This window comes from Natator depressus, chromosome 6 (assembly GCF_965152275.1).
Source record: "Natator depressus isolate rNatDep1 chromosome 6, rNatDep2.hap1, whole genome shotgun sequence".
NCBI classification, from domain to species: domain Eukaryota; kingdom Metazoa; phylum Chordata; order Testudines; family Cheloniidae; genus Natator; species Natator depressus.
The window spans coordinates 65088389-65210145 of NC_134239.1; the positions used below are offsets into that span (position 1 = coordinate 65088389).

A 121757-nucleotide genomic window follows, 5' to 3' on the forward strand; every position below is an offset into this window, starting at 1 on the left:
TAGGACACTTTATCACTCCAGGCCAGTAGCACATACTCGGGAATCATTGTAGAACAAAGCATTGCAGTGTAGGTTTGCTGGCGTTCAAACAACATCCGTTCTTTATCTCTCTGTGTTATCCTCAGGAGAGTGATATCATTCATAGTCACCTGGTTGAAATAGGGTGCTTTTCTTAAGGGGACATTCAGAGGTGCCCATTCCTGCTGGGCTGTTTGCCTGTGGCTGAACAGAAATGTTCCCCGCTGTTAGCCACGGGGAGGCGGGTGGGGGGAGGGGCTAGCCACGCGCTGGGGGGAGGCAAAATGTGACCTTGGAACGAAAGCACATGTGCTATGTATGTAATGTTAACAGCAAGGTTTACCGTAAAAGAGCATACCCATTGTTCTATAAAATGTGTCTTTTTAAATACCACTGTCCCTTTTTTTTCTCCACCAGCTGCATGTGTTTCAAGGATCACAGGATCGTCTCCTTCCCAGAGGCTAGCGAAGATCAAAAGGCGAAAAAAAATGCACTCGCGATGAAATGTTCTCTGAGCTCATGGTGTCCTCCCACACTGACAGAGCACAGACGAATGCGTGGAGGCAGACAATGTCAGAGTGCAGGAAAGCACAAAATGACCGAGAGGAGAGGTGGAGAGCTGAAGAGAGTAAGTGGCGGGCTGAAGAGAGGGCTGAAGCTCGAATGTGGCGACAGCGTGATGAGAGGAGGCAGGATTCAATGCTGAGGCTGCTGGAGGATCAAACTAATATGCTCCAGCATATGGTTGAGCTGCAGGAAAGGCAGCTGGAGCACAGACCACCGCTACAGCCCCTGTGTAACCAACTGCCCTCCTCCCCAAGTTCCATAGCCTCCTCACCCAGACGCCCAAGAATGCGGTGCGGGGGCCTCCGGCCACCCAGCCACTCCACCCCAGAAGATTGCCCAAGCAACAGAAGGCTGGCATTCAATAAGTTTTAAAGTTTTAAACTTTTAAAGTGCTGTGTGGTCTTGTCCTTCCCTCTTCCACCACCCCTCCTGGTGCTTCTCTCCTCCACCACCCCTCCTGGGCTACCTTGGTAGTTATCCCCCTATTTGTGTGATGAATTAATAAAGAACGCATGAATGTGAAGCAACAATGACTTTATTGCCTCTGCAAGCGGTGATGGAAGGGAGGAGGGGAGGGTGGTTAGCTTACAGGGAAGTAGAGTGAACCAAGGGGCGGGGGGTTCCATCAAGGAGAAACAAACAGAACTTTCACACCGTAGCCTGGCCAGCCATGAAACTGGTTTTCAAGGCTTCTCTGATGCGCACCGCGCCCTCCTGTGCTCTTCTAATTGCCCTGGTGTCTGGCTGTGCATAACCAGCAGCCAGGCGATTTGCCTCAACCTCCCACCCCACCATAAACGTCTCCCCCTTACTCTCTCAGATATTGTGGAGCACACAACAAGCAGTAATAACAGTGGGAATATTGGTTTCGCTGAGGTCTAACCGAGTCAGTAAACTGCACCAGCGCACTTTTAAACATCCAAATGCACATTCTACCACCATTCTGCACTTGCTCAGCCTGTAGTTGAACAGCTCCTGACTACTGTCCAGGCCGCCTGTATATGGCTTCACGAGCCATGGCATTAAGGGGTAGGCTGGGTTCCCAAGGATAACTATAGGCATTTCAACATCCCCAACGGTTATTTTCTGGTCTGGGAATAAAGTCCCCTCCTGCAGCTTTTGAAACAGACCAGAGTTCCTGAAGATGCGAGCGTCATGTACCTTTCCCGGCCATCCCACGTTGATGTTGGTGAAACGTCCCTTGTGATCCACCAGTGCTTGCAGCACTATTGAAAAGTACCCCTTGCGGTTTATGTACTCACCGGCTTGGTGCTCCGGTGCCAAGATAGGGATATGGGTTCCGTCTATGGCCCCACCACAGTTAGGGAATCCCATTGCAGCAAAGCCATCCACTATGACCTACACATTTCCCAGGGTCGTTACCCTTGATATCAGCAGATCTTTGATTGCGTTGGCTACTTGCATCACAGCAGCCCCCACAGTAGATTTGCCCACTCCAAATTGATTCCCAACTGACCGGTAGCTGTCTGGCGTTGCAAGCTTCCACAGGGTTATTGCCACTCGCTTCTCAGCTGTGAGGGCTGCTCTCATCTCGGTATTCTTGCGCTTCAGGGCAGGGGAAAGAAAGTCACAAAGTTCCATGAAAGTGCCCTTACGCAAGCAAAAGTTTCGCAGCCACTGGGAATCGTCCCAGACTTGCAACACTATGTGGTCCCACCAGTCTGTGCTTGTTTCCCGAGCCCAGAATCGGCGTTCCACCGCATGAACCTGCCCCATTAGCACCTTGATGCCCACATTGCCAGGGCCCATGCTTTGAGAGAAGTCTGTGTCCATGTCCTCATCACTCTTGTCACCGCGCTGACATCGCCTACTCACCCGGTTTCACTTTGCCAGGTTCTGGTGCTGCATATACTGCTGGATAATGCGTGTGGTGTTTAATGTGCTCCTAATTGCCAAAGTGATCTGAGCGGTCTCCATGCTTGCCGTGGTATGGCATCTGCACAGAAAAAAGGCGCGGAACAATTGTCTGCCGTTGCCCTGACGGAGGGAGGGGCGATTGACTACATGGCTTACAGGGTTGGCTTACAGGGAACTAAAATCAACAAAGGAGGTGGCTTTGCGAGAAACTGAATGGCCCCCTCAAGGATAGAACTCAAAACCTCAAGGACAGAACTCAAAACTGGGTTTAGCAGGCTGTTGATTTCACGGAGGGAGGGAGGAGAAAATGAATACAAAACAAATCTGGTCTATTTCTTGTTTTGAGCCACTTCATCTATCTTTATACATCTTGCTGGCAGCACACTGTGCAGTACGACCGCTAGCCATTGTCATCTCCTGGGTGCTCGGCAGAAGACGGTGCAGTATGACTACTGGCCATTGTCTTCTGCTGGCTGCTGATTAAAAGACAGTGCACTGCCAGTAGGACTCAATCACCATGAGACGAAACTTAAAAGGGAAATGACCTGGCTGAGACACTCCCATGTTTGCCCAGGTGCCCCGACCTCATCGAGGTCGGTTAAAAGAGCACCCAGGACTATGTCGACGATGGCTACCAGTCATACTGCACTGTCTGCTGCCAAAAGGCAATAAACTGCTGCTGTGTAGCAATGCAGTACCACGTCTGCTAGCACCCAGGAGACATACGGTGACGGTTAGCTGAGCGGGCTCCATGCTTGCAGTGGTATGGCATCTGCACAGGTAACTCAAGAAAAAAGGCGCAAAACGATTGTCTGCCCTTGCTTTCACGGAAGGAGGGATGGAAGGGGGGCCTGACGATATGTACCCAGAACCACCCGTGACACTGTTTTAGCCCCATCAGGCACTGGGATTTCTACCCAGAATTCAAATGGGCGGCGGAGACTACGGGATAGCTACCCACAGTGCAACGCTCTGGAAGTCGACGGTTGCCTCAGTACTGTGGACACACTCCGCCGACTACATGCACTTAGAGCATTTGTGTGGGGACACACACAATCGACTGTATAAAAGCGCTTTCTACAAAACCGACTTCTATAAATTCAACTTAATTTCGTAGTGTAGACATACCCTTAGACAAAGCATTTCCCTTAGGAAAGGTATGTCACTGGTGCCCTGATTCCACCTGGGACTTCCAATGTGACACTTCATATGAGATCAGATGCAAGATGGCAGGTTGGGGTGATGGATGGATGGCAGTCGATCAGGGACTATTTGCTATTACCTCTTAATCTGACTGCAATGTTCCCTCGCCAAATGAAAGCTCCGGGAGACCTCCACTCAGTTCCTTCCAGTCACTGCACATACCTGCGGTCACAATGCTGTTTTTTGGCAGAGATCCTGGGAACTTCAGAAAAATGGAGGCTGCATGACTGGTTTAGGCAGTGACACGAGTCACTGCAGGACAACTGAGTGCGCAGTACTGTATTGTGTAATGTTGTGTCTGGGCAGCAGCTCTGGCAACTTCAGAATAATGGAGAATATGATGCTGATCCTAGTAAATCACCGCGGAACAAACCAGGGTAATAGAGAATGTGATGCTGGCTCTATGCAACTATACCGGGAACCCAGGATAATAGAGTGCTGGATACACACACACGTAACAAACTGAGACCACGTATGTACAGACACCAGGCATCAGTGGGGATCAAACCCAGGACTTTCAATACCAGGCCCACAATTTCTGTAAACTTGAGCTAATGGAGTAGCTTGCTTAGCTGGTTGTAATTAGCAGTCTGTTATTCTCACTGTGGCTGGAGACAGGATTATTCACACTAAGAGGCAGATTTTCAGAGGCACTGAGCACCGATAGCTCCTCCTGCCTTCAGCTGGAGCACAGCGCTTCCAAGAATCAGGCCCTAAATCAATACATTACACACGCATCCTCAGGCTCTTTTGTCTTCCTCTTCTGCATAGCTGCATGGTGGGGGAAGAGGGACCTAGATTTTCTCTTCCCATGCTGGTGTAGTCACTGAACATAATTCCTGGCTAGGTGACTGAATAATGGAATTGACATACCTACTCCCTTCTCCACCTGCCCCCCAGCATAGAAACCATCATCATGGGCATAATAAATCTATGAACCAATGCTGGTGTGGTTGGTCAACCAGCCTTGCCCCTTTTCTATCGCAAATGACTGAAATAAAGAGAGTGTTATGTAACAAAAGATGCCATGGGGATGTACATGGGGCAGCAACCTCTGCTTCCTGACAGGATTCCAAGCTGCCCTCTCCATCCCAAAACAGCCTCTGAGGCAGGGGAACAAATGTCAATTCTTCTGGTTTATTCTCTGTCTAGATAGTTTTCGCCTTCCTGGCTTGGCTTTAAATGTAGACTGGGTAGATGGCTGCTAAGGGACCCATATGTTTGGTTCTGGGAAGAAAGACTGCAGGAAATAGCAGTCTGCCCAAGGGATTCCCTCTCACCATCCTCTCACTCCAGAAGTCCCTCCACAAAACACAGGTTGCCAGAGGCAGCTGGCTAGCCAGCCAAAAGACAGATTTAACACCCCACTGAAAAGGAAGGGAAACAGCAAAGCAGGGATGTGAAACTGGTGACTTGGGTAGGGAAACTAAGAGAACCAATCCATCAAAGGCCACCCCTGCATCTACTTAGTAGCTACCCCCAAGCATTAACCCCCGCCCCTGTTGTAACCAAATAAAAACCACCATTATACATTTGTTTTCTAGGTAATTGTGGTATTGTTGTTGGGGGGCGGGGGCAGTCCTCTAATCTCAAATTCTAACACAGAAAACTGGTGGTCATACAACAGCAATACCTTTCACTTGTCCTTCGAATGATTTAGAAACCTGGTAATTACAAAAAAGAGGATAGGTAGGAGCTTGTTGCTGGTCTTAGAGATGAGAAAGTCAAGCTGAGGTTCTGCTTCCTTCATTTGGTATGTCCAGGAGGTATGCTGTAGGTGGGGGGCAGCCTTGACATAACTGGAGAGGGGAGAGAGGGGGAGATAAAAGAATAAAAACAGTTCCAGCCAAGGAACTTCCTGGTATGGTTCCCCTCTAGTCCCATGCTCTTGTGCCCAGAAAGTCAATAGTTCTCTGTGGATCAAGGAGCACAGGGGGCCTTGAGAGGAGAATCCAGGTTAGCCACCACACTTGTCAGCACAATGCTATAGTTCAGCGTCATTTTGCCAAGCAACAGTAGTGACAACCCTTCGAGAAGGATCAAGAGCTCGTCTTCTCATTAAAGAGGGTTTCCCTCAATGTTCTTGGGCGAAGAAAAGAGGGAGAAAGAAAGCTGCTGTAAGAGAGGAAATGAGAAAGAAATAGAAGAAACCCAGAGAGCGAGAGAAGGGAGCATGTTGGGCACAGCTTAGACCCGGGTATGCCTACAGGTTCGCGAGGTGCCTGAGGCTGAGGGAGCCGTAGAAGTGGATGGGGACTCCTCATCTGTTGTGTCTCCCTGCTCTTCCTTGTGGAGGCCGAGGTTGATGTGGGTCTGCAGGGCTGCTGGGGTCAGCCACTCCCTGGGGAGGCAACTTTGGAGGAAAGGGATGCACGAGCTGAAGTAGGCTAGGCGATTCACCCAACGGGGGATCTCCTTCCCACACAGGATCTACAGAGCAAACAGAAAAGGAACATTGTTACCAGCACCAAGGCATGTGTATCACGAGACTGCTATAACCACCACCTCCTCCTCCTCCCCAGTCAGTCAATGGTCTGGATTCCTCAGTGCTTAGAAGATTCCTGTTTGATTACAGGGGCTATCTTTTGAGGTCACAGCCAGCCATAAACTCAAACAATGTAAGCTGCTTCTTGGGGTGCCTTCGGCAAACTCCCAAGTGACTGGCCAGCCCAACCTGTCCCTCAATCAGTAGGTTTGGGGAAGGTGGGGAAAACTACTCCTGTCTGCTCTCTCCCCTCTGTCCGCTCTCTCCTTATTTGGGGCTCATAGATCAGAAAGCCAGTCCTGCGGGTAGCTCTCAGAACACAGTTGATGCCATTTTCACTCTGTAATGCCAAAAGATTTGGACTGACATTGCCCTGAGCTTCATTAAGCTGACAGTTGGCCGTAACCAGGTGAATGGATGATTGTGAGGAACTATTCTGTCTGCTCCCCACTTTCTGTAACACTGATGCAGTCAGGTTGATTAATCTACAAAGTAGATATATGCCATAGCACCTTGAAGTCCTTTTCTTATTGTAACTCTTAGCTCCTCCATTCTTCCTTAAAATAAACTACTGAAATAGTAAAAAACCCACCAAGAACAAATCCCACGGTCTTGTGGGTCCTACACATACCACATGCATGGCATTGTTTTGTGTATGCTCTCATGTGTACTGCCATGTTTTGTTTTGCTTTACTAATAACCATACAAAATCTGACATGATGGCATGGGATGGCTCAGGGGATTTTTTTTGTGACACAGACCCTTTCTCCCCTAGGACATGAGTCCAAATACATTTTTACTGAACAACAGTAGCATGTGGAACTACTTTAAAGTTTAGAGATAAGTGTATGAAACCCAGGGCACTGGTACTAAGCATCAGAGAAGTGAATACATGTCCCTTGAGTAGTTCTTTTGCTTCCAAAATTACTTGTAAACACCCAAATTATGTAGGAATCAGTAATTTTCATTTTGGGGACAAATTCCTACATCAGTGACTTCCTCATGGAGTCACCACTCCTCCCAAATTTCTAAACACCACTGCCAGGTCTTCTCATGGACCATATCCCTACATCATGGGTTTAAGAATAGTTAACAGGAAAGGATCTATAGCCCAGACTGATCCACAAGTCACAGTTTGAGAACCACTGAATAAGATTTTGTCAGCAGGTCATTTTAGTTCCATCCAGGATCTTAAGAAAATTCATTTTTTAAATTATATTATATAAATTTAGCCCAACACTCACCTTTGAAAAGCAAATATTTTACCCATCTATCTCCTTGAACCCTGACCAGTACCTCCAAACCTAGTACCCTTGCCTCCATTTTTGGTTGCATGCCCCTCAATCCCTTTTCCAGCCCCAGTAGCTCTGGTAACATACCGCCTCCTTGGAAAATGAATATATAAAATAAAAGGCCTTTTTTTTAAGTGTGCATTTAATTCTGGGGAAAAGTGCTGGATCAAAGCTAAGAAGGAATCACAAAAATACCATTAGAACAATGAACACAGTAGTGGAGCTTTTGGAGAATTAGTGCTAGAAAAAGAGAAGCAGAAGGAAGGAGTGGTTGGAGCAGCTGTTTTGTTTGATTCCTTTCACTGAGCAGCTCAAAGAAAACTGTGGCAATTGCTCCTGCCGTTCCCTATGTGGAAATGATGCTGAGGGCTTTTGCTTTTATTAGCTTTTTCACAGGGCAAATCAATCAAGCCAGGAGGAACTGTAAAATGTACTTAAGGACACGTGGACTTCAGGCCATCACTCACCAATTAGGGCAGTTTATGGAGCTCGAGGGCAATGATGAAGCCTAAGATCATGTCTACACTAGGAGTGCTACAGTGGTACAGCTACAGCAGCTCTGTAGTGTAGATGTGACAGGAGGGTGTCACAGGGCAATCCAGAGAGAGACCTTTCAGGCTTTAATCACAAACCAAAACCACTCTAGGTCTCCTTTGCCATCACCATATTGTACTGTGTTTTTCCAGCAGGCCACAGCCTGCAGTGTTATTTACATACATTTACAGTCCAGAGCCAGCTTCCCCTCTTTCTTCTAGGGCAGGGACCAGTACTAGCAGCAGTCAGTCTTGCCTCTCTCTGCCTCCTTCAGCTCCGTCCTCTTCCCCAGCATTGCCTTCCTGTCTGCTTATCTTATCCCAGGAGCTGGGGTTGCTTCCCCCTCAATCAGACCCTCAGCTGTAGTTCTCCTCAGTGAAGTGGCACCCTCAGTCAACTACCCGCCTTCCAGTAAGGTCCCCATTAATATATACAGTACTGGTGGGGAGTGGAGTGACAGGGTGCTAAGTTAGCTCCTGACTCAGCACACCCTGTTACCAAGGGGTTTTCCATAGCCGTAGGTAATCCACCTTGTTGAGTGATGGTCGCTAGGGCAGCAGAAGAATCCTTCCATCAACCTACATCGTCTACATCGGGGGTTAGGCAGGTATAACTACACTGCTCAGGGATGTGACATTTTCACACCCTGAGTGCTGTAGCTATGTCAACCTAGCTTTTAAGTGTAGACCAGGCCTGAGTAGTTCCCCTTCTGTCAGAGACAGGCCAGTCTGGGTCTTCACCACCACCAAAACCATCTTGTTACTATTCCACAGTGGAATAGGAATCTCAACAAGCTAGCAAAGGAAACTTTGGGAAATCCTAACAGTGGTACAGCCTTTTCCTTAGGTTTGAGCTGCCTGCTTTGCAATGTATTGTGGCTGGAGTAGTAGTACTTACCAGTCCAGAGATAATAGAGAAAATGAGATTAGACCAACTGAACTTAATTAAAGCTGTACAAGGAAAATGAAGAGGGAGAATTCCAATAGTATCTGAATCCCTGGAAACTCTGCCCATTGGAGCTCCCTGGGCAGAATAATCAGTTAGAAACATTACATCAGGAGAACAACTCACCTACCCTGATGGCCAGACACTGTTTCCGGCAGTGTAACCCTTTCCTGGGTGTCACACATGCCAGACAATGTGGAATACTTTTTTCTCCCCCAAGAAGGGCATTCCCTTCTGTGGAGGGATGTGTGCAAGTCCTTTGAGACACAACAGGTAAACTGTCTTGTATCAGAAACACTGGTCTCGATTTTTCTAGGTCAAAATAAACACCCATCATGCTTTCAAAAGGTACCAACTGGCTGCCCTAGGAAACTTAAAAGATCTGTAGTGAATCCTCATCTGGATTCCTGTCAGGCTTTACAGAGTCCCTGGGAGCAGAAGTCCTGAAAAGTGAATGGAATAAGGAATGCTGTCTTCTTCCAGTTTGTCTGAGGCAGGGCCGGCTCTAGGCACTAGCAAACCAAGCATGTGCTTGAGGCGGAACTTTTCAAGGGGTGGCACTCTGGCCCCCCCCCCCTTTTTTTTTTTGTGCTTGGGGTGGCAAAAAACCTAGAGCCGGCCCTGGTCTGAGGCTTTGAGAAGGCAGTTGAGGCTCCTAGCTGATTCTGCTAATTGGGACAGGGAGCCTTGTTGCACTAAACAAGCCCTTTAAATTGACTGTAAAGATGCTTATCCCCCCTCATAAAATGAAGACAGGGAGCTACGAGGGCTGGACTAGGCTGCATCAAACTGAACTCTGAAGAGGTAGCATGGGGATTCTTAGGCATCCATCTGAGAGAGAATACAGCTTGAGTAACACTAAGGTACCTCTCAAATGTGCCTCGATTTAAGGAACATTACATGAAGGCCTTATCTACACTACCAAGTTTTGTCACCAAAACTGCCATTTGTCAACCCAAACAGTGAATGCGTACACACTGGGAGGCAACTTTTGTCGGGGACAATGTCTGGTTTTGGCAAAAAAAAAAAAATACATCCACCCTCACAAGAGATTTATGTCTTTTTCCTCTACATTTTTTTCGACAAAGTGCAAGTATAGACACCACCCTTCATTTCATTGCTTTAATTGGCCTCCAGGAGGTGTCCCGCAATGCCCATCCTGACTGCTCTGATCAGCAGTTTGAACTCCACTGCCCTGCAGCCAGGTAAACAACCATCCGTCCCTCCCTCATAGAAGCCCCGGGAATTTTTGAAATTTCATTTCCTGTTGGCTCGGCATGGAGAGGCCTCATTGCATCTTCCCAGGTGACCATGGCAGGTTATAGCAGCAAACGCTCTCCTGCTTGGACCACAGCAGAGCTGTTGGATCTGCTCAGGATATGGGGAGAGGAGGCTGTGCAGTCCGACCTGTGCTTGAGCCGTAGGAATTGGGATATCTACGGGCAGATTTGGCTTATGTGAAAAGAGCTATGATCAGGACATGCTGCAGTGCAGAGCGAAGATTAAGCAGCTGATGCAAGCGTTACCATAAGGTGAGGGAGGCAACCCGCCACTCCGCTGCTTCACCTAAGATCTGCAGGTTCCATAAGGAGCTGGATGCTATCTTGATGGTGACCCCACCTCCATCGCCAAGAGCCCCGTGGATACTTTCGAGGACACAGAAATGGCGGAAAGAGGACCTAACCCGGAGGAAGAAGTTATTGATGAAGAGGTGGAGTTAGATGAGGATGTGCAGCTCCCAGCAGGGTCGCCCAGTGAGGCGGGCAGCCAGGAACTGTTCTCCACTCCAGAGGTACCTAGCCAGTCTCAGCAGTTGCTCTCAGCAGTGAGCCAGAAGCTGGAGATGAGACTTCTGGTAAGTGGCTGTGGCTTGTGTAGTGCGCAGGTGGGCTCAGGGCAAAGAAATGTGGGAGGCTGTCTGGGTTTCTGTGAGCTGGACATTTCCCTGTGTAGCTAATCAATATGGCGGAACAGGGTGATGCATGCTGAGATCTCACGGGAATCCTCCAGAGAGATCTCGAAGAAAGTTTCCTGGAGGTACTCGGTAATCCTCTGCTAAAAGTTCCCTGGCAGAGCAGCTTTGTTCCTTCCCTCATTGTAGGAAACTTTCCCGTGCCATATGGAAATCACTTGTGGGGAGACCAAAGCGGCACATAGGCGAGCAGCATAGGGAGCAGGGCGGAAGCCACAAGCATGGAGTGGATGTACCTTCGTTTCCCTGCTTACCCTTAGCAGTGAGATGTCTGCTAGAATTATCCCCACCTGTGGAAAAGTATGGGAGAATTTTAGCATTTGTTCCCTAGAATGCTGCACCATGACCCTTGCAAAGAGTGTGTGCTCTTTTCTCCATGTGGAGCGCCCCTTCTTCCCCCCGCCAACACTCACCATGCTTTGGATGTTCGCAGAGATGTGTACCTGGCTAGAGTCAGTGAGAAAGTGACAGCAATGTTGCAAAAGGTGTATTTAATTGAAACGTTTCAATGTTGTGTGTAAATTTAACAATCTCGCTTCTGTGCATTGTCCCCTGTGCTTTACCAGATGTGGCCTTCAGGAACACCCCACGCACCCCTGCCGAGCGTCTCCACCAGATAAGATAGTGCCCAAGATGCAGCGAAGATGACATGTTCTGGGACATCCTGCAGTGCTCCAATTCAGAAAAAAGGGAATGAAAGGAGTGCTGGGAAGCCAAATAGCATGACAGAAAAGAGAATAATGCATTTGTTAAGGATGCTAATGAGCGGATGATTAAAGTAATGGAGGAGCAAACGCAGATGCTGAAGTCCTTAATAATACAGCAGACTGAGTAGATCAGTGCTTGACCTCCACTGCAGCACATTCAGAACTCTTTTCCATGCCCTGCCAAACTCCTCCCGCTCATTTCTTTCCACCTTCTGGGACTTCTCGGTTTCCTCTTCACTCCACCCCCTCGGACAACTTTCACAATGATAGCTGGACCTACACACAGCTGTGAAAGTCTGCCCTTCTCTGGTTCCTCCTTTCCCGCCAAGCATCTGTATGTTTGTGTGTGCTATTTCTTGTGCAATAAAAGAAAACTTTTATAATGGTAAATCATCTTTTTTTTGGTACAAGATGAGATTGCAGGCACTGCCAATACATGCACAGGCATTTTAATCACTTTATTATAGGAATATAAGGCCCCAAATGTCACCATTGCCCCCTAGGAAAACTACATGTAATGTAACATTAAAGCAATTAAGACAAAGAGATATGTCAAAGTGCTGCCTCAAAGCCTCCCTGCTTCAAATAGCTACTCTCTGGGCTCCTCTGACAGCCCTGGTACCTGGCTGCTCAAAATCAGTGGCCAAGGAGTCTGCCTAAGCATTCCACCCCTGAGCAAACCGTTCACCCTTAGCTTCACAGAGATTATGCAATATACGGCATTCGGCTATGACCACGGGAATATTATCCTCAGTAAGGTCCAACCTGCCATAAAGGCATCGCCAGCGTGCCTTTAATATGCCAAAGGCACATTCAACTGTCATCCGGCACCTACAGAGCCTGTTGTTGAACTGCTCCTTATTGCTGTCCAAGTGTCCCGTGTAAGGTTTCATGAGCCACGGCTATAAGGGGTACACAGGGTACCCCAGGATCACTATGGGCATTTCAACCCCCCGCACCTGTAATCTTCTGGTTAGGAAAGAAAGTCCCCGCTTGCAGCTTTCTGTACAGGCCTCTGATCCTGAAGATGCGTGTGTCATGCACCTTCCCAGACCACCCCACGTTAATGTCAGTGATCCACAAGTGCCTGCAACACCATGGAGAAGTACCCTTTCCTATTGATGGACTTCATTACAAAGTGGTCTAGTGCCAAAATTAGAATGTGTGTGCCATCTATCGCCTCTCCACAGTTAGGGAAACCCATTTCTGCAAAGCCGTCCACTATTTCATGCACATTTCCCAGTCATGGTCCTTCGTAGCAGGTTATGATTTATTGCCCTGCACCCTTGCATTAACGCAGCCCCAACGGGCGACTTCCCCATTCCAAATGGATTCGCGACTGACTAGTAGCAGTCTGGAGTTGCCAGCTTCTACACAGCGATTGCCACATGCTTCTCTACTGAGAGGGCAGCTCTCATTTTGGTGTCCTTGCACTGCAGGTCTGGGGCCACCTCTGTGGACAGTTCCAGGAAGGTGCTTTCCGAATCCAAAAGTTCTGTAGCCACTGCTCGTCATCCCACACCTGCATGACAATATGATCCCACCATTCAGTGCTTGTTTCACGAGCCCAGAAGCGATGGTCTATCCTATGCACCTGCTCTGTGAATGCCAAAAGCAATCTAAAGTTGCTCCTATCCAGAACACGCAGAATGTCAGGCACCTGCGAGTCTTCCTCAGTTAGGAACTTCATGATTAACTGCACTGCCATCCACAATATCTTCATGACAGTTAACAGAGCTTAGCAGAGCAGTGTGGGATCCATCCCTTCTCACAAAGATGCTGGGGTGCACAGCAAAGAAGGGCCGCTGAAAAAATGCCGTGAAAGAAAGCCGGAAGCCCATGGAGTGCTGGAAAAGAAAGTAATGCATCATGGGACATTTAGCACTGTCCCAAGATGCACCGCGATCCACTCTGTCATCCCACAACACCTAGCAACAGAAGGACTGTGGGATAGGTACCCACAGTACATTGATCACATTGTCAATGATGGTGCCCCCACTGTGGACGCGATCTGCCGACACAGGAAGCAAGTGTGAACATGAAATTGTGATTTGTATTATGTCGACTTTTGGGTGTCGACATCACTTTTGTTGACACAAATTGGTAGTGTAGACAGTGGCCATTTGAGAGGTACAGCTACTAGAGAAAAAATCCCAAATACACATTCCAGGAACAGTTTTTCTTGTTCATACAAAACCCCTGTGAATTGTATCCATTCATTGCTGTTGGCCCTGGACCTTCCACAGCTTCTGTATTCAATCTGAGCTATTCCTCTTGCGCCACTACATTTTGGTGCCATGGGGGCTCTCACTGCTCCTACAGACAGATTCAACACTGTGGGCTAGCGAGAGTAGGTACTGAGAGTCACTACTTATCCCCATGTACGTCCTGCATCTTCCCCCACCTTCCTTCTGGATTAACGGCTCACACTAAAACCTGCACACTTCATGCATTGCCCCCATTTGAGGCAGGAAACTTCTGTAGCAGCTGTGTGTACTTACTGCTGCCACTAGGCGGCATTTTACAGTAGAGAAGTTGGCTTCCCTTTACTAGAAGTTCTTCTGGGGTGTGTGGCCAAGAGCTGCAAATGGCCCCGTTGCTGTCTGGGAAGCCAAGTGGAAACACAGTTCAGACATACAGAGCAGAAGCCAAAAGTGAGGGAGAAATGGGAACTGACAGTCTGGAATCTATTTCTGTGGAGCTTTCAAGTCCACACCAGTGCTTCAGCTCACCAATCTACAAGTTATGCAGGAAATAGAGAGGGCCTCTGAGCCCCTGAAGTCAGGCCCAATTCCCATCCTCCAACGTATCAGAGTTGAATTCATTTAAATGAAGGAAAATAGCAGAAATTTATAACATCCATCATGTGCTTAAAGCACGTTATTGCTGGCAGCCACATCCTTTACTACTGCTGGAACTGACAGCTGGGTAATCTGACCCACATACGCCAGAAATGCTACTTCACATGCAATAGGAGAGTGACAAAAAGTGTGATAAAAAACATTTGGAATAACGCAACAGGAAACTATCGTCCCTAAATGGTACTATGCAGCAAACTGAATAGTTCCCCAAATATCACTGATATTTAGGTTTAGACCAATATCTCCAAATACCCCTGTGATATTTGGGATATCTAGAAATGTACTGGGGACCTAAACATGAGAATGGGGATAAGGAGGGAACACAGTTAGCAGGAATGTGAGAGAAGAGCCACAAGAATGATTAAAGGATTAGAAAACCTGCCTTATAGTGATAGACTCAAGAAACTTAATCTATTTAGCTTAACAAAGAGAAGGTTAAGCAGGGAGTCTATTGCAGTCCATAAGTGCCTACATGAGAAACAAATATTTAATAAAGGGATCTTTAGTCTAGCAAAGAAGGTATAATATGATCCAATGGCTGGAAATTGAAGCCTGACAAATTAAGCCTGGAAATACATTTTGAACAGTAAAAAGAAAAGGAGTACTTGTGGCAGTAGCTCACGAAAGCTTATGCTCAAATAAATTGGTTAGTTTCTAAGGTGCCAAAAGTACTCCTTTTCTTTTTGCGGATACAGACTAACACAGCTGCTACTCTGAAACCTGTCATTTTGAACAGTGAGGGTGATTAACTTTTGGAACAACTTCCTGGTGGATTCTCCATCACTGGCAATTTTTAAATCAAGACTGGAAGTGTTTCTAAAAGCTCTGCTCTAGGAATTATTGTGGGGAAGTTCTATGGCCTGGGTTATACAGGAGGGCAGACTAGATGATCACAATGCTCCATTCTGGCCTTGGAATCTATGAATCAGTGGCAAGTAACAGACCACAGGATCTTCTGCTACATTACTGATCACAGCTTCATAGACTGAGAGAACATAGTAGAGGGATAAAACTGACTTCACTGGAGTCACCTAGCTGAGATCTAGTACCATGGACCACATTTTTTGTATAATGATCTCACCTACCTAACGTTACGTTCTCTTTTAGTGACTACAGGGAACGTCAGCCTCAGCAAGATTACTATAGCATGTCAATGGACCCTTCAATGGAAAAAATAAGTCTCTGGTCCCTTCCCCTGCAGTGATACAATCTAAAGTGAAACCTGACGGCTAGAGAGGCTTGTTAATGGAAAAGAGAACTTCGCCACTGCAAGGAGGTTCTATCCTGCAAATCCCAGGAGGAATGCCTCCCTCATCTACTCTCCTCCCATCCTATCCCCTCTCATCTTACCCCACCCCCCATCCAATTTTCATATGCTCCTCCCTCTGAAGACCTCGGAGGTCTGTAAGAAGGGCAGGGCCGGCTCCAGGCACCAGCGAAGGAAGCAGGTGCCTGGGGTGGCCAATAGAAAGGGGCGGCACGTCCGGGTCTTCGGCAGCAATTCAGCAGCGAGTCCTTCATTCCCTCTTCCTCGGCAATTCGGCGGCAGCTCAATCGGGTTATTCTTTTCTTTTTTTTTTCTTCGCCGCTTGGGGCGGCAGAAAAGCTGGAGCCGGCCCTGAGGAAGGAAGTCCTTGTCCTGCAAACCTTAGGACACCTGCAGCAGGATGGGACTGCAGACAACAGGAGGTCTGAGCCTTTTCAGACCCTGACAGACTTACATTGCCTTGTTGGAGGCCTAATAAACTCTCTAGACTCACTTGAGGTAGGCACATCTCAGCAGTTTTGGTGTGTATTACCTTTCAAGAATGAGAGTTTGTAAGAACAACACTGTACAATCCTCACACATTATAAAATGCAGAGTGACGGTTACACTTCTCAAACACAACTCCCAAACCATCTTAACTCTATCTCCATGCCCGGGCCCTCAGAAATCAGAAACTCCTACTTCTTAATCCAACCACTACAGAATTTCCTTTCATCAGTGACCACAAAGACTAGAAAGCTTCAACATTAAGCATATAATTGTTGCGCTGCTTCACAACCTTCTTTAGGATCATACTTAGAATGCACACAGAATTTTACAAATTTCTGATTAGACTAACAACACAGTGAAGGCAATCATTTCCCACACCTCATTAAGGGCCTGATCCAAAGCCTCATGAAGTCAATGTGAGTCTTCCCAAGGGCTTTGACTCAGACTCTAAGGGCAGAATCCTGCAAGGAGCTGAAGGTATTCAGTACATTGTAGATGGCTCTCATCAAGCCCTCAGAACCAGGCCTTGTGATTCAATGTGGCAACCAGTTCTACAGATGCCAGAAGACACAGACTGGCAGGTCTCCTTTTACAAACTTCATATGCCAGATTATGCTATTGTGCAAATGTTGTGTGAAAAGAAAAAGAGTTACTGTGTTGACAACGCAGCACAATTAACATTTGGGCATTCATAGATTAAATTTTAGAATCAATGCTCTGTGGTGCATGCTTTTAATGCTCTGCATGCAAAGAAGGGAAGATGGCAGCCTCACATCTCTATAAAGGCAGAGTTACGGGAGCCTGGGTACCTTGGGGACAAGTGCAACTTGAACTCCATACTTCCTGGTTGTCTAACATGAGGTTTGTTTGTTTTAAACAACATTCCTGAAAGGTAACATGCACTCAAGCATGAAACCATAACTTGAGATGTAGCGAAAAACAACTTCACATAAGAACTGCCATAATGGGTCAGACTAATGTCCATCTAGCCCAGTATCCTGTCTCCGACAGCAGCCAAATCCAGAGCTTCAGGGGAAGTGTATAGAACAGGGCAATTTTTGAGAGATCCAGCCCATCTTCCCCTCTGCTTCTGGCAGAGGTTTAGGGTCACCTCAAACACAGAATTATGTCCCTGATTAGCTTAGCTAATACCCATTGATGGACCTATCGTCCATGAACTTATCTAGTTCTTTTTTGAACTCCGTTATACTTTTGGCCTTCACAACATCCCCTAGCAATGAGTTCTATAGGTCAATTGTGCACTGTGTGGAAAAAGTATTTCCTTTTGTTTCTACAATAGAACCTCAAAGTTACAAATACCTTGGGGAATGGAAGTTGTTTGTAACTCTGAAATGTTTGTAACTGAACAAAACGTGTTGGTTGTTGTTTCAAAAGTTTACAGCTGAACATTGACTTAATACAGCTTTGAAACTTTACAGTGCAGAAGAAAAATGCTGCTTTTGACCATCTTAATTTAAATGAAACAAGCACAGAAACAGTTTCCTTACCTTGTCAAATTTTTTTTTAAACTTTCCCTTTTATTTTTTTAGTAGTTTACATTTAACACAGTACTGAACTGTATTTATTTCTTTTTTTGGTCTCTGCTGCTGCCTGATTGCATTTTTTTGGTTCCAAATGAGGTGTGTGGTTGACCAGTCAGTTTATAACTCTGGTGTTTGTAATCTGAGATTCTACTGTATTAAACCTGCTGCTTATTAATTTCATTGGGTGATCCTTGGTTTTTGTTTGTGAGGAAAAGCAAATAAAACTTCTCTATTCACTTTTTCCATTTCATTTATGATTTTATATATCTATCATATTTCCTCTCCTTTGTCTCTTTTCTAAACTGAACAGCCCTAACCTTCTGAGTCTCTCAACATATGGAAGCTGTTCCATACCCTGGATCATCTTTGTTGCCCTTCTCTGAACCATTTTCAGTTCCATTATATTCTTTTAGATATGGGGTGACCAGAACCAGACACACTAAACCATGGATTTATATTGTGGCGCATGAGATTTTTGGTCTTATTTTCTATCACTTTCCAAATAGCTCCTAACATTTTGTTAGCCTTTTTGACCACTGCTGCGCATTGAACTGACGTTTTCAGAGAAGTATTCATGACGTCTCCAAGATGTCTTTCCTGAGTGATAACAGCTAATTTAGAGCCCATCATTATATATTGCTATTTTTTCCAAAGTGCATAACTTTGCACTTATCAATGTTGAATTTAATCTGCCATTTTGTTGCCAAGTCACCCAGTTTTGTGAGATCCCTCTACAACTCTGCACAGTCAGCTTTGGACTTAACTATCTTGAATAATTTTGAATATGCAAGCACTGCCATTTCACTGGCAAATCCCTTTTCCAGATCATTAAATAATACGTTGAACAGTACAGGTCCCAGTACAGACCCTTGCAGGACCTTGCTGTTTACCTCCCTCCATTGTGAAAATTGACCATTTACTTCTGGCCTTTGTTTCCTATCTTTTAACTAGTTACTGGTCCATGAGAAGACCTTCCCTGTTATCCCATGACTGCTTAGTTTCCTTCAAAGCCTTAGTAAAGTTTTCATGTTGGAATTAATTGTTTACACTAAATTTGTTTTATAGTTACCATGTAAAAACTTGAACTTACACCCCAGGGAGTGTAACTAGCCTGCATAGATCAACAAAATAGACTGAGTGGCAACATACCATAAAGCTCAGGCCAGACTGCATTCAGTGTGCATGCACTAAAGGAGCAGTACTGTGAATGGCCTTCATCTCACAGTGTAGAGAACAGCTGAGACTAGTAAATGAGTATGAATGGACTCAGTAGTTAACTTGTTTTCAGGGAATTGGTATCCTAAGGCCAGTGGGGAAAGGGGTGAGAAGCTTTAAAATCAGCGCAAGCAGGGCTGCCCAGATGCCCAGATTCCCCTGTGCCATCACTTTCTGGTCCACCCTGGGTGTGACATGGTCCTCATGGAGATTCTCCCTGGAATCCCAGTCACTTTCCTCGTGTAAAGTGAAACAAGCCCTCTGCACTGTCACAATGAACCTGGAAAGGAGGTTGCAAAAGGGAAAGAGCAGGAAGAAATGATGGGTCTGCCAAACTATCACTCATACTCCCTCTGCCTACTTGCAGGAACATGGCAGTTGCATCTCTATGTCCCCGTGCTAGAGGATATAGCTGCATGTATATAGGAATCCATGAGCAGAGAAGTTATGAGAGCAGAAAAAAAAATCAGGGTCAAATGAAACAGCTGGTTCTAGGGCTGTGGGTGAGGAAGTGCTATTTCAGCCCAAGCAACCAGGGCTCCAGTTGAGATGCTCAAAGGCTGAGAGTCTGGACTACAGGCCATCTTGATGAACAAAACAAGGAGTCAGATTCACCAATGGTATCAACCTGTTCAGCTGTAAACCAAGTATGCCATGTGAAGATGTTCCCCTGTGTGAAAGTCATTGAGACTAGGATTTAAGTACAGCAAGAAGATTCAGGATGACAAGATAGGTAACAAGTGGCCTAATAACAGAAGGCCCTCTAGGGAAGACTGAGTATAATTAAGACTGGGACTACTGGTGACACTTAGAATAATGGTTATCATACCAAATGGATGAATAACTGTAATTCACTCAAGCTATTGCAAGGGCACACAGAGGAATTCTTCTTTCACAGCAGGGTGTTCCTGCCAGGCCAATGGCTCAGAACAACCACAACTCAGAGATTCACCCCTTGGAGTGTGGATTCCATGCTGAACATGTCTTCTAGGCCAATCCCATTGTGTGTTGTGATGAGCTTCTTCCCTGAAGGGTTGACTCTGACACTCCAGTTTTTCTTTTCCCAGCTGCTCTTCTCTAACAACTATACAGAAGCAACAGGTTGGTGGAGTGGCGGGAGGCAGGGAAAGATCAGAGGTAGAATCCAGCAGCTGGTGGGGGTGGGGGTGGGGAATTGCTCCCAAACAAGACTCCCAATCCTGCAAAAACTAACTGCCACACCTAGGTAATTTGCTTACTCTTCTGACACTTCTTACTTATCAACTGGCTTCTGTTATAAGTCGGCTGGGCAGAATTTGATTTTTTTATACATGTAATTTCGGTGGTTATTATCAGTGTTTATATTTAAGCATTTTCTTCTATTTTTATGGTTTTAAATTTTCACAGTTGTGGGAAATTATGGGGGGTCCAAACAATAGAGGCTCAGGCCATAAATTATTTCATGAATGTAGTTATTGAGATTCAAAAAGTTAAAGCTTTACAGCCATTGAAACAGAAATTGTCAACATCACATGTCAAAATATACAAAGTAAACATCCTTAAATCAAACTAAGAACTCAAGCAGCATTTTTCTTATTTTGCCTATCTGTAAATTTCAATTATCATCAATGGAAATATTTTTGTGCCTGTGTTTATGGTAAAATTGACATTTTCTGATAAAAATCTAGTCCTTCCAAGCTTAGTTATAAGGATTAGGTTTTTCCTTGCCATCTAGAGCTGTGCAAAAGAGGAATATGTTTTCATGCCATTGCACATACAAAAATGTCATGCTGCCATGACCAGGAAAATTCAGGCCAGATCCTGAGCTGGTGAAAATTGGCATAGTTCCTCTGACTACAGTGGGATTATGCCAATTTATGACAGTTGAGAACATGTGCCTTTGTTTTTAATGAGATACCTGCAAATTTCATATAATTTGCTGGACAATAGGACCACTTTAAAATGGAAATGTAAGGGGTTTGTGTTCTTAATTCAAATTTCTTACCCACAAGTGCGGATAGATGGGGACTGAGGCTGGACCAAGAGTGAGCACAGGCAATTATTAAGAACGGCCATACTAGGTCAAACCAATGGTCCATCTAGCCCAGTATCCTTCCTTGAATAATGGGAGTACCAAAGCTTCAGGAGGAGTGTACAGAACAGGGCCATTTTGGAAAGTTCTACCTGTTTTCCCCTACCAGCTTCTGGCACTTAGAGGTTTAGGGTTGCCCCAAAGATGGGGTTACATGCCTGACCATTTTGGCTAACAGCCATTGATGGACCTATCCTCCATGAACTTATCTAATTCTTTTTTTAACTCAGTTATATTTTTGGCCATCACAACATCCCCTGGCAACACGTTCCACAGGTTAATGGTGCATTGTGTGAAAAAAGTACTTCCTTTTGTTTGTATTAAACCCGCTGCCTGTTAATTTCATTGGATGACTCCTGAGTTTTGTATTGTGGAAAAGGGCAAATAAAACTTCTCTATTCACTTTTTCCATATCATTCACAGTTTTATATACCTCTGTCATATCCCCTCCCCCCCAATCATCTCTTTTATAAGAGGTCTGCTACTAGGGTCCTTGATTTCAAAAGGGCAAATTAAAAAAAATTAAAGGAATTAGTTAGGGAAGCGGACTAGACTGAAGAACTCAAGTTTCTGAATGCGGAGGAGGCTTGGAATTACTTTAAGTCAAAGTTGAGGAAACTATCAGAAGCCTGCATCGCAAGCAAGGGGGAAAATTTGTGGAGAAGGGTCCAGACCAAACTGGATGAACAAGCATCTCAAATAGGTTATTAAGAGAAAGCAGAAAGCCTATAAGGAATAGAAGAAAGGATGGATCAGCAAGGAAAGCTACCTCTTGGAGGTCAGAAAGTGCAGAGGAAAAGTGAGAATTGCCAAAAGCCAAGCAGAGTTGGACCTTGCAAAGGAAATTAAAACCAATAGTAAAAGATTCCTTAGCCAACTAAATAAAAAGAAAACAAGGAAAGAAGAAGTGGGACCGCTAAGCACGGAGGATCGGGTGAAGATTAAAGATAATCTAGGCACTGCCAAACACCTAAATGAATATTTTCCCTTTTTTTAATAAGGGTAATGAGGAGCTTGGGGGCACGGGCAGCATGACTAATGGGAACGAGGTTATGGAAGCAGAAATCATCACATCTGAGGTGGAAGCCAAACATAAACATCTTAATGGAACCAGATCAGGGAACCCAGATAATCTCCATCCAAGAATGTTAAAGGAACTGGCACATGAAATTGCCACCCCAATAGCAAAGGATTTTTAATGAATATATAAACTTGTGGGGGAGGTCATACCCTATGTCTGGAGAATTGAAAAATATATTTAAGAAAGGAAAAAATAGTGACTGGGAAACTACAGACCCATGAGTTTGATCTTAATTGCAAGCAAGGACTTAGAACAAAATTTTGAAAGAGAGAGTAGTTAAATCCATAGAGGTAAATGGTAATCAGGATAAAATACAATAGGGTTTTACAAAAGGTAGATTGTGGCAGACCAACATAATCTCTTTCTTTGAGAAGATAACCAATTTTCTACAAAGAAAATGTAGTAGATCTAATCTACCTTGATTTCAGGAAGGCATTTGATGCAGTTCCACATGGGAAATTATTAGTTAAATAGGAAAAGATAGGAATTAATATGAGAATTGAAAGGTGGATAAGAATCTGGTTAAAGGGGAGATTACAAAAGGTCATACTGCAAGGTGAACGGTCAGCCTGGAGGGAGGTTATGAGTGGAGTTCCTCAAGGATAGGTCTTGGGACTGGTCCTATTTAACACTTCCATTAATGACCTTGGCACATAAAAGTAGCTGTGTGCTAATACAATTTGCAGATAACACAACATTGGGAGGTATTGCTAATACAGAGGAGAACCATAATATCATACAAGATTTGGATGACCTTGAAAACTGTAGTAAAAGAGCTAGGAAGAAAAGTGCAGGTCATGCACTTAGGGATTAACTACAAGACTTTTTTGCTATAAACTGGAGATGTATGAGTTAGCAGCAACAGAGAGGGAGAAAGATCTGGGTGTATTGGTTGATCACAGGATGACTATGAGCTGCCAATGTGATGTTACCATGAAAAAGGCTAATGCAATCCTGGGATACATCAGGCAAGGTATTTTCAGCAGAGACAGGGAAGTGTTAGTACCATTATCCAGGCACTGGTGAGACCTCATCTGAAATTCTGTGTGCAATTCATGTTTAGGAAAGATGATTTCACACTGGAACAGGTGCAGAGAAAGGCTTTTAGGATGGTCAGAGGTACGAAGAACCTACTTCACAAGAGGAGACTTAACGATCTTAGCTTGTTTAGCCTAACAAAATGAAGGCTGAGGGGAGATATGGTTGCTCTCTAGAAATGCATCAGAGGGAAAAACACCAGGACGGGAGAAAAGGAGTACTTGTGGTGGCACCTTAGAAACTAACAAATTTATTTGAGCATGAGCTTTCATGAGCTACAGCTCACTTCATCGGATGCATTCAGTGGAAAATACAGTGGGGAGATTTATATACACAGAGAACATGAAACAATGGGTGTTACCATACACACTGTAACGAGAGTGATCAGATAAGGTGAGCTATTACCAGCAGGAGACCTTTTGTAGTGATAATCAAGGTGGGCCATTTCCAGCAGTTGACAAGAATGTCACTCGATTACAGACCTAAAAGTGGTAATTCTTCAACAAAAAAACTTCAAAAACAGACTCCAATGAGAGACTGCTGAATTGGAATTAATTTGCAAACTGGATACAATTAACTTAGGCTTGAATAGAGACTGGGAATGGATGGGTCATTACACAAAGTAAAACTATTTCCCATGTTTATTCCCACCCCCACTGTTCCTCAGACGTTCTTGTCAACTGCTGGAAATGGCGCACCTTGATTATCACTACAAAAGGCTTCCCCCCCCCCCTTGCTGGTAATAGCTCACCTTACCTGATCACTCTTGTTACAGTGTGTATGGTAACACCCATTCTTTCATGTTCTCTGTGTATATAAATCTCCCCACTGTATTTTCCACTGAATGCATCCGATGAAGTGAGCTGTAGCTCACGAAAGCTTATGCTCAAATACATTTGTTAGTCTCTAAGGTGCCACAAGTCCTTCTTTTCTTTTTGCGGATACAGACTAACATTGCTGCTACTCTGAAACCAGGAAGGAAGAGGAGTTATTTAAGTTAAGGACCAAAACTGACACGAACAAATGGATATAAACTGTCTATCCATAAGTTTGGGCTTGAAATTAGACAAAGGTTTCTAACCGTCAGAGGAGTGAAGTTCTGGAAAAATCTTCCAAGGGGAGAAGTGGGGACAAAATAATTAACTTATTTTAAGACTGAGTTTAATAAATTTATGGAGGGGATGGCATGATGAGATTGCATACAGTGGCATATGGCCCATCCACAACTGCTTTTAGCGAATATCCCCAATGGCAAGAGATGGGACACTAGATGGGGAGGGTTCTAAGTTACTACACAGAATTTTTTCCCAGGTGTCTGGCTGGCTGGTCTTGCCCACGTGCTCAGGGTCTAACTGATCATCATATTTGGGGTAGGGAAGGAATTTTCTCTCAGGTCAGCTTGGCAGAGATACTGGGGGAATTTCAACTTCCTCTGCACCATGGGGCACGAGTCACTTGCTGGTTTGCACTAGAATAAATGGTGGATTCTCTGTAACTTGAAGTATTTAAATCAAGATTTGAGAACTTCAGTAACTCAGCCAGAGGTTATGGGCCTATTACAGGAGTGGGTAGGTAAGGTTTTGTGGCCTGCGATGTGCAGGTCTAACCAGGTGATCATCATAGTCCATTCTGGCCCTCATGTCTATGACTAAATTGAACAGCTCTAATCTTTTTAGTCTCTCCTTGTACGTCAGCTGATCCATACCCTTAATCATCTTTGTTGCCCTCTCTGAACCATTTATCTGTTAATCATTTTCATTGAGCTGAGAGAATCATTCAGTGCAGCCAAGAGTGTAAAGGTTAGTGATGAAAGAATAATCTTTTAGACTTTTATATAGCATATTTCATCCCAAGGAATTCTAAAATGCTTCATAAACTTAAACTGATAATAGAAGCTATTCCTAGAAATCTGCTCATTTCACTGCTTTACTGTGGCCAGACCTGAAATAAAACAGCTGCTGTATTCAACAGAAAAACTACACAACCTTATGGCAGGAAATAAAGAAAAATCACCTCCAATTGAAACTGCAGGAGGAATTTATGGATACAGAATGTCATTATTAATGAGCTTCTGTGGAATGCTGTAAATCATCATGGTACTTAAACTAAGAAAAAATATACAGCCCCTACCTGCAGCTAGCCACATCCAAAGCCCACTGAAGTAAGTTGGAGTTTTTCCATTCACTTCAGCGGATATTGGACCAGGCATGAAGCAAGCAATCACTTGCTGATGTTCTTTGTTTCCCTGTTATTTCTTCCTGCTGCCCATCACTCGTCCTAACTGTCTCTGCCCCCTGCCAACCATTAACCAGAATAGCTCATAAGTGTTTGCTGAACAAAATGCCATTCCCACAAACGCATCCCGTGGGCCTCATCTTTGCAGAACAAACCAACAGTAATGATTGCTGAAGAAACCTTGAATACTATTTGACTGGGATATGCTCAAGTTCAGCTTCCAAAAGCAGTTGCATTTTCAAAATCGGACACGGGTGCATTCAGAAGTAACCCACACTCCCATTCCAGCTCTGATCTCTCCAGTGACTTCCGGGATATTATGGGCTTCCTGTTTCCTAACTAATAATAAAGTTAGAGCTTGCACTCTGCTAAGTGTGGGTCTGGGAAGCTTTGGAGTCAAATTATTCACTGATGGCTAAAAAGCGGCTTTCTTGTTTGACCATTCCTTGATGCAGCAGACCTGCCTTGCTGACAATCAAACAATTTTTAAGGAAATCAGAACACTGCGGTAAATTTGTTGCACACAGCAGCAGGTTTGCCTTGGTTTAGAAAAGAAATACAGATCGCAAGAGGCCAATTAGTATGCTCCAGCCATCAGCTCCTCAGCACAGCTCTACCCTCCACCTTCCAATAGAACAAATTGCCCCATCCCAACATGGCTCCAACCGCCCTTATGAAGGATGACCCATTTACCCCCCACACCGAAAGCAAAAAACATAACTTCATCTGTCCACATAACAGGCATCTTAAGACTCCTTAACCCCCATTCCACCATGGCTTCAATTACACAGGGCACAAACCTATCCAGCATGATTCTATCAACCAGTGACAGACCTACACCCCCCTCCCTGCCACACACCACCACCTATTAATAGAGAGACCTTTGCCCAGAATTACAGGGGTGGGGTGAGGTACGAAATCTTGTATCCTATCTGGATATGGCTCCACCTGAAAATCATGTAGCATCAGGAATCGCCAGATACTTCCCAGACACAAGGTAAGTGTGGGAATATCTTTTATTGGACCAACCTCTGTTGGCGAGAGAGACAAGCTTTCCAGCTACATAGAGGAAACCTGCACAACACTTTAAAAAGACGAGCCTGGGAGCTTAAATTCATAACTTTGCTAGACACTAAAAATCATTGTCTTAATACAGACACTGAATGTATGGTTTATTATAACAATCTGTAACCCACTAACCCCACTTTCTGTGCTATGATTACACGGGTGTTAATGAGCCACTTCACCTTGAATGGTCCCTTAGAATATGTGATAACTGCTTATGCTAAACTATCTGTTCAACCTTGTACTTAGCTGTGACACTCGGAGTACCTTTCCCAGACCTGAAGAAGAGCTCTGTATAGCTCAAAAGCTTGTCCCTCTCACCAACAGAAGTTGTAATATCTTTTATTGGACCCTCACCCACCTTGTTTCTCTCATATCCTGGGACCAACATGGCTACAACACTGCATACAGACTCCTCCTACTAAGATTCCATTTGCATGCTTTCATCAGGTGTGCCTGCCCAAGCTGGCTCCATCTGCCCCCATAATCTTGATAATCTTAACATGCTGCCAGCCACTAGCAGCACCCTATCCACTAGACTGCTAGCTTAACTCCTGCATGCTAACACTCACATTAGCCCTCAGGTTGCGATACCCTGCATAATCCCTCATTCAGACTCCATTTGCCATTATCTTAGCAATTTCAAAGTAAGCGTTGCCAAGGATGACAACCCCAAATCATTTGGGGTTTGGATGTTTACCAAAGTTCAGAGAACCCAACTGCCTTTGTGAGCTTCTGGGCTAACCCTCATAGCAGGATGCTCTGAGTGAGGTGATGCTGAATCTGTTGAACCAGAACACACAAAAGACTTTTAGCTACGAAGCTCAGTGGTAACTGGTTCTGACAAGCTTGGAATCTCACCACACAGTTCAGCCCTAGTAAGGACATGGAACTATTTTACTGCAGATTGAACTAAACCAGCTCAGGGGCTTAGGAGTCTCTCTTTGTTCTTCTGGCAGCCAACTAAGGCTATCTAATAAAAAAATATATACTTTGCCCCTTACAGCACCTGTCATCAGAGGATCTGATGCACTTTGCAGATAATTAAGCCTCACACTATGCCCATGAAAGAGGGAAGTATTAGCATCACCATTTCACAGATGAGAAAACGGAGACACAGAGGTTTAGCAAACTTGTCCATTGTCGCACAGTGAGTCAGCGGCAGAGGAAATAGAACACGGGAATCCTAGCTCACAATTTCCCGTTCTAACTGCTGACCTCATACGCACTCTCCTTCCATTCCTGTTGGTGTTGGTAGCTGCCAGCAAGCAGGTCTTTGATCTGTGGGCAATCACAGACCTAGCTGGGGCTGAGAAGTGTGCTAGCCGGACTAAATAGGAGAAGCAATTAAGTTCCTTTTATGGAATAAGACAGATAAAACAAAAGAAGCTACCACCCAAAGGCTGGCGGATAAGCAGCCAAGCTTTTGCATGCTTCTTTAAATCAGACCTCTGAACTCTAGGTATTGTCTCATCACCAATTAATAGTGAGAATCCAGAGTCTGCATGAGCCAGTAGCTATGGCCCCAAGCATGTCTGAGCAACCTTGGTCTTGTGACATTGTGAGAACTGCCTAGTAGGACACAAGTTTCTTCAGTCACCTTCCTTTTATTCTCCCCAAGAAGACACTCCTCATCCATGAGATTTTCATCACTCTCAGCCCTTTAAAAAACAAAAACAAAACAAAAAAAAGTAACTATTGCCACCACTCTTAGTCCCAGAGCTTTGGTCACCAAAGTGGGCACTACGTTCACCATCCCTAGAACCAGCTTCATAAACCCATGACCCACCAACCAAAGTATCTTTCTAAATTCCCTCTCCATGATCCTGTCCAACTCCAGAGTCATCAAGCATCAGCAGAGAACTAATTCCTCAATACCATTCCCCACTGCCCATTTAGGAAACTACTCTTTGGCTCCACTTCCTGATCCAATTTGGGTGTGAGGGAGCTGTGATCACATGATGAAGAATTTCAGATAGGGAGGGGAGGATTAACACTGCCATAGACTGTCGAGAGGTGGCCAAGGCATACATGGGAAGGAAATGGATGCTTTCCACATCCCCACACTACTTTTCCATTTGGCCAATTTTGAACAAAGCAAAGCAGCTCTTTGGTCTACTGGTTCCTAGATTTCCAAAGAAATCCAATAGAGACAGAAGAGGGAGCATTTGGAAACTTTCAGTGGAGCATACTGGAATTTTTGCTAAGGATAGAGTCAGGAAGTGCAACACCACTGAAGTCTGTGAAGGTGCATGAATTTGTCCCAACATGCTCAGATAATCAGTTCAGCCTCAAGGTGCTAATCCAAACCAAACTTCTGAACCTTGCCAGGTTCCACTTAATCATTCCACTAGCCCACGCTGTAACGATGCTTGACAGATGGGGAACCTACTGGCTTGTGAGTGGAGGAATAAAGCAGGAAAAAGGCAGCAGCAGGTGCAAAAGGAGGGAAAAAACAAGCATGGTAAGAAGGGAATCTGGCACTGGGATGATACTGCTTCCCACAAGTGATTTTTACCAATCAAATCTAGATAGTCTTAGAAATATAGAGACTTCAAAAGAATAATCGCATGGGAGTTTGAACCAAATGTGCTAACTTCAGGATCAGTTTCAGTCTCTTTAAATAGTCTCTCTAGGTTTAAAAAAAAATTATGTGGTAATTTAGGAGACGATTTGGGATGCTTAACTCTCACCTCAGCATCCCAGAGAGCTCTTTCAGAACAAGTTTCTTAACCACGCAGCTGAATTCTGCTATCATTGATTTAAGCAGAATTATTGCCCATTCACACAGGCATATGTGAGCAGTGTTTGGCCCAATAGCTATCAGGGATTCTCTGTCTGTGCCCCAGGAGACCTGACCTGGTTGGATTAACTGATTCAGCCTTTTCCTGCTTGCCCCCATTATTTAAAAAAAGCAGCAGCAGGAGGGTTTCAGAGCAACTGTAAGACAGATAAATAACTCCAGGCTGGGAGGCTGCTACAAGATGCAGAAGGTTGTGACCTTTTCTGTGGCACTTCAGATAAATTACGCATACAAATCAGAAAGAAAATCATTCCCCTTTCAAGAGCAGGGAGCAAAGAACCAATACATGAACCGAGCACTGGCCCTTCTGTCACTGAAGCCCTGCAGTGTACTTCCAACATAAATGCCCTTTAAAATTAAAACCAGTTTGTGGTTCTCAATCCAGTACCTAATTATATGGACATCAGCTTGAGGATGTATCATCAAAAGGGACAGTTTGGAGCAGTCATGCATGATCTGTCATAGGGATCACAGAGCACACTTTTGTACAGTTTAAGACTTGCCTCTGCCCTAGAAGAATTTGAAAGGGAACCAGGTTATTAACAATAACGTTGCAGTTTGCTTGCACATTCACATCTGAAAATCTCTGCTGGAGGCTGCCACGTTCACTAATTTCCCACTCCCTTCCCAGATGAACCATGAAGGTACCACTAGGGGCAGCTAGGTGGGATCTGGGTTGCAGCTAGAATCATTTAGATGCCTAATATGTGGGTGCAGTCCAGTAGTTAGACATGTAAATGACTGTTAGGATATAGATATTCAGGCCTGTCTGTAAAGGCCTATACTCTAAGAATGTAGGTGTATTCTTATCACTTAGCTAGTTATAGAGGTATAAAAGAAAGAATCAAAATCACTGTCTGCCGGTGTAAGGTCCTTCTCTTACTATGACAGTCTGAGGCCCTGTGCTTAGGCTAAATCTTTGGCTAAGCAGCAGAGGCAGCCATAAGCTGGGAAGCGAATGGTCACATCCTCACATTCCAAACTAGTCACATTGAAATAAGGTGCTATTGGGGCTGTTAGGAATACAATCCTGTCCTGATAATGCCTATCGCCTCCAGAGAAAGGGAAGTGCCTAGAAGATGTAAAAGGAAACTTAGTTTGATAGCATCCTGTCTGGCAAGAACTCACTTATCAATAGCTGGGATGTGAAATCCTCATTTCTTTGTTGTTCTATCACTGTAGTCCCCATTTCCCTATTGTTTGTCTGTATAATCTCTTTCTGGTTTTGTGATTGTTTCTGTCTGCTGTATAATTAATTTTGCTGGGTGTAAACTAATTGGTTAAATAATCATGTTACAATATGTTAGGATTGGTTAGTTAAGTTTCAGTAAAATGATTGGTTAAGGTATAGCTAAGCAGAACTCAAATTTTACTGTATAGTCTGCAGTCAATCAGGAAGTGTGGGGGGGGGGGGGGAGAATGGGAACAGGGAATGGGGGTGGGGAAATTGGAATCATGTCCTGCTAAGGGCAGGAATGGGAACAGGGCCACAGGTAAGGCTCTGTGGTGTCAGAGCTGGGAAGGGGGACACTAAGGAAGGAAACTGGAATCATGCTTGCTGGAAGTTCACCCCAATAAACATTGAATTGTTTGCACCTTTGGACTTCAGGTATTGTTGTGGCACCTTAGAGACTAACCAACTTATTTAAGCATGAGCTTTCGTGAGCTACAGCTCACTTCATCGGATGCATACTGTGGAAACTGCAGAAGACATTATATACACACAGAGACCATGAAACAATACCTCCTCCCACCCCACTCTCCTGCTGGTAATAGCTAATCTAAAGTGATCATCAAGTTGGGCCATTTCCAGCACAAATCCAGGTTTTCTCACCCTCCGCCCCCCCACACACAAACTCACTCTCCTGCTGGTAATAGCCCATCCAGAGTGACCACTCTCTTCACAATGTGTATGATAATCAAGGTGGGCCATTTCCTGCACAAATCCAGGTTCTCTCACCCCCTCATCCCCCTCCAAAAACCACACACACAAACTCATTCTCCTGCTGGTAATAGCCTATCCAAAGTGACCACTCTCCTTACAACGTGCATGAAAATCAAGGTGGGCCATTTCCAGCACAAACCTGTATTTTCATGCACGTTGTAAGGAGAGTGGTCACTTTGGATAGGCTATTACCAGCAGGAGAGTGAGTTTGTGTGTGTGGTTTTTGGAGGGGGGTGAGGGGGTGAGAGAACCTGGATTTGTGCAGGAAATGGCCCACCTTGATCATCATACACATTGTGAAGAGAGTGGTCACTTTGGATGGGCTATTACCAGCAGGAGAGTAAGTTTGGGGGGGGGGGGAGCGGAGGGTGAGAAAACCTGGATTTGTGCTGGAAATGGCCCAACTTGATGATCATTTTAGATAAGCTATTACCAGCAGGAGAGTGGGGTGGGAGGAGGTATTGTTTCATGGTCTCTGTGTGTATATAATGTCTTCTGCAGTTTCCACAGTATGCATCCGATGAAGTGAGCTGTAGCTCACGAAAGCTCATGCTCAAATAAATTGGTTAGTCTCTAAGGTGCCACAAGTACTCCTTTTCTTTTTGCGAATACAGACTAACACGGCTGTCACTCTGAAACCAGGTATTGTTGCTCTCTGTTCATGCAAGAAGGACCAGGGAAGTAAGCGGGTGAAGGAATAAGCCCCCTAACATCGACATCAACTGCATCCACAGTTATTTGCATCCACCAACAACTGTGGGCATGAAAAGGCAAGGCAAGCCAAGCTGAGGCCTTGTTAAAAGTAAATCTGTCCTACTGTAATAAGAGAGAGGTTGAAATCAACACACATACCGCCTTTATCTCTCAACTATCGAGTGTTCAGAAACTGGATCCAAATCTGAATGTGGTAGCTCAAGCCCATCTCAGATTGTAACTGGGTTTCTGTCTGAGGGAGCCCAATCAATCAGCTGAGCCCGAACAATGGGAAGAGTGGGTGTTTTATTAAGATGGGACTCAGAACCTAACCCATCCTCCATGGGGAGAACAGAGCTCCTACTCCTTTCTGTCCTCTCTCTGTGGCAACATGACCTCTGTCTGCTTAATGTGCCATGGAGTCTGCCTTCAGTCCACGTGACCAGATGGTAGCCTCCAAACTTCCAGCCAATCAGCCAACTGAGTAACATCTGTATGGACACTAATTAACAGGGCCACAGCCAAATGAGGAAATTAAGAAGGCCAGACACAGTCAGCTAGCACATGGCTGTCCGTCTCACCCAACCGTGTTTGTGAAAACTAAATGTTAACTCTTACATTGCCAACCGGCTTTTAGGCTGTCTCAGCTCTCTCCTTCTGGATAAGATAGTTCTTTAGGGTGAGAAAACCTGGATTTGTGCTGGAAATGGCCCATCTTGATGATCACTTTAGATAAGCTATTACCAGCAGGAGAGTGGGGTGGGAGGAGGTATTGTTTCATGGTGTCTGTGTATATAATAATGTATTCTGCAATTTCCACAGTATGCATCCGATGAAGTGAGCTGTAGCTCACGAAAGCTCATGCTCAAATAAATTGGTTAGTCTCTAAGGTGCCACAAGTACTCCTTTTCTTTTAGCTTCATAGTGCTACCCCTGATTTTGTCTGCACGGAGAACACCACAGGCTGTGATCTCATCAAATATCCCAAGTAGTATTGGCCTGACAGATAATAATAATAGAAGCAGTAGTAGAAGCAGCAGTAATATCTAGCTCTTATCATAAGTAGATCTCGAAGTGCCAGTCAAAGGAGGTCAGTATCATTATTCCCATTTTATACATGTGGAAACTGAGGCATAGAGCAGTGAAGAGACTTCCCTAAGGTCACCCACCCAGCAAGTCAGCAGCAGCACCAAGAATAGAACCAAGGTCTCCAGAATCCCAGTCTAATGTACTATCCATTAGGCCACACTGCCTCCAAGGAATGCCAAGCTGCTGTAGGAAGTGGCATTGATGATTCAGTAGGTAGCACTCTTCCCTCCATGTCAGAAGTGAGTCAATGCCAAGAGCGGTGTAAAGGCACAGTACTCCTGAAAGTGCCATCTCTTGGATGAGAGGTAGCAAGAGAGGTCCTGACCACATGTACCCACTTGAGCTCCCTGGGGATTTTTTGCATGGGGCTGTGTGTTCAACCTGGTGTCCCTAGTCAAATCCCAGTTTGAGCAAGAAATTACATTCTGCTGACCTAAATCCCCACATCAATTTTTTTCTTGTATATTCTTCTTTACTTCCAGTCCTTCACTTTTGCATAATGTAGCTATGCATTATTAAATAGATGCTGTGGTCTGCCTCAGATGAAGAGGAGCCTCTGTGGGGGTGGGGCTGGATAAGAACAGAAGGGGAGAGGGATGGATGAAGCAAAAGGGGTAAGTTGGAGGGCACATAGTCTCAGAGGAGTGAGGGGACAGAAGCCAGGGGATAGGGGCTTGAATAAGGGGAGGAGAGCTGGAGGCAAGGTGCAGTAGGAGCATAGAGGGAGAGTGGGTGGAGATTTGGGGGTGGATAAGAGCAGAAGGGTGAGAGTTGGGGTGTGATAGATAGCAGTACGGTGGAAAGAGACAGGCTGGGGGCATAAGAGTCTATAATACCTAGATTACATTCCCCTTCAGAACCTGAAATTGAACGCAGGAGTCCTGAGTCTCTGGCTGAGAGAAGACAATTTAATGTCTATGACACCTACTGGCAAAGCGTGTTTCTCTGCCACCCTCCACTGACTGGTCTATACAGAAGATAACAGCCTACTACTGCTACTAGTTACTGCCTTTTGCTGTGAATGTAAAGATCCAAACCCTGCTGATGACTCCCGTGGGTGGTCAGTATGGTTCCACATGATAGAATTTGTTTTTTCAGTTTGTTTGTTTAATTATTAAACTTTAATAGGAAGTTACATTAAAACCCACATAAAAAGAATATTAAGTCAAGCAGTCAAAAATTAGGAAATGCCAAAATAAAAGTTGCCTGCACAACCTTAATTTGGCCCCCTTATGTGTGTGCAATTTGAGAGAGAAACAACATATATGAAAATACAGACTTTATATAAACTTTAATTATTTTTAGTTTAAATGGGATTTATCTTAAGAAGCTTTAAAGTCTTTCCCCTAGAAGACTGAAATTTCCAAAGAGATAAGCTGCATGACCTGTCACCCGTTTTAAAAATAGGAAGGCTGCCAAATTATCATGTTTACCAGAAAAGTCAGAGACATCTGTCAGATGATGTCCACATGTAATTTTAATGTTGCTGATGGATGTTGAGAGGCTGGTGTTTTTGCTCGGGTCTTTGCAACCAGCTATTTTTACTGAATTTTGAGCCCTCACTTTTGGTAAGTTGGTACAAGATGTCATCGAAGGCTTTCTGCCCTGAAGGGTCAGGGAGGAGAGAGATAGGTTAACTTCCTCAAAAAGGGTCTTGCGCCTCTTCCATTTTGGATATTTTTGGGGGTGACAAACTCACCCCCATAGTGCTTGTGGTATGCAACAATAAATATTTTTAAAACTGCTGGCTTAAGCAGCGCTTTTTCAAACTGATGCTGGCCTAAAAATTACCTAACCTCTGATCAAGGTATATTTCATGCCTGATTTGTCGAAAGACCTTAGGGGGAGGTGCTGTAAGGTGGAGTGAGCAAAAATCGCAAACTATAAAAATGAAGGTTAAAGCCATGGGCCTTTGTCCACCAGCTCAACGAGCCAGCCGAGGGAAGACTGACACTCCTGGTGTACAAAGCAGGCCACCTTTGGGGAAAGGAAGTGAAGAGAACAACAAAGACTCCACCAACTTTTGCCCAGTCTCCCAGCACCAAGCACTGTACCAGCTACATCATCATCTGGTTCCCTGACTGCAGCTCCAGCTCCTATTCCATCCTAGTCTAAAGGCCGTGAGCGCTACAGAGTTCAAACCCTGTTAAGTATTTTATTTTTCCTTTTCCTGGTTTTGTCTTATTTTATTAATTGGAAGATGTCCCAGGCCTTTTTTAGCATTTTAGAATATGGAAGCGTGGCTGTGCGTGTGTGTGCGCGTGTGCGTGCGTGAGAGTGCCAAGAAAGGTCACGTGGAGAAGGAACTGGAAGGAAAGTTTAAACAACCCTGAACTCAGTCTCTTAAAAGCTATTTATTGAATGCATGTTCCACGTTCTGTAGAGAGAACTAAAACACTTTAAAACGGTCGGCTGTAAATTGGTAAATAAGAGTTGTCAAATTTCTTCTTTTGCGCTGCCTTGGATGAAGTTCTTTAGCTGGAACTTATAACCAAACAGACAACCACCTCCTGAGATTCATTTTTATGACTTATAAGATTAGCTGTTGTATAAAATAAATCTGATGATTTGACTACCATCCCATATTGCTGTTAATTTGTTGATTTGGTAATTGTATTTCTTAATTCAATTTAGCAGTGTTAACAGAAGTTTCCTTTTAGCGATATGCTTTCTTGATTTTATTTTTGTTTATTAACACTAATAAAATTTATATAATGGATACTGAATCTTCTCTCTTTCAAGAGGCAACATGGACCAGAACCATTGAGAATCTGGGTGTGTGTCAGCCAATCACCAGCTCCCTCCTAAATTAACCTTTGGTTCTCACAATTATGACACCACTTTTAATTACATGAGCACAGTAAGGCATTTAATATGGTTCCACATGGGGAATTATTAGTTAAATTGGAAGAGATGGGGATCAATATGAAAACTGAAAGGTGGATAAAGGAACTGGTTAAAGGGGAAACTACAATGTGTCATACTGAAAGGTGAACTGTCAGGCTGGAGGGAGGTTACTAGTGGAGTTCCTCAGGGATCAGTTTTGGGACCAGTCTTATTTAATCTTTTTATTACTGACCTCAGCACAAAAAGTGGGAGTGTGCTAATAAAGTTTGCAGATGACAGAAAGCTGGGAGGTATTGCCAATACAGAGAAGGACCGGGATATTATACAGGAATATCTGGATGACCTTGTAAACCGGAGTAATAGTAATAGAATTAAATTTAATAGTGAAAAGTGCATGGTCATGCATTTAGGGATTAACAACAAGAATTTTTGTTATAAGCTGGGGACTCATCAGTTGGAAGTAACAGAGGAGGAGAAGGACCTCGGAGTATTGGTCGATCACAGGATGACTGTGAGCTGCCAATGTGATATGACCATGAAAAAAAGCTAATGCAGTCTTGGAATGCATCAGGCGAGGTATTTCCAGTAGAGATAAGGAGGTGTTAGTACCATTATACAAAGCACTGGTGAGATCTCATCTGGAATATTGTGTGCAGTTCTGGTCTCCCATGTTTAAGAAGGATGAATTCAAACTGGAACAGGTACAGAGAAGGGCTACTAGGATGATCCGAGGAATGGAAAACCTGTCTTATGAAAGGAGACTCAAAGAGGTAGGCTTGTTTAGCCTATCCAAAAGAAGGCTAAGAGGAGATATGATTGCTCTCTATAATTATATCAGAGGGATAAATACCACAGAGGGAAAAGAATTATTTAAGCTCAATACCAATGTGGACACAAGAACAAATGGATATAAACTGGCCATCAGGAAGTTTAGACTTGAAATTAGACAAAGGTTTCTAACCATCAGAGGAGAGAAGTTCTGGAACAGCCTTCCAAGGGGACCAGTGGGGGCAAAAAACATATCTGGCTTCAAGACTAAGCTTGATAAGTTTATGGAGGGGATGGTATGATGGGATAGCCTAATTTTGGCAATTAATTGATCTTTGATTATTAGCAGTAAATGCCCAATGGCCTTGATGGGATGTTAGATGGGGTGGGATCTGAGTTACTACAGAGAATTCTTTCCTGGGTGGCTGGCTGGCGAGTCTTGCCCACATGCTCAGGGTTTACCTGATCACCATATTTGGGGTCGGGAAGAATTTTCCTCCAGGGCAGATTGGCAGAGGCCCTGGGAGTTTTTCACCTTCCTCTGCAGCGTGGGGCACGGGTCACTTGCCAGAGGATTCTCTGCACTTTGAAGTCTTTAAACCATGATTTGAGGACTTCAATAGCTCAGACATAGGTTAGGGGTTCATTACAGGAGTGGGTGGGTGAGATTCTGTGGCCTGCGTTGTGCAGGAGGTCAGACTAGAGGATCATCATGGTCCCTTTTGACCTTAAAATCTATGACTCTATACCATTTTCCCACAAGACCCCTGCCTTATTCAACGCACAAGATGGACCTGCTGTGGGGATCAATCAAAACTGTGTAGTGACAGAGACTTTTGTCTATAGGATCTCTGCTTCATCTGTTGCAAAAGTTGAAAGGCATATAGTGAATCAGGTAGGGGACTGCAGGAAGAGAAAGAGAAGTTTCACAGTTAAGGCAGTTGACTGGAGAACTGGAGTCTATCTCTGCCTCTGCCACAGAGATCCTGTATGGTGCTGGGCAAGTCAGTTAAACCAAACTTTACATAAGTGGGCACTAATTGTGTATTTCTCATTTTCTGGGTGCCTGACTTGAGACCCTGGGTCTGATTTGCAGAAGTGCTGAGTACTCACAGCCGTAACTGAAGCTGTGCTTTGAACGTATGAAGCGCTCTATAATGCTAAGCACTCTGAAAAATCAAGTCCTGGGTGTCTCAAATCAGGCATCCCCAATAAGGGGGTGCTTTTTTACCTTAATCGCTCTGTGCCTCAGCTCCCCACCTGTAAAATGGAGATAAGGGTGTTGTGAACATAAATTCATTAATATGTGTGAAGCACTCAGACACTAAAGTGTTGAGTGCCATAGAAAAGTCCATGAGGAAATAAGTAAATCAGTCTTCATTGCAGGGTTTGGATGGTGTGTGGTAAATAAGACTTGGGGTCAAACATGGAATGCGGAGGATAAAAAGAAATACTGGATAACTACTCATTTACTGAATGAGACTGGGGTCCTGTAGTAAAAAACAGGCTTTAATTACATGATTACAAACTATCATAAGACAGTCCCCCTCCCCTACTGGGCAGGGTCCCCCTTACTTCAGTTCTCTGATTTTCCAAGTCTCACAGCACACCTCCAAGCTCCAGTCCTCTCTCCTTCCTCCTCTTCTCTGTCTGCCTGAAGCAGGGGGTCTTATTAGGTTCCTAACAGGGCCTTAATTGACTGAAGGTGCTCCAATTAACCTGCAACCACTTTCCCTAGTCTACAGGGAACCACACCTTAATTAGCCTTGAGCTTATATATTTCCCCTCTAGCACTCTACCACTGCTCCCTGGCCGTCCTGTATCACGATGCTACTTAAGTATGGCCTTCCAGTTTCTGTTGAGTAGCCAATACAATGTGCCAGAGTGCAGGTACCCCTGCCCTACAGCACTATTTCAGCACCCACCTCTTTACCACAGATACATAAGTTATAGGTGAGCAATACAGACAATACCTACTTGCGATTAACCTGCTGTATTGGACCTCAGTACCATCCTGATTGCATGCTTTTGAAAGCTTAAGAACAGCAAAGAACTTTTGCAACATCACAAGGAGGGTTAAAGCCAGAGATCAGAGATTTGGTTATGGCTGTGCTGGCCCCAGTTCCCACATGAGCATTGCTGTGGGTCTTGAAACAGTAAAGATAAGTAGAAAATAGCTGTGCCAACCTCTGCCAGAGCAGTGGAGAAGTGATTGCAGTTCTTGTGCATGAGATGGTACGCGTTGCCCTTGTACTCCTTGCCCAGCTCCTCCATAATCTTATCCACATCCTCTTCTGTGAAATCAGTGGTGCCCAAAGCAACGGACTCTCTAGTTTAAAAACAAAACAGGAAACATGGGAAGACACCGTGAAAAAGGTTGAATAGACACAGGCTAAAGAGAGAGAAAACAAGACACTGGCAAGTCATTTAGGCTTTAAATTTGGCAGGATTGGTTTACATGTACGTAGTGCTAGTGAAAAGTTCCTGAATGACAACTCTGCAAGCTAATGTCCTCTATTTATCCACAAAAATAGGTACAGCCCAGGCAGCAGCACTGAGACCTTCCCTACACACTACCCTGCAAAACTGCCTTAACTCTGAGCTGCAGGGACCACTTCTCTACCCATTCAGTCCTGGGTCCATCAGTTGAGACCACCAAGAAATGTGCCATTTATGGTGGTGGTTTTTGTGATGTGCACTTCTGACGGTAAGAACTGGATTGAAAATTCTCCACCCCCACAAGGTTCATTTGACATAGGCCATGGATCTCAGAGAGTAAAATCCTGCAGTCAGTCAATTTCTTCTGAGCCAAATCTGAATCAGTGATCTAGGGAAGACAGGCTCCATCTTCCATTAACTGAGCCACAGTCCCAAAATCTGATCACCTTGAATATTTTATAATGGGGCATCTAAAATCCTCCCACTTCTGCTCTAGAAAGTAATGTATTCCCACTCTGTCAATAGGAAGCAGACAAAAGAGAAAACTTCCAATAGCTCCTGGTTTTGTGGAAAGCATAAAAAGCAATGTGTGATTCTTGTGCTCCTTCTACTGGCTCTGCAGCAGCTACCAAGGTACTAGTCTCAGAATTTTGCTGAGTGGCAAAACTGGAGCACAAAAAGAAAACAACCAAATTACAAAAAAGAACTGTGTTCATGTCAAAATGCACTTGAAAACAGAGGAGGAAAACGCTGAGCACTCTCTCAGATATGCTGCCCCATGTCCTTGTGCACAGCCTTACCCACACCAAGAATCCTGTTGGACTGCTTTTGAATCAGGAGCAGGTGGAAACATGGTGGGGGTGGAAGCAGGTACTAGGAAGATGAGACTCAAAATGGCAAGGCGGGACTGATCTGTTGACCCTAAATAGGCTCATTGATGATGGCAAGATGAGGGGTGTGTGGAGAAGGGCCCTTACTTGAACTTAAAGGTCTCGCCAAGCTCTACCGCACTGCCAGGTGTGATCTCGAAAATCCCACTGAAAGGATAAGGATGCCCTCCATAGGCAAATTCTGACAAGGAAAGAAAGAGACTGTGAGTAATCAAATGAAGGCTGTATCAGGGAAAGTCCACAGGAGCTGTCTGCATGGCTTAGCCTCAGCAATGGTGTTAGGGCCGTTGCCAGAGTCAGTTTCAGTCAGGCACTAAAATCCATCCTCCTACTCCAGTTACCTATCAGCCCCAGGATACCCCCACAACCCCAATTCCCGATCATACTCCATCTCTGCTAATGCTATTAGTTGGCCATAGTCCTAGGCAATCCCTGTGTGGGGCTCTCTGAGCTCGCCTGAATGGATTTGGTCAGCAAGTCAAGGTGGCAGCAAAGCTTATTACTAAGGTGAAGAAATCCTAAAGTAATATAGGAAGGTGATGGGACTGACACCCAGTTAAGAAAACTCCTCCAATCTTCAGTAGAGCAGAGAGTTACCAAACACTGCCCAGCAGGAGGATACACAGGCAGTTTACCAGGAGTCAAAAGTCTCCACCTGATTTTTAGAAAAACTGAGCTAATTGCAGCTGCACTTTACGCAGGTCAGACCTATGGAAACTACAGGACCCATCATGTCATGCTCCATCTCAAGTCAACTGTAAAAGCTGCTTGGTTCAAGATGGACCATTGCATACTGGAACATGTAATCGGTCATGTGGCAATGGTAAAAGAAAAAAAAAATCACAAAGACACTCTCTTCTAACACTGAACAAGGAGCTTTATTCATGTAAGGAAAAACAAAATTACCCCTAACACTATTCTGTCTCTCTCTCTCTGCTTCACTGCAGAGCTCCAGTCTAGAACCTTCCTTCCAACAGCCAAAGGTGCTGCCTTTTTCTTCTGTACTGAGTACTTTCATCAGTTTCAGTCATGTAGGATCTCAAGCTGCAGCTACGTCCAGTGACAACAGCTGGTGTTGTCCAACATTCTTCCTCATATGGTTTTATCAGGATTGGGTCTCCTGGTTTAAGGCTGGATAAGCTTTGGGCTGCATTCCAACAGTTAGAGAAGAAAGCCTCTTAGATCTGGCAACTCTCAGCCACCGCAAAGTATTTCCATGGTACATATCTACAATAGGTTTAATTCTCAAACAATGCATGAGAAAACTCTGGCATGTAAGGGGCACCTTTCCTAGATCTTTGCTGTTTATTAAATGTCTGAGTGGTTTGTGGTCCATCCTGAGCATGAAACTGCCACAAGCCTATATGTACCATTTGATCTTCTCACATGCCCATATACTTGCCAAATGCTCTCTCCCTGTTTCGGTTTTAGGATCTGAAAGCCATCAGGAGCAATATGCTAAAGGCTCCTATTAGCACCCCACAATAGCAGCTGAACGCTGTAGACTTGGAAACATCATAAAATATCAGTACCCGGGATGTGGTTAATAGATTCTTTAGATCCTCAAAAGCTTATTTTTATGCTTGGCTCCAGATCCACACAGAGACTTTTGTTTTAAGGAGTTCATAAAGAGCTTGTTTTTTTGAGGGTGGGTTAAGTATGAATTTTCTCCAATTTGCTAAATAAAATTTTGGAAAACTTTTTCTGGATCTGCCCTCCCCGCTCTTCTATCAATCAGAACTGTTGCTGGGTTTGTTGTAACGTTGCCATCAGAACTTGTTGCAATACTGTATTATGCTATGTTCTTTCTGTGATTTCCTAGGAGTTATAGCATCATCCAGAAAAGCTTCCACTCTCTCCAGGCCTTGCAGAATCCCACTCCTTTTCCATATGAAGATTTCTCGGTGCTTGTGACCCTGACTGGGAGGTAGTAAAGAGCAATATCTTCTGAATGGCTTTGCAGAAAAGTTGGTACTGTTGGGGTGGAGAGGAACTTGTCTGAAACCTAGTGAAGAGAGCACTGTTGCACCCATTAACTTGGGGATAGTATCTTCTGTGGTGAGAAGAATCTCTCTTTCCCTTCTTACTGTTTCATTGAGCATCTTTAGATCTGTGCTAATAGTTTTCCCCCTTGCCTCACGACACTACAGGGGCACATCACTCCAGTGGTTCATTACTGCCCTTTATTGTGCCATTCCTCTCCATCCTTTCCAGTTCTTCTTTCACTTTCAGGAGCAGTGGGATGGGCACTCTCCAGGTGGTACTGCACACATAGGGTACATCCCCTCTTCCAATAGGATCTCGAATGGCTCTGTTCTAAGCAGACTCTGTCTGTTGAACACCATGCCAACATCCAGTTTTATGAGGGCCATCTTAATGATTGTGGCTTGGTCTAGTTTACTTGCGGTAGTCTCATTAACACCACAGGCTCCTTGCCTTTGTAGGTAAGTTTTGAATGGACTGAGGCAATGGATCTGTTCCCCTGGGCTATTGAACACTGTCCTGGGCTACTCCAGGTTAGGACGAAGGCTTATCTTCTTAAGTCTCTTTACAAAATAATCACCTCTACCCCTGAAATTAATTTTAAATTTAACCAACGTTGCAAATCTTGAGATTAGATCCAAATCTATTCATGAACGCTGCCTTTGGACACAGATCCTAAGAAACACAAATTATCCACTCTTGCTTGTACTCCTTAGAATCATAGAATATCAGGGTTGGAAGGGACCTCAGGAGGTCATCTAGTCCAACCCCCTGCTCAAAGCAGGGCCAATCCCCAATTAAATCATCCCAGCCAGGGCTTTGTCAAGCCTGACCTTAAAAACTTCTAAGGAAGGAGATTCTACCACCTCCCTAGGTAACGCATTCCAGTGTTTCACCACCCTCCTAGAGAAAAAGTTTTTCCTAATATCCAACGTAAACCTCCCCCACTGCAACTTGAGACTATTACTCCTTGTCCTGTCCTCTTCTACCACTGAGAATAGTCTAGAACCATCCTCTCTGGAACCACCTCTCAGGTAGTTGAAAGCAGCTATCAAATCCCCCCTCATTCTTCTCTTCTGCAGACTAAACAATCCCAGTTCCCTCAGCCTCTCCTAATAAGTCATGTGTTCCAGACCCCTAATCATTTTTGTTGCCCTTCGCTGGACTCTCTCCAATTTATCCACATCCTTCTTGTAGTGTGGGGCCCAAAACTGGACACAGTACTCTAGATGAGGCCTCACCAATGTCGAATAGAGGGGGACGATCACGTCCCTCGATCTGCTCGCTATGCCCCTACTTATACATCCCAAAATGCCATTGTCCTTCTTGGCAACAAGGGCACACTGCTGACTCATATCCAGCTTCTCGTCCACTGTCACCCCTAGGTCCTTTTCCGCAGAACTGCTGCCTAGCCATTCGGTCCCTAGTCTGTAGCTGTGCATTGGGTTCTTCCGTCCTAAGTGCAGGACCCTGCACTTATCCTTATTGAACCTCATCAGATTTCTTTTGGCCCAATCCTCCAATTTGTCTAGGTCCCTCTGTATCCTATCCCTGCCCTCCAGCGTATCTACCACTCCTCCCAGTTTAGTATCATCCGCAAATTTGCTGAGAGTGCAATCCACACCATCCTCCAGATCATTTATGAAGATATTGAACAAAACCGGCCCCAGGACCGACCCCTGGGGCACTCCACTTGACACCGGCTGCCAACTAGACATGGAGCCATTGATCACTACCCGTTGAGCCCGACAATCTAGCCAACTTTCTACCCACCTTATAGTGCATTCATCCAGCCCACACTTCTTTAACTTGCTGACAAGAATACTGTGGGAGACCGTGTCAAAAGCTTTGCTAAAGTCAAGAAACAATACATCCACTGCTTTCCCTTCATCCATTCCTTTGCTTTGATAGCTGCTTTGCTAATATCCCTGTTTCTTGCACAACCTGTATGTACCTCCACCGGTGGCTCCTAGGCACGACACAAATAAATAAATAAATAAATAAATAAATAAATAAATAATTTGTCCTGTGCTCTCCTCAGCCACACCTGCCACAGTTCTGTCCAGGAACTCAGCATTCTAAAAGCCATTGTTATGAGGCTTCTTTCCCCCTCCCTGCATGGGAATTTTTTCATTGCTACTTCTTTCACATTGCTTTGACTGCTACCTTGCTGGGTGACTTGCATTTTGACTAGTTCAGATGGCACATCTGTTGAACTACCTTGTTCCAGAGGACCTCAGATGTGATTTTTTTGAAAGCTCCTTGTTTAAAATCTCAACTATTAGATGTTCTCTTACCTGCTCTCCCTGACAGATACCAAAGTCACGATGCTCTGCTTGTTCATAAAAGACCTTTAGAAATGCCATAAAAGCATAGCCATTCATGTAGTACTTTCCTTTTTGGAATTAAATACTCACTGCCCTTTTAAAAGGCAATGTAATAGTTATTCATATTGATTGATTCCTCAGTGAAGGCAAGAGATTTCTAAACATTTTTAGCTTCACTCCCTACTGCATAAATTAATGAGCTGACTTATATTTTACCAAAAACTCTGTGGTAAACTTCAGTATCTAGTAAAGTGCTCCTTCCCCTTAGGCCATTCCAGGGGCTTATGAAACAAAGTCTTTGGCAGGGTTGAATTTTGACATTTTATTTTTCTCGCTGATGCAAAATGACTGAGTTTCTGAGACCATGTAATTGGACAGTGAGAAAGCCATTTTTCTGGGATTCTTTCTTCAGACACTGAACTAGGAAATGTATTAAAATAAGGGAAACTGTATTATCCTTAAAGCTACTCTCTGCGTGCCTCTTGCTTTGCTTCACTGGAGAGCTTTTGCCTATAATGTTCCCCAGTCCCTTCTTCAAAGCTGTAGCAGGATGTCAGGCAAGAAACAGTACTCTAGCTTTGCAGACAGCACGTCTACATTGAAAAGGAGATTATTTGCAAGGTCCACGATAGAACTGCATGAGATGCATACCATACTTTGGACACCTCAGTCTAAAAATAATTGACTGAATTTCCACTCCTCAGAGCCCCCTCACCCCAAAAGGCACAAACCAGGACACCCCTTTCTTATAAAAAAATCGTAAGATCAGTAGGATTGTCCCCCAGACTCAGATGTAACTAAAAAGAAAGCTTCATACCTCTGCCGTAGATCTCAATGCCGGAGTGGAAGACTCCAATCCCCAAGGTAGAGGTGTATTCATTTATCCAGTACTACAGTAAGAAGAAAGGTAAATTTGGAAGCATTAGTGGAGCATAAACTAAACACAGGACCTTGGTCTATTATATATCCTGGTGTCCTTTCCTCAAGGCTATTTCTCTGGAGTCTAGCAAGGACCAAACAAACAAACAAATCTCCTCACTGTATTTTCCACTGAATGCATCCAATGAAGTGAGCTGTAGCTCACGAAAGCTTATGCTCAAATAAATTGGTTAGTCTCTAAGGTGCCAGAATTACTCCTTTTCTCTCCACTGACAGAATACCATCGCCTTTAGATGTGGGATCTGTGCTTGCCCAACTGATGGGGTGATATCCTAACAAACTGTTCATCTGGACTTCACAGTGTGGGACTTTCCCCTGGGTTTAGATGTAAATATACGCTCTGTACTATGAGCTCACCAAGAACCTACTACAGCAGCGGATGTTGGGGGGTTGGGGGGGGGAGACATTTATCTCTCTGCATTTTAACAACATTAGTTAACACAGAGTTAAGTTTGTTAACAACAATTTTTATACCACCCATCCATTTGAGGATTTCAAAGCACTTTACAAACACCAATTTATTTAGGCTCACAACACCCATGTGAGTTAGGTAAATACGCTCCCCATTTTAGATTTTTTGTATTAAGGCATTTTTTGTGTTTATACTTAGGTAGCAAGTTTTTTGGAGCAGGGAACATCTCTTCTCACATGTCCATAAAGCACCATTCCCCACTATCTGTGCTACATAGGTAATAATTTTGCAGAACAGATGGAGAAACAAAAACACAGTGAGGTTAAGGTCAACATTTTACATAGTGCCAGCTCATATGAAATGCATCCATTTTCAGAAGGGCTGAGCATTTGCAGCTCCAAAACCAGCCCAATGGGGTCTTATATGGATTCCCAAAATCAGTGTTCAACCTCAGAAAATTCAGCGAAAATGACATCATTGCTTCCAAGTCCAGGACATCTTCATTCCGCCAAGGGCAGAGGAATTCTACAGTCCAGCACATATTTACTCTCTCTTCTCCTCCTCCAGATACTTCCTAGTGACTCAGAACATCATGGTCAGAGTTTTTTTGAGCCCTGCTAGGACAGTTAGCCTCAATCATTTGTCACTCTCCCTGAATAATCCTGTAATGAACTGTTTTGTATATGTGTACCACTGCCCCCAACTTGTCACAGACTCTATAATGCTAACACCTAAAGGAGATTCTCTCTCAACTCACATAGTAGGGAGTCTGTGCTTTTGAAGCCAGAATATTTAAGTTGTATCCCTTCTGTCTCTGTGGGGTCTGCATGGCCATGATGTGCAGCAGAGTAGGCACTTCACAGTTGGCAGGTAACCACAGATTTGTGACACTTAATCCACATTCTGAATTCTACTTGTTTACGGATTATTGACGATGTTTGAATACTGACTGTATTAGCTCTGTGAGATATCTGGAGATGCATTTGACTGCAACTCTATATAAAGTGCTGCATTGTTATACAAGGTGCAGTCCCAAAGGTGACTAGGAGGAGGTTCAACCCAAATACCATAAACCCCTAATTCCAAAATGCCTCGCTAGCAGTTTCTCAGGCATTACAAGTCTGTTTCCCCTGCGAGGAAGCCCCTAGTGCTTCTCCTTCTTTGCAGATCTTTGCCTTAAAACATATGCTCCCATTTCAGGAGAGCAGCTGGCAAACTACATGAGCCTCTGTAGTCCTTCAGCCCATCTCACCTTTCCCATTACTAAATCCCCATTTGTCTCCTCATTAGGCAGGCTTTTTAACTGAACTTTGTGAAGTGCAGTGTTTATGGAAGTGATGGCCTAAGAGCATGGGGTTGGAGCTAAGTGAAGGTTGGGAACTTCTGCCTGTGCCCCTTGGTCTCAATTAACAGCAAACCCTCCCTTTGAGCAACAGACACCTTGTTTCAGGGAAGGAAGGGAGGATCCCCCAGTAGTGGTCCCATTCCACAGTTTCTACTCTTCTCCACCAATTTCTGTTTCTGTCTGTGACACCAAGCAGCCCTGTATTCACACCCTACACACTATTGTAATAATCTTTGTTCAAAATATGCCTTGTGAGGTACCATTTGAAAACTAACAACTTACTAATATTTGTGTGCAACGTATGTACACCGTGAGTATTAAGAGTTACAAATATATGCTGGAATTATAACTAAAGCATGTGTGAACCAGGGAGTTGTTAAACCTGTCTATCTTAAACAAAGGAATGTGTGTTTACCTCAATTTACATATAAATAGTAAACAGACTCATCAAGCTAACAAGGGATGGAGGCAAATCTCACACTAACAAGTGGGGGAGAAGACGCATGGTGTCTACCTCCAGCAGGAGAGAGAAGCTTGGTCTGGGTTTTATTTTTCAGAAGAATTCATTTCAAAGGTTTACTGGGCTATAAAGATGGGGAGAGGCAGGTTAACCTCAAATGATAATCAACTGATTGTACACAATATTACTGTATTATAAAAGTATAGAGAGTGAGGTCTTTTCGGAAATCTGATGACACACTGGTGATTAATATAATTGTGAAATGTATGTATTAACACAATGTAAGGAATTATGGATACTCATTGATATTAGGCTGTACTGTCTGCTCAGACAGTGGGGAATGTCACAGTTATCTACCTGTCTCCTATATACATTAAGATGGTGGAATCAGAAACAATGGAAGACCCATTTACATAGAAATCATACAGGGAGATGGGAAGCCCACAGGAAGAACAGACCAGCATGAACAACGAGGAGTCCTTGTGCCACCTTAGAGACTAAATTTAATTTAGGCATAAGCTTTTGTGGGCTAAAACCCACTTCATCAGATGCATGGAGAGAAAAATACAGTAGCAGTATATATATTACAGCACATGCAAATATGGGAGTTGCCTTACCAAATTGCAGGGTCAGTGCTAATGAGGCCAATTCAATCAAGGTGGAAGTCGCCCATTCCCAACAGTTGACAAGAAGGTGTGAGTATCAACAGAGGGAAAATTACTCATCCTGCCTCATGAAGCAAGGTCACTGAACTTGGGAGATATAAGCAAGGGCAGAAGCTATCTTTGGCATCCATCACTAGACAGACAGAAGGGGGCAAAGCTTTTGGAGGCTGAGAAAGATGGGTCCTTAAACCAAGGCGGGGGCGGACAGAAGTCTCTGGAACCGAATATAGGTGAGAAACCTGCTTAGGCAAAAATCTTTTCACCTAAGGTGACAAAGGCACCAGCATATGGGCCTCTGGAAGAGATCCTGACCAAGGAATGGATCATTCACCATCTTGCTCGAAGACTGTTGGTGAGAAACACCATCTTAAATAAAGCCTTGAATCAAATCTTTAGGCTTTTCGATGCGTGTTTTCATTTTTATTTGATTGTAACCCTTTCTAACATTGTCTCTTATACTTCAACTCACTGAAAAACCTATCTGCTTTTATTAATAAACTTGTTTCACTATTAAACCAATATTGTTCTGTTCATACTAAAATGAACATCAGCTCCAGATAATGTGGCAAACTGGTGTGTTTTCACTCCTTAAAGGAGCACACAAACCATATTATTTCTCTGAAGTGTCCAGGGCTGGACATTGCAGAGCACACAGTTTGGAGAAAATTCAGGGCTGGGAGTGTGTTGGGGTCACCCTGCAAGTAGTAACGAAGGCTGGTAGAAGCCAGAGTAGGGCTGTAGACTGGCTGCTGAGGTCAGAACTGCTGAACCAAGGCTGTCTAGCACACAGACACTCAGGGTGTGACCTGCTTGCTAGTAGGATGGTTGTGAGTGGCCCCGGTGAGGAGCTACAGCAAAGCATTGTGAGACACCTAAGATTGCAGGACACAACCCCTCACTGGTCTGGATTGCACCCTAGGAAGTGACGCTATCCTCATTCTCTAATTGCTGTTCATCTCTCTGCTAATTTCATCCCCTATTTCCCCCAGTTGCCTTCCTCTATTCTCACTGGCTGGCTGCTCACATGCTCACTTCATTCTGCTAAGCTTCAGAGAAGCCCTGGAACTGAGCCTGATTTCTGAACCTTCTGAGGGTCACTCGCCACACAGTCCAACGGCATGTGTTGCCTCCACACCTCAGGCTAAGTAGCAACAATGCCTCACAGCATTTGCAGGCTCTGCCAACCCAGATGGTTGGAGGAATAAGGAACCTGGAAGTAGGGGGAAGTTTTTAAATTAGAAATGGGCTCAAACCTCAAAATTCAGATAAAGATTTTGAAAATCCTAAAGTACAGCAACTTGGCCCTGGTGCTTTGCTTCTGCCTATTATACTAGTAGGAGTCATTTGAAGAGGCTGAATCTGCGTCAAGCTTTAGATTTCAAACACCCTCAATCCTGAATGTTTATTGGAATGGGGATTGGGTTTGGGCCCATGACTATTTCAGATACAAAAAACATCCCCATGATTGTCATCAGAGGCACCAAAAAGCAAAGCAGCTTTGCAGCAACGGTTACCATTGTCCTCACCGCATTCCTGTCTCCAGAGAGCTGCAGAAGCTGTCTCAAGGCTATGCTGAACATGCAGCAAACACCTGCCGGCACTTTGGCACAATCCTCAGGAGATCTCGGGACATGACTGCTCTACACTGAGCACATCAGATAGATTATTTTCCTGCTGAGCAAATGAGTCAGATCTGAAATCTGGTTTGTACAAGCACACAGAAACTTGCCTATTCTGTCTGCATTTCTGAGTGTAACAGCTATCAATTAAGTCAGCAAATACTGATCCCTGTCAAATGACAGGGTTATTGGTCTTTGTAACTGACACAAAGGCCCAGTAGTGCCAACTGGCAAAGTGTTCCCTGTTCTTTACTAGTAACTCCTACCTCAGAAGAGACAAACTCACAACACCTAATACACCACTTTCATGGAATTTATCCATAAGAGGTAGCCTATGAGGGCTCTACTGAAAGCTTACAACTTAGTGATACTCATAGTCATTGGGAGATGCATGCACAGGTAATATTTAAGGAATAATGTGACTATATTGAAAATTATTTCCTTATGGTCTTGGAGTGACAGTGAGTCATCAGGAAATCATATATCTCGGTGATGGACCATTCAGGTGGGAGGCAGCTGTCATCCCTGCATGGTCAGTCAATTACATAATGTATTGCCCAGTTATCCACCATTACAACCACCAGTGCTTAATTTGTAATGAAAGAGGTGCTGGGGCTCAAGCAATTTTTTTACATTCATAACTGATGCTGCAAGCCCAGAGGTGCCAGAGCTATGAACTGCCAAGCCTAGAGGTGCCAGACCAGCTCAGTCCTGGCAAGCCTTAGCACAAATTAAGCACTGACAACAACCCAGAAAAGTCAATGGAGAACCATCAAAGATAAACTAAACCTCAAAACCACTTGGGAGTGAAAAGGAAAAATACGACAGCAAGAGGATGGCCCTGCCTGGGAATAAAGACAAAAGACTGATTCAGTATATAACAGGGTGAAGAAAGACTCTCTGGATCCATTCACTGAGGAGGCACCTTGAATAAGCAGGAGTTGCTTAATGAAAGACGGGGTCCTAGCTCCTTGGGGCCAGTAAATGCTGCAAAAGGCTGAACTTTGGGGTGAGAATATATTTCATTAGCCAGGAAAGGTAACTTAGTAAGCTTAGGCCCTAGTTTGTGTTTTATTATTTGTTTCGTATGTAACCACTTGTTTCCACTCACACTTGTTTCTATTTGAATCTCTGTTCTTTCTTAAAATAAATTTCCTTTTGTTTTATAATTGAACTCAAGTGCTTGGTGTAAAGCAGAAGTGCTGGTCTAAGGTAAAACTGGGGCACACTGTTCCTTTGGACATGGAGGATCTGGGATTTCTATGGCTATCCAGTGATTGGTGGCTGGATACCACAAGGGGACACTGTGAAGGGATTCAGAGGCTGGGGTACCTCTATTGTCAACCATCAGCGTTGGTATAGCCCAGAGAAGAGGCTTGAGTGGCTGACAGGCTAGTTGTTTAGGGAACTAATGCTGGAGGAAGGTGGCATCAAGGTGACTAACAGACCTGAGTGTCCAGAGAAGCACCACAGTGACCCCACCCCAGGTCAAGGGAATAATGTTCATTGGTCTCTGACTAGCACATTGCTGTCTCATACTTTTATTACATGTTGTCTGCAAAATTGGGCAGTAAATCCCAAGTGAATGGATTTAGGCAGTTCAGTCTCAGTCCCATCTGGAACTAAGACACAGAGAAAAGCCTGAAAATGAACAACCGAGGCAGTGGAGAAAACTAACCAAACTGTAAATATAGAATCTGGATCTAGATTCAGATTCTAAACACTGTCCAAATTCAGGGATTTTTTTGGTTCCAGAGGCTGGGTTTGAGACCAGCTCTAGCCAAAAGCCTTGTAGTGTGGTTTGGTTTGGTAAAATTTGGGGAGAAAGTTCAAACTGGTTCTTACTCTAATCCTATCCCTGTACCCATCTCTAGTCTGCAGTTACAGAAGTGAAATGGAAATCTAAATGGGACATGATTTGAGCCACATGAGGGTATCTCAGAAAAGTAAAAAACTGAGAAACACCAACATTTTGATCACTGCAGACAAGACTGGTCTGGAGAAGTAGAGAAGGTGAGTACAGATTACCTCCTTTTGCAAGGTGTAGGGAAATGAGAGCACTCATGGGGTCCGGTCCCAGGAGTAGTTGCCCATTAACACCATTGCTCACATCTGCCAGCAACTCAATTTTTGATCACTGACTTTAACCCTGCTTTTTTACCTCAGACCACTACCCCCATCCGGCATCTAATGTTCAACAATGAGTCACAGAAATATTTCCTTCCCTCCTATGCTGGATGGTCTGGCTAGCTAACCATTTAGGGCAGGGATCAGCAACTTTCCGCACGTGGCAATCAGGGTAATCCACTGGCAGGCCGTGAGACTTTTGTTTATGTTGACCGTCCGTAGGCACAGCCTCCCCACAGCTCCCAGTGGCTGCGGTTCACTGTTCCCGGCCAATGGGAGCTGCGAGAAGCGGCGGCCAGCACATCCCTGTGGCCTATGGCTTCACACAGTTCCCATTGGCTGGGAACAGCGAACCACGTGCCTGTGGACGGTCAATGTACACAAAATGTCTCTTGGCCTGCCACTGGATTACCCCGATGGGCCACGTGCCAAAGGTTGCTGACCCCTGCTTTAGGGTATGTCTATACTGCAATGTAAGTCGAGGGTTCAAACTCAGGCTGAAGCCTAACCCCCCTTCTGTCTACACGCAAATTGTGCTAACCCAGGGCTCATTCCCAGGATGCCCTGGGGGTGGAGGGTCCAAACCTGAGTCAAACTGGGACCCATGGTTCAAGCCCTATTGCTTTATATTGTAGATGCAGCCCCATTAGACTCATGTTCTGGGAGTCCACCAAAAGTATCCCACAATCCCATGGGCTGAATTTCTTTGTCTGGAGAGTCATGTTTGGTGGACAGTCAAATTCCCCTCACATTAAAAAGGCAATACAAATGTAATTTAACAAGGTTGCCTTAACTTTCTTTCATGTGGCAAATGGAGAATAAGTAAGGGCAAAGGGGAGCAGAGCTAAGGCTAAGATCTGGATGTTGGAGGTGAGCAGGGAGCATATAGAGGTACGAGGGGCCTGGGCAGACCACCTTGCACTCCAGTGATCTTGAGCCTCTGGAGTCTTCCTGCTAAGTGTCACAAGCTTCTGAAATGGACTCCATCTGTGCAACTGTTTGTGGTTTGTTTTAGAGTCATTTTTATGGGGAGCCAAATCACAGAGAGAGCCAAATGCTGAGCCTTCCTCCTTTGCAGGCATAGATGGTCTTATACAATTCCATAGTGCATCACAAAGAGGGGTGAGGTTGAGAAGAATTCCGGGAGTCAGTAGCATGATAAAGGCAGGGGTGAAAGTAAGGCAGTATGCGCCAGTACGGCGTACCGGTAAAAAGTAGCCACCAGTACCCGCCCGCTTTAGTTGCTGCCCCTTTTGTGCCCCCCATTGGCAGCCCTGCTGGGTCCCTAACGACAGGGCCGCCAATGGGGGTGCAAAAAGGGGAAGTGATGTTAAAGCACTGCCGCGGCCGCTGACGGGGAGGGGGCGGGGGGAGAAGTAGCAGCTGCCCCGGGGCCGTGATTTAAAAGGGCCCGGTGCTCCGGCCGCTGCTACCACAGCAACAGCGGCCGGAGCTCATGGCCCTTTAAAATCGGCACTGGAGCCCCAGGCAGCGTGAGCCAAGCAGCGCAGATAGGCTGGCTGGGGGATGCTGACCCCAGCCCCGCCCCTTCTGCCCGATGCCCTGTACCCGTAAGAGCTCAATTTTACTTTCAGCCCTGGATAAGGGCAAACTGAGAAAGGACCTATCAATATGCGGATACAAAGGTTTAACCTCTCCCCCGTAGGGCCACACAGGGGTTCCCAGCTGCTATTAGAGTTCATTGGCTACACAGATGTTCCACGAAAGGTACCAGGTTGGCAGGGAGTATTTCTCCCCACACCAGCCCCTCTTAGATCCTCTGTGCAAAGTTCACTTGCTTAGGCTTTGTGCAAGGATGGGAGGATATTTAGCACATGCTGTGGTATACATGGGGAGAAGTGTGTATATACATGCTTGCATGTTTAAGTGCATGGATGTAGTCACAAACACACCACAAAGCATGGGAAAATCCATTAATGACATGAAGGCGAAAACTAAAAGCCATTAGTTGAGGCAGCACCAGTTTGATTCAGTAGGCCAGTCAAGGGAGTGCTAAAGTAATGTCTTGACATTCAGTTCTTAGGCTGTACTGATCCAGATGTGAAATATGATAGCATGAAAGAAGAAGACAGAGGGGAAACCAGGGAATACCACTTCAGGAATTCACTGAGTGAAATCCTGGCCCCAATGACATTAATGGCAAAACTCCCATTGATTTCACCCGAGCCATGATTTCACCCAGCGTATATTTCCAACATAGGTTAATGGCTTCCAGAACCCTTGCTTATGTCTGTGAAGGAGGAAAGAGAGAAAAGCAAACAAAATATTTTACTTCCTTGATATAAATGTAATGCTTCTGAAGGAGAGGCAAGATTACCCTGATTATAAGCAGGCATGACACAAGCTACCCCACAAACCTCTGCCAAAACACCTCAGCCCTGATGTGCATCATCCACTAATTTTCCAGTCCTGGGCTTGCACATAGTTCTGTTAATATGCCTCAATCCTACCATTATTTCTATTCCAGTCCTGAAGCGGTCATAACCATAGGGGGTAGCCTAAATTCCTCCTTACCTGTAAAGGGGTTAAGAAGCTCAAGTAACCTGGTTGGCACCTGACCAAAGGAACCAATGGGGACAAAAGATACTTTCAAATCTGGGAGATGGGGGAAAAGAGGTTTTGTTTTGGGTTCTTTGTTTCTGTGGCTGTTGGCTCTTGGGACTAAGTCTGTCATATTTCAAACTTGTAAGTAACAGTCAGTCAAGGCATATTAGTTTATCTTTGTTTTCTCAACTTGTGAATTTTCCCTTTGCTAGAGGGAGGTTTATCCCTATTTTGTTGTAACTTTGAAACTAAGGCTAGAGGGGGTTCCTTTGAATTTTCGGCTACTCTGTAAGATTAACTACCAGCCTAAGTTTACAGAGGTGATTCTTTTACCTTTTTCTCTTTAAATAAAATCCTTCTTTTTAAGAACCTGACTGATTTTTCCATTGTTCTAAGACCCAGAGGTTTGGGTCTGTAGTCCCTTTGTAACCAATTGGTGAGGATATATGCTCAAGCCTTCCCCAGGAAAGGGGGTGTAGGTGTGGGGGAATAAGACTCCAAGTGGTCCTTTCCCTGATTATTTGTTAAATCACTTAGTGGTGACAGTGATCCCAAGCAAGAAAGAAATCTCTGCCTTGGGGAAGTTTTAACCTAAGCTGGTAAGAATAAGCTTAGGGGGTCTTTCATGCGGGTCCCCACATCTGTACCCAAGAGTTCAGAGTGGGGAAGGAATCCTGACAGAAGCCCTAGGAGCAGAAACTTACCATCATGTGAAATGACATTATATAGCAGGTCTGATGTTAGCAAGTTCTCTCTAGCCATTGGATGAGATCCAAGGCTCATTTAATCTGTGACTTATGTCATTTTTATACTCAGATTTCCAGCGGTACAAAGCTTGTGAATTAACCAAGTATAAAACCTTGTTTTCCCTAATGGTTTGGAAAACAGGAACAGATTGTAAGACACTATTAATAGCTGCTGTCAAAAAAAAGAAAAAAGAAAAAAAAAAAAGGATATTTCGGAGGGAGTAGACAACTGAGATCTCCTTTTGGTATTTTTACCTGGGGAAAAATTGCTTCTGTTATCACAATGCAACAGCTACATGTGATTTTACCTGGTTGGAGGATAGCTTCCAACATTAAGTCTTCAACATGGTTCCTAATGTGTGGTGTACTCTACAGTGCCTTTGCTGCATGGCATAGGCATGTCAGCCCTCAGTGGAGCATTCCAACTGGGAATTATTTAGTCTCCTGAAATCCCATAAGCGAAATATACTTTTTAAAATCTGTTACAATGACTTTCATTGGATCAGAACATCAAACCACAACAAAGAAATAAATATGTGGGTCCTTATTTACAAATGACATCCACAGCTATGTTCTTGAGTGCAGCCTCCAAACAACTGCAGTCATAAGAGCTACCAGGTCTTTAGAACTCTGCCAAACAGAATGCACCACAAAAACCGAACCACCACCACTCTTACAACTTCATTCGCCACAGGAATTCACCAAAACGTTCGGTCACACAAGAAGAGAAACGCCAGTCCTACTAGACTAGAAGCCATGGGAAGTTCCAGTGTTAAGTCAGGTGACAAGCCAGGAAAGCTCATTGCTCCACATCAAGACCCCATTTCCAGGATCTCCACCATTATATGATTTCTTTCTCTGTAAACAAAAGGTGAACACATTAAATCTGGTTGTCAGTGGCCCAGAAACATTATTTCTCTTCTGCTGTCCTTGGGAACCACACTTTTAGAATGTCAGAAATGGAAGTCAACAGAAAACTGGGAAAGGATTGTTAATGGGCTGCAGAGCCTTTCACCTCAGGTTCAAGTGATGAATCAAAGTCAATGACATCTGATAGGTAGTTGGTGGCATATGCAGAATAGCTGATGGCTTCAGTCCAGTCTTCTAGTGGAGACAAGTCCACCTCCGAACAACGACCACAGTTCACACTAATTTGGCTCTACTGTTGGTCCAGTTAGTTCTTGGCCTCTCTACTGAGAATCCCAGGGACACTGAATTCCCTTTGCAGCCCTGGAAGGCGGACTTCTCAAGTTTGGGTTGAAACATATTGATAACCTTTGTGGATAAATAGATAAGACTTCAGTCTGAAGGGCTCTCTATCCTGTACCATTCACGGAATTCACTTTTGAAATATAATAGAAGCTACTCATAACACATTTTAATCAAAAAAACTGGTTTAATTTAGCAGTAATAGGTTTAACAATTACAGGTTTTAATCCTACTGGGAGACAAGGTACAGAAAAGGAAGAGCTGCAAGATTCTCTGACTCATTTATGAGGAGGTTTTCTAGATATCAGTGAGGGCAGAGAAATAATACAAAGGGACCTGAAAAGTTTAGAAACCTGGGAAGAAAATTTAAAATGGCCTTGTCTACACTTAATTTCCACAGTACAGGAAATTAGATGGAATTTTGCAATGTAAGAAAAAGCAATGCAGTTTTGGGCTACATGTGCAAAGGAATCACAACCTAGATCTGTATATAATTTTTGAAATGACAGAGCAAAAATGAGTCAACTGGCTTTGAGAATTATATGAAAGGAGAAAAAAATAGATATATGCGTTTGCAGTTTGTAAAAAAACAAAAAACAAAAAAAAACCCACACACATTTGCAACTTGTTTAGGAATTGCTAGTGCCTCCCCAGGCGGTAGCAGAAACTTGACATTAGGCCCAGCTGTAATGGAGACCCCAACAGCAGCAAGCATTTGGCTTTGGTGGAGTATTCACAACTCTGTGCAACTCAGCTCTGGGGAGCTCTAAGGATCCCTTGGATTTTTGAGGGTATTTGGAGCACTGAGTAATGCTCCTAGAATAGACTATGAAACCTCACAAATCAACTTTTTCAAAAATTTAACTTAAGGGGTCATCTTTTTTCAGCATCATAGAGTCAACCAACCAACTCCCAGACATCTCAAACTCCCCTCCTTACGCGGCCACACATATGCACACACTTGTTCCCCATGTGGAAAAACTTTAAAAAAATTAAGGACTTGAAGCAAGGCAAAAATCCTGATTAATTAAATAGGTGCAAAGCTGCACATAGGCATTCAGGGGTCAGTATCAGCACCAATGCATTACACTCCTTGATGAATCAGAGCTATTGACAGATAGAGACAAGGCCTTGGTCTACAAGAAAACTGGATGGGGCAATGGAGGTGTGGCAATAGACAAGGAAGAGATTGGGGAAGATAGGAGGTCCCTGCTTAGGACTTAGAGCAGTGGATGAAGACTTTTCATGGTTACCAGCTGGGTATGTCAGGAATGGAGCGAGTGAGATACAAAGGACAGGGAAAGTGGTGAAAGTCATATTGGTGCTGTTTAAAACTTTACATTCCTGATGAAAGAAGCTTTAACACCTCAGCTAGCCTTTCTGTCCAGGCTCTCACTCAGTCTCCAACCCAGATTCCGCAACCCTCTAGGTCCTGCACCCTGTTCCCCACAGCTAGCACAGAAGTTTAACACTCCCTCCCATTCCGTTAAGGGTCTTTACTGGCTTGAATAAACCCTACCTATGCTTTTGACCCAGGCTGCAATTATCCAGTGTAATAGACAGCAGAAAAAATAGTGGCACAAATGTATTTTGCTTTATATTGATTAGCACCAGAGGGCTCACCTTGTACCCAAATCTCAACTCGTTTGACTAACTGCTCGTTACCGTACGTAAAAGGTGGGAGTAGAACAAAAGGAGTGATTGCTATGGGGTAGATTTTTGCAGGCACTCAGGTCCCTAATGCAGAATGAGCCACAGACAGAGTCTGCTAGCGATCGGCCCCTGGCCACTCACCCCTTATTTGGGGCATGTTACCAAAGAAAAAGGTGTCAGACTACTTCCTTAGAACCTAACATAATAAACACAGAAACTTCTTGGAGAGAACAGGGATGACAGATGCAAGATGAGAAACACTTTCCTCTGCCTTTACTTAGATAGACTGCACTTGCTGGCCTAATATAGTGGTGGATTTGACACAGGTTAGGCGTCCAGCAGGTTATTCACTAACACTTTCAGAATCTTAACCGAAGCTAAACATAAATTAATCCTTTCCAAGCCAACAGATGCAAGAAGCGTTCAGTGATGATGCAAGTTTGGCCACCTTGACACTGGTTTGGTATCATATTAGTTTAAGATCCCATTCTGTTACAACAAAAAATACCCAGCACCCTCCTACACCCCAAATTCCTCATCCCCGGCCCCACCACAGAGCCCTCACCCTCACCCCCCACCCCCACATACACAAGAACCCTCTGCCCCAGTCCTGAACCCCTCATCCAAGGCCTCAACCCAGAATCTCTACCCCCAGCCGAAGCCCTCACACCCCAACCCTATGCCCCAGCCCTGAGCCTCCCCCCACACTCCAAACCCCTCGGTCCCACCCCCACCACATGAATTTTGTTATGTGTCACACATCTCTTCCATATTGGTGCACATAAAATTCATTCTGCACACGGGTGGGAAAAATTTGAGAGAACACTGGTCAGGAATGGTCTAGTTATCACATAGCCCTGCCTTGAGAGCAGGGGACTGGACTAGATGGCCTACTGAGGTCTCTTCCAGTCCTACAGTTCCATGATTCTACCAGAAGTACTGCTTAACAGGGCCATCATGTGCATCCTGAACAGTCTCTGTGATAGAAGGGGCAATGTCCCATGGCTCAGGGACACTGGGACTCAGGCTTAATGCCTCCTGTTGTACACCACTGTTATCAACCTCTGTCACTCCAAAGGGAGTGTTTACCACTGTGCAGAGCAGCAGTACTTTTAAAAAACATGGAGTACCTGGGCACTTTAAAAATGGGATAGAAAATAACACAATACCCGCAGCCCTGACTTTGCGTGGGTCCTGGCCCCACTTGCTGTGAAATTGAGCTATGCTCTGCACAGAGTGTACATCCCTTGCATGAAACCTGCCCTCCTTCCCGAAAAACAGAACTGTACTTATTCTGTTGCCAAGGGAGAATCCATAGCCACAGAGGCCAGGGCAGAATTACCTCCTATTGAATAAAATGCTATTTTTCCCTTCTTTTGGAGCCCTGTGTCCAGGCCTCATGGTCACTTCATCTTAAGAAAGATGCAGCAAAGACTGAAAAGGTCCAGAGAAGGCAACGACAATGAGTAGCAATAGGATGAAATTTACATGGGAAGAGAGATTGCAAACCCCCAAGACTGAAGAAGAGAAGAGTTAGAGGGGACTTGATAAAGGTATTCAAGGGCGGAGTGAAAACGACCTTGAATCCTCCTTTTTATGCTCCCCTAAAAAAGGGACAAAAAAAAGTCATCTAAAGAAATTTAAGGTCAGTAAATTTAGACCAAGTGAAATGAAATACTTCAGCTTTGTGCAGAAATGTAGTCAGCCTCTGGAACTGTAGGCCACAGAAGTGATCTTGGGTTTTAAAAGAACTGGGATATTTCATGGCTGCCACCACCACCATTTGTGGTTATGTATTATAATGAGGGTAAATCAAATACTGTGCTTCAGGGTGTAGGCTGATCAGCAATGGGGGTCAGGACTGAATTCTCCCTGCCATTTACCATGCACATACATAGGTACATGATGGGGCCTTCCTCTGAAGCTTCAGGTATTAGCATCAGCCAAAAATAGGATGCTGAACTAAAGGGCACCAATCGTCTGATCCAGTGACAAAGCAGGCCCACCTGAGACATTAGCTATTCAGAGGGTAGCTCTCTCCTTCAAAGCTACAGACACTGAACCGTCCAGGCGAGGGAAGCCAGGAACTCTGCATAGTCATGGTGGTGGGTGGAGGTGAAAACTTTCCTCTCAATCTCAGGTTGTTCACTCAGGAGCCCTTGAGCAATAGCGTTTGTTGCAATTCTAAGCAGTTTCTCATTCCCCAGACCCAGATGAGCAGTGCCGGCAGATGATAGGTCCTGCCTACCATTATTAGACGCCACTACATTACCTTTGCAGTTTGAGGAAGACAGGAGAATAAATTTGGCCAGCCAACGAGGGAATTTATAGCTGGTACAGGCTGATTATCCATCATGTAATTGCTCCACAGCACCCCCATTTTTCCACAGCACATAGATACTGGACTCGAGGAATTGAATTATTCACCATTACGGTCAGCTGAGCTGTCATCTGACCAGTGTTTTACAATTAACGTAACATCTTATCAGTAGGGCCTATCTATTTTTAAGGCAAGTTGAAGTCTCCCTCTAAGAGAAGATTTCTTCATCTTCCTCCTCAACTATTTCTTATGACAGCAGCCTGCCCCTCTGCAATCCCATTGACATCTAGATTAGTTTCATGGCTTGGAGTAATGGAAAACCTGCTCAGCCTCCTGCCTCACAATTTTTTCAGTCACACTCTGACCTCTGTTTACACTGTACTAAGGGAAGTGTAATCAAATCTCACACTTCACAGCATCAGTGCTCACCTGCCAGGATCAGAAGGGACAAACCATCCACAAAAACAGTTGTGTAATTAGCCAGGTGTTTGTGGGGGAGGGAGGAAGGCAGCACTTTCATGCATCAGGCTGTGACCAGTGCTAGAGGATGGGACTTGGTAGACCAACGGTGTTATCTGCTACAGCAAAGTTGGTCTTCCTATGGAGTGAGTGGGTGAATGCAGATCCACTGTGGACAAGTCCCTGTCAGCATTATTTTGCAGACACACTGTCTGAAGAGCCTTGCTCTGAAGAACCACTGCACTGGGCCTGTGAGAGGATTAGGAGAGAATTTCTGGAAGTGAGGTGAGTCACAAAAAGAGACCAGCTAAACCAAGGGAATTCAACAACGAGTGACTCAGAGCTACAAATACCTAAGAAAGAAAAACCAGATAAAAAGATAGAGAGAGTGCTAAGGACAGGATGTGCAGGTTCATCCTCATCTGGGTTGTTGCCTCTCTCTAAAGGAGGAGCAGAGCTCTCTGATTTAGTCCCTCAGGAGACACTAAAGAAAGGCTACTCCAGGGTAGATACTGAGAAATCATAAAGAGGAGGAGAATTCCCAGCCTGGACAGAAAACAGGAATGTTGAAGTAAATGCTTCTTTATAAATTCTGAGAGAGTCAGTGGTTCTTTTCACTCAGAGTAGGGGATTAAATAAACACTTTTCACCTCTATTTTGCAGTCCATCTGTGGGTTTCAAAGCACTTTGCAAGCATTAAATTGTTAAGCTTTGCAACATTCACGTGAGGCAGGAAAACATTATAATCTCCACTTTAAAAACAGGAAAATGTTGGCACAGAGAGATTGCAACTTGACCAAGGTCTCCCAGTGAGTCAGGAGCAGATTTGGGGACAGAAAGCAGATGTCCTGACTCAAAGGCCTGTGTTTACCTACACATCCATATTGTCTGTCAAAAGGAAACTGAATGCCTCAGCAAGGGAAAGTGTTTACACAGACACATAATGAGGTTCTATAAAGTCCAAAAGAATGAAGTCAATCTACTGTAGTTACCCTTTCAAAAAGGGACACCATACTGGCCTCCTTTGCCAAGAATATCATGATCCCATCCAAAGGGTACTTGCCTCCCTCAGATGGCAAGAGTAAAAGAGTGTACGAGTAAAAAGCAAAAAACTCAATTTCATCAGCTGTGTTGAGATTGTTAATTTCATCGGAGGAATACTAGCCTTAAAAGAGCTAGTGAAGAAGAAAAGATTCAAGTCTCTCAGCAACAAGCCTGCATTAGCCTCAGCATTCGTCTTGCATGCCTTACTAGATTCACCTTGATTTTCATCAGGGACAATAGTCTCTCTTAAGGTTTCAAAAAGGCGGCACCTGTCAACACCATGGAAAGAAGATAACCAGATAAAGCAACTCCCTAAGGACTCAGCAGAAGTCAGGAGTGCCTACTTGGAGAAAGTTTAGATAGCAACCAAGTTGTCTTGACTATAGTCATCACAAAAGGATAAGAAATCCCTTCCATCATCATGTGAGTTAAAGGAAGGAATAAGAATTGCACAGGCAATTGAACAACCCTTGTGTTCCATTCATTATTATAAATGGGAATAGAGGACACAATTCCTCTGGAAGAAATAGCACTCGGAATCATTCAGAAAGTGGAATCCTGTTCAGACATTACTGTAGAGGGGACAAAGGATGTCTGAGTGGTTAGGGTGCTCATCTGAGACTTGGGAGACCGACGTTCAGTTCCCAGCTCTGCCACAGACTGTGTGTGTGTCTTTAGGGAAGTCACTTAATTCCTGTGCCTCAGTTCTTTTTGGAGAGAGAGAGAAGAAAGTGATGGGAAAAGGCCAGCAACTATTTCCTTTTAATTTAAAAATGCAAATTGGACTAAAAACCAACTAAAACCCTGTCCTCCAAGTTCAACTGTTGTTGTAAGTGCCATTAAAGCCAATGACATTATGCCGGGGGGATTTTGGTCCCTTGGCACGTGTATATGTCTCTCTTTTCTCTGTAGGAGCATTTCATAATATGGCACATTACTGATCTACTTCAAGATGTCACTTTGTAATACGTAATTACTTGGCAATATGTAATTCCAGGCTTATTGTCTCAATTTGTGTCAATTTAGATGTAGTTAAAGCTGTTACTGGATCAAACAAATTTATGCAGGTGGAAATTTTAAAAGTTCATGTAAAGAACAATTTCATAGCCTCTAACTTGCCTCTTACAGGCACTTTTAAAAAAAATTACACTTGGAACTTTAATTCCACCTCTCACGCACATAAGAATGTAAAGAGTGCTTCTAACTGTCTCCATCATTATCCTCCAGGCGGACTCAGCGGTGTACCATTAAAAATGCTTGTAAAGTTTATTAAACACATGAACTCAGTTCCCAACTATGCATCCCAGCTAAGTGAGCTGGCCCCATGAAGCGACAGAGTGTAGGCACTCGGATCCCACGGCAATGAAAACAGTGTAAATACCTAGAGAGACTGTCTCACAAGAAGGCGTGCGTGCAGTCTACGGCCAAGTGCCTTGAACCAGAGAGTTCGCTACTAGGAAGAGACCAGTACTGTAACCTCTTAGCCCCCTACCAAAAAAAGACCCCCAAAAATGTAGCAACAGCACAGAGTGACAAGTGTCAGCTTCCAATTTTCCCTGGGAGTACTCAACCCCTGCTCACCCCCCACTCTACCCCTTCCCCCAAGGCCCCACCCCCGCCTCTTCCTGCCCCCCTTCCACCCCTTCTCCCAAGGCCCCACTCCCTCCTCTTCCTGCCTCCATTCAACCCCTTTCCCCAAGGCCCCACTCCACCTCTTTCCACTCCCACCCTGCTCTCTCCCCCACCTCTTTCCACTCCCTCCCCCAAGCACATCTCATCCTCCTCTCTCCCAGCACTTCCTGCACACCATGGAATAGTTGATCTGCAGTTGGCAGGAGGCGCTGGGCGGGAGGGAGTTGGCTTCTGGTGGGTGCTAAGCACCTGCTAATTTTTCTCTGTACGTACTCCAGTCGTCACTATACAAGGAGCTTCCCCCCCACACCCCCCATTCACACCATTTTTGCTAAGACCAGCCGTGGACACCACCAACATTCAGAGTTGGGTAGCCAGACAGCAGCGGCTACTGGTCAGGTGCCCAGCACTGAAGGCAGCACCACCACCACCAGCAGAGAAGGGTGGCAATACCATACCATGCCACCCTTATTTCTGCATCATGTTTGACCTTTTTACTGGCAGGTCAGGCTATGGAGGGGGCTAAGGCAAATTTTGGGGTGGCTATAGCCCCCAAAAGTCCCCCTCTGCACTGCCCCTGCCAAGTGCCTTTGGCAGAAATACTGTCTCCAGCACTGGACCGTTCCATTATAAATAGAGATGGGTCCAAGCCAGAAATTTCAGATCCAGATATGGATCTAAAACCTTCCCAGAGTTCATATTCAGGTTCTGGTTGAGCCCACTATAGAGACAGGGATTTAGCAGAGATGGGCAATTTAGTAAACTCTAAAATAGAGAATAGCCACAACGTTTGCACTGAGATCCAAACTTCCTCAAACTTTGGGTGTTTTTTGATGCAGTGGTTTGGTTTGGTTCAGGCTCATCTCTAATTAGGACTATTCTGAAGGAGTGGAGAAGAGAGAAAGAGGAGACACCCCCATGGTGCACGGAAGCATGTATAAAACAGACTAAAATCCTATGCACTTATCCCTGGGGCAAGCCATCCTAGGGATGAATTTGTTTCCAGGTCTGTCTGTCTCTGTAGGATCATTTCATAACATGGTACATTTTTAAGCACTCTAAAATGGGAGGGTATGCCATACTCCTAGATGATACAGCAGGACAGAACTTCTCACCTTTATTATACAAACAGTCTTGTAATCTGAAGTCTGCACTTGTCACAGCAGAAACTCCAATTAAACAAACTTATCCTCTGACCCATTTATAAAAGTTTGCCAGAACACCTCAAAAGGCTGTCTCTGGTAAGAACCAGATTTTAAATGAGGGGAAAAGATTCTCCTTGTTAACTACTTGGGTGATCCATCACGTACATAAAATGATCACACTGCAAATAAGGCTGTGTACAGAATTTAGGTTTCACTCTACATTGTTCCCATGGTGTTATTAGGATCCCAAGATGTACACAGTCTCCAGTTAGCTGTATGCTACACTGTATGTATCATCATGTATAAAAAAAACCATGACAGATGATCTCGGACAGGACATTTATCTTTGTGAGTGAGGAGATGACAGATATCCAATGACTGGCGTAATCAAAAATGAGCACTCTTATATTTCCTCTCCAGTCAAGATGAATGTCATAATCAGAGATCTGCCTTAATTTGTGTGTAATGACAGACAGACATATACACAAGCTATATGTTTTTCCTCCCACCATTTCAAATACAAAATTGTCTTTAATGGCTGTTGGAGAAAAATACAAGTGCTTAGAATGTGTGTGAATCAATGGCTCTGAATACTACTAATCTTTATTAGATTGTGTCACCCCACTGATGAAACTCATACTTGGGCCTTAATCTAAAATAAATGAAACCTGGGGGCCAGAAACTCCTGAGTTTTAATCCAGGCTGGCTCCAACTCAGTCTATGCCTTTAGCAAATCAAGGAACGCTCTCTACCTCAGTTTCCCCACCTGTAAAACAGGAAGGAAATTACTTCCCTCTCTCATGGGATGGGCATTTGTAAAATGCTTTAAAGATTAAAAATGCTACCTGAGTACTATCTATTATTACATATAAAATATACCTGCATAAATCCATGTAATTCTCATAAGAATCAGGTGCTACAGCTGTCTGCCATGCAAGGCAGTGGCTCTTCTCCTCCCACTCCCTTTCTTCAGAGATTCTGCAAATGCAAAGCATGCTAATTTTCCAGTGCATACCACCAGTTCTTACCAGACTGGAGAATAGAAGTGCTCTTAATTAAACCCCACTCTGAGGGCCAGTCCTGCTCCAGCTGAATTTAATGAGAGCAGAATCAGGCCCTTAAAACTCTACTCCAACTCTGTGACATGGGAGCAAGCTCTCTAATTAGCAATTGCCACTCATTCTTTTGACTAGAGCTCACCACCCCACCCACAGTTTTGCCTAGGGGTGGGAAGATTAATAATAGCACCACTTGAGCTTGGGATTCTCATTTCCTCTTGGCATTGCTGCTTTGATCTCTTTTACTGGAGCTTCCTTTTATCAATATCAAATTTTCTGGGGGGCAACCCACACACCTGCTCCTGGCCCTTATTTTCATTGGCCTTTGGCCACATATGGCAGATGAAGCATTTAGCTGCAGCCTCTATTTCTTTCATTAGCAGAGAGATTCACTAGGGCATGGGGACTGCTGACTTTGTGACAGCTGAAGTTTGATTTCAGGGGGAGCTTTTTACTTCACTACACCCAGATGAGATGGGGTAGAGGAAGTGGGAGGAAACAGTTTCAACTCACTGCATATTTCATTTCATTAGCAAAGCCCAAGTAACTATAGATGGCAACCTGCAAATTTTATATATGCATGTGTTACACACACAGAGACACGTTAAAATACTCATTCAAATGGTGACCAATTTCAAAGCCATGTGGTCAGGAAATATCCTGACTATGAAGATAAATCATTGAAGAATACAACATAGAGCTCTAGCTAGCCCTGTCCACCACAGGGCTTGAGAACCTCACAGTCTTTAATATATTTATCTTCACGACATCCCTGTGAGATAGGAAAACTCTACTATCCCCATTGTACAGATAATTGCACTTTGAAATGGGAGTAGATCAAAATGGACTAGTAAACTTTCAGTATGCAGCAGCAGCATGGACAGTTAGTGTACTGTCAGTTGGCGTGGGATAGATTTACCCAGCAGCCTGCTAGGAACCAAGATGCTTGTATAGACAAGCCCTTACATAGTAGCATTACAGGGGAGGACATATTGGAGATGTGGAATGGCCGAGGCTACGTGGAGACACCTGCTCTGGAAATAGCAACTAGAGTGCACCCTTTGGGAAGGAAGTACTGTAATGAAAAAAATGCAACTGTCAGTACACAGTGATATGGATAAAGATGTTTTGCACTGCCACTAGGAAGTACCAATCATCTTTATAACCTTAGCATGTGGCAACAGGGAAAAATTGGCCCTGACAATTATGTGGGTGGTGAAAAAAAATAATCCTGATGAACTAGAAGAGCAAATCCACAGCAGGCAGAGAGATTTGGATTTCCACCCCGCTGGACGTGGATAATTGCAAGAAAATCCCTTTTGCAAGCAAGAGCTAATTGGTCAATTATGATTTCATCTAGAAACCTTTGCTCAAACTGTATCCTGACTACTTGATGACAGGGACAACTTCCTTCCCAGCCACCCACAGAACACACATGTGGTCTACCAGATGGGAGCTTGAAATGAAAGCTTTCCTTGCCCATTCCTTTCTGGGGGGAATTCCTCCTCCCATTTTGCGGAATTCCTCCTGCCATTTTCTCCACAGGTGCAGATGGTCCAAGATGAGGGAATTCATTTGCCTAAAATTATATATTTTTGCTTAGGTTACACATAATACTTGAATGACAGCAAGCTCCTTTTTTAATGTTTTTACTACACGTCTCAGCTCTCCAACTATAAGAAATGCCAGAGAGGCCATTCTTACTTTATCTCTGGACTGACCAGAAGCCACACAAGAGACAATGTCCTCAGGAGATTCCCAGGACTGACCAGAAGCCACACAAGAGACAATGTCCTCAGGAGATTCCCAGGCTCCCTGCCCAGTTTTGCAGACCCAAACACTTGGGCGAGGTCAGATAAGTATCCCAGATATGCATGGTCTCTCTGAATTGAGCCTTCAAACACTTGGAGGTTTGCCCATCCTTATTTTTTAGGCCACACTATTTAACACAGCTCTTAACTTTTTCTGCCCCTGTGCTCAAGTGGAGGCCTGCTGCCATGGCAAATTCGCTCATAATCCAAAATGTACAGAAGTGCTTGGGCATCCCCAAAAAAGTCCCTGAATTATAGAAACCTTCACACTCTCTCCAAAGGGTTCTCCCTCAGCACCCCTCCAAACATCTTCCAGAGGATCTCCTTATTGCCACCCCTCCACTGAATATGTTGAGTCTCTCTGGCCCTTCCTTCCCCCTGAAAACAAGCATTTTCTTACAAATTAGCACCACCATTGTATAGAACACACATGCCCTCCCCAATCTGCCAATTCAGATTTGGGCTCCTTGCACTTACATTTCACATCTTCTTTCCTCCCTCCCATCTTGCAAAGAGGAAGCCTCTGAACATATATCTTCAGTAAGGAAGAAGGAAAGAGGGGAGTGAATTGGAAGAGGCAGCAAGGCAGTGCCAGATTAACACATGCCCACGAATCCCAGTGCAGATCAGTACTTCCCTTGAACACTAACGCAATGACGAGATAAACAGGTTAAAAAGGAAGATGAGATCACCATTTGCCAGAGAGAAATGCAACTTGGTAGGCGGCTGGTATTTATACATTCAGCAATCTCTCTTCGTGTCTGGTTATAGGGAGATTTGTGCTGATGCAGGGGCAGGTCCAGCTGCTGCACCTGTTCTCGCTGGCTCACGTCTTACAAACACAAGGGAAAGGAAAGATAAATACAAAACAAGGGAGGAGATGAACCAAGAGGAGGATGGGAAATTCACTTCCCTTTTGCATTCACCTCTCCTAAGGACACTGTCTTCCACATAAGCTATTGAGAGAGATGCGCTCGATGATTCCAGTGACTCTCCACTGTTGCTGTGAGGATGAGTGGCTATGCTGGGAGAAAGGGAAAGGTTGTGAGAAAGTTGTTTCCATGAATATATTTGCAAAGTTAAACCGTGGCATTGCACCTTTCTAAACCTCTTTCACTCACAGCTTTGGGCCTGATTCTGGTGTCAGTTACACCAGTGTAATTCAGAAGCAACTCCATTAATGTCCAGGGAGCTACTCCAGAAGTGGGGATGGGGTGAGGGGGAGGAGTGGAGACAAACAGGTGTATATGAGATCAGGCCTGTTGTCCAAGTCACTCTTGCTCATATAGCCTCAACACCCTGCTTATCATTAGTTGAACACCACATTATATAATAGAAAGCTATACAAACTGATATTGTCCAAAGCTGAATTATACATCATATGATATATATGCACATACAAATATGATGTACAATCTTTGTTTAAGTGTATCTGCTCCCAGAGGACGATACCCCCCCTCTCCTACTTACAGTATGCAAGAAATATTGTACTCCGATATCTCTCTTATGTAACTGTCACTATCTGTATTACCAAAGCATCTGGAATCCCCAAGGTATTGCCTAGGGACCCATTGCGCTAGGTGCTGTACAAACCAGAACTAAAAGATGGTTCCTGCCCCAAACAGTTTACAGTCTAATTTCTTTCAACCAGTGCCTAAGGTTACTGAATTGTCAGAAGAATGCAAAGAGGGAGAAGCTCATGTCATAACATTTTCTACCAACCCCCACTCTTCACAAGAAGGATGTGCCTCACAGATGCAGAGATAGGAGTTTGTCCTTAACGTATTATCCTGTATATAGTCTATTCTCTCTGTAAAGATGGATAAATTGATTTTACACATCAGTGGCTGCGTACACTATTGTTTCTCTTTCACTGTAAGAGAGGCTGAGCAGGGCTGTGAGGTATTAATAGGTAGTACGATCAGAGAAATTTCACAAAGTACCAAATGCAAAATTGGTAGCACAAGAAAAAGTGTCTCGAAAGATGAAATACAGTAATTAGGGGAGCTTATTTGTATGATAAATTGTTTATCTCTAGCAAACATTCATCTAACTGAGGCAGAAACATAGTGTGGGAATAGAGACCAGGCACAGATCTATCCATCTCACTAGGTACTTACATGGCTCCCACTGCTGCTTTGTCAGAGCACCTCCCAAGTATATAAAAATAGAAATAATCTCTCTCTTTCTTCCCTCCCACTCTGTAGGTTAAATAGTTTAATTAGTTTATAGATTGTGTTGGTCTCTCACACACAAATAAGCAAGTAAACGCAAACAGAGAGTGGGTGGGTGTGAACTCCCTGAGGGAAAGCTTAGTGGAAGAAATGAGTTTTGCTGCTATTTCTGTGGCCATTCTTATCTCTTCTAGGGGTGAGTTCCATAGTCTAGGTCCAGCCCTGATATTATTACATGAAAGTTGTCTCTCCCACCCTCAGGAGCTTCCCCTATTGGTTGACAATTTCATAGTGCCAGTGGAGACCATGATTATGGAAAGATTGGTGATCCCTCAAAGAGCGAGGGCCAGTCCCACAGAGGCCTTTGAACATCAGGGCAGAGACCTTTCAATAGGGAACCAGCACCAAGAGCGGAGCACTGGGCCGATGTGCGCCTGGTAACCTGTTCCTAAGCAAATGGGCTACTATGTTTTGTATCAACAAAAGTGGGAGCTTTTTCAGGGTGTGCAGCACCATCCCTAGATCTGAGTTGCAGTAATCATGTCTGGGGGTCACATATTCATGGATCACTGTGGGTAGTTCTGCCCTGGCCCATAAGATGAGGCGCCATTGCCTGGCCAGACACAGTTGAAGTGGGCATTCGTTTCCTGACATGGCCATTTGGGAATTCAGATGCACTAAGGAGGCCAAAAAGATTCCAAACTGTGGACTGACTTCCTCTGAGGGTAGATGCCTTCAATAATGGGGAATGCTTTAGAGGAGACATGGTTTTCCAAGGTCTTTTCTCATCCTCCTGCCATCACTGAAATCTCCCTGGGGTCCAGTTTAGCCATTTAGTCTGCACGCAGGTGCTGGTTTTGGCCAGGTATTGACAGAACTGGCAGATGGGGCAATTTACATACCATAGTATGAATATAAGGCCAGCCCCTTTACACTAAGATAAACAAGAGCTAAGATATATCTACAGTATGGAACATATAGTTTGTATATATAAAATCATGTTACACTGTGAAACACAATGATGAAAGAGGAAGAGAAATAGTCACAGTGAAACTTATACAAGGTACCATTAAGCAACCTCCGGTCTTCAGAAGTCACACCAAAGTATCCCCCAACATAATGAGGATGTTCTGCTGTATCTTTATTAGATGAACCCGTCCATGAAGAAACTGATTGGTCACTCCTAGAGGAGTCATTTCAGACATATTTCTAAGTATTTACACTTAGAGAATATACAGTGGGTTGGTTTGGAAGCTTTATTGGCATGAGTTTGAAATAGCTGCATTACTCAGGATAAATAGCTAATCCAGCAGGGAGTTGCATAGTTCAGCCCAAATGATGATCAAATATTTGTTTCACACACATACACTTAAAAAAAAAAGTCTCTACATCTGCCCTGGAAATTGCACACACATCATCATTTGTTTGTGCACAACCTATTTTTGCACGTGTGGTACATGCTTGTGCAGTTTTGGGACAGCCAGTACATGGGCTGCATATTTGAAAGAGTCCTCCCCATATGATTTTAAATATCAAATTATTTTCAGCAGAAATGACATTTCCATAGCATACAATGCTGCTGATTTGTTGCCAGGCAGTGTTGCTAAGCGTGATCTCTCTTTCAATGACGGACGGGCCACTGAATGGCATTGCAGTGTCACCTACACTATAACACTCATTCAAGACAGAGTTCTTGAAGTAAAGGAGGAAAAAACCCACTCATACACAATAAATTACAGCAAACTAGGTCACAATCACAAAGATGCTCCCACAGTTAAGCTTTCCCAACCATCATGACATACTGTGCGTATTACTCACTCTATTGCAATTTCACATGATTAAGCGCCCGTAAGGCAGCTCGTCAGCATCCAACAGTCATATGGCAACTTATGCAACCAAGCAGAAAGGATGACTTAGGGTTGGCATTGGCCTCATTAATCTTAAACTGAGCAAGTATACATATATACAAACACACACACACACACACAGCCAGTTCCTTGGCTGGGGTAAATTGGAGTTGCTCCATTTTGCATCCCAAGTGGCCGCCAGAAGGAAAACTGCCAGCTGTCTTGGCTAACGGATATCCATCAAAATTAAAATGAACAGCATAGCGGATGACATTACAGCCAAGAACACTGAGCATTAAAACCAAAACTAAACTCAGCAAGCATGCCAGAGGGCAGGGTGGGGTAGGCCAGAGAGTTTCTCAGAGCTGGGATTGGAACGCAGAAGTGCCTAGCTCCCAGGCCTGTTCTCATATCACTAGAACACGTAGGAACTATCTTACAGGGCATGAACTGTCCAAGGTCGGTCAGGGTCAGAAGACAGAACTTCTTGGCTTCCTGTCCCATCTCTCTCTCTCAGGAAGCCATCAAATAGTGTGTGGTGGGGGAGATAATTACAGGGAAAGGGAAAGGGAAAGGGAAAGGCAGGGTCTTAAGTGCTTGCCCCATCCAAGAAGTATCAGAAGGTCCTAAAAACAGACCAGGTTCAAACTCTCTGGCCTTGGGCAAATAACTGACTCTGGTAGTATATAACTAGGAGTTATTTTCTCTCTCACAAATCCCGGGGAAATTCTCTCTATTGACCTATTGAGATGCAGGTCATGCTATATTCTAAGAAGGCCAATTGTTCACACACTCAAAATCCTATAGTGATGATTAGTACTGGTAATGAAAACTTTTTTTTCTTAAAACATCAAGATCTTATAAAAACTGCTTGCAGAAGGTGTTGAGGAGAGTAGAAAAGGAAATCTTATATCCCAGGGGAAAAAACAGTGGCAGATCTGGGATTGAAGGCCAGGAAGCCATGTTACACACAGTTCACAGCATGCTGTCTTTACTTGGCAGATCTGCGCCAGCCTGTTCCCAATGACAGATCTTTCATGGCTGTCTGATAAGTGCCCTGTATTTTGGACTGAGGGAGTGGGCCACTTACCAAACAGGCTGCAATGCTTTTGTCATTCTGAGCACCCTAAGCCTGCTTTTCTCCAGAATGAAATGTGGGGGGGGGGGGCTCTCGGAGAACATTTTAACACAGCAGCACTTTGCCCTTCCCTAATACTGCTTTCCCTTGTTCAATCTATATGGCAACGAACCTGCCACCAACCCAGTAATGGAAGTTCATCTATGCAAACGACATCTGCTGTGGGCTACAGGGTCCAACTTCCTCTGGGCTGGAGAAGACCCTGAGCGATGACGCTGCAAAGCTGGCCAACTACTGCAAGACATGGCGCCTTCAGCCTAGCACCAGCAAGACAGTCTCTAGCACATTCCTCCTACACCATGCCAATTCTAAGAGAGAACTAAGCATTATAATGAATGGCCAGAGGCTAAAGCATGAAGCCTACCCAGTTTACTTAGGCGTGACCCCCAACCGAACACTGACATACAAAAGCCACCTGAGCAAGATAGCAGCAAAGATCAAGACATGCCACAACCTTCTCAGCAAACTGGAAGGTTTTTCATTGGGAGCAAATGCTCCAACCCTAAGGGCCTCAGCCCTTGCCATCTTATACTCAATAGCGGAGTACTGTGCGCCAGGATGGAGTCAGTTGGCACACACCAAAACTTGTTGATATGTAACTCAACAATGCGTATCACAGAAACTCTCCAACCGACTCATCTTTCAGAACTTCCAGTTCTGAGCCACACTGCTCCCCCTTATATCAGGAAGGAAATTGCAACAGACAAGCTGCTTGAGAAGATACATGCTGATCCAAACTTGCCCTTGTTGAAAGACCTTTTAAACCCACCAGCTACACATCTTTCATCACAACACCCATTGTGGTTGAGGTTGCCATGCCAGGACGTGATAGCGGAGTCCCTGTGGCAGGAAGACTGGTGCTTCTCACCAACCACCAATCAGTTCCTCGTCACAGACCCTACTGCTCACCCACCCAGCTTCGACCTGCCATGTCATCAGTGGGCCCTTCTTAACCCATTCCAAACTTGGCGAGGCCTCCGTAAAGCCAACTAGCATTGTTGGGGTCTTCGAGACAATCCAAGCTGCAGCTGTGGTACAGATCTAACAATGATACACGTTGTAAAGGAACCAAATTCAGAGGTGGGCTCTAAGAGTTCCATTTGGCCATTATGAATGCTATTGCTTGGCTCGGTGAATACACAAAATGCTAAATAAATAAATACTGCTTTCCCAGCAGTGAACCCTAGATTACCAGCTATCAGTTAAACAGTTTTCTACTCTTAGAAAAAAGCCCATATTGTGCACAGCCATAGAGTTTGCTGTGGCATAAGAAATGCCATTGATTCACAGGCTTGCTATATGAACCCACAAAAGGAAGTGTCTGCCTTCACCCTGCTAATAAATCTATCAGCTTCATGAACACGTGATTTACATAGGATATGGTTAATCAGTTTTTTCCAGCAATATAGGCTAGCTCAGTAATGAAATGATACAAAAAACACAGGAACTTTACCTTTCTCTTTCCCCTTCCTGGACAGACAAATAAATCCATTTTGGTGGCTGATTCTCCCCCTCACCTCCCCAAACCATCTCTCAAGATTCAGACAATTGCATCATCCTGTTCTTGATGAGCACAAGAAGGTCAAAAAAAAATCCAACCTTGATCAAACAAGAGAAAACTGGATGATTGAGGAGTAGCTAACAGAGGCTAGGACACCAGTTTAAATTCAGCCCAGGTCACTAGTGACCCAATGTAATTATCAGATAATACTCAGACATACCATGCATTGCCATATTAAGAGATAGATCCGATGATTTTCAGGGGCCCATCAGCAATGAGTTGGTGGCTTCAGTTCAGTTGCCAGTGGGCAGGTGACCATTCTGCAGAATACTACCAGTTGCTGAATAGCACAGAAGCTAAGGACTGAATGGAGTATGAGCAAGTCCTTCTTGCTTTCATGGATTTGTCTCATATGTTCAGAGAATCTCTACCTTCCCAGATGCTGATATAAATGAAAGTAACTATAAGAGGGAGATCCAAACCATAAACCCAGGCCTGAATTTTGCATCTGGAGCTCAACTTTATGGGCCAGATGCTCAGGTTGTGTGTGTTTCATACAAGTTCTACATTACACATGGGCCAAAATCAAACCCCTGGATCTGAATCCCCACCTGAACCCCTCCCTCTCTAACGTGCCAAATCCAAACACCCCAAACTCTGGGGAAGTTCAGAGTTGAGTTCTCTTCTTCCCATCAAAGAGATATGGGATCAGATCCTTAGCTGGGGTAAACTGATGTAACCCCATTGCTTTATGGAGCTATGCTGACTTACACAACCTATGGCCCAGGGGTTAGGGTGCTCTCCTAGGGTGTGGAATACTTGGGATCAAGTCCCTGTTCCACATCAGACAGAGTGAGGATTGGAACCTGGCTCGCCCACATTCTGGGTGAGTGCTCTAACCATTGTTTAGTGCAAGTTCTGGTGATATAGGTAGAGGTAACACCTAGTTTGAGTATTCTGCCAGGGATTAGGTGCTGGGCGTCAGGACTGAGATGGCTTTGCACATGCCCACTGGCAGAAATTTAAGCACCTCTTGGGTTAGATGGTGGGAGCAGGGTGGTATGAGGATCTAACTTTTGGATTTAGGCCTAACGTGGTAGTTAGGGGCCTAAATCCTTTTGTGGATCTAGCTCGCGTGTGTCCAAACAAGCTGAACGGTTGCAAGAAATTAAATAGCTGGTGTACAAGCTTATGGCAGTCAGCTAGAAGATATTGGCATAACTGGATATACCATGAACAGGTAGTTAACTTGTCACCCTGTTGACAAAACAGATTGTTACATTGATAGTTGGCACATTTCCTGGCAGTTGCTAAGACAACAAAAATCCATTTATTACGCACAAAGGGACACATTTTGCTGTTGGACTCATTAACACAGACCATGCCACTTACTCTTTTAGCCTTCTAATTGGTTTATTATTGTAAGGTTTAGATCAGATACCCAACATGCTTTTGATTCCTTCTACTTGAACTAAGGGACGCAGTTAAACTGCTTTCTCTTTACTTTCCTTGATTGATTTCCTCCCTCAAATATACGAGAGAAGAGGGATGTCTAGTTCCATTCTATCATTTTATCCAATGCAAATCCATGAAGAATATCTAGCTGTAATTGAATGGTGCAAAGACTAAAATGGTAAGAGTAGTGTGGAAAGAACTTATCACCCTCCACTGGAGGCATCTGCCTTCAGATTGTTTAGACAGTCTACACCCTCAGTCTCCACCTGCACCCTTCAGGGCTTCTGAAGACACAAATAGCCATAGCTGTGAAAAAATGCCTTTTTCCACCTGCAGCTGGCCAGGAGACTGCACCCGATGCTGTCAGATTCAGATTTAGCCAGAGTAGTTGATGCATTTGTGACCTCTAGAATTGATTGCTGCAGTTTTTTGTACCTACATATGAAACCAACAACCTTAAAAATGCGGCAACTGGTATAGAACAGCAGCTCCTTACTCAGTAACACAGGACACGGAGACGACATCACCCCAGAGTTAATCTCTTAACTATCTTTCCTTTGAATACCACATCACTCACAGTTTTGGCTCTCATCTTCAAGTCTAACCTGACAAACTGCCTCACCCTGCACAATCATGACTTCCCAAAACAGCTACGTTTCATGGGAACAATGGAACACAAGAGTGAGATTCATATGTACAGAAGACAGAGCTTTCTTGGCAACTGACCTGTGACGCTGGAACTCACTCCTGGAAAAGATGAGGATGACCACAAACCTCAGCATCTTCAGAGCAATATGCAATCCCTTCTTCAGTGTTGGCTTCCCACAAGAATACCACAAATATTTTATATTTATATATATATACATACACACACACACACATATACGCACGCACCTAGGCCTAGCTGACTGAAGTGGAGAGAAAAAACGTGTGTGTTCGCTTTGCAATTTCATAAGCCACTCAAATAAAGTGATGGGTGCCATATAAGAACATCGATAAAAGACACTGTCATTCTATAATCAGCTAAGCAAATGAGAGACCTATGCATAGATTTTCAGTGTCAGCCCCTTGTTATCAATTGACTATCAGCCACTTGGATTACAATTGATTAAAGGATATCTGGAAAACGCAAAGAAGCCAATTGGTCCCCAAAGTGAAATAATTACATTCTGGCTACCATTTTGAAGGTTCTGATTATGGGGAAAATGTAAGATCAAGTTTGCCTAGAACACACTGGATTCTCATTTACTCCCGTGAGAATCAGGAGTAACTCCAGTGAAATCGGTGGAATGGCACTAGTGTAACTGAGAGGAAACTCAGGCCCGCTCTCAGGAAATACAGAGATCAAGTGTTACAGCTCTACATTTACTGCAGCCACCAGGCCTCATTACACCAGGTGCAGTGCAATGGTGAATCATTGACACCAGGGCACAGTGGGTACCAAATGCCATCAGGCGAGATTGGTAGCATTTTTCTGCTAGACACACAGTGCAAGGCAGTGGAGAATCATGACAATTTTAAAGATAAAGCAAGAGAGCAATGATATACATGAACAGCTGTTAATTTAAAAGCAGACATGTGCCCTGTAACTGACTGAAAACATTATGAGATTGTCTGATGACCTTAGTCTGTGCAAACCTGACTATTCTTTAGAGAAATGCTTTGGCATGTCAATGTAGTTAACCTGTCAGAGTTAAACACTTTAAAATATTTGCAATCTTACATCTTTGATTTAGTATCTTGATCTTTATTAAAAGTTAGTTATGTTGATTTAGCTGATCATCCCAAAATAAGCCACAAATAATTAAAGGAAATTCCCAGACAGTCAATAGACCCAGAGATGGACTGGTTGAACGAAGTTATTTTATAATCTCACTAATGTTTGGGCTGCACTACATAGTTTATTTTTTTTTCTCCCCATCTGAATCTGAAAGGTGCCCTGATTTACCCTTTTAAAGGAGCAGTACTATCTAGGCAGCAGCCAACCCCTTCAGAACTTGCACAAACCAACTCATTTCATGTATCCATCAACTACACTCTCAAACAGATTCAAACTGGGCATGTGGAGGTTAAAAGGTTCTGAACCCCATGACCAGGCGCTGAGCCATGCAATCACTTTAGATTCATGTTTTTAAATCACTACGTCAACAGCCCACCTATTCTATTTTTAAAGTTTTCTGTCTCAATAGGTACATTCTCCATCCTCCTATTTTTTGTGCTCTTTAGGCAGAGACAAAATATAATACAATCCCCATCCATATTGTAGGTGGGTAGAATTGCTTCTATTGATAGTAAGTTGAGTACTTGGAAACACTGAACAATTTTTGCTCAATTATTTTGTGCTGGAAAAAAATAAGGCTTCTAAACGTAGCTACCCACTGCAGCTATTTGGCAAAGCACCTCATTAAATACCAGCATTACTTTCAAAAGACACCCTGTATATATCCAATGGGTAAGAGATAAATGGCCATAATCGTTCAATACTCAAGACTGCACAAAGTGGATATTTCATATCTGCACAGGGGGTTCTTAATTGAACTTTTGCCCCAAAGCTAAGCTTTCCTGTAGCTAAAGTGCTCCCTGATGCCATGCTGGGGTCATGTTCTTTGTCAGGAAAGCAGAGCTTTAAATTATAGTTAATTGTTATCCCCAGCTGCCTTCCCCCCCCCCTTTTATTAATGCCACTTTTAAAACAGTTATTTATGTGAGCAATTGTTTCCCTGCTGCACCATAACTTACCACTACAATGTAATGAACTGCATGGCCATATCCCATGCTGTATGGCATTAAAATCATAGCACCAGTCAAAAGAATGTAGCCCCAGCAGTTATAATATAGAAACTGAATTGTATGCGACTCAGTAATAAGGCAAACAGTTGGAATATGAAATCAGAATGGTTTCTATGTAAAGTCATTAAATTAGGGGTAACCCAGGGGATTAACAATGAGGTATGGAGACTTTCACAGTTTGGTGGAGATCAGAACTTGTTCAGTCTGAATTAAATTTGTGGCCTCAGCCCAGTTCCCTGTGGACAGGCATATACATCACAACGCAAAACTGGCGGAGAAAAAAAAGAGCCCTTAATAGGCATCATCTTTGGTGACAATCACAGGAGAACAATCAAGGACTGAATGGGCCATGGAAACTGGGTTCCCCTCACCTTTGGAGGTGATCCTTTCAGCTCAGGTTTGAGGCATACTGAGAATGGGGCACCAAAGGAAACCTTACACTGCTGCCCATGCTGTAGCATTGGGAAGGAGAATCAGCAGAATTCACCCTGCAGGGCTGTCTAGCTGACACCCTTCTCAGGGAATTCACTTACTAAAAAAAATGAAGGAACCAAATGGAGGTGGTGTTGGTCTGAATCTTTCTGGAATGAACCATCCACTGACACATCACCTTTCCAAGGCATTAGATAGAATGATGCCTACTACAGTCTCACAAATAAGGCACTGTTTTGGGCTGCCAAGCAATTAAACATGGACTACAGCAGAGTGCATTCCAAAATAAATGAATTTATGTCAGCGTGGTTCATAAAACAGAGAGAGCCTTCAGGTGAGGCTCAGTATTGTATATGCCAAGGTAGTCTAGCTGGATTCCTCTGTGTCCTTAGATCTAGGCGTTACAGTTTAAATAGCAATTTTCTCCCCCAACAGGAGTACTTTAAGGCTTCCCAGCTGACAGAGAATCACTTAATCTTTGCTGTAAATGCCAACACTTCATTTAAAGTGTCCCATTATTACTATTTTTGGCATTCATTATGAATCTCCTCATCATAATTCATTTGGCATATGAGTGTTATATGTTCCGTGGACTCTGTTAAAAGTTAGTGTTAATTACCACTGTATGGAGTTAAAATAAAGTGTCATGCCATAAATTCTTAAAGTGTGGGATTGGATAGTTATGATCAAGTCAGATGTTGGGCCTAATAAAGTGGTATTTTCCACAGAAAGTTGATTAAAAATTGTGGGACTGATGGAATTTCACATTCTTGGCTTATAAAGGACAAATCAAGTGAAATGCTTCCCCATCAAAATGTCCCCACTCTGCATGCTACTCAATGCCAATCATTTAAGAGGGAGCTGGGTACAACTCTCATGAGTGTATGGGGGAACCATAAATAAAATGGTTTCTTCAAAGCCCCTCTTATGGTTTTGAGTTGTAGCACAGGTTGTATTTGAGATTTCTGCTTTGTTTATTGATTTTAACACAAATAATTCCCTCCCCCTGCCACAAAGGGATGGTAAGGAGAGCTGTTAAATATGCTGTGAACTTTAAGAGAACATTCCCAGGCATGATCATGGAGTGCAGAATACTTCACTTCCTATGCCCCCTTTGCCAAAGCTTTATCAGTTAAAATTGCTTATTACTCAAGCAATTACTATTCACCTTTAAAAAAAAAATTACCCAGGTCATTTCTTCAAGCCTTTTCCTAATGACAGCCTCTGTTCAACTGTTCTAAACATGTGAGATTCGGATTTGGGTTGTTAGTTTTAACAACATTAAAGGAATATTTTGTAAACTGTTTTTCCTCCCCCCAGGGCTCTCTCTCCAGCCTGATGCTGGATAGCCTTGAAAGTCAAGGGCATCTAGCTCTAGGAATAGGAGAGGCGATCGCCTCTCTCTCTAGCTGGGGCTTCCTAAATTGAAAAGTCAATTTCCCTAATCTGCAGAAAATCCAGCACAGTTTTACTGTTAATCCGCTGTGATGTGCTGCAAAAAAAGCCAGAGCCAGCACCACCCCCGTCATCCAGAACAAGACAAGCTTGGAAAATTCAGCCTCTCCAGGTCTAGATGCCCCGTTCCTCATCTTAGTCTTTCTGCAACCAATCGCACGCTGTCATCCCTCCCTCACCCCCACCCCCAAACTTAATATTGTTTCATACTCACCATGTCATAAACATTCAGAATCACCGGTTCATTTGCCATTGTTGATTGCGGCGGACACTGGATTTTAACCCCCAAATCCCTGCCAGATGTGGCGCTGCCCCCCGGGTACGCTTTTACCCTCAGCTACATAGGATGGGAAATTTCTTTCTACGGTCGCCGAAGAGAGAAGCTTGGCTGGGGGGTGGGGAGGGGGGAAGAGACACGCTTTTCCCGGATGCCAAAGTTGTGGGAGTGTTTTTTTCACCCCCCAACAGCAGCGTCAATCCTGGGTTTCTTTCTAACGCTGCAGCTCATCGGGGTTGCTGCATTGGTACAATACACTGCCCAGGCACCCTCCAGCCTTGGAACTGCCAATCCAAACGATAGACAGGGCAGGCTCTTTGCACAGATATCAGCCCCCCTTTCTCCAGAAAATTTGCGGGGAGAGGGGGGTTGAACTAGCGAAAGAGACGAAGACTCCCGGCCGAAGAAGGCATTGACATGGAGCACCCGAATGCGGAGCCGCGCGGCCGGCGGAGGAAGGTCAGCTCCCCATCGCTCTGCTGCCGCGGGTGGAACCAGGTCCAGGTCGCTGCCCTCACCCTCCCGGGGTCCCCGCTCCCAAAGGCGGGGAGCGAAACCCGGGCCGGGCTTGGCTTGACGCACCCGCGGGGCCGGGGAGCGGAGCCCGCCGCGGTGCTGCAGTCCCCGCGTCTCGAGGGCAGCTGTCCAGGTGCTGAAGTTTCTCTCTGGGTCTCTTCTCGGGCCGCGTGCGGGGAAGCCTGCGGAGCCGAAAGGGCATCGGAAGCCGCGGCAGGGAGCTGCGGCGGGATTCCGGCTCCCGCCCGGCTCTCGGGTGAGGAGAGGGACGCGCCGCAGGCCAGGCAAGCCACTGGGCTGCTCAGCGAGCCTTGGAGTTACTCTGCCATCGCATCCGTAGGAGTTTGTCTCCGGCCCGGCGTGCAGGGAGCTGCCCGAGTGCTGAAGGGCGGGCTGGAGCGCGCCCAGCGCGGGAAATCCTTGCTCTTCCCGCCACTCAGAGCGGGAAGGCGAGCTGCAACCCCTACTTCGGGAGCCGCTTGTCCCGCAGGAGCCAGTCTCCGGGGACCGAGAGCTGATGGAGCCGGCGCCGCTCCCTGCGGGACCGATGCATCCCCGCCCGGGGATGAGGTGGGGTGGATACGAATTGAGGAGCGGGCTGAGCGAGCTCGGGAGTTGCCTCAGCCCTGGCCCTAGTTAGGCGGGCGCCGGGCACTAGCAGCTCCGCGATTTCTTGCAACCGACTCGCAAACAGCATTCAAATCCGAGCAAACGAGAACATCCACTGCGGTCAATCCCCTCCGGCTCCGGCTTTAAGGGAATCGCGGGGGCTGGGCTTGGGGGAAGGGCGGCAGGGGGCTTCCTAGAGGCATCAGTTTTCCCGGGGGAGCAGCGAGCTGACCTTAATGCTGAGGCAGCGCAGATCTTGCCTGTAGTAGCCAAAAAAGGGAGCTGGGATGACCTCATCGGAGTTGGAGGCGTCGCTCAGGCTCTCTGCCAGCTTGCAGCCAACCAGATCTGAATGAAAAGTGCAGGGAGCCCGTTACATCAGCAAAGCCCAGCATTCCCCGGCCCTCCACAGGCAACAGCTGAATGCTTTCCTCCGCCGCATGGGAAACACTCAATAAACGAGAAGGTCTCTTGGGGTGACAATATCCCCAGTGCTGATGGCCTGGGAGTCAAAGTACTGCACCTGCCTGCCTAGATGGTTCATTATGCCATTAATTAGTAACCCGGTGTGTGTTAGGGAAAAGGGGGGGGGGGTGAAAAAATAATTTGCTTTTAAAATCTTTTAACCACCCTTCATTATTCTCTTTCGAGGTGAAACTTTCACAAATTCTGTGTTAAACGGGGTTCAGTAGAGGTGCCTAATGTTTAACACCTTTTTCAGACTCTATTTTAAAGGGGAAGTGTTGTATTTTCAGTGTGTGTTTAAGGACTGCTGAGCTTATCAATTTCACACAAGTACCCCAGTGCTTGCAAGGAAATCAACAACGTTCCAGCTTGTCAAGGGAGGACAGAACAGTCAGATAGTTTGAAGTACTGGCCTGTTCTAGCAACACCAGCAGCCTTGCTTTTAAAGTCCCCACCGTTTTCCCTCTGGGTAGGATAATTTACATCAAGCGGGTATTGTTGGTGCTGTTTTCTGCTCCTGTTATTGCTGCAGTAAGGACTTTTTAAAATATAATCAGCTTTACTATAGCACAAGAACTCAAGAGTGCAGCCTAAAGGCAGATTCCTAAAATGTACCTGTTGCCACCCTCTGGCTGAGACTGTAGGGGTGAGGCCAGAGTTGATGAGTTGTAAACTCTCAGCCAACAAGCAATTTCTAGTCATCCCTCTAGAAAGATACAAGTACAAGCAAATAGAGTTGTGTGCCTTTAGGGACAAATCCTGGTCCTGCCTCTACGCTTCAAAGAGTCTCCTAGCAGAAGAACCCATGCACCTCTGCTGTGCAAGAAAGGGCAGGGTAGATGGAGGACAGATACACAGGAAGCTTTTATGGATTAAAGGGTATCAGAGCACAGGAAGGCCTAGAGACCTGCTGCTCTGCAGAAGTCTTCACTCTATTCAGAAAGGGCAAATCAGAGTCCAGATTGATTTCAATGGGAGTCTAGGCACTTTTGAAAATCCCAATAAGCATTTATCTGCATCCTTTGGCACTCAAACACCCCACACAGGCCTACTGCATCCTCTGGACTGCCGTAGCAGCTACTCCATGGCGGGGGGGTGGGGGGGAGGAAGAGATTCCTTCCCCCATTCATATCTTCCTTGAGTTCCGATTCTTCGTTTGAGAGCTTGGAAATGGATTTGCCCTTTACCTTTAAATATCATGCAATGAAAGTTAAAGATTCTATCCTGCTAGTTATCGCGTATCCTAAGCTCCTAATAGAATTATTTACTCAACCTCACAAGAGATAGGGCCCAAAAAGCAGCCATCACACTCCTGCTAAACTGGCAACAGGTCCTTGGGATCACACAACTTGAGTGTTCCAGTGTAACAAGACACCTGCTACTCAAGCACCCCTTCATGGGCTGTAAGCACCCTTCCTTAGGGTTCCTCTTGTTCAGGGCTCTTTAATGAACTCCACATAAAGATTAGTGCTAGACATGCGTCTTAGCCCTCCACCCACATCAAACAAACTTAACCCTGGCAGGGGTTGCAAGATTCCACTAAGAGGGTCCCAGAAACAAAATAGTTCTTAAAACCACACTGTTCTCAGCCCCTTTCTGGGCTACCTTTGAGTATGTCCCCTTCTTCTGGTATCAAACACTCAGCACCAGACTGGCTCTCCTAGATTACCAGGACCCACCTCAAAGCCTTCCACAGGAACCAGCCTGCCTACTCACGATCTTTCTGTTCCCAGAGTGAATTCCTGAGTCCTTTTTTAAGGCCCATTAAAGCATCAACTGATCCCTCTTAGCCCCACCCCCTCAGGTTGGGAAGGAGCTAATTTTATGGCACAGAAGGGGCTGGTCCCATTTCCTCTTAAATGGGATCATCACCTTGTAACATAGCTTATCTACACACTATACTATATTACTTAATAAAATAATCTGATACACAATATCTGCTGCTCAGACGGAGCCTGAATCGAAGTCCACTGAAGTCAATGAAAAGACTTTGGAGCAGGCCATATTACAGAGATGGGTTATTAGAAATACTAAAATTGATTTAAAGTAAATTGATCATGGTTTGCAATCTTTGATTCATTTTTATCCTAAAGACATTTCTAAAGATAACAATCATTTAGATTTAAAAAATCTTGTAATTAAATTAAACCAATGGTTCTATTTTTAAATTAGATTAAGGGTCAGAAAAACAGGAAGTGCGGGGTGTCAGATTTAAAGCTAAAAGTCCATCCTTAATCTCATGTAGTTGCCTTTAGTGAACAAATATAATTGAAAGGTTATTTGCTATTTAGAGACCTTTGTAGTACTGAGATACAATGAATGTTAGGAGAACACTTCAATCTCTCTCGTCACTCAATAACAGACCTGAAAGTGGCAATTCTTCAACAAAAAAAACCTTCAAAAACAGACTCCAATGTGAAGCTGCAGAACTGGAATTAATTTGCAAACTGGATACCATCAGATTAGGCCTGAATAGAGACTGGGAGTGGTTGGGTCATTACAAAACCTAAACTTAATTTCCCCAATACTAATTTCTCCCTACTGTTACTCACACCTTCTTGTCAACTGTCTGTAATGGACCACTCTCTTACTACTTCAAAAGTTATTTTTCCTCCGTTGGTATCCTGCTGTTAATTGAATTAACTCGTTAGATTGACCTCACACTTGGTAAAGCAACCCACATCCTTTCATATATTTATACCTGCTCCTGTATTTTCACTCCATGCATCTGATGAAGTGGGTTCTAGCTCACAAAAGCTTATGTCCAAATAAATGTCTTAGTCTCTAAGGTGCCACAAGGACTCCTCGTTGTTTTTGCTGATACAGACTAACACGGCTACCACTCTGAAACCAGTCTCAGAACTGAATTTCCTGCATTTGTAAGTTGAGATCAGTTCCGTAAAATGACTTCAAACAGTTATTATTGTTTCATTTCCTTGTGTTTTTTTTTCCCAGTTGTACTAAAACATCTTACTAACAAACAGAAGCTGTTTGTGACTTTAATGGGAATCAATGTGGGCTAATTTCAGGCTTGATTTAAATTAGAACATAAGAATGGGCATAATGGATCAGATCAATGGTCCATTTAGCCCAGTATCCTGTCTTCAGACAGTGGTCAGTGCCAGATGTGTCACAGGGAATGAACAGAACAGGGCAATTTATCAAGTGACCCACATCCCCTGGCATCCAGTTCAAGCTTCTGGCAGGCAGAGGCTTAGGGACACCCAGAGCATGGGTTGCATCCCTGACTGTCTTGGCTAATAGCCATTGATGGACTTATCCTCCAGGAATTTATCTAATTTTTTTTTAATCCAGTTATACTTTTGACCTTTACAACATCCCCTGGCAATGAGTTCTACAGATTGACTGTGCACTGTGAAGAGGTGCTTCCTTATGTTTGTTTTAAACCTGTTGCCGATTAATTTCATTGGGTGACCTCTGGTTCTTATGTCATGGGAAGGAGTAAATAACACTTCCTTATTCACTTTCTCCACACCATTCATGATTTTTTAGACCTCTATCACTTTTCCAAGCTGAACAGTCCCAGTCTTTCTAATCTCTCCTCCATATGGAAGCTGTTCCATACCCCCACTCATAATCGTTGCCCTTCCCTGTACTTTTTTTCTAATTCTAATATATATTTTAAGATGAGGTGACCAGAACTGCTTATAGTATTCAAGGTGTGGGTGTACCATGGATATATATATAGTGACATCATATTTTTCCCCTCTTATCTATCCCTTTTCTAATGGTTCCTAACAGTTTTCAGAGTAACAGCCGTGTTAATCTGTATTCGTAAAAAGAAAAAAGAAAAGGAGTACTTGTGGCACCTTAGAGACTAACCAGTTTATTTGAGCATGAGCTTTCGTGAGCTACAGCTCACTTCATCGGATGCATAGCATATTGTGGAAACTGCAGAAGACATTATATACACACAGAGACCATTAGTCTCTAAGGTGTCACAAGTACTCCTTTTCTTGTTCCTAACAGTGTTAGTATTTTTGATGGCTGCTGGACATTGAGTGGATATCTTCAGAGAACTATCCCCATTGACACCGAGATCTCTTTCTTGAGTGGTAATTGCTAATTTAGATCCCATCATTTTGTAAGTACAGTTGAGATCATGTTTTCCAATGTACATTACTTCACATTTATCAACACTGAATTTCATCTGCCATTTTGTTGCCCAGTCACCCAGTTTTGTGAGATCCCTTTGTAACTCTTCACAGTCAGTTTTGGACTTAACAGTCTTGAATAATTTTGTATCACTGCAAACTTTGCCACCTCACTCTTTCCCCCCTTTTTGTAGATTTATGAATATGCTGAATAGGACTGGTCACAGTACAGACCCCAAGGGGACACCACTATTAACCTCTCGCTGCTGTAAAAAATGACCCTTTGTTTCCTATCTTTTAACCAGTTATTGATCCACGAGAGGACCTTCCCTCTATCCCCTATCTGCCTACTTTGCTTAAGAGCCTTTGGTAAGTAACCTTGTCAAATGCTTTCTGAATATCCAAGTACACTATATCCACAGGATCACCCTTGTTCCCATGTTTGATGACCCCCTCAAAGAATTCAAATAGATTGGTGAGGCATGATTTCCCTTTGCAAAAACCATGTTGGCTCTTTCCCAACAAATTATGTTCATCTATATGTCTCACAATTCTGTTCTTTACTATAGTTTCATCCAATTTGTCTGGTACTGAAGTTAGGCTTACTGGCCTGTAAATTGCCAGGATTGCTTCTGGAGCTTTTTTTTTTTTTTTTTTAAATAGTGTTGCATTAGCTATCCACCAGTCATCTGGTACAGAGGTGATTTAAGCAATAGGTTACATAACACAGTTAGTAGTTCTGCAATTTCATATTTGAGTTCCTTCAGAATTCTTGAGTGAATACCATCTGATCCTGGTTATGTATTACTGTTTAATTTATCAATTTGTTACAAAACCTCCTCTATTAGCACCTCAGTCTGGACAGTTCCTCAGAGTTGTCACATAAAAAGAATGGTTCAAATGTAGGAATCTCCCTCACATCTTCTACAGTGAATTTATTTAGCTTCTCCACTATGTTCTTGTCTTCCTTGAGTAGTCCTTTAGCATCTGGAGCATCCAGTATCCCCACTACTTGTTTGGCTGGTTTCCTGTCTCTGAGGTACTTAAAAATAATTTACTGTTAGTTTTTGTCTTTTGCTAGTTGCTTTTCAAATTCTTTTTAGGCCTGCTTAATTATACTTTTACACTTGACCTGCCAGACTTTATGCTCCTTTCTATTTTCCTCAGGATTTGACTTCATATTTTTTAAAGGATGTCTTTTTGTCTCTAACCACATTTTTTACTCTGTTGTTTAGACATGGTGGCATTTTGAGGTTTGTTTTGTTCTTTATTTCTGGAATACATTTAGTTTGAGACTAGTAGGGTGATTTTTAAAAGTTTCTATGCAGCTTGCCATCATCTCACTCCTATGACGGTTTCTTTTAATTTCCATTTAACTAGCCTCCTCCTTTTTGTGTAGTTCCCCTTTTTGAAGTAAAATGTTACTGGGATGGGTTTCTTTGCTATTTTCCCCTTCACAAGGAAGATAAATTTAATTACATTATTATTACCAAGCAGTTCAGTGATATTCACCTGCCACTTAGAACTAAATCAAGAATTGCCTCTCCCCTTGTGGGTTCCAGGACTAGCTGGTCCAAGGAGGAGTCATTAATGGATGCAAGTCCATTGACTTCAGGTTGAATTCAAACTAACACTGAAATCAATAGAATTGTGCTCACTAAAACCAGAGTCTGATTTGGGCCCATTGAATGCATTAAGATTTAGATGAATAGTGTGTATTATATGAAGAGATAGTAAAACTCATAGATAGGACCTTTGAGACTGGGTCTCAAGAGATCTGGGTTTGTGCCTGGTTGACCTCAAGCAAATAATTTATACCAGAATTTTCAAACAAATGTGCCTAAAGTTAGATACATAAATTCATAGTTAGGCACCTAGGCAAATAAAGAATACCCAAGTTCCAGAGTTGCTGAGCAGCCAGAGTTCCCATACTACATGAAGGGTACATCTACACTGCAATAGACAATGCATGGCTGATCCAGGTCAGGTGATTCGGGCTCATGGTACTTTGGCTGTGGGGCTATAAAATTGCAGTGTGTACTCCCTGCAGGAAATTCTCTGCCAAAACATTAAATTCTGTCGTAGTGAGGTTGAGACTCACCGGTACAGCACCTCCTGCTGGTTATCCAGAGAATTATCAGGATTCCATCCCAGAATGCCCTCTGCAGGCTGGTGTCTCACCTGCCACTGACCCCAGTGCCCTTTACCTTGGGGTTCTGCCCCAGCAGGACCCTCACACTCTGGGTCTCCCCTCCCAGGGGAACCCCCAACCCTCTATACCCACCTTGCCTCAGTGGCTACCGCCAGTCATCATCTAGCCTCCACTCACTGGGGCAGACTGCAGTGTAATAGCCACTCATCATTGATAAGGGGTTAGGCAAAGGCAGCAGGTCCTATCCCCAGGCTCTATCTCTGCAGCCCCAGTACTTCTGTAGGCCTTCAACAAGGTCTGCAGCCTGGGGTTTTACCAGGCTGGAGCTCCCTTTTGCCCTTCCCCAGCACTGCTCTGCTCTGCTCTGCTCTGCTCCAGATACCTTGCTCCCAGGCAGCTAGCCCTTCTCACTCTAGGGCTAGCGTAAAACTCCTGCAGCCTAGCCCTGCAGCTCCTTTTATCAGGGTCAGCTGGGCCCTGATTGGGCCAGCCACACCTGTGGTCAGACACTCCCTCAGCTGCTTTCACTCTTCTTCCCAGCCGTAGCCCTCTCCAGGACTGCTTTTAACCCCTCTTTACTGGAATGGGGTAGCTGCCCCCCTATATCCGTATACAATCTTTTAAAATTCTGCATATTTTATTGGCTAAAATAACACAATATAATCACACGATTTTCAATTTTGGTAATTTATTTCAAAATGCCTGTAAGCAAGTATGTCTGTAACAATACAGACAACAAAAAAGATTCAGGAAATGTTTTTTTGACAAATAGATTCCTTAGTAGGCATATTAATACAGAACTCTGAGTAATAATTCATTTAAACTACAATACAGAAACATATTTCCTGCACCCCTCAGAAGTTGTGCAAAGACTTAGGACAGTCAGGGTAACAGAGGAGCTGAGGGAGAGGGGTAATTGCTGGGAAGGAGCCTGGGAGTGAACCTGGAGGTTGTTGGGTGTGGGAGAGATATGGAATAGTTTTTTGGGGGGTAGGGATTGTTAGGCTGTTGGGGTTCCTTCCCCATGCAGACCCTGGCCTCTCCCATTCAGTCAGGCACATCTGTTCCTGTCACCGTGTGCCCCTTCACCCACACTCAGCCATCCCCATGTGTCCCTGCACCCCCACTCAGTCACCTCTCCTCTCCCCATCCTCATGTGTCTCTGCATCCCCACTCCCATTCAGCCTCTGGCTCAATACTGTCACCCCACTAGCTCCTGAGCTCCTGCCCCAGTCTGTCCCCCCACTAGCCCTTCTGAATCCCAGTCTAGGTTACTCCCCAGCAGCCCCATGTACTCTGCTCTGTCATCTTCCCCCCCATGCCATATCCTGTGCCAGGGCACTGTGAGAAGACAGCCACTGCCCCCTCCCTCTCCTTGGCTGGCTGCCCTCTGTCCTGGTGCCACAGCAGCCCCTGGTGGTCGAAAGATATAATTGCAGTGCCTCCCTGTCAGAATCTATTTTCTGCAGGGGAAAAAAATCTGCAGGGGACATCAATTCTGCATGTGTGCAGTGGCACAGAATTCTCCCAGTAATAAGTGTAGACTTTCAGGCTTGGGCTGGAGCTTGGGCCCTAGACACCAGGAGAGGGGAGGGTCCCAGAGCTGGGCTCCAGCAGTTTTACACTGCAATTTTATAGCCCTGCAGCCTGAGTCAAGTGACCCAGGCAGTTCAGCTGTGCCTCCACTCTGTTGTTGCAGTGTAGATATACCCCAACAGGAAAATTGTATTTATGCGTTTAACTTTAGTCAGCCAAGTTTGCCAATTTGACTTTGTGGTTCAGTTTCTGTATCTTAAAACTGAAATAGTATTTATAAACTGCTATAGCACTATCCATTCATGAATATCAAAGAAGTCCAAGGTGTTATTAATAAACAATAATCAATGTCAACATCTAACAAATTCTTTAGAAAACCAAGAATCAGACAATGAACTTCAGTAATTACCTATTAATCTGATTAACAGTGTAGATGAGAGAAGAGGAACAATAATATTTGGCTCACTTGACGTCTTCCTCAGGTTCCTTCCAGATGGCACTACAGCACACTATAAAAACTTGTGTGCTATTTCATTGGGAACTAAAGGGACAACATAACATTGTGAGAGACTTTATGCATAGATCCAGAGAAGATAACAGCGTCTCAGTTACCAGTAGCAAAAGATGCCTTCAGTAATTTTCTACATCTGTTCCACCAAGCCACCATTAATGTGTCTTATAACCATGTCAGGTGCACCTCTCAGTTGTCCATGACTATTTTTGACAACTTGTCATTTTGGATTCCATGTAATACTCTTGCCTACATACAACTGTCATTATTATTCCATTCTAAGTACATTAGCCAGGATTCTATTTTTTTAAAAGCAGCATGAAATAGAGTTTAAAAACTGGAGGCAACATTTCATCAGATTCCTGAGGAAGGTTGCAGTGTTTGTGAAGGAGCAAAATGTTGTGTTTCACTTATTCCATCTACAGTAGTAAATCACCTCATAGATCAGTTCTTGAGCTCTGTAGACTGGCCCTTGGAGTGTTACAGGCTTCACTGTGATTATTTAAGAGACGTTTATATTCACCTCCTATTGTGCAACCATATATCTCTTACGGAGCTGGTTGATCTCTGACCTGAATCTTGAGTATGGGGTTTCTGACCAATATTGGAAGGGTGAATGGGAGTGGGATATCCAGCCAAGGACTGGGATGGTTTGTCTAGACCATTGTGAAAGGCAATATGTAAAACGTTGTGGCCTCTGGTCTGTACCAAAAAGGTCCCCAGCCTTTTATTAGTGGATGGTTTCACAGTTTATGGGTCAATTTGCAGGGTTTTATCCGGGATACATTTTGTGGCTTAAAGTTAAATGAAGGACAGTGGTTGAGGATAAGAGGGCAGAATTAATTTTGTGTTGAAACCAGTGCTTAATTTGTGCCAGGGCTTTGCAGGGCACCTCTAAGCTTGGCAGCTCATAGCCCAGGCACCTCTGGGCTTGCCGTGTCAGTTATCAATGTAAAAAAATTGCTTGAGCCCCAGCACTTCTTTCATTACAACTTAAGCACTGGTCGAAACCTGCACTGAGTAGTTCCAGACTTTGATGTTTCCGTTTTGTTTTTTAATTCCAGATACAGGTTCCTGATTTCGAGGTTTGGGCTTTTATCTTTTCATTTGTAACACAGCATTGTAATAAGGTTGCTGTAAATCAATAGATATATATCTCCAAATGAAAAGGGGTCTCAGTGATTTTTTTTAATCTGAAAATAGACATATAAATGCTGAACCTTTGTATTAACACCCACTCCTGAACACCAAAATTACATACTACTTATTATTATGAATTATTATAATGTATATTTATATAATTTATATTATAATTATTATGAATTCACAGCACAAACTGTAATGGTTTCAAAGGAGCCATCACAATTCATGGATAAAGAGATTGCATGGTAACAATAATTCACACTACATATCACAGAGGCTGAGCCCTTGCCTCCAAACACTGCCCCGCGCAGCTCCCGTTGGCTGGGAATGGAGAACCATGGCCAATGGGAGCTTCAGGGGAGGTATCTGAAGGCGTGACAAGGGCAGCGTGTGGAGCACTGTGCCCCTCCCCGCCCCCAGGACCGTGCAGGGATGTGGTGAGCAGCGTGGTGTGGGGTCAGGGCAGGCATGCAATGAGCCTGCCCTGGCCCCGGTGAGTGCCACTGCCACTCCAGAGCCACTTTAGGTAAGTGGCACTGGGCCAGAGCCCAAACCCCTCCTGCACCCCACACCCCTCCAGCATCCAAACTCCCTGCCCTGAGCCCCCTGCTGCATCCCACACCCCTCCTGCACCCCAACCCCCTGCCCTGAGCCCCCTGCCACACCCTGTACCCCCTGCCCTGAGCCCCCTGCCACATCCCTCCTGCACCCCAGCTCCCCGAGCCCCCTGTTGCACCCCACAGCCCTCCTGCACCCCAACCCCCTGCCCTGAGCCCTCTCCCACAGTCCACACCCTGCCCTGAGCCTCCTCCTGAACTCTGCACCCCTCCTGCACCCAAAACCCCTTCCCTGAGCCCCCTCATATACCCCACACCCCTTCTCTGCCCCAATCCCTTGCCCTGAGCCCCTTCCTGCACACCACACCCCCTCCTACACCCTGCACTCCCTCCCACACCCCAACCCCCTGCCCCGGCCCTGCATACAATTTCCCCACCCAGATGTGGCCCTCGGGCCAAAAAGTTTGCCCACCCCTGGGCTGAGCAGATATATTTTTAGTATTTCTAGAGGGTCTTTCACCACTTGCTTCTTTGGATAAGCACACAGAGGCCCCAGACAAGATCAGGTCCTCATTGTAAAGGGCCCTGCACAAATAAACAGGAAGAGACCGTTCCTGCTAGTAAAGCTAAGTAGTAAAGTAAAGGTAGTCTAAGACAAACAAAGGCTGGGAGAAAGGAAGTATTCTTCCTGTTTTTCAGATGTGGAGCTGAGGGGTTAAGTAATCCAGCTAAGGTCATACAGAGCCTGTGGCACAGGCAGCAAATTAACAGAGATCTCTTCAGTCCTAGCCTGGTGCCAAACCCACAAAACCACCCTTTCCCCTTTTCAGAGACTTTGTGTTTGAAGCTTCTCAAATTAACACTGTCCCTTTGATCTCTGCAGATTTACCAGTCTCCCACCTGCTTAGCTAGCATCTGCTCTACTTGACTCTCTACATGTTTCCCACTTTCTTCTTCTGAGCATAGAATCAGGCCAAGCTAAACTTTCCTTTATTAGCAAATTCCTCCTTATCCTCCTTCCCTGTAATTTTAAAGACCAGTGTTTTCTCCAGAAGACAGGACACTTAATTTATTAAATCAACATCATAGCGATATGGAAACAAAATCATACACTATTGCTACTGTCTAGTAGCTTCTAGAAAAAATACCAAGTCTTGAGTCAAGAAATATAAGGATGTGTGTTCAGGTATTATGCTGTATTAATAGAATTTCATTAGTCCAAATACTACATCTAAAGTCTCTTTTGCAATCTCTGCATAAAACATGAGTGCAGATGATAACATTTTAGTGGCATTAAATGCTGTTTTGCATGCTCATGACCATTCCTAACTTTCATTTTTTACGTATGAGAAAGAGGTTTTACCAGCACAGGCAAGCATAAAATGATTTTTGTCTTTAGCATTTTGCTAAAGGAAATGCTGCAGTCCAGTAAGATTGGTAGGTAGCATGCTAGCTCCATTTTTTTTTCCCCTTCAGTGAATAAGTTTCTTGACAATCATATTGGTGTCCAAATTCGTTTTTTCAAGATAATACAATTTACTTCACTTTTCTTAACAGGGCATGATCAACAGCACCCTGATCACCTGACATTGCTGCAGCCTAAAGAAGTCTGCAGGTCCCAGATGGCAGAGTTAACCTTTCCCTTGGGGTATTATGAGCACCTGGGTGGTAATCACTGGGCTAACTAGGTAATTGTGAGACTCTAAGTGAAAGGAACAGGCAGCAAAGGGGATAGTTCTGAAGGAAGCTTAGAGAATGAGTTTGGGCTGACAAGTAAAGGCTGGAGGGAAGCCCTCTGCCCTAAATCTGCATTATACTGTATTACTTTGTAAGAAAAGAATACACACCTTGGTGAAAGATAATAAACTGGTTTGTGTTTGTGACCATGCAGCCACATGAACTGGCTAGGCAGTGAAGTACACAGGGTAATGACAGAGAAGCCCTGTGACACCATCCCATAGCCTAGTCTGAGTGATTATTTTCCAATTTACACAATTGCCCTTCCATGGATTTCTACAAAGCTGTTATATCATTCAGATAACATGAAAAATCTTTGAACTGCTGCAGACTCTGGTCAATAATGTATTGAACCCCTGTTGGTGCACTAGCCACTCTACAGAGAAACTGTAGAAAAGCCTTTCAATGTACTAAAGACTGCTAAAATATCCTATCCAACACCACCTGCTGGTAAACCTGTGTCAAAGGCAATTGGTGCATATATTTCCTCCAATTTTACCCCAAAAAACCCCAAACAAACAAAAAACGCTTTAATTTTAGGGAATGAGATATTGATCCATATTTACAAAGTGGCAGCCCTTGTTTAATCTCCCCCCAAAACAAGTACCTCACCTTCTGATTAGTTACCCACAGAAAGCATGCAGCTCATTCCCTAGGGGCAACAAATGAGATTATGCTTTCATTTTCTAGCTCCTTGAATTGATTCACAGCATCTCTCAGGGCATACAGCACTAGTCTGGCTTTACAAGAATTTTGAATGGCTTTTGTATTAATCCAGTGAGCCATCTAGGGTTTATAATGGAAATTCTAATAGATGCCTACGTATAATCAGTGATAGTGGACAGGTGTATAGCTAATAATTTGCAATGCATACATTGATTGTCTGATGTTCTCTGCCAACCCAGAGTACACTAGCTAGATTTGCTTCCATACAGAAAGACCACTAATACAGGAGGAAGAGTTAGACTGGAGGAACAGACCCAGCAGAGGAGCCTGATGAGGAACAAAGGAAGAATTGTCCTCGGGAAGTTAAAATTGTGTGCCCAGGTGTACATAGCATATCTGTCTATACTCATCAGTGGATATCACTATAATGGAAGCTGAAATTTGTATAAGAGTCCTAGTAACACTGTCTCATACAATCCGGTTTTTCATGAGATCATTTTGCAGTGTTACTTTGCAATATAAAACTAATTGGAAGACAGTCCACAGAACAGAGAGAGCCTGTGGCAGTGCGCACATGATTTCTGTTCCTGTCTATTTTGTTTACATCAAAATATGACGCAGCCCCCCTGCCAGGTTTAGCCTTCATTTGCAGCTGTTCACAAAAGGGCTGTGTGCTAATTTCTGTCTATTCTGAATGGAGGAGCATTATGGCTAATGAAGACAAGATGAAAAGGTGTATGTCTGTTCCCACAGGACTGCAGAAAATTAAGGATCCTTGATTAAATGTACATGTTGTTAATTGGTACGTGAAAGTTAATTCTGACACGTTGGAACTGTAAATAAGTGCATTGAAGAGAAGTGGATTGTTTCACCATATTTGACCCACTTTTTTTCTGGCCACTTATTAAAAGACTTGTGGCACTTGCCCCCCCCCAAGAGTAGGGATGCTAATCTGGGTCATCTGACAGTTTTAATCTTGGACCCCCCACCCTACATTCTCCCTTCATTTTAACTCGCATATAATATTATTCTGCTTTTTTTTGTTATGAAGAGCTATGAAATATGGTTGTATGCTACTAACAACTGCACCATTCCACTCCAGAGATGGATGCTTCTGATGTGAGTCCTATCAGATTTGTAAAGCACTTAGGAATTAATCATACTGGAAATATAAAATAGTCATACACCTTGTCCGCTTTCTTCCTTATAGTTTGCTCAGATTTGTGGAGTTTGAGAATTACAGGAGCTCCTCAAGAAATTTCAAAGTTTTGAAGTAAATTTCTCACTTTTTTTCCTGTTTTTCAACCAGCTAATAGAGCGTCAACATTTTTCAAAATATTGATAAAACATTTTTTTACTAGCACTAATAAATATATTTTCATTAAGAAAGAAATGGCCCCATGAATATCATCAGATGTTTCTTCCCAAATATCCATACCACACTTATGAAATTTCCAAAAGATGAGAAGACAAGGAGGCTAGATGGCACTATAGGCTAATGGACTAGCTTTTTGTTATGAGGATGAATGAAGTGAGTTTGGTGTTCTTAACAAAAAACTAGTGGATACATTAAGGTACAAAAGATGCCAAATCCTACAAAACACACACACACACACAAGTAACTTTACTCTCATACTTAATCCCATTGAAAAATCAGTGGGCCTACTCACATAATTTACTTTGTGATTTTGAAAGCTCAGTCCCGAATGAGTAGTCAAGATGGGCCTGCTTTTCAGAGATGCTGATCCCCCACAGTTCCCACTGACTTTCATTAGAGTTGTGGGTGTTAAGCTGTGGGTGAAAAATCAGCCTTCAGAGGGCCAGATCAGACACAGAAGAAGAGACTGGAGTTGCATGGCTTAAGAGACATGGGGAAGCTTACCATTTCTATCAGTTCCCCATTGTAATCATGAAACACTAAAGCCACCACACTCCACACCTAGAGTTTTAATTATGGTGATAATGATACATGCTCATTTCTGTAGCCATCTCTTTTAAGAATCTCTTTCCCCTTTGGTCCTAGAGCAGGAGATATTCACAAACCCTTTGCCTGGGGCAGCTGAATTCTAACAGCTCACATTGTGCCTCTGAACCTTTGGAGGTGAAACGAGAAAGGTGTTTTTCTACCTCAGTTTGCTGACAGAGAGCCAAATGTAGGGTGTCCACTTCTGACCCCCAAGTAAACACCCTGGATCTCAATGAGAGATGAGGATATTTAGCCACTCCCCCTGCAGGATTGGGACCCAAGGAACTGATGCGTTAAAAGGAGCAGAGTAGATTCTGTGTGTGTGTGTACCACATACAGGCCTATTTCCTGAATCAGCCATACCCACCAGGCAAAATACTTGTATCTTGTTCCAACACAGTGTCTATAACATTTACCTTCACTCATGAGGAGACTTATACATACCTCACAAGGGGAAAAATCATGAGTGATTCATCAGCTGTCTCCTCAGGAGTAAAAAATAAATGTCATATCAGACAGAAGCATGCTTCTAGTACATAAGCACTTATTAATAGTTAAGGTGCTTAGTTTACTTATGCTTTGGGGTTTTTTTTAAATTATATTCATACTTATTTTTATATCTATAGCTTTAAAATATTTAATAATGAAAATAGTAGGGTTGCCAACTCTGACTGAAGCTGTTCCGGGAGATTCCCCCCCCCCCAACATGACGTAATATCATTTTCTTAAAATATCCTATTAAAATTTCTCGTATTGCTTTCAATAGTCACTGGGAGATCAATGTCAATTCCAGGAGACTCCATGCCAATCCTGGAGGGTTCGCAACCCTATGAAATAGTAACATTTTTAACTATCTTTGTTCTACTTGATCGTAGCCCCTGATCTTTGTTTTCTTTTTAAATTTAAAGGCCCAATCTTGCAGTACTCAAAGTGAATGACAAAACCAACACTGACTACAGTGGTACAAGTCTTTAAATCATGATTTGGGGCAGACAAAAGTTAGGGGTCTATTACAGGAGTGGATGGGTGAAGTTCTGTGGCCTGCAAGGTGCAGGAGGTCAGACTAGATGATCATGATGGTCCCTTCTGACCTTAAAGTCTATGAGTCTAAGATCAGGCCCAAGATGCCTCAGGGGTCCAATTCTGCAAGGTACTGAGGACCCCTCAGAGGGAGCTGAGAACACTCACCATCTGTCAGGAGGTACTGAGCACCTTGCAACATCGAGCTCCTGATCACTGAAATCTCAGGACACATATACTCCTTTAATACATTTCTTTTAAAACAACTCACAAAAGACTCCCCACCCAGAAATCATTGAATACCTACCCTTGGAGGCAAAGCATAAGACTAAAGATTGCATCCTATGCCACCATCTTTCTTCTCTTAGGGCGTTTATTTTTCAAATGTGATTTTTGTACGCCAGGAGATGATCTGTTAGCTGAGTGATGCTGAGCAGATTGGGTTATGTTGGGTTACACAAATTCACACTCCACCCCTAAATTCCACAGTATTCTGCACATTTCATATTTTTAAAACGTTTTTGCGTGATTTGCTTTTTCTAGACTTCTGTTCCCTCAATCAACTCCTCATTGCAATCATAAAGTGATCCTACTCAGGCTACAATTATGGTACTATACATTGCACAACATCATATCAAAGCAAATCAATGTCACTTGATTAAAACAACCTTGATTTTCTAAACAGCAGTTCCCTGAAACTCCCTGTTATCAGAAATAGGGTCATGTCCTCAGTGCCTCTTAATTACTTTGAACACTCCTTCAGTTAACCAGTCTCAGCCATGGCTCTCCATGGCACCTGGGTAATTGCAATGGCACTGCTCCCAATATGAAAAGCTGGATCACCACCAGCCTGTATATTTGTGGAAAAGGATATTGGGAAAGGTCGTGCTCAAAAAGCGCCGGGTCAAAAGGGGTCACAGACTAGCAAGTAACATTTATATGACTCCAGTCCAAGTCACTGAGGGGTGCACATTTTGGCCTTGTCTGAGGGAAAACCCCAACTGGCTGCTCTTCCCAAAGAGGTGGAGCAGTGGGGGAAAGCAGCCAACCAGGGCTGCTGCAGGAGGCAGGCAGAGCTCTCCCCGCACCCCTTTAGGAGCCCACACCATTTTCACAGGAGGGGTGGGGGGAGCAGAAAGAGCACAACAGCTCCCTCCTCCCCTCCTGTGAGGAACAGAGACAGCAGAGAACCTCTGTGTCTCCCAGGGCACCCTGCTGCAGCCCCAGCCCCTGGGGCTGGGAAAAGGGGACGAAGAGCCCTAGGGGCTACAGGAGGAGCGGAGAGAAGGCTGAGGGGGCAGAACTAATCTCAGAGCTGGGGACAGAACTGAGGTTGCTTTCATTTCTGTCGAAAGCGGTAGAACCACCTACTTTTTCAGACCCCTTTAAAGCACGGGGGAAAAGAGTCTATACCCTGAGTTAACCAACAGCTCTGGAGTTACTTACCAAATCCTTTTGAAGCATGGAGCCGGATTTAAAGATATTTTTGTAAATTCTTCTTACTGACTTTGTCTGAAACGATCTTACCTACAACGAAGGCCACTTGCAAGTTTTGTTTGTTTATTTTTTTGTTCGTTTTTGAAGGGACATTTTTTGTGCCACATTTACAGCTGTGGAAAAAAACCATGATTGTTTTGCTGGTAGACTGAAGCTTTGATGTAATGTGCAAGTTCATAGCACCTCTGGCATGGGTAATAATAAGGCTTTGCAAATCAAGAAAATAGGGTATAATTCACGTATTAAAAGTTTCTGGGTGTTAATTACTAAATGTGAATTTAGTTGCCAGGAAAGAAGCTGGAGTGATAGTTGCATAAATGGAAGTCCACAGACCAAGCAACAACTCTGCAAGCTTCCCTTCCACAGTAGCACCACAATGTGACTCAACCTTAACTTGGAGGAATACTCCCAAGGAGCAAGAGGGAGTTCTCACTGTTACCCACTTAATCCTTCACCTTTCCGCCAACAAGGATGATAAATTAGGGCCCTTCAATCCTACAAATGCATATGACCCATTTCCTCATTACGGCTCATACAAACAGAGTATTCAAAATCTATAAGGACACTGTTATACAGTCAATTAATGTATTTAGGTAATTTGGCTGGGGTGTTAGCAGCATGACCATTTGTTCCCAGCTTATACAATGCAAGTGGTGTTGGAGACATTGGCACCATTTGATCCAAGGCCACAGATGCAAGGCTGCATTCTAGCCCTATCTCCTGTCACCAGCACCCCCTGTGCAATAGCAATGATTTCTATTTCCTCATGTCCCAAACTGGTGGCTCTTACCAGCCCCAAAATCACAAACCTGCTTCCTGTAGGTACTTTGAGCGCAGTGAGAACCACCACCAATTGGGACCCATCAGCTGTAGGCAAGCAGCATAGCTGCACTTTGACCCAGCTTTTTGGACCAGTTTGTGCAATTTAAAAATGTTATTAATTATTTTGAAATGTTCATCCCCCCTGTTGTATGGTAACAGCTCTTTCTATAGAAAACCAAGGAAACCCCACTTGGTAAAAGCTTCACTGATTGCACACTGGTCCCCAGACAACCCCAACTTTGTCCCACGAGTGGAGGGAACTAGGCCAGGCCCAGAGTCTGGCCTTCTCACAGTTCACGTTGAATCAGGCACAAACTTCAATCTCCTTTTCAGGTCTCACCTCAGAGTGCTCTGAAGGCTGTTACCTTTTCTGCCCTGCTCTGCTTCCAGATTGTCAAGCATGAAAATCGATAAGCTGGAGACAACCTGCAGTGACAGGAAGGATCCATGATACCAGATGGCCACTGTGACTCCTGCAGCAGGGGGGATTATGGGTTTGGAGTAAGAAGTCCTCTGATCAGAGGCAGAAGGAGCCTGCTAAAATGCCAATAGCCCTTACTGCTGACAAGAGCTCCTGGGGCACTCCGGGAAAGCTGCCCAGAATGTATTCTTAAAAAAATACAATTAGGCAGAGTGCTAGGTGTTGTGATGGCAGAAGAGCTGTTCTGTTGACACAAACCAAGCCATAGAACTGGAAGCCAGTTAAGCTGGTCATGTCCACAAGCAGTTACACAAATCAGGGGTCTAACTGCAGCATGAATATGGCTTTAGAGTTAAATCCAAGTCCTGCAGCTTCCACTGGTGCAACTGCAAAACTCTATGTGCACACATGCCTATACCCCCACACTCTCTTGCTCTCACATTGTGCCCATGCTAAGACCTTTATTGGAACAATTGTCAGACAAATGGAGGTTGCAGGTACAAATTGCAACTCATGCACAGAGGTGTTACTATTTTTATACTGTGTGCACCTGCTCTTTGCAGATGCAAGCCAGCTTTACATGTAAATTGTGTGCATGCAAATAGAGGCGAGGCAGACATCAGCCCGTGACTAGGATGTGGATGGTCATGTCTACTGGTTAGAGCAGGAGGCATGCCCAGTGGTTGGAGCAGGAGTTGGTAGTCAGGTACTAGAGCCTGAACCAGCATCAGAGCCAAAGTCAGGATTCATAGCTGAGGGTCAGACCTGGGTTACCTGGAGTGAGGCAACACAGAGGAGAGGTTGGAACAAGCAGGCATAGGAGACAGCGCTATCCCAGTCATGAGCAAATGCTTCAAGCAGCTGCTGAATTGCCTCTGCTGCTGGGCTTAAGAGCTGGTCTGCTGACTCTTCCAGTCATTCGGGTCCTGTAGCCAATCAGGCTCGGAGGCAGAGATTGGCTCTGCTGCAGGCTGTGCTTTCAGACACAGTCTGAAATTGTGGTCTTTAATTAGTATTCCTCCAAACTTAACTTTTACTAAAAAAGAAGGGGAAAAAATGGCTCCCATCCCACTCACCCTGTATGAAAATGGAGAACTCAAAGCATTTCACGTCCAGCATAGATCTCAGCTGACTAACATCACTACTAAGTAGTCTAGGGGTTAATTCAAGTTATCGTAGTCATGCAGCTTTGTTTTTTTTATTTCATTAAAATCTTGTCAATAATTAGAGAAGGCCTTGAAGTTCAGATCTGAAATTCCCCAAATGTGGAGGTATTTGGATTCAGGGTCTCCTTCAAGACTATTAGACAGATAAAGCCAAACAAGAGAGTTTGGATTCAAATCCAGATCCAAACTTCCCTGACATTTCAGGCAAAAATTGGGATTAGGATCAGATTTTTGGATTGTGCCATACTCACAAAATCATATAAGGCATCATTCTTTCTATCAAAGTTAGTAAAATTACATCATGAATAACTTTTCTCAGATCCTGTTCATTTTAACAAAACCTAAATTTGGGGCTGAAAACATCTTGACAGGGTACCAAATATTTCCACTATATTAGCTTACTGTCTGTAAAACATTATATATACACAACAAAATTGCGATCAATCCAAAACGAAGATGCTCTCAATAGTTACACTAACAGATGTGTTATAACATAATGCAGCTTGCCTTCTGAAAAACCAGCTGTTATATCTAGAGAGGGTCCTGGGTTTGACACAGAATCCCAAAGCAACCGAAATGGAGGAGAGTTTGCAGCCAAGACCTGAAACAAATATATTCATATCCAAACTCCCCTCAGTTCTTGGGAAGTCTGAAATCCTGACCCAGATCTAAGTTTTACAAACTGAACCTGAATCCAGATCCAAGTTTTACAATTAGGGCCTCACTTTATGTGTGAGCCAACTAGAATCCCCAAACCCCCATTAGTACTTATGCCTAAATTTTGCAGCTCAGGCCCATCTCTATCAATGTCTTTGCTTGGACATGATTTTTTTTTTTTAAGAATGAGTGAAGCCCATTTAAAAACTAGTCCTGGTGTATATGCACCACACTGTTTGGCGCTGATAGAGAACTTAGCATGAGTAATATCTCACATCATTAAATCCAGCTACACTATAAGCTCAAACTGTACTCTATACAAATGTTATCAATTCGAGTGCAAGCTTCCACAACGCTGCTGAATTCAATGGAGACTTCAGCCTGCGTTCCTGCCCATTAGGAAGGTTACCAGCTGCTTATTTTCGTCCAGCCTTCCCATTACCATGACTTTTGATATTTGAAAGAGTGATAGATTCAGTCAAGGAATACGAGAGGACATTCTGTGGATAAAAGGATTTTATATGCCACTATCCTTAAATACTCTCCTCCCTTGCACTGGGGACGATAATGGAACAATCTTAAGATGCGGGAGGTAACCAGATTGGCCCCAATTACTTCATGCTCTGTGTTCATAACAGATTACAGTACCTGTAATGGGTTCCAGACCCCTTTTGCTACAGTATTATTATGGCTTTTTTAAATTACCTGTTGTCATAAATATAAAGGGAAGGGTAACCTCACCTTTCTGTATACAGTGCTATAAAACCCCTCCTGGCCAGATGCAAAATCCTTTCACCTGTAAAGGGTTAAGAAGCTAAGGTAACCTCACTGGCATCTGACCTAAAATGGCCAATGAGGGGACAAGTTTCTTTCCAATCTGGAGGCGGGGAACAAAGGCTTTGGTCTATCTGTGTGATGCTTTTGCTGGGAACAGATCAGAAATGCAGCCTCACAACTCCTGTTAAGTTAGTAAGTAATCTAGCTAGAAATGCGTTAGATTTCCTTTTGTTTAACGGCTGTTAAAATAAGATGTGCTGGAGGGAATGTATATTCCTGTTTTTGTAACTTAAGGTTTTGCCTAGAGGCAGGGGTGAAAGTAACTGAGGCCACTTACCGGTATGGGGTGGCTCTGGCCCCTGGAAGGGGCAGGGCCTTGGGTGGAAGGGGCGGGGCTGGGGGGGGTCAGCGTCCCCCAGCCGGCCCTTCCAGTCCGGCTGGCCCGCGCCGCCCAGGGCTCCCATGTTGATTTAAAGGGCCCGGGGCTCCGGACGCCACTGCTGCCATAGTGGCAGCGGCATCCGGAGCCCCGGGCCCTTTTAAATCGCCGGCCCCAGGGCAGCTGCTTCCTTTGCCCCCACCCCCGCCTGTCGGTGGCTGGGGGGGCCAAAAGGGGCAGGAACGTTAAAGCGCTGCAGGGTCCTTTGCCGTGGCAGCGCTTTAACGTTGCTGTGCCCCCCCGCCGACGGGGCCGCCAATGGGGGGGCGCAGCAACATTAAAGCACCGTGGCGGCAAAGGACCATCCTTAAAGCGCTGCTGCGGCAGCGCTTTAATGTCCCTGCCCCTTTTGCCTCCCCTGTCGGCAGCCCTGCTGGGACGGACCCTACCGGCAGGGCTCCTGACAGGGGGAAGGGGCAGCGCTTTAAGGATGGTCTTTTGCCGTGGCAGCACTTTAACGTTGCTGCCCCTTCCCCCACTCCGTCGGTGGCCCTGCCGGTAGGGAGCCAACCAGCTGGGCTGCTGACAGGGGAGGCAAAAGGGGCAGGGAAACGAAAGCACTGCTGCGGCAACGCTTTGATATGGGCTGGGTATGGGCCGGTGCGGGTTCTTACCAGTATGCAGGACTGGCCCCTACCGGCTCACTTTCACCCCTGCCTAGAGGGATTCTCTATGTTTTGAATCTGATTACCCTGTAAGGTATTTACCCTCCTGATTTTACAGAGGTGATATTTACCTTTTCTTTAATTAAAATTCTTCTTTTAAGAACCTGATTGATTTTTCATTGTTCTTAAGATCCAAGGGTTTGGGTCTGTGCTCACCTGTACTAATTGGTGAGGATTATTATCAAGCCTTCCCCAGGAAAGGGGGGTGTAGGGCTTGGGGGGATATTTTGGGGGAAGACGTCTCCAAGTGGTCTCTTTCCCTGTTCTTTGTTTAAAACGCTCGGTGGTGGCAGCATACGGTTCAAGGACAAGGCAAAGTTTGTACCTTGGGGAAGTTTTTAACCTAAGCTGGTAAGAATAAGCTTTCATGCAGGTCCCCACATCTGTGTCCTAGAGTTCAGAGTGGGAAAGGAACCTTGACACCTGTGTAGGCAAAGCACAAGCTATTAGGATGGGAGTTATTCCACTCCCTTCTTTGTGAGATTATTAGATTGTGTTTTACTGGGTTTTTGCAGGCACTGTCAATTATAAAAGGATGTCTTTGACTGCAATACAGTTGCAAGAGGCTGACAGAGTCACACAAAACCGATCTGTGATCTCACACTGTGATCACTGCCAGCCGCTCAAAAGAGTCCCTTAAAAAGAAACACACCGACTTTCAGAGGGGGACTTTTTTGATCTTACTCCTGACATACAATAAAATGTCAATGAAAAATATAGTTCCTGACATTATAGGTTCTCCTCCTTCAGTATTTCAACCAAAAGCAGGCAGAAGAGGATTCCCAGCAAGTGGAGGTATTCAGGGAGAGAAGAAGGGATCACAAATCTCAAGTGGGAGCAGATCTTCGTAGGGGGAGAGACCAGCACTCTCAACCAGGAGAAGATATTTCATTTCATGAGACATGATAAGTTTAGCTAACATCAAGCTCAACAACAGAGAGACAGTACTATCAGAGATTGAGCTACCAAAAAAGAAGGTACTGGAATGAACTGATCATTTAAAAAGCAACAAGTCACCAGGCCCACATTTTATACATCCAAGATTTCAGAAGGAACTCAAGTATGAAGTGGCTGAGCTGCTAGTAGAAATATGCAATCTCATTAAAATCATCTATTGTTCAAGAGGCTTGGAGAGTAGAAAATGTACCCGTTATTTTAAAAAGGCACTAGAAGTGATTTGGGGAACTGCAGGCCAATGAGCCTGACTTATCTTCCTAATAAACTGGTTGAACTGATAATTAAAAATAGACTTATAAAACACTTAGATCATGATAGAAAAGGGTCTAACCTGCACAGCTTCTGCACAGGAAAATCATGCCTCTCTAATCTATTACAATTCTTTGACTGTCTCAATAAAAAACAATGAATAAAGGAGAACTGGTTGATATAATTTATTTAGATTTTTAGAAGGTCTTTGACAAATTCCCTCATAAGAGACTACTAATGTTACTAAGTAGTTAGTTATGATGCCAGAGGCAAAGTATCATCATGGATCAGAAACCGTCTAAGGACAGAAAAGAAAGAATAGAAATAAATGGTTAATTGTCATCATGGAAAAAAGCTAATAGTGGGTTGACTCAACTTTCCACATCAGGTCAAGTGGCATTTAATGTATTAATTAATGATCTGGAAGAGGGGATGAGCACTGAGGTAGCAAAATTTGCAGATGACACAAAGTTATGTAGGTCAATCCTGGAAAAGACTTAGAGGATCTGTAGTAGGGCCCTCATGCTTCAGAGCATAAAACAACCTCTACCTTTTGGGGAGTAGGAGGAAACATCCCTGAGGAAGATTATCCCACAGCTACCTACAGCAGGGGACCCTGAATCTTCGTCTGAAGCATCAGGTACTAGCCACTGTTGAATCTTCGTCTGAAGCATCTGGTACTAGCCACTGTTGAATGACTGGTCTCATCCAGTATAGCAAATCCTATGTTCCTTTCAGTGTCATAGCAACATATACCACAGTGTCTCCCTTTTTTAAATAGAATTTGTTTTAGAATGAGAGAGAGAGAGAAGGCTTTTCCCCTCCCTGAAACAAACTTTCGCCACCATCACACTTGCTTTAAGTGAGCAATTTGGCAATGACTTTGCCTAGTTATTAAACAAAATTAATGTTTAGGATTCAGAAGCCGACTCCACCAATCACCAGAAAACTATTTTCTGTATTGCTAAACATCACCTCTAAAATGAACACCCACAGCTCAGTTGTTCCATTCAGTTTCATTATTGAGCAATCAGTTAACTTGAAAGTCAATAGCAATTGGAGCACAGCAAGAAAGGGACAGGTAACAATTTGGCTTACGTACCTACACCACTCAAACTGCAGGCAAGCTAAAAATATACAAGTCTCTTAGCAGGTTTTCCAGTTAAAGACTTAATTTTCCCTTCTGTTAAGTCTATAGCCTTCTTGAAATGATTGCTTAGCCATTTCAACCACTAACTCTCTCTAATGGGGACACTGCTGTTTAAATATCCAACAGGTTTGAATAAGCTTCCCCCTTAACTTTCTGAACACAAGACAGCTTTGTATTTTTAATAGCAATGGGCTGTAACCAAGAGTCACTTTGAAGGATGGCTGTGTTTCCTGAAACACTGGAGAACAGCTCTCTGAAGCTAGCCTATCTAGTAGCAATACTCCGATTTGACTCAATGGCCAATTTGGGCCTCCAAAGCCTGAAAAATCTAGGGTTTGTTTTCCTCATTGGGGAAACGAAATGGAGAAGTTCATGGTGTCTGATGTATTTCATAATTTGGCCTCAGCAGACAACATAAGTTCTTGGCCCCTCAGGAGTCTTCTTAAAGCCTACGTTGTTAATGAGAATGACCTGCAAGTATCTAGCAGAAATTTCGTACTGTAGAACTTGCCTGAAGATGTTCCCCAGATTCAATACATAATACTTGCTATTGTGGTAGGGTTCCCACCCCAGAGATGGGCTCTAGAAGGACACGTTTAAATCTCTGTCCTCTTGGGCATAGGTTCTCTTAGTGCAGCTTCTAAAGGGCTACTTGATCAGCTTTTTATTGTGATTGCCCAGAAGTAGAGTTTCCAGTGTCCTGCCTGACACAAGAACCCTCCAAATCAGCTGAGAGACATTTTTTGGACTAACAATTAATTTGCCAAAAATGCAATTGGAAGTCAACAAACTATTTGCAAATTGACAGAAATTTACTAAATAGTTTTGGTCAAAAACATTTTTTTTTTCAGGCTAGAGTTTGGAAGCATTATTTAGTTTTTTAAAGTTTTTATTCAGTTTAGTGATGGGTTTGACCAAAACCTTGGATCCAAATATACCTGAACTTGGGCAGAGTTTGAACCCAAATCCCTATTTTGCAGTTGTCCTCTCCACCAGTTCCTACTGAGAGAATTGCCACAGCTAGTCCTCTTCTGCCTGAGAGGTTGATCAGCCCAATACAGGCCCTTCACAGGGGGAGAAATTTTATTTAAAATTTGTTTAAATTCTGAGGGAAGGGGGACAGAGAGGAATCCTCCCTCCCCTGAAAATAAAATAGCTTAGAGACCAGTGGATTTTCACCATGGTGTTGCCAACTGGCTATTTCTAATAGGCCCATCACCGTGGTATCTTAGGCTGATCTACACTTAAAAGTTAGGTTGACATAACTACTTCAGTCATGGGTGTAAAAAGCCCTCCTCCCTGACTGACACAGCTGTGTTGATTAACCCCAGTATAGAAGAATGTCAACATAGCTAATTTGGGTGGGGGAAGGGGGGAGGTGGTGTTCCTACACTGATGGAAAAACTCCTTCTGTCAGAGCAGGCTGCATCTAAGCTCCAGCATATTGACTGGTATAGTCTCTGCAGTATAGACACAGCTTAAGTGCCATAGTGGAGGCTGGGTGAGAAGAGGAAAGAGAATTTTGATGCAAAGCTGCAGATATATGAATGGTAAGATACTCAAACACTTCGGTCTCACTTATTCTTGCACCATCTGTCTATTCTTTTAGATAGAGTTGCATTACTTCATATGAATCAGCTAGGCCAATGGAAAACAGAGCTCATCGCTGCATGCTGGCTTAGTGACCCATCACTTGTGTCCCTTTCATTGCAATGGGTATTGGCAGCTGTGAATGAATGGCAATGATCTTCCACTACTGAACAGTTTGCATTGTGAAAACCTGTGGCTAAAGAAAAGGGCCTTCAAATGATAGCCCTTAATTGCATGAGCCACCATAGGCACCGACTTCATGGGTGCTCCAGCCCCGGAGCAGCCATGGAAAAAAATTAGAGGGTGCTTAACACTCACCAGCAGCCAGTTTTCCCCCTCCCTCCCAGCACCTACCACCCATTGCCATCAGCTGTCCCGTGGCATACAGGAGGCGCTGGGAGGGGGAGGGAGGAGCAGGGATGGGGCCCACTCAGGGGAGGGGGCAAAACTGGTCAGGAAGCCGTGGGGTGGGGACTTGGGGGTAAGCGGGTGGGACCTGGGACAAAGTGGGGGGCAGGGGGTTGAGCACCCCAGGGGCCAGGAGAAAGCAAGCACCTGTGCTAGCTAGCACTTAGGAAACGGCTCCTCCAACAATAACAGCTGTCAGCACATCATAATATGGCTGAGCAACATAATTTCATTCAGATTGTTTAATCTACACTGCAGAGTTTTGTCACCAAAAGTTATGCCATTTAAATTAAAGCGCTTTACTTAAAGTGCTGGTGCATGTCCACACTATGCTCCTTGTGTTGGCAGAGTGCACCCACCCTAGCAGCTCTTGCATAGGCACAGAAAGCAGTGCGCTGTGGGTAGCTATCCCACTATGAAACCGGCCACAGGGTGCGAAGGGTCTGCAGTGCCTCATGGGGCAGGTATAGCATCACATGATGCAGGTTTCTCAATCCCATTGTTCCATGGGCATCCTACTAGATTGCCAGCCGCTTTTCAACTGAAGTGGAGGGAGGAGCGAGTGTGTGACAAGGAGCAGGGGTGCGGGGAGAGAGTGTGTGCGCTGGGGGAGAGTGAGTCTATGATTTTTACCTTCTAGTTTCAGGGGGCAACTTCAGAATTGAGTTTTTGATCTAACTCAACTGTATGGTGCTCTCATATTAATGATTTTTAAAATATTTACACATTAGAAGAAAGATACAAGAGAGATCATGGACCCTCACAAGATATCATTTCACTATAAACAGATTCAACTCCATTCCAATTTAATTAAAGTTAGTAGGAAGAAGTGTACAATTTGATCATATCCCTTAAAATAATTTAAACAAAGAATTTTCATCCATCACCACTAATTAAATCACAAGATTGACATAGCGTCTAGAGAAAATACAAACACAGAGAGGAAAAAGGACACAATCATTCAGCTGTGGCAGATTTGAATTTTGTACCAATTCTTTAAGAGTAAAAAGGTACTCTCCCCTCTTCTTCTTGAACATCAAGGGCTGGACACTCAGACACACTGTTTTATGTAGGTTTGTTGGTGCAAAGCAGCTATATACCCTATGGAACTGAGCAGCATAAGTGTAGGACCACCTTAGCAGCCCCTGTATCACCACCTCTGCCACAGGGAGTAGGGCTAGTAAAAGTGGCAGGACCAGGATGCTATTGTATGCCCCTGATCTCAGTGAAGCAGCACAGCATAAATAGAGCAGTCTGAAGGCTGCTCTAATTACACTAGGGACCTTTGTTTTCCCATCCCAAATTGTTCCTTTGCCCAGATCTTGGCTAAACCACAGGATCTAGCCTCAGAGCATCTTAGATCTAAACATTGCTTTCTTTCATCAAAATCGAAGAAGATATCACATTTACTGTCACAGCTTGAGTGTAAATTTGCATAGTAAAAGACACCAACCATTATGGTCATGGAATATCAATTAAATTACATTCCTTTTTCAATGAGTTCCCCATTACAGTCTCTATTGTGTTGCATTTGCACATTTAGAAAGATGGACACAATGCCCTGAAAATACAATTTTTTTATTCCCCCTCTTTTCACCATATGGGGGGGGGGAGAAACACTTCCCTACAACATTATGAGACAAATTAATGTGTAAAATTATTTTGCATTGCTGATACCCTACTAATTAATCTTGCTGTTTTGGTATCCAAAATATTCTTTGTACTGAAGTTATATGTTTAATAACTATTTCATCAGTTAAGATAGGAATTTCTTTAACATGATCTTCAGTTCCTTCTTGTAATCCCCAATACTCACAACTGCTGAATGCCAGATTTCCTAATATCTCAGTTATCCTACCTAAAAGAGTTGCTAACCTGCCCGATGCAAGTCCTACTCTTCATTGCCTTATACCTTACATGCTGATTTACATCTGAAAGTGGGTATTTGAAAATACTGCCCTTTTGACTGGCTTGAGTTATACATTCTGCACTGCTGTAAATGATTATTCAAGGTGAAAGGAAATGGAGGATCAAATGTTTACAAAGATATCCTTTCTTATGCTCAAATAAATTGGTTAGTCTCTAAGGTGCCACAAGTACTCCTTTTCTTTTTGCGAATACAGACTAACACGGCTGCTACTCTGAAACTTTTCAAAATACTTGTCATTTCCCCTTACCCTCACTTCCTGCACATCATTTCCACTTCAATGATTAGGCTGGAAGAAGTGGACCCAGGTACTTAGGCTTTCTCCACATCTCGCAAAGCAGATGTTGGCGAGTTGCAGGAATCCCAGGACCAGCAGCCACGGCTGGTGCAAATAAGAGCTACTTATACTCCTCCCCAATTTCTCCAAGCTCAGTAACCATCAGGAGGCCGGTCTCAGGAGGCCTAGGGGCAGTTAGCAGTAGCTGCCACTTTATTGTTTCTGGTATATCTCAAACTCCGCTCAGTTATAAGCCTGTTGAATTCCATGGTTCTCACTATTTGGTTTTCATCCTCTAACATATAAGGACTGGCAAATATCCAAGAACACTGGATAGCCCTTACCGCAGTCCTGCAGGTGGTAGAAGAAAGCAGCAGGGCAGTAGCCTTTCTAAAGCCCCACTTCCCCCATACTACTTGGATCCATCATCTTTACCCAAAGCCACTGAACTCGCCCCAGGCCCAGCACCAGAGCACTAGTCAGGCGGCATCAAACACGTGACCATGACTTCTCTGGAGCTATGGCCTAAAATGTTCCATGCTTTGGCAGCCACCTAGCCCAGGGAAAGTGGATCTCTGCCACCACACTGTATAAGTTTATAATAAAGATAAGGCCTTCCAGAGAAGACTGATTGTCTAATAATGATCAAGTAGCCTCAGGCTTGGTCCTAAATGGACTAGGGGCTAATCTAAACTACAAACGCTGTGCCAGCACAGCTATGCTAGGGGAGACAGAGGATATATTGGCAAAAGGCTCTTTTGCCGGTATAAGCACCATCTCCACAATGGCTTTGCCAGCATAGCTGTGTTGGCTGGAAAGCAGTTTTTTTTCCCCACATCCCTCCTGACACAGCTGTGCTGGCAAAATGTTTTAGTGTAGACCTGGCCCCAGAGTGCAGCTGCACTGAACTCATGCCTTTCAAGTGGTCATTTAATAACTGATTAAGGCTAAATGTAGCCTAGCTCACGTGAAAGCAGGGAGTGCCAAACCCATTTGTACATTCCAAAGGGGAAGACTAAAAAGGAAGAAACTAGAGACAAGAAGTTTGGCAGCCTATTGAGAGTATGGGCTGGGAATCCACCACCTTCATTTGATTGGCCTCTAACCCACTGGGGGAACAGAGGGGAATGAATAAAAATCATGATCTGCTGACAAGTAACAAAAACAGCAGCAGCTTTCCAAAGGCAACTGCTTTTGTAACATAGTGAAAAAATGTAGGTCAAGCACACATATTAGGCAGGGGAAAGAATGTTTAGCAGAGTAACAGACAGCTGGAAGACTCACCCTCCCCCATTCTTGTCATGTACTCAGGGCAGCAAGTCAGTCACACCACCATGGCTGCACTATTTTTAGTCCACTAGCTTGATGAGAGCTAGAGTGGTTATGTCTCCTCCAGCTGGGAACCACACCCCTTTTTAGTATAGATATGCCCTTAGATAGCAGCAGCTGCCCACAGGGTCTGATGTTAAACTTCTGACTCTCTCTCAGAATAGAAACTACCTCTGGAGCAGATTGTTTAGGGTCCTACAGCCGGATATACTCTCTATTAGCCTTCCCAGTAGAGAATAATGGTGCAATTAGGAGAGGATTGCCTAGAAAACTAAGAGGCCTTTTCATGTCTAGATTTCTTTCCACAACATAGACCTTAATTAAAAACAAAAACACACACACAGGTAAAGTTGATAAATGAAAACAAGGTAGCATTGTGATGTTGCATTCCATATGATTTTATTAAAATATGCTAATGAGTGTGAATATAATGTAACTGGAATATGCTTCATGCAAAAGGTCTCTTGTAAGGTATCATTACAAAGCTTATAATCTACTAAGCATGTTCATCCTATTTGTATAAATGTATCATTCTTGTACCAAACTAGAAATATGAAATAACTGGGGTCTTACTGTAATTATGCAAAGTGTGGGCCATTAAGGTGGTTTGGAATCTTGATGGCTCCCATCAACTGGGACAATTGGTTGCAAATAGAAAAGGAGTACTTGTGGCACCTTAGAGACTAACCAATTTATTTGAGCATAAGCTTTCGTGAGCTACAGCTCACTTCATCAGATGCATACTGTGGAAAGTACAGAACATCTTTTTATACACACAAACCATGAAAAAAAAAATGGGTGTTTACCACTACAAAAGGTTTTCTCTCCCCCCACCCCACTCTCCTGCTGGTAATAGCTTATCTAAAGTGATCACTCTCCTTACAATGTGTATGATAATCAAGGTGGGCCATTTCCAGCACAAATCCAGGGTTTAACAAGAATGTCGGGGGGGGGTAGGAAAAAACAAGGGGAAATAAGCTTGAATAGAGACTGGGAGTGGCTAAGTTAATTGTATCCAATTTGCAAATGAATTCCAATTCAACAGTCTCTCGCTGGAGTCTGGTTTTGAAGTTTTTCTGTTGTAATATCACGACTTTCATGTCTGTAATCGCGTGACCAGAGAGATTGAAGTGTTCTCCAACTGGTTTATGAATGTTATAATTCTTGACATCTGATTTGTGTCCATTTATTCTTTTACATAGAGACTGTCCAGTTTGACCAATGTACATGGCAGAGGGGCATTGCTGGCACATGATGGCATATATCACATTGGTGGATGTGCAGGTGAACGAGCCTCTGATAGTGTGACTGATGTTATTAGGCCCTGTGATGGTGTCCCCTGAATAGATATGTGGGCACAGTTGGCAACAGGCTTTGTTGCAAGGATAGGTTCCTGGGTTAGTGGTTCTGTTGTGTGGTATGTGGTTGCTGGTGAGTATTCACTTCGGATTGGGGGGCTGTCTGTAGGCAAGGACTGGCCTGTCTCCCAAGATTTGTGAGAGTGTTGGGTCATCCTTTAGGATAGGTTGTAGATCCTTAATAATGCGTTGGAGGGGTTTTAGTTGGGGGCTGAAGGTGACGGCTAGTGGCATTCTGTTATTTTCTTTGTTAGGCCTGTCCTGTAGTAGGTGACTTCTGGGAACTCTTCTGGCTCTATTAATCTGTTTCTTCACTTCCGCAGGTGGGTATTGTAGTTGTAAGAATGCTTGATAGAGATCTTGTAGGTGTTTGTCTCTGTCTGAGGGGTTGGAGCAAATGCGGTTGTATCGCAGAGCTTGGCTGTAGACAATGGATTGTGTGGTGTGGTCAGGGTGAAAGCTGGAGGCATGTAGGTAGGAATAGTGATCAGTAGGTTTAGGGTGGTGTATAGGGTGGTGTTTATGTGACCATCGTTCATTAGCACTGTAGTGTCCAGGAAGTGGATCTCTTGTGTGGACTGGACCAGGCTGAAGTTGATGGTGGGATGGAAATTGTTGAAATCATGGTGGAATTCCTCAAGTGCTTCTTTTCCATGGGTCCAGATGATGAAGATGTCATCAATATAGCACAAGTAGAGTAGGGGCGTTAGGGGACGAGAGCTGAGGAAGCGTTGTTCTAAGTCAGCCATAAAAATGTTGGCATACTGTGGGGCCATGCAGGTACCCATAGCAGTGCCGCTGATTTGAAGGTATACGTTGTCCCCAAATGTAAAATAGTTATGGGTAAGGACAAAGTCACAAAGTTCAGCCACCAGGTTAGCCGTGACATTATCGGGGATAGCGTTCTTGACGGCTTGTAGTCCATCTTTGTGTGGAATGTTGGTGTAGAGGGCTTCTACATCCATAGTGGCCAGGATGGTGTTATCAGGAAGATCACTGATGGATTGTAGTTTCTTCAGGAAGTCAGTGGTGTCTCGAAGGTAGCTGGGAGTGCTGGTAGCGTAGGGCCTGAGGAGGGAGGCTACATAGCCAGACAATCCTGCTGTCAGGGTGCCAATGCCTGAGATGATGGGGCGCCCAGGATTTCCAGGTTTATGGATCTTGGGTAGCAGATAGAATATCCCAGGTCGGGGTTCCAGGGGTGTGTCTGTGCGGATTTGATCTTGTGCTTTTTCAGGGAGTTTCTTGAGCAAATGCTGTAGTTTCTTTTGGTAACTCAGTGGGATCAGAGGGTAATGGCTTGTAGAAAGTGGTGTTGGAGAGCTGCCGAGCAGCCTCTTGTTCATATTCTGACCTATTCATGATGACAACAGCACCTCCTTTGTCAGCCTTTTTGATTATGATGTCAGTGTTGTTTCTGAGTCTGTGGATGGCATTGTGTTCTGCACGGCTGAGGTTGTGGGGCAAGTGATGCTGCTTTTCCACAATTTCAGCCCGTGCACGTTGGCGGAAGCACTCTATGTAGAAGTCCAGTCTGCTGTCTCGACCTTCAGGAGGAGTCCACCTAGAATCCTTCTTTTTGTAGTGTTGGTAGGGAGGTCTCTGTGGATTAGTATGTTGTTCAGAGGTGTCTTGGAAATATTCCTTGAGTTGGAGACGTTGAAAATAGGATTCTAGGTCACCACAGAACTGTATCATGTTCGTGGGGGTGGAGGGGCAGAAGGAGAGGCCCCGAGATAGGACAGCTGCTTCTGCTGGGCTAAGAGTATAGTTGGATAGGTTAACAATATTGCTGGGTAGGTTGAGGGAACCATAGCTGTGGCCCCTTGTGGCATGTAGTAGTTTAGAAAGTTTAGTGTCCTTTTTCTTTTGTAGAGAAGCAAAGTGTGTGTTGTAAATGACTTGTCTAGTTTTAGTAAAGTCCAGCCACAAGGAAGTTTGTGTGGAAGGTTGTTTTTTTTATGAGAGTATCCATTTTTGAGAGCTCATTCTTTATCTTGCCCTGTTTGCTGTAGAGGATGTTGACCAGGTGGTTCTGCAGTTTCTTTGAGAGCGTGTGGCACAAGCTGTCAGCATAGTCTGTGTGGTATGTACATTGTAATGGATTTTTTACCTTCAGTCTTTTTGGTACTATGTCCATCTGTTTGCATTTGGAAAGAAAGATGATGTCTGTCTGTATCTGTACAAGTTTTTTCATGCAGTTGATAGATTTCCACTCCATACGGCTAAATGCAGTGCCTTGCATAATGACAAATGGCTCTGTTTACTTGCAAGCCTTCCTGTGAGTCAGGCCAGGAAGAATGAAGACTTCGGGTCTCACAGGACCATGTCACCTGGTACTGGAATCCATCTAAAACCTGGGGCTTTTCCATTTAGGTGGGGCAGGGACCCAGAGAGACACAATATTCCCACCTTCTGCCAAAGCTATATAAGGGGGTGGTACAGAACAAAGGGGCTGACAGTCGTGAGGAAATCCCCTCGCTACCACCTGACCTGGAACAAGGGCTGTACCAGGGGAAAGAATTGGGCCCAGCCTAGAAAGGAGTCTAGTCTGTGAAAGAAGACTATTGGAACATCTCTGAGGGTGAGATTTACTGTATGCAGTTTCTTAATGTATTAGGCTTAGACTTGCATGTTTTGTTTCATTTTGCTTGGTAACTTACTTTGTTCTGTCTGTTATTACTTGGAACCATTTAAATCCTACTTTTTATACTTAATAAAATTTTTACTTATTAATTAACCCAAAGTAAGTAATCAATACCTGGGGGAGCAAACAGCTGTGCATATCTCTCTATCAGTGTTATAGAGGGTGGACAATTTATGAGTTTACCCTGTATAAGCTTTCTACAGAGTAAAATGGATTTATTTGGGGTTTGGACCCCATTGGGAACTGGGTATCTGGGTGCTAGAGACAGGAGCACTTCTTAAGCTGTTTTCAGTTAAGTCTGCAGCTTTGGGGTGTGTAGTTCAGACCTTGGGTCTGTGTTGGAGCAGACTGGTGTGTCTGGCTCAGCAAGGCAGGGTTCTAGAGGCCCAAACTGGCCAAGAAAACCGGCTCAGAGTTAGTCTCAGCACATCAGATGGCAGTCCCAAGGGGGTCTCTGACCGAACCCGTCGCAAGCATCATTTACAAAACTCAATCACTTAAAATCTGATGTCCTTAATTTATTCCTTTCCTAGCTTTTATGCTCATCAAGAAATTTATATTTTATCACAGCACAATTGTCTCACCAATTATGGGGCTTGTTTTATACTATCTAAATATTGTCTTAAGCGACTATGGTAACCCTTGATATATCCTATTTATCAATTGCTATTTCATGAGACGCTATATAAGAACATTCCAGGATTTGGTCTATGTGTCACTATGAAGCTTGGAACATCCATGGAGTCAACCTGAAGTGAAGAAAACAGCCCTGAGCATGGCGGAGAGCTCTTTTTGTTTAGAATATCACCACTTCAGTCATCCCTGAGATCTGCAGTCTGTTACTGCCCAATTTTTAGACTTTTCCATATATAACTTTATAAATTACACCCAGGCAAGGGCTTTCAGTTATATCACAAGTAGTTTAACAGGAAAAGTGTAACACATCAGCTTATAATACAATTATACGTATGACTTGCATTTGTCTACATCATTTCTGTTTCTTTTATAGTGTTGTGTGGTTCTGTATTGGAATAAGCTATCCTGGCAAAAGTGCCTTACCAACCTTAACTGGCTTTTGAAGCCAAGTTTGTGTTGGGATTTCAAAGTTTATCTGGTCATCTTGTTTTTTTATTTAGTGAGGATCAGTAAACATATACTAAAAAAAAAAAAAAAAAAAAAAAAAGGACAACCTACACACCACTGGATGAGCAGGTCACCAGAGTAACAAACATCACAGGCATGAGCAGCAGGGCCTAAGCTAATCATGATCCCTGCACAGCTTGACAAAAATATATGTGGTCTGTACACAAAACTTTGCTATACATGCACAATCTAGCTTCACTTTTAAGTGTTGGTAAAAAGTGCAGAAAATAAACCCCGAGTAAACCTCCGAGCTGAATCTACAGTCCAGATTTCTTGGTTCCAAAGCCATAGCGCATCCCCTCCAAGCCACTGAACCTCTCTGAACCTTGATTACTAAAGGTGAACAGAAAATTTCTGACAGAGCATTATTTTATTCGGGCCATTTTGTAGCCACTCCTAGTTTTGCTAAAAGCTCTGACAGAACCCTGCCTGGTTTGCTGCCAGTTTGTGCACCCAGCTCCTTGGTAGCCCAGGCTTCAAGGGTACGTGGCCCTGAAGCAGCCAGCCACTCAGACCACCCCTGAGCCAGGGCTCCATTCCCTTTAATGGAGAAATTCAAAATTTAGAGAGTTCCCTTCATAATCAGAGTGAAATCTAATTCCAAAATCCTCCATGAGACAGAATTAGCTTTCGCTACACAGCTCTAATACAACAAACAAAACAAACAAACAAAAATGGAGTTTGAAGTGCTTTGGAGTTCAATAGTGGTTATTTATTTATAGATATCAAAGTACTTGACAAAGGACCTTGAGCATTACTATCCCCATTCTAGAGTTGGGCAAATGATGTAGAGATCTGAACTGAGGTATATGAGAAGCTCTATGCTCTGAGTAATATATAAACGAGACAAAAGTAAAGCAGTAGCCTGGAAAGGGTTAAGGGATCCCTGCCTATCACATGGCTGGGTGGGGTATATAAAACAGAGGAAGCTGGGTCCAGGGGAGAGGATACCTCTTCCCTCCTCAGCTGTTTATGACCAGGAAAAGCTTCTGGGGATTGTGACTAGCATCTTTTCAGTTGAGCTGTTTCTTTCCTTTGTTATAAATAATAAACCTGGCCCAGAAGAAAGGGCTTTTAAAGAGGACTTGGCCATGGAGTTTGCTTTCTTTCCCTGGGTGGTAAAACAGCCTGCCAGCCTACACCATCCTTGAGAATCAGTTCCCAGCTCTGCATCAAGCTTCCTGGGTAACTTTTTGAGTCTGAACTATAAACCTGTGCACATTTTCCTTCAGGGAATCCCATTGATGGTGGCCCTGAAGCTCCTTTGCACCAGCTAAGGGGCCACAAAACAGCTACCCAGAGACACAGGGAAAATTCCCAGTGCAAGAGGCCTGAGCCAGCACCACATCCTCTCTTCTGCAGGGTGTGCTGGGGCAGAGGGCTTTTGGAGGCTCATGTAAGCGGGAGGAGGAGTGGCTGAAGCAGTGCTGCGTTCCAGTGCTTCCGCACTGCAGCACAGTCCCAGTTCGGAGAGCCCTGAGGGCTGCTCTAGGCCACTTGGGGCTGAGACTGCCCCTAAATGGTGGAAGCACAAGCCACCTCCCCTCTGTCCTGTGGTCAGCCTTATTGCTGGCACAGGGCTGAATTCCCCTGTAGGCAGTGGAGAAACGTGGACAGAAGAGCGTGTAGAGCAATAACTTGACCTGCTCAGAGTGTTTCCTTTCACTTCTGTGAAAGCAGCGGTCTCCAGTTTGGATGGAGATAAAATTATTCTGTCACCTCTTCCACTGGCTTCAGTAACAGACAGTCATGCTTAGATGGATGGAGGGAAGTTAAAGGAAGCTGGCTGCAACTCTACAGAGAGAGAGAGAGGGGTTATTCCACTAGAGGCAGAGGTAAATTGGTTGTGCAACCTGCTCCAGTGCTTTGTGCAGTCATTTTAAATGATGTGACCCAACAAGCCCTTAATGCCAGCTGGCAAGGGGGGTTACAGGAACATCCCAATACCGGTCTGCACATGCTGGTTCACCAAAGAATTTACATATTAAGTCAGATATTAGCAAACCACCCAAGAAAAACGAGCTATGGGTGGTTATCCCGTCTGAGTACAATGAACTTGTGGGGGGGGGGGTGGTAATAAGAGACAAAGACGACACCCCCTTATCCTTCATCTACGAAGTAAATGGGCAGTGCATTTACCTTCATGAAAAAAGGAATCTCAACCTTGATTGAAAATGCTGAAGAGGACTTTGGGTGAGATGATCTTTATACAAAAAGTTAACCTGTTAGTTATGTTTACTCTCTGGAAAGAGTGATTTTGTTTTATAAGCAGCCACTTGTTTTCAATATCTTTACTATCTCCTGACTTTAGACTTTGATAATAAATTTGTTTTTACTATTAATATAACTCAGTGCTGTGGTGTTAAGATAAGTGCTAGCCTTCAGCTGAATCTTAGAAGCTGGTGTGTACACTGTTCCTTTGGGAACAAGAAGTCTGGTACTTCTGTGAGAAGTCAGCATCAGGAGCTGGATATCACAGGGGAATGCTTCAAAGAGACTTTGGGACATGGGTGCACCTACTGCTAACCTGCAAGGCAAAGTAAAGGCTGGCCTAGCCCCAAAGAGAGTGCTTGAGGGGCTGACATGCTGGCGGTGTTAGAGCTGACAGCCAGGTAGGCAGAAGCAAGATTCCTGTTCACTGATAAAGGAAGTGAAAAAGTGACTGCCAGTCTGAGAAGTCACATGACTCCAGTCAGCAGGTTTCCACCACAGCTGGAGTGATTATTCCAGAGCCTAATACATCTTACTGAGATGTTGGTCATGATAGTCAACCTTAGATTTTCTGTTGCCTTGCTTCTTGGCATTACTCCTAGCTGTGCCCCCTTGGATTTCCCCTAATCAATTCCTCTTTCTTGCTTGTGTTTTTAAAACATTTTAAGAAAGTATTCTTCCGTCACCCCTTTTAACTCTGTGAATCAATACACACAGCACTTTCTTTACATTTTGCCAGAGTCCCTCGTACACAGCATAAAAAAAAAATTCTTTACAATTTACATAAACAGGGCACCTTCTCTCAGCATCGGCTCCTTGGGTGCCTCACTTAGATCAAATGAGCATTGACACTCCCCTCAGTGCCTCACTCTGCATGGCCCTTTTCTACACACTCACTGTCTTGAAGCTCACCTCGTGTGTTTGCGCGCATGCAGGGGAGGGGAGGATACCAGACGACCTTCACATGCCTGCTCTTTCACTGCTCCTACTAATCGCTTGTTCAGTCTCAGTTTAAATGTAGTCCACATCTCTTCAAATTTGTAAGCAACCATAAACGAAGTTGCTGGTTTCCACCCAGTTCTCTGTGACAGGCATTCATGTCACAACACCCCTAACACAACTGACACCACTTCAGACTTTTGTAAGCCAGTCTCAGCAGAGAGGGCAAGGGCTGACAGAATAAAGCCAGTTTCCTCTCGTGGCCTCGCTCCCTTTTAGAGATTTCCCCCACAGTTCTGGCTTGACACATACTGGCACAGGTCAGTGGAGGTGTAGCTTGCACAAGCACTATCCATGTTGCAATTGTTTTGGGGGATAGACAAGCAATTCTATTCTCCAGGATGGTCGGTCAGTCAGTCAGTCAGCGTTCTTGACTACTACATGAAGATACATACCTTGGACTCTCAGGGTGTCAAACCCCCATTGCTGGCCCATGCCAGCTGAATCAGCCTCACAGGGCTCAGGCTAAGGGGCTGTTTAATTGCAGTGTAAATGTTCGAGCTGCAGCCCAGGTTCTGGGACCCTCCCACTTCACAGGGTCCCAGAGCCACAACTGAGCAGCCCCACAAGCCTGAGTCAGCTGGCATGGGCCAGCCACAGGTTAATTGCAGTGTAAACTTACCCCTGGGGTATTCAGAAGTGGATAGGTCTCCCTAGCAGGTAACTGGGAGCCAGATAGATGCTCCTAACTGACAAAGGCACATATTTAAAGACCCACCCCCCCCATACCTGCTTTTAGTTGCATCATCTTTTATGAACACAAATTGCTTTTTGGTGGAATTCACTAACAATAGCCAAAGGAAAAAGAGCAACTGCCACAGGAACTGGTGGTACACAGCACTCTGTTCATGGGTCCAATTCATGCCTGGTGTAACTTCAGCTTGCCCTATTACTCTCTATAGGCCAGTCTATGTATTGGATACACAACTGGAGAGTAGTTATAGGACATATTTCAGACTCCACAGATCACATTTGGCCACAGGGAGGGGAAGGAAGGGCATGGTGTCACACTTGGAGCTCCTTTGCTCTACATAATCTCCTTATTTGCTTATTTCCTTAGTGATCTAGATCCTTGTTATGCTATTGACTGCTGACACAAATGCCGGTCAAACTAAGAATTATTTTGCAATTCCTGCAAGTGACAGACTGTAACACCATCTTACCTTCAGATGATGCAGGGCCATATATTTTCTTCTGTTCCAGCAATGGTTTGCCATCTGCTTTTCCATTTCTATCTTGGAAGTACCAAACTTCTGAACATCCAGTTGATAGATTCATGCTTTCGGCAAGTTTCACAAACATAAAACTGTCGCTTTTTCGATCTAATATGAAAAGTTGGGTTCTATTTCCTGGTGAGAGTTTGTAAATTATTTAATGTTCTAGTTTCATTTTCCATGGGTAGCTTCTACTTGTAAACAGTGCTGTATAAAAATCAGTCCAGTTACTAGTGGACATTTTTGTCTGAAGAACTGTTAAATTCAAAATGGCCAAGTTATTCTGACAGCAAGTGTCACCTTATAACAAGAGGTTCCATTTCCTCTGCATG

General features: G+C 44.2%; 1 protein-coding gene across 2 annotated transcripts; it reads right to left on the reverse strand.

The window, feature by feature from the left end:
- Positions 1-5474: 5474 nt before the first annotated feature.
- Positions 5475-81759, reverse strand: LOC141989170 (deubiquitinase DESI2-like). Of its 2 annotated transcripts, none has more exons than XM_074955568.1 (5): positions 80467-81759; positions 45069-45141; positions 38800-38941; positions 28068-28128; positions 5475-6096 (listed from the first exon to the last, which is right to left on the reverse strand). In XM_074955568.1, exons 1-5 carry the CDS (start codon positions 80503-80505, stop codon positions 5854-5856), a joined length of 558 nt encoding a protein of 185 aa, XP_074811669.1. In that variant the 5' UTR covers positions 80506-81759; the 3' UTR covers positions 5475-5853. The 2 variants fall into 2 exon arrangements, with proteins under 2 accessions (XP_074811669.1, XP_074811667.1); XM_074955566.1 differs by lacking the exon at positions 28068-28128 and adding an exon at positions 40029-40122 and having other exon boundaries at positions 80467-81731.
- Between the last annotated feature and the right edge of the window lie 39998 nt (positions 81760-121757).

Bases quoted from the DNA above. Each gene is read 5' to 3' on its own strand.
- LOC141989170 (XM_074955566.1), bottom strand. From the start codon at position 80,505: ATGGCAAATGAACCGGTGATTCTGAATGTTTATGACATG. The intron at 38,942-40,028 runs GTAAGGGCCCTT...TTTTTAAACTAG, and splicing joins GGCGAGACCTTTAAGTTCAA to AGAGTCCGTTGCTTTGGGCA. The intron at 6,097-38,799 runs GTTGGCACAGCT...TTTGCTCTGTAG, and splicing joins TCTCCACTGCTCTGGCAGAG to ATCCTGTGTGGGAAGGAGAT.